The following is a 144,179-nucleotide window of genomic DNA, read 5'->3' as shown; positions in this document are numbered from 1 at the left end:
AAAATCCCCAGACCCAGGATCTAAAAGCACTAAGGACACACCCAGGGTCTCTGTCCTACTGTAAGGACTTCCTAGGGTCCTCTTTCCCTTCCTTGCCCTGGGTGAGAGAGGACAGCAGTATTGGGCCCCTCTACATATTGCAAATTCCAACTCCATGCAGGGGCCTCTCATCCATTCCTCACTCTCCAGTGTTCCAGACCTCTGCTGTCCTGTGATCCCTTTAACTCCTTGGATCTGGGAGATCTAAGCATCTCCTCAGAGGAGGTGAGCCTGTCCACCAGTCAGCCATTTCTAGTCAGGAATATTTGACTTCTTTCTTTCCCAATACCCATGTCCTAGAGGCTCGTGGACATAGGAACCAGGCCGCCAGCTTCTCTCCTACATTTTGCCATTCTCTACTCAGTGTCGGATGTAGGCCTAAGTGCTCTAAAGACAAAGGTCCCTACATGAGCCCCACTTCATGGCTCAAACTCTGCCGCTGCCAACACTCCCCTGCCCTGTGCTCTGCTGATCCATCAGGGAGCCACAGCCCGCTCACCTCTGGCTGCTCCAAATGCCAGCCACCTGCTGCCTGGACCTCCAGTTCCGACCTGTTGCCAGAGCTCCGAGACAGCCATGATGCTATCCTGTTGGTCTTCCCCAGCTGCTGGGAACGTCTCCAAATCTGGGCTGCTCCCGCTATATCTACTTTTCCCTTCTGCTGCTTTTCCCTCGGACGGTCTCAGACTCTTTTCCCTCCAATGATCTAAACCTGATGAGTTCCGCAAGATCGGTTATGAAGAAGGAGGAACAATTACTTCTCTGTGCTGCCATAGGCCAGATGTGACTGATCCAGTTGAAAATCCTACGTGATGTCTCTCTTCACTGTCAGCTCCAGGAGATTTAGCATCAACGCAGAAATCTACTAATGCTCGACCGAGCTCACCTAACGCGTCTTTCCCAAAAGGTTCACAGAGGAGGGAAAACCCACCCTGGCTGTAGGCAATGACATCCCCCAGCTCAGCCTGCATCCCCTTCTGCTTTCTATACGGATGCAGTGGGACCTGCTGGCCCCATGTCTACACGCCATGATAGCGCGTAGCAAATGCTCCCCGTGGGCTGTGTTTTCAGGCATTGGGTGACAGGGGTGAGAGACTCAACTAATACCCATGCCCATCACATAATGTTGCACTTTCAAGACACCGTGTTGAACATAATATATACATGGTGTGTGTGTGTGTGTGTGTGTGTGTGTGTGTGTGTGTGTGTGTGTGTGTGTGTGTGTGAATTCAAATCTTCCTAACTTCAAAAATGTATGTGGTCACCATCTCCTTCAACTTCTCTCTTGTTTAACATCTAATAACACCCCCATCTGTTCCAGCCTTCCTCAGCAGACTCCCATGAGCCTATCCTTTTTTTTTTCTTTTTGGCTTTCTCTTGGCTACCAAGACCTGCTAACTCTATGCATGTGGCTGGGTGCCCTGGATTGCAAATCCTGGCTTCCCCCCACGGTTAGCAATTCTCTGGCCCCTCAACGCTCCGCCTTCATCTCGCTCACTCAGCTCTCTGGTCCCTGCCTGGCCAAGCTGCCATCCACATCTGGTGGGGCTTTCTAGTCACACCTGGAGGGATAGGGAAGTGAGCGGGTCCGCCCGGCTGCGGCCGGTGTGAACTGAGTGTGCTGGTCGCCCATCTAGCAGATTTTCAGAAGCGTAGCTGACAATAGAACACTTGCTAAAATTTCCCTTGACCTCTGCCTCCCTGAGCAGAAGCTTGAGAACTGACTCTGGGTTTGCGATATGTCGCTTTTTTATTCCCCGAGACTGCTCAATACTGGCGTTCGCTTTGATGGAGAGGAGAAAATGGCGAGGGTGCTTATAAATTAACAGTCAAGGATGTGTTCAAACCCAGAATTATTCCCACAGGAAACTAGTCACTGGCTCCAACATCCCTTCTCTTTCTTACGTTGCCAGAAACAGATGTTGACAGCTCCCTCATTTGGGAACCGACGCAGAAGGATAGTTATTACCCAGAAGGAGCAAGCTACACTGCGCATGACTCCTCAGAAGCAAGAAGCACATTGTTCAAACTTAGGGAAAGTCCACGCTGACCACCGGCCCGCAGAAGCGAAAGAAACTCGCACCTAAAAATCTCACGGTTTCATAGAAGTTTTCGAGGCTTGTTAAAAGTTGCTGGAGAGCTTAGAGGGCAGAGTCAGATCTGAGACCAAAGTCCCGGCTCTACACAAAGCCACTGAAAGAATATCAGTCACTCAGCTGCCTATTGGGCTCACATCACTCAAAGGAATCCAATTTTTCTAAACACGTTTTTAAAAGAAGAAAAGTCATAATTAATGTTTTCACTTAAAAGGCAACTGTATGTCACGCACACGCAACCTCGTACAGGCTGTATTCGAATGGGCACCCATAATGGCAGGTGAATGCTGTTTCAAAGAGATTTTTTTTAGAATGAAAATTATTAGATTCTGGAGAAATGAACTCTGGAAAACACAATATTCTCATTAACTTGCCCACTGGTACCGGGAAAGTCTAGCCCACAGTTTTAATTGTGAAACATTCTTAGGGTAGGTAGGCGCCTTTTGTTTTCTCTTTGCTTTTCTCTTCACGTGGCATTCCTGCGTTGGCCGAGGGCTGCATCTCTGACACGTAGCTCTGAGGAATGTGTGTGCTGTTAAATGAATGGAGCTGGATACGGGGGTGAGGGCAGGAGCTCCAGCGGACGGGGAAAGGACTGAAGCAGGCAGAGCCCAGCGGTACGTAGCAATCAGCGCTGGGATGACTCCCTTTCAACAAAAATGTCATGCTGACCTGGTGGGGAGGGTGGCAGGATAGAAGCCCTGAGAGCGGGATCTGGCAGCTGCTATCAGAGGGACAGAGTCAATATATAATCAGGGTGACCTGAAACCGCCAATCACACTCCCCTGTCTCCAGAGACACCAGGCTCGGGCAGTTTCAAATGTGCAAGACTGCCCTTTTCTGTTCATCACGCTGGAGAAGCCAAGACCTCCTGAGGTCACCAGGCCTCGGCACGCAGCCGGTTCAGGGACACGATGCCACTGGCCTGTGTGGCTTTGATGCCTGCGGGTGGAACCCTACCTGGCATTTGGTATTGACATTTGATGGTCGTTAAGGCCTGTGTCATGTTTGTTCCGAATATGCCATACTTCTGGAGCTCCAGGCCCTCTCTGCTCAGAAGTTTTGACAACTTCATTGCCTCAGAGAGAATGGGCTAAGAATCTGCTCCAGCTAGTGTCCACATGTCGGTCGGTGACTTAGCTTGGGGTCGCCAGTGAGTCCATTTTGTTAACCGCACCTGTGAAAATATGCAGTAAACAAGATAACCGTGCTTTACAAACTCACGCAACTAACTTAAACCAGCAATTCTAGGTTTTGTGAATTGCTCCTCGGTTAGTGAAACCTCGTATGAAAACAAATGGAAAGGGGAAACACACAAAAACAGCAAACAAGAGTTTGTGAAGACAATATACTGGTGAGAAATAAAAAGAAATCTGAGGGAATGGTATTACATTAATGACTTTAAGCTATGCCATGAGACCCTAGTCTACCAGGAGTGTGGTCTACACCATAGTGGTGAGCTTAGGATGGAGGCAACACTCTAGAGTTTCAGGATTAATCAGGACGGGATTTTAGTCCCATGGGGCACAAACCTGACTTTAAACAGCATAGCTAAATCTAAAGAAACTGCTGATCCAAAATGACAGCAGACACCATCCGAGTGTTAGGGATGGACCCTGGCTAGGATGCCTGTCTGACAGCCGTGTTCTTGGCGTGTGCTATCTCCTTATCACACCTGTTTATTTCTCAGTGTCCACTCCTCACCGGCAGTCCGGGACCTGCTCGGGGCTTCTTTTCCACTCGACTGGAACTCTTCTTGTAACTGCAGTTTCCTCCGGTCTATATGGAATCTACTATGAGAGTAGTTTGATTTATCTGCTGGGTTCTCGGCTCTGGACACCACGCCTAGGGCCTCGCCTGTCTACGGCAAAGGCTCTACCCCTGAGGTGATTTTTGGATCTGCTTCCAAATCCTGTCCTCTCATTTCTCATTTTTTTCCCCAATCTTTCCTTTGATTTTCCCTCCTTTACTTCCCTTCCTTTAAAAATTAGTTTTGGTGTAAGGTTAGATCCTTAGTACCATGGTTGTGGTAACTTCGTTTTCAGTGGCTTCTGAGTTTGCAACGCATGTCTCTAATTTCTCACTGTCAGTCTTTGGAGAGTATGTGTTATTGTGAATAATGTACTAACCTTTAATGCTCATATATATAGATATAGATACATATATACATATATATGTATACATCATATACATATAAATCACATACACATATATATACTACCTATACATCATATAATATGCATATACATTTGCATCATATACACATTACATAGACATACATATACACGATTTACCATATGTTGCTCTACACACAGGTAACATCTGAGCTTGCTCCTACCCTATCTGATATCACTGTTCATTTTGCTATACACAGTAATTATCTCTTAAGTTCTGAGGGTAAAATCCCTCTGATATTTACCAATATATTTGTTATTTCTAGTCTTTATATCTTACACTGAATTGCGTCCCCACCTGATCCATTTTTCCTCGGCATATTTTCTCTGAACATTTATGGCAGCGCGCGTAGACACCGATGTATTCTCTCAACATTTTCCGAGTAAAAAATTGATGTCTTTTGCTCCCACTTCAGGCAGATGCTTTTATTGGATATATAATTCCAGGTTGACGGTTCTGCCTTGCATTCACGGTAAATTGCCACTCTATTGTCCTCCGGCCCACATTGTTTACAAGTTCACATCAACAGCCTCTGCCTTTGTCATTCCGTATGTCGTGTCTCCTTCCCTTAGAGAGTGTCGTTATTTTTAAATCATTGCGGTCTCCTGGTAAATCTCTCCCCCACTTCCTGTGCATTTGCGTTTGGCTCAGTGGCCTGCCCTTCCTGAGTTTCACAGTGAGTCTTGTGTACCAAGCCGAGTACTGGCATCTATTAACCCAAGACATCATCTCCTCGTCTGAGTAAGGCTATCCTCCCGTGGATATTAAAGTAACACTGACTTCTCTCACCTACTCATTCTTTCTAAAACCACAATCGGTAGTTTATTACACGCGGTGCTTTACGACAGGCATTTTAACAGCTTTTGAAATTTTTACAAATTTCTAATTCAAGTAGAATTACATCACTTCCCCCATTCCCTGCCTTCTTCCCACTCCTCCCTGGCCCGTGTCCTATGCCTCCTCACATGCCCACCTGCCCTCAAGTGGACACCCGTTTCTTGGTTACTGTTATGTACCCATAAGCACATAAGCACATAAACGCAAGCCACTGAGTCCTGTTGTCCGTGCTGTGTGTGTGTGTGTGTGTGTGTGTGTGTGTGTGTGTGTACAGTCTGAGGGCTGATTGCTTTGTAACAGATAATAATTAAGATGCTCATCCCCAGGAGCAGGCTAACACCCTTCCTCCAAGCAGCCAGTTGTCCGTGTTTACGTTGTTACGTTTTGGTCTGGGGTGGAATGCTGTGAGATATTCCCCCTTCCATGTGAACAGGTCCGTCGGTATTGACCCTGTGACTGCCGTGCTCCTGCAGCAGTTTCTAGGAGAGATCGTTCCACAGCAGACTTCCTGGCGTTTTGGCTCTTAGGATCTTTCTTCCATGACATTTTCTAAATCACAGGTACAGGGGCTATGATGTCACTGCATCAGTTGGGACTAGGCTTCCTGCCATCTGTTGATCTTTGCATTGTGTCCAGCTGTGATTTTCTGTAACAGTTTCGATGTTTTCTCAATGAAAAAAGAGGCTTCTTTGAGGAGGGTGGTAGCTAGACTTGCATGGATAGGAATTAAAATGTAGCTAAGGAACTATGCCAATGTAGTACGGTGGTAGTGATAGATGCCTTTGTAATGTCCACCACAGGCACCGAGAAGAGGCTAGCTTCTAGTCCCAGGTATGAGTTCCCTACTGCAGAGTGGGCTTTAAATCTCACTAAACAGCGGTTGCTTGTCCCAGGCACGTGAGTGCCACCTCTTGAACCCCTGTAAGTATTTTGCATGCTCGTCATTGTCGTGGTTCACCGGTGTTAGAGCTGGGTAGGAGTGCTTAATGCTTCCCTCCCTCAGTATCTTGCATAATACTGTCTGATACTATGGAAACTGGACTGCAGGAAGGCGGGTTTCAGGTTGGATATCATCCTGGCCAGTGTGCTATTTGTGTGGTTTCTTCAGGAATAGGAGTTTACCCTCAACCCCTGAGAGATAGCAAAGGGCTACATTGATTAGATAGATAGATAGATAGATAGATAGATAGATAGATAGATAGATAGACAGACAGATAGACAGATAGGAAGGTAGGTAGACAGATAGACAGACAGATATAGATATATGAGAGATAGATGATAGATAGATAGATAGATAGATAGATAGATAGATAGATAGATAGATAGATGATAGATGGATAGATAGGTGATAGATGTTAGATGATAGGTAGATAGATAGATAGGTGATAGATAATAGACAGACAGATGTAGAAATACATAGAGAAATAGATAGGGACAGAGACAGAGAGAGAGAAAAGTAGAGATAGATGGATAAATAGAGATAGAGATCAGAAAGGGAGAGAGAGAGAGAGAGAGAGAGAGAGAGAGAGAGAGAGTGAGAGAGAGAGAGAACTAGAGAACTGCTTGGACTATGCTAACCAATTATTGCCCATGCAGCTTTGTGTGTGTGTGTGTGTGTGTGTGTGTGTGTGTGTGTGTGTGTGTGTAGAGAGAGAGAGAGTATACAAGTGCGTGTGTGTGTGTGTGTGTTAGAGAGAATACGTGTATGTAGGTCTAGATAGGTGTGTGTGAGTACACGTATGTATGTCTAGATGTGTGTGTATGTGCATGTGTGTGGGTATGTGTGTGTGTGTATGAAAGAGTACATGTATGTATTTCTAGATATGTGTGAGAGAGAGTACATGTATGTATGTCTAGATGTGTGTGTGTATGTGTTTGTGTGTGTGTGTGTGTGTGGTATGTGTGTGAGAGAGTTCATATATGTATATCTAGATGTGTGTGAGTGTGTGGGTATGTGAGTGAGAGTAAATGTATGTATGTCTAGATGTGTGTGTGTGTGTGTGTGTGTGTGTGTGTAATTTTAGATAAACATAAAAGTATATGATTCCTCAGTCTTTATCAACCAACCTTGGTGTTTGTCCCTCTTCCCTTCTCCCTCTGTACTGACCTCATCCCCTTTCTCTTCACATTCCCTCCTTTTTATCGCCTGTATCCTGCCTTCCCTGTCTCGAGTCTCTCACCAAATGGCTCCCATATGTTTCTCTGCTCCCTTCAGTCACTCCACATTACATATTCACATCTGAAGGTTTGGTGCAGATGAGAGAGAGCATGTGGCCCTTGTCTTCCTGGGTCCGTGTTACCTCACTCAGTATGGCCTTTAGTTCTCCCTGTTCATGTACAGATTTCATGATTCAATATTCTTTATCGTTCAGTAGCTTCCCGTTGTGTATGTGCTCCAACCTACATTCCCACCAGCAGAGAGCGAGGGTTGTCCTTCTGCCACCGCCTCACCAGCATCCATTGTTTTGTTGTTCATAGCCATTCTGACTGGGGTGAGCCGAGGGTTCACATCTCAATTTGCTTGTGTTTCACAGATAGCCGAGGATGCTGAGCAGTTTTCGGGGTATTTCTTTGCAACTTTTATCTCTGTTTAAATCCCAAACTCATTTTAGTTGGGTCATTTAGTTCCTTGACTCTCTGAGTTCTTTGTATATTCTGGGTATTAATCCTCTCCCATGTGATATGTGTGTGTGTGTGTGTGTGTGTGTGTGTGTGTGTGTGTGTGTGTATTTGCAAAGATTCTCTAATTCTGTAGTTTCCTCTTCGCTTGATTGGTTATTTCTTTGGTTGTAGATATTCAGGTTTCTCAGAAGGATTTGCTGACGATGCTGTCTTTCCCACAGTACATGGTTTTTGCCTCTTCGTCAATTCTCAGATGGCTGTGATTACGAACGCTCTTGTTTTGGGATCTTTCTATTCTATCCCATTGGTCTACATGTTTGGATTCTATGTCAGCACCACACTGCTTTTAGCAGGACAGCTCTGTACCATAGAAGTCTGGAATGTAAATCCCCCCACCACTTTCCCTTTGGTCGGGATTGTTTTGGCTACCAGGGGGTCTTTTCTGGTTCTGTTTGAATCTTAGATTTTTTTTCATTTCTGTGGAGAACGTTATAGGTATTTTGATTGCACTGAATCTGTAAATTGCTTTTGGTAGGATGGTCATTTTTGCAATATCAACTCTACCAAAACTTAAGCAAAGTGAAGTCTGGGAAGACCTCTAGGCTTTGGGCAGAGACAGACTAGAAGGAAAGTGTAATTAAGGTGCACCTAACCTGGGCTGCAGGGGTCTCTCAGCAGTTAAGAATATGAACTGCTCTTGCAGAGCAATCAGTTCCCACTGCCCAGCTCAGAGAGCTCACAACTGCCCATAAAACCTGCCCCAGGGGGTATGGAACGCAAGTCTACCCTCTACTCCCACACAGACACACAGACATACATACAATTAAAAAATAAAACCTCTAGAGATATTGAGCAACAAGATGATAATCTAAGTCACCAGAAAAGAAAACAATCCAGAAACATCAGGATCAGAGTCAGCAGTGAGCGAGGTCTTCCTCCTCCGAATCTCTAAAACAAGCACTTCCTGATTGTCCACTGTAGGAAATGTTCAGTCAGTTAAAAACCATGGCTTTTTACATTTCTAAGCACTGTGATGTGACTTAGACACACTTCTAGCCCAGGCAGCCCACTCTGTAGAACTTCACCTCCCTCACAACCTTCTGAAGTGGCACAGAGGGTGGCTGGTACCCATAAATGGATAGTGACTGAGCAAACATGGGGTTTATGTTTTACTTAAGTTTAATAAATTCAAATTCAAAGATCCTGACATACATTGGCAACCATATTAGAAATATCTTTAGTGAAGTGCTGACTAACACTTCCATGCACAGACAGACAGACAGACAGACACACACACACACACACACACACACACACATATGACACAGGCACTTACACACATGTACATACACACATATACATGCCTGCACAGATGCACACATGCATATACATGCACACACACACACACACACACACACACACACAATTACAGTGTGTGTACTAGTACCTACACATGGAGGGGGTCTCCCTGTGTTATAATCAGAATTCAGAAAGCAGCATCTAACCCTTTGGGGATTAGAGAACGAGGCAGCCGGAGAATTTGTTGAAGTTGTTTTCATGTTAAGATATTTGTATTTTGAAAGCAAACAATAAATACTGGCCCGCGATGTGAAAATATGTTCTTGAAAAGGGAACGATTTGGAAAACCGATTGTTTTTTTGAGGTTTAGACAAACGCATAACATTGAGAGGAGAGGCACCACGGCGTTTGAGAAGCGTGGCAGCTACTGGGCGGGATGAGTAACGCTGACATTTAATACTGACAGGAAGACGTTCACGAGACTATCAGGACGTCTTATCTCGAGTTTGGAAGAGGGGTGGGCAGGAATAGCATGTGTGTATGTAGGGTACACAAAGATGAAAAGAAAGCTGGGAAAATGTATCTGGGTGATTTAAGTGATCGAGGGTCCTAATTTTTATTTTTCCTTAGCAAGAATCTTTCAACATCTGGAAAACTTCAAAGACATCGAATTGTTGTTAAATCTAGCTGTAGAGAACCTTAGTTCAGAATCCTAAATGCCTAACAGTACAGCATTACTGTTTTTTTGGTTTTTTTTTTTAATTTATTTATTATATATAAGTACATTGTAGCTGTCTTCAGACACACCAAGAGAGGGCATCGGATCTCATTACAGATGGCTGTGAGCCACCATGTGGTTGCTGGGATTTGAACTCTGGACCTCTGGAAGAGCAGTCAGTGCTCCTAACAACTGAGCCATCTCTCCAGCCCAGTACAGCATTACTGAAGGGAATTTCTCAGACTCCAGGACCACGGTTCCCTGCCCATGGGAAGACGGGAGGCAGAGGTACTGGACACTTCGTGACCTTGGAGTCTTTCTGTCTGGGTCCTTGCTGCCATCCTCGGCAGATAAACAGAATTGGTCCACAACCCTCACATCTCCTCTCTTTATGTTCGGACATGCCTTCCTCCCCATGGACTGCAGATGCACTGTAAGCTGGGATTCTAGTTCAAGCCCCTACAGCAGGATATTCACCTAGTCTTTGCTATAATTATCTGGCTACTTTGATTGAGAAAATAAAATCACTCTATACAGGTCATCTAGAAGGGGTGAGATTTTGAGGTGTTGTCTTAGAAGCTAAAAATAAAATTAGATTAGCGGTAATTAGCAAGGTGGGTGTAATTTCATACCTTTGGCTATAATCTTCCTGAAGTGGTTCTCTCTTGATTTGACTCTCTAGTGAGCCGCCTTCCCTGTTGAAAGAACAACACATGCATTCTGTACCCCCTACAAGGACGGCTTTAAGGGAAGTACAGTAAACATGAACCAACGTAATGATGGCCTACACAGAACGCCCTGTTTTCATGAAATAAACCACTAAAAATACTTCTCGCTGTAACAATGCGAACCTCATGGTAGTGTAGTTTTTTAACCGTTCCACGCGGTTATTTTATTCTGAAAGTTGTTGTTGGCAGAATCTGGTCTCAATAATTACTTTTTTTTGTTTGTTTTTTTAAGAAGAAAGAGGAACGATTTTATTACACTCCGATACAGACTCTAAAAATATCAGAGAACCAAGTATACAGGGATCAGACTATTAATAGCTTGAAAAGCTATCAGTTGCTGGGGTGGGACACATGGGTTTTTTTACATTGTGAGCCAAAAATCTAGATTTTTTTCTGCCGAGAAATACATTTTGAATCCATAACACATTTAAAGGTGAGAAAAGGCTTGCGAATGATTAAAGCCCTTGTTCTTCCACACCCAAAGGAGACGTTAATTCTTCCAAGAGTTGTGATACAGACTTTCAGAACCTTTCATGATGGCTTCTCTGAGGATAATTAACTTAAGACCAGACATATAACATAGCACTTTCATGAGATTAGATAAGAATCACATGCAAACTAAATTACGATTTGTTGTTATAATGATAAAACCTCATGCCCTCTTGAATTAAGCTTAGCGTAAGTCCCACTGTCATAAGACAAGGGAGACAGATCACACGCTGATGGAGTCTGTCTTCAGACGCTGCCCGCGCTGCTGGGGGGAGGAGGGCTTCTCCGCACACAGATGCACTGTTCATTTCTGGTGTCTGAGAATCACCTGAGCCTTCATACTACTTTTGGGTGGGACATTTCAACTCCCCCCGCTAGACCCATAAATCTGACTTCTCAAGAACTGTCATTACAGAGATTTTGCTTCTGTCTGTAAAGACAAGACAGGAGACTTAATTGACAAGTTTGGGGAACACCAGGCATTGATTCCAATATGAAAGGCCAACTGTAGGTCTGCTCAGTGACAGGTAGTGCTGGAGTGTGTGATAACTCTGCCTCTAGCATTCTGCTATCCCTTGCAGACTGTCTCTCTCTCTCTCTCTCTCTCTCTCTCTCTCTCTCTCTCTGTGTGTGTGTGTGTGTGTGTGTGTGTGTGTGTGTGTGTGTGTGTGAGGCCAGAAGTTGATATTGAGAATCATTTTCAGGAACTCCCCATATTTCTTAAGCCAGTGTTTCTCAGTGAACTTGCCACTCACCGATTAGCTGAACTGGATAAACAGCAAACTTCAGGGACCCTCCCTGTCAGCGCCGAGATTCCAAGGGTGTGCCTCCATGCCCTCCCTGCATTTTATGTGGTTTCTGGAATTGGGAACTCAGATCCTTGCACCTGTGTGGCAAGCACTTTGCCAAATGTTAAGAGCCCATTTTCATTTCTTTTTAAATCGAGATTCAACTCGCATGCTGAAAAGTATATATGTCTATTGTACATCTCGATAGGTGCTTGCATAAGCTCTCCGTACAGTCCCTATCAGGATCCTGAGTATCCCCCACCATTCTTGTCTGTTTGCTTCAATGCTGCCATCTCTACCCCCCCCAACTCTGTTTAATCTGCTCCTGGATGTAAATCAAATACTTACTAGTACCCTTTTTTTTCTGGCTTGGCATAAGGCACATGGGTCTCAGTGCTGTTTAATGCGTTTGTTAATTTTCATTCTTATACAGTTTTAGATGGTTTACATGTTATATTATTTGTTTATTATATTTTAATATATTTATATTTTATTATATTTGGATTATTTCCAGACATTTGCTGTTGTTAATAATGTTAACATAAACATTGTTCTATTTATCTCTGGGTAAAACATAAGCACTTGGTTTTCTGGAATACATAACCAGAAGTGGAATTTCCTTGACACACAGGATAATGTGTATCTGTGTGTACTCAATTCCTTCACGCAGTTCCTTAAGGCAGCTATAACTTGGCCACTGGGCTACTATGTTACCAGCAGCAAATGGGTTTCTAGTGGTTTCCCAGTCACACAGACAATATGATTTGTCTGTTTTAATTGCGACACATTTTGCCCTCTTGCTGAAGGAAAAGTGCATTAGTGTCTGATTTAGTTTGCATTTCTCCACTGACTCAAGATACTGAGCACTTTTCTGTGTGCTCCCTGCGTTCTCAAACGTCCCTATCCACAAGCTCTCTTCGTTTCATTTGCATGGTGTTTTCTAGGACTCCAGTTAGATGTAGGGCCTGGCATACACCAGGCAAGTTCTGTATCACTGACGACACTACCTCCCAGTTGTTTGTATTTTCCGTTTTTGACATAGGGTATCTCTAAGTGGCCTAGGCTGGCCTTGAACTTAAGCTCTTTCTGTCTCAGCCTCCAGAGTAGCTTGGATTACAGGTTTATATAATTAGACGCAGTGGTTCCATTTTTTTCCTCTCTGTGTAACACCCCTGGCTATCCTGAAACTTGCTTTATAGGCCAGGTCATCCTTGAACTCACAGAGTTCTGCTTCCTGAGTTCTGGGATTAAAGGCGTGTGCCACCACCACCCAGCTAGTGGTTCAATTTTTTTTAAAAAAAATTATTTATGTATGTATTTATTTAAATGTAGGTGTGCTGTGTCTGGATGTATACCAGAAGAGGGCATCAGACCCCTTTATAGACGGCCAAGAGCCACCATGTGGTTGCTGGGACTTGAACTCAGGACCTCTGGAAGTGTTAACTGCTGAGCCATCTCACAAGCCCTAGTAGTTCATAGTTCAATTTTTAAGACGAGTAGAACTTTTTAAAAAAATGAACATTTAAAGAGTATATATATATATATATATATATATATATATATATATATAATCACCGGCTTATCTTTATTTTAAAAAGTAGAAAGAGAGTTTAAATGAGTGTCAAGAGAAGAAACGTGAGGATTTTAATCCAGTTGGGGGTAGGCATGTTTTAACTGCCTATTCTTGATGAAGACTACATACGGTGCTTGGGGTGGGCTGTGTGCTGAGGAACAGCCTATAAATACATGCATGGAGGTCAGGATCAGTGACCAAAGTGGTCCCCTCTACTTCACAGTACATGCATTAACAGCTACTGATAAGCTTTGTTTCCCCCATGCTACCACTGATTAGAGCTCTTCTTTCAGGGGCTAATGTCCTGAAAGTGTGGTAGTACTAAGGCATTTTGACATTTAAGAGGTGACGTCCGTGGTAGCTGGACGGCTCAGCAGATAAAGTTGCTTGTTGCCAAACCTAATGACCTGAGTTGGATTCCAGGGACCCAGGAAGGAGAGAGCTGACTTCTGCAACCTGCCGTGGGGTGGGAAAACATGTAGATCAGGTTGGCCTATGTGCTTTTCTTCAGGGGACAGCCTTGGGTGTAAATCAACATAGGAAGGTATACAGTCCATCACGGCGACAACATTCCCCAGGTAGGAAATCCTGAATTACATCAGACAGATGTCGGCCAGCAAGCAGGAATGTGTGTATGTGCTCTCTTTGCTTTGTGGATGGGGTATGACCATTCTCTCCAAGTTCCTGCCTTGACTTCCTCTCACTAGGGATCGTGACCTGAAGCTAGAAGTGAATAGAATTCTTCTCTCCTGAGCTGCTTTCGGTTCAGGCCACAGCAGAAGAAAGCAAACTAGAACAGACACTAAGCATAAATTTAATCTTTGCAAGAATGGGAGCTGCAAATGTCGCTGATGAAAACCAGGCCCCGAGTCCTATAGACAAAGTCCTAGTGGGTGGGGTCTGTTTCCAAGTCACCTGGTGCTGGTACACCAGGTCACAATGGAGAACCAACCAAAGACACACGTGAGAGTAGGAAGGTTTGCTGGTCTCTAAAAGAGGGCACGGAAGTCTGAATACTTGGTCCACAGATAAATAACTTCTTTCTTTCAGTTTCTCCCGTTATGAAATAAAGGGTCATTCGTGGGTCCTCTGGAGCCTCCTAGTTCCAACTGTCCCTGGAGCCCCCAGAGGAAACAGCTTTTATGAGGAATTCTGTGCCTCCTTCCCGGGTCAGGGTGACCTGGGTGTGGAGCTCAGCCCAAGCCCCAGAAGGCTCACATCCCTTTAGACTCCATCCAGACAGCCTGACTCGTGGGTTAGCCTAGCACCTAACTGCTCTCCTCACAGGCTGGGATGAAACATAAAATCCCAGGCTTCTGTGGAAAGAGAAGCCCAAACTCAAAACAACAATGCTCCTTGGATACAAGCAATGTTTTATTCTAGAAATAGAAAATGTCCTCTAGCTTGGTTATAATTTCTGCAATCTGTTCTGCCAATTTCGTGTGTGTGTGTGTGTGTGTGTGTGTGTGTGTGTGTGTGTGTGTATGTGTGTGTGGTTTGTAAAACTGCTATTCAGAATTCTTTGGGCCAAAATGGAAATCTAGCCCATTTCTAATAGCTTGATAATTTTGATGGGATGTGTCATTTAAGAGCAGGCAAGATGGCTCAGTGGGTAAAGGCGTTTGCTGCCAAGGCTGATGATCTGAGCTCAGGCCCTGAATCTAACAGGGTGGGAGGAGAGACGTGACTGTGGGTGACCACTCCCCCCCCATGTAAAAGAGAAATGACATAGTTCATAGTGCCACGACTACTGTTCCTTCTCTGAAAATCTGCCCGAGTTTTCCAGACTGGAAGAAGCCCTTATCCCATAATCCAGGATGCCTAGCAGAGTGTATTAATTATTTTGCCCGTAAAGAGATGAGCTTCTAAATGTCACTTGTCATATCTAGTAGCAGAAGAGACTCAGCAGACTGTCCAATAAATACACTTGATCTCTGACAGAACAGGAAAAACATAATGAGTGATGGGTCAGTACGTAACCAAGGCGAGGAAGGAGCCCAGGATAGGAGGAAGGAGGAAAGGTTAATGCCCAGTTCATAGGATGAAAAGTCTATTTTTGGGATCTGTTGATAATCTTAAATTATAAACAATGACTTTCTCCCATGTGTCTGTGTGTGTGTGTGAGTGTGTGTGTGTGAGTGAGTGTGTGTGTCTGTGTGTGTGTGAGTGTGTGAGTGTGTGTGTGAGTGAGTGTGGGAGTGAGTGAGTGTGTGTGTGAGTGTGTGTGTGTGAGTGTGTATGAGTGTGTGTCTGAGTGTGTGTGTGTCTGTCTGTCTGAGTGTGTGTGTGTGTGTGTGTGTGTGTGTGTGTGTGTGTGTGTGTGTGTGTGTGTGTGTGTGTGTGTGTGTGTGTGTGTGTGTGTGTGTGTGTGTGTGTGTGTGTGTGTGTGTGTGTGTGTGTGTGTGTGTGTGTGTGTGTGTGTGGTGTGTGTGTGTGTGTGTGTGTGTGTGTGTGTGTGTGTGTTTGTGTGTGTGTGTGTGTGTGTGTGTGTGTGTGTGTGTGTGTGTGTGTGTGTGTGTGTGTGTGTGTGTGTGTGTGTGTGTGTGTGTGTGTGTGTGTGTGTGTGTGTGTGTGTGTGTGTGAGTGTGTGTGTGTGTGAGTGTGTGTGTGTGTGGTGTGTGTGTGTGTGTGTGTCTGTCTGTGTGTGTGTGAGTGTGAGTGTGTGTGTGTGAGTGTGTAAGCCACATAGCAAAGATGCCATAGCCAACACTCTTCATCTTAAAACTTTATCTCTGAACCAGATGAGGAGAGAAGAGGTGGGTGATGTCTCCAGGGCACAACTCAAAAGCACTTTGAAAGGCATCACTTAGAATTTCAAACCACCCTGTTAAACTGAGCTTGGTCTTCACCTCAGCGTGAGCACTCCTAATCCGGAAATCCACAATGTGCCAGCACCCCTAAGTTTTTCAAATAGTAATGGCTCAAAATCCCATATCTGGCCTCATGTGACAGACCAGTCAGAATGCAGGTGCGGTTTAAAATTATCTCCAGTCTGTTTGAATGGGGCGTATATAAAACATGAACTTCACCAATCAGCCCCCGGGGAACATTCCACATGCCAGTCAATAAGGACAATAACGTGGAGCTTCCTCTCCACAGAATGAAAAACAAAGCCATTCAATAAGGCCTCTCAGGGTAAGAGGGGGGAAGGCAGGCACTGAAAAAACAAATCATTCAAAGGAAAAAAAAAAATCCATGATCTGCTCCTAAAGCTGGGGAGTTCCTTACACACCACATCATGAGCTGTTCCCTGGGAAGAACTCTGTACTGATTTCAATAAGGAATGCCCCCCCCCCCGACAGGCTCCTGTATTTGATCGAGTACTTGGTCCTCAGTTGGTGTTGTTTGAGGAGGTTGTAAAGTCTCGATGAGATGGAGCCTTGCTGGAAGACGTATGTCACTGGGGGTTGATCTGAGGACTCTATAGCCCTATCCTACTTCCTGCTCTGTCTCTGCTTCCTGTGTGTCCATAGAGCGTTGTGGAAACAGCTTCTAGTTCCTGCTGCCATGCCCTATCATCCCAGCCATGATGGACTCTAGCTTTCTGAAACCATAAGCCAAAATAAAACTCTCCTTAAGTTGCTTTTGGCCGTGGTATTCTATCACAACAACAGAAATGCAGTTAATACAGACTCCTCGGTCAGTGTTTGCCACCTGGTATAACACTCCCTCCTGACTGTTGTTTTTATGGTCACATCTATTGTGGGACCAAGATCTAGTTGGTGTCTGGTCGGAACACAAGTAGAAGCACGTAGGAGAAGGGCTTGTAAAAAAACGTATAAAAAGGACTGCACAGAGGGAAGAGGAGGGAAACAGGCCAACAGCTGGTCTTTTATATTCCTGATTCTGGTATGAGAGAAGACCCTGAGCCAAGAGAAACTCTGTGTGGACAAAGCCATTCTCAGAGAAGCATGAGCCCTGGGCAACCTTGCAGGTGGGAAAACAGAAGGGTGAATGGAGAGATCTTTTCTGCACGTCCATGGTCCTGTTGGCACATGGGCATCACACCTTTCTGCTCCCTTCTCGTCCGTCCCTGCACTCCCCCATCCTCGGTGGTCCTAGAGGAGGCATGAGGTGCCTGAGACTCCACTTTGAATTCTGAAAATGTTGTAGATTAATTTTACAATATAGACATTGGTGTGACTGGCCATTATGGACTTGATGTGTTTTGATGTCCCCTGAATGGATCACCGATTCATTGTTCTAATCAGGTTTTCCTCCCAACTCCACATACTTGGGGGTTGCAATGAACCTCTACAAAAATGCCACAGCCTATGGCCATCTCCTTCCAATTAGCATATTTATGCCGCTGGTTGGAACACTTCTGACACACTGTGAACAGAAAATTCTGGAAGAATCCTTTCACATAGCATAGGTCTGTCCAACTTGAAAACACATGTGACAGCCTTATATTTTTACATGCTTTTCCATTCAAAAGTGCTTTACACATCTAATTTCAATTAGCTGCCCAGAACTTTGATGATGTTAGTAATGTGACCCTTAGTGGATAAGTTACCAGTTCCCAAGGACTCGGGAAGAGGGAATGGATCCAGAACTCCCCAGTGCTATCCTGTCATGATACCGGTCTATATTTATAAGCAACAGAGACCTTAACGTCCAAGAGATGTGTAGGGAACTCAAATGGTAGACTTCCCAGGTTTTTTTATTAGCGTTAGATTTGATCACATTTGACTGTTGACTGTTAGCTCTGCAGGTGGATCTCGGGATCCCTGACAGAGGTGCTTCTAAGTCTCATCATGAGGGATAGAAACAAACCAGTTATCTTTCGCTTTGTGCCAGCTACACGGGATACTTTCAACACAGGCTACTGAATAGAATTTAAAACCCCCTTTAAAAGAATACACAGTGAGCAACACTCTCACAAATAGCCAATGTCCCTCTGTCTCTTTCTCACATCCAGTGTCTCTGCACGTGAAAAAACACATCTGCTTCTTCTTTAAACGTATAGAGAAGAACCCTCCCCCCAACATTTTAGTTTTGTATTTGACTCTCTGAGAAAAATCTCATTTAATTCCCTCTCTTCCGGTTCAACTTCCCCTGCCTCCTGAAATGTCAATGGCTGTGCTAGCCACAGAGCTCCCTGTGAGTCTGTGCCTCAGCCCGTTCCTCCCTCCGGCAGGGACCTCCTCCCTCGTGAAATTCTACCTGGACATTGTCATCCGCTTGTGGAGAAGGCAAAGACTAGACCAGGAAATAGAAAGCATCCCAGGTACCTTGAACAGAAACAGATTCAATTCGTAGAAATAGTTTGGAACTGGAAGAACAGGAGGGTGTCCCCATCTGTCTTAAACCTCACTGTCTGTTGCTGTCTGGTGGGAAGAGGATGTTGCTCCTTATTCAAAAAAAAGTTAATGGTTCCCATTCAACTGCAGAGCCCAGCCACCAGAGAAAGATAATTGCACCCCCATTTCTGGCATCTAGATCTCTTTAGGGAAGTTATAGAACCTTCATTAAATGGAGCATTGCTGGAGGAAGTGTGTCATTTCGGGTAAGCTTTGAGACCGGACAGCCTCACCCACTTCCTATTCCTTCAAATTTCTGGTGTGGATCAAACTATGATCTCTCGGCTTCCTGTTTGTAGCCTGCCGTGACTCCCCAAACACTACACTCTTTTTCCTTTAGAACCCTAAATAAACACCTTTATCTATAACTTGTTGTGAGCCATGGTATTTTACCACAGCAGCAAAAATAACTGATCCAGGCTCTCTCTAAACCTAAACCCTGGGCACTGACTGTTTTGCTGAAACTGACCAGCCAACAAGCCTCTGGGCTCTGCCTGTTCCCTTCCCCAGACAACCCCAGTGCAGGTTCACAGCTGAAGGCCACAGTGCCAAGCTTTTAGAAACCCAAGTCTGCATGTTTGTGCCACAGGTACTATCTGTCCCCACTGAGCCATCTGAAACAGGTAACAATCAAAGCCATGTATTCCGAAATATTCAAATTCTATAAAAAAAAATTAATGATTTAAGATCCCCTCTCCTAAAATCCAGACATATTCAAAGTTTGCAGTGTGTATCCAACCTTTACACACACACACACACACACACACACACACACACACACACACACACACACATGCACAAGCACGTGTATGTGTGTGTTTGCAGTATTCCCCTACTTTAATGTGGTTATATTCTAAACAGAAAAGACAATTGGACTTTTTTCGTAACTTAGATGCAACTTCTGACTGTCTTGCCCACACCAGCAGAGAATTCCATTTTTGGGAGGTTCTCCACTTCTAGTTTCTCGTTTCTATTCCATAATTTACAATTTCCAAAATATCTTCACTGCCTTCACTGTGTACACCCCAAAGCCCTCAGCCAAACAGACTTAATAAAGGAAGGGTTCTGTGGACCTCTGTCGTTTCAGCACCCCATCTGAGCATGACCTAAGACGGGTAAGGGGGACTGAGTGGTGTGGTCTGAGCTTGTTGGCATTTTAAGACATCTTTATGAGTTATTTAATCACAGCTAGTGAATGGAAATAAAAATTCAGTTTGGTCTCAGTCTCCTGTGATCCCAGCGAGCTCCTCAGCACAGGGTGGAGGGACTGAGTCACACACAGCCCACGGATGACAAGAGGACTGGGTCCCCCGGATGACAAGAGGACTAGGTCCCCCGGATGAGTGACTTCATCCATACTTTGTCACTTTCCCTGACTCCATGAGGGCTCAGAGGGGGTTGAAAAGCCTGCTCAGTGTTCACTGAGAGTAAATCTATTTTATGAGGCAGCCATCTGGGGGGTGGGGTTGGGGAGGGGAGACTGTGATTTTAACACCTCTCCCACTCAGCCTGCTCAGGGCTCTGCTGGAATGCTCAAGGTCCAGGCCTGTCTCTGTGCTGTGTAACAAATTTACTTTACAGTAGAAGACACAGCTGTCATGTGTGGACAAGAATTCTCTCCTCTTCCCTCGACCTTTCTCCCATTGGTTTAGCACCCTGCCTTAGTGATGCCTAGTACCTAGCATGAGTAACATACAACTCAGCTCCAAGCACTAGAGTCACACAACTCAGCACCAAGCACTAGAGACATACAACTCAGCACCAAGTACTACAAACATACAACTCAGAACAGCACTAGATATGTACAGCTCAGCACCAAGCACAGAGTCACACAACTCAGCACCAAGCACTAGAGACACACAGCTCAGCACCAAGCACTAGAGACACACAGCTCAGCACCAAGCACTAGAGACACACAGCTCAGCACCAAGCACTAGAGTCACACAACTCAGCAACAAGCACTAGAGACACACAGCTCAGCACCAAGCACTAGAGTCACACAACTCAGCACCAAGCACTAGAGACACACAGCTCAGCACCAAGCACTAGAGTCATACAACTCAGCACCAAGCACTAGAGTCACACAACTCAGCACCAAGCACTAGAGACACACAGCTCAGCACCAAGCACTAGAGACACACAGCTCAGCACCAAGCACTAGAGACACACAACTCAACACCAAGCACTAGAGACACACAACTCAGCACCAAGCACTAGAGACACACAACTCAGCACCAAGCACTAGAGACACACAGCTCAGCACCAAGCACTAGAGACACACAGCTCAGCACCAAGCACTACAAACATACAACTAAGAACAGCACTAGAGACACACAGCTCAGCACCAAGCACTAGAGACACATAACTCAGCACTAAGTACTACAAACATGCAACTCAGAATACCACTAGATATGTACAACTCAACACCAGGCACTAGTAATATAATACTCAGCACGAAGTACTAGACGCTCACAGCTCAACACCAAACACTAATGTTACATAACTGAGTACCTGATGCAGAACTCAGCACCAGGAATAACTCACATCTCAGTCTATGTGCACGCATGCATATGTATGCATTTTTGTGTATGTACGAATTGTGCATGTGTGTGTGTGTGTGTGTACTAAGTTGGACATGGCAGAATTGTCTCAGAAAAAGGATTTTTGTATGCTATGTGTAACTGGTGTGTGTGTGTGTGTATGTGTGTGTGTGTGTGTGTGTGTGTGTGTGTGTGTAGGTGTACACATATGAGGGTACATGTGGAGGCCAAAAGACCACTTTGGGGTCCATCCCTCAAGCACAGTCTTCCTTGAGTTTTGAGACAAGATCTCTCCCCAGGAACCTAGGCTCTCCTGCAAGTCCCACGGATCCACATGTGCTAGGGTAATGAGAAGCAACGACCACGCCCAGCATTGTTCCATGTGGTTCAGCCCCCGACTTGCACAGCAGTTGACTTGATTGGCCACTCCTCCAGCTCCCACAGTTTCCAGGACTGTTGGAGTGGCCTGGAAGCAAAGGTAGGACAGTTGGCGACACGGCATCTTGTCGGTTTGCGGTCGCATACAGCCCATGTGCAGCATCACGGGGCACTTCGTGATTTACTAGATCTTCCCAAAGACTTTCAGCATCTTCCAGCATCGTGGAAGTAGCACTTTGTTTAGCCTCCCTCCCAAACTTTAGGAGCACTGATCTGTCACAGTAGGCTCTATCTTGTACATGTAAATGGAGGGAACTTTGTAATCAAATCCTAAATGTGTATTTGTGGCAATGTGGCTTTTCAGGGGGACGTATGATGGGAAGCAACAGACAGAGCAGGGGACAATTAAAGGGGCCAGCACCACGCAGCCAGACCTTCCACTCCCTGAATGGAATTTCCTGGGCTGCGCTGAGCAGCGCTGATTTCTGAATTTTCATGTTGATTTGCAGCCAGCACAACATTATTGGGACCCCCACACGCCTCTCCTTCTCCGTAACCTGCAATGGAGACTCATTTAGGCAGCAGGAACCTTGCAAAGATGCATTTCCAAAAGCATCCTAATTTCAGCACGGGCTCCAATTAGGAGCCAACTCTGTGTTCCAAACTGTTAAAGGGAAACAAGCCAGCTCTAGGGCACCAGGGCAGGACTCAGCTCTGGGTCCTGGGAGCTCTGCTTGGTGCTATTCCCATCCAAAATGTCTCCCAAGAGACACTGCAGATCTGCCAGTCCCACTGGACACACGCCAGTCCCTTGCAAGCTTGTGACTTATTGAGAGTTAAATTTGAGTGACCGCGAACGAGCTCTTCACCAGAAAACAAAATGAAACAGAAGTCTCAGCGTACTCTTGTGTAAAACCGTCCTCGTCAGGTGTTAGGGCAGAGTGGAAAGGAGTCAAAACTGAATCTGACCTCAGAGTAGTGGCCTGGGGACACAGTCGACAGCACGGATATAAATAATATCAGTGCATCCCTGTCCCTAAAAAGAATCTTTGCTGATTTGCATACATGTTTATTGTGAGATGTATGTGCATCTTGCCCAGAATATATTTCATTGTGTGACATATGGTTCCTTTCAGCAGAAGATACGAAATGACTTTAGAAATAGCCCTGCCTCTCACTCCCAGGGAGGAAGGTTCCCTGGCAGAGGGCTGCTCTCAGGCCCTGGGTAAATGTCAAGGACCTTCCTCATTCTCCCTGCCATTTTCTTCTGGCAGAGCAGGCTGGGCTTAAACGCCCTAGACAACCAATGCCCAGAGAACCCAAACGTTGAAGACAGGAGTGCCCCTCGTTCGCAGTCTACTGTGAGATTCCAGTAGGGAAAGCTGAAGAAACCCTCAGAACCCGGTGTCTACTGTGGGGACAAAAGCCAGCCTGGCACATGAATGACTTCTGGCCTTTAGGAGTTGTATACGGTCCACTGAGTTGAAGGAAGTACTATTCCAATGCGTAATAAGCTCTAATGTTACAAACGAGCTGTTTCACACGTGTTGTGGAGTCTTCGGCCTTCTCACTCCAGCATGCGTTCTGTCCTTGCAGCACAAGCCTGGTCTGACCACAGCAGGAGTTCCCACGTATCCCACACAGCCCGTGGCTCCTGTTGCATGCAGTGCGTTCGTTCCCAGGGAGGTCACTGAAAATGAGGTACGATGTCATGTTCCTGTATGCATTATTCCATGTGAAGAAGGCAGGTGTAGGGGGCGCTATAGAGGAGGAGAAGAGAGATGCTTCCTATTTATTATAGCTCCTCTTTCCTTCATTTCTTCTCAGTACGTGGGCTGCTCGACCGTCTTGCATGCATTCTTCCCGTTCTGCTTTGTTAGGAAGATGGTTCAGCAGGGAAAGGTGCTTGCCGTTGATATTAGCAACCTGAGTCCTATTCCCACCCACTCGCATAGTGGAAGGAGAGGACCAACTCCTACGAGTTGCTTGATTGGTCTGTTTTAATGTCAGCGTCACACAAGCCGGGGTCATCTAGGCAAAGGAAACTATATTGGGAAAACATCTCCATCCGAATGGCCAGCGGGCAAGCCTGAGGGACGTTTTCTTGTTTAATCATTGACGTGGGAGGGCCTGACCCATTGTGGGGGCTGCCTCTTCTGTGCAGGTGGTGTAGGGTACTTAGGAAATCAGGAAGAGCAGCAAATGGGGAGCAGACAGGTAAGCAAGCAGTGTTTCTCTAGACCTCTGCTTCAGTTCTTCCCCCAGGTTCCTGCCTTAAGTTCCTGCCTTGGCTTCCATCGCTGATGGACTGTAACCCAAGAGTTGTTAACAAAACAGACTTTTTCTTTCCCAAATTTCTTATGGTTTAGTGTCTGTCATAGTGACGGAATGCAGAATGAGGATAGCTGTCCCCTAAAGTTATCCTCTGCCCTCCAAATGTTCATCGGGACATGCATGCGACCCCACAAATACATACATGCACATGTATGTGCACACACATACACACAGAAAGCAGGAGAGTAGATACATAAATAAATACACTCATTTAAAACCATTTCTTCTTTCCATCTGAGGAAACTGAGGCACAGAAAACAAGATGCAGACCATAGAACATGGTGGGCGAGTGTGAGGGGCTGTGCAGGTGCTGGCTCAACTGTTGAGTCATCTACATTTGGGAGAGGAAGTCAAGGGTATCCCATGCCCGCCTAGTGTTGACTGGGCGGGAGGGGTGGCTCCATTACCTCTGCTCTGTGGTGCTGACTGACTCACGGTTGGCCCCGAGAGGAAACCTCCCCTCTGCAGCCGACAGCCTCGCCACAGCAAAAGTTAAGTGGTGAGAGAAACTGAAGACAAATGTTTTAAAAACAAGCATGTTTTTTATAAATAGGAAGACGCTCCTTCCTCCTGAATGTCTGCATCCCGTGGCAACTCTAAGTAAGCTGTGAGTGGACCCGCCTTCTCACACAGGCCTGGATGAACTCTGTGACCCATGGAGTGCTTGGGCAATTCTGCCCCCAGGGAAACAAGCAGTGCCAGGGTAAAGGTGGCCTAGATCAGAACCCTGTAAGGAGATACAGACCTATGCATTCCAACAACTGGTTAGGAGTGCAGCTGTCTCTCTCACCAAGCAGGATCCACTCCAGGACCCTCAGCAGATAGCAAAACCCACTGTGTTCTGGTGGGTTCTGTGGAAAGGGTGCAGGGCCAGCCAGATGGCTCGGTAAGCAACTATGGCCGCCGCTAAGTCTGGTTACCCAAGTTCCATCCACAGGATGCACATGGCAGGAGAGAACCGACTCCTGTACTTGGTCCTCTGACCTGTACATACCCACTATGGCATGGGCACCCACTCACAGGAACACAAAAGGTAAGTAATCAGATTAAAAAGTTTAAAAATAAAGGGAAATGGTGTGGTGTTAGCATAGGACCCCTACACGTCAGACTTACATATGGTTCCTGAATCATGGACACTTAATCCATCTTCCAATTGCTTGCCAGACAGTGGAATGCTTCATGAACGGCTCTTATGCTGTGTCATGTGACAAAGAACCACCCAAAAGAAAGCAGCAACACCCCAGGATGGGAACAATCCTCATGTTCAAGTTTGTGCTTGGTTGAAGCCTTGGTCATAGGTCTGAGGCTTCCAGGAGGCGATTGGAGACAGAGAGAGAGAGAGAGAGAGAGAGAGAGAGAGAGAGAGAGAGAGAGAGAGAGAGAGAGAGAGAGAGAGAGAGAGAGAGAGATTAACAAATGAAGAAGAGAAAGGGAGGAAGCTACGGGAAGGTTGGGATCCTAGCAAGGCAAGAATTAAGGAGTCCACACGAATTGAATGGGTGAGGCTTGCAGGGAGGTAGACATTCGTCTTACTGGATACTGGTGCTGGCAGCACAGCAGCTCTTCTCAACAAAGAAACATGAATGGGAGCTGGCTGCAGAAAACTGAGCAATTCGACGTTAACAGCACATGGAAACGCCAAAACATGGCCACAGCACCACCACTGTGCTCTAGAACATACCATGCATTTGCTCTGAGATGTGCTGGGCCGGGGACGGGATTCTTTCTCCTTCCCGGTGGTAGTGTCGGATCTCCCCAGCCAGCAATCTGAACAGCCGACTTGAGGGAGGGCCTGGGAAGGCCGTGTGACACCCGTAGACTGTGGATCCCGCACCATGAGTGGAGAAGGGGACACTGTAGGAAATGCCCTTCCTTTTTACAGTCATTCAGGGTTACAGCATGAGTCCTCACTTAAGAACTTGATCTTGAAGTTCACAGAAGAGCTGGGTGGGGCAGCTCAAGTTTAAAATCCCAGCCCTTAGACATCTAGGGCAGGAGGATTGCTGTAGGGGGAGGTGCTGGTCCCCTCATTGGTTCGTGATTGTGTCAATAAAGAAAACCGGGAGCCAATTGCTGAATGGAAGGGACAGGTCGGACTTCCTGGTTCCAGGAGAAAGAAACAGAGATGCTGGAAAAGATGGTGGTGGTCTTTTCCGCCAGGCCTTGGAAGGAGAAGCACAAAACAGCCTTATAAAATCCTGGGGAAAAGCTAGAACCAGGGGCCTCCACCACCACTGGAGGCTGGCTGCTATAGGCTGGCTGCTAAGGTTAGGGCAGGAGATTCTATCTGGCAAGTTCTAAAATAACAAAGCCGGCTGACTGTTTTTCATCTGCAGAGCAAAGGTGGGCAGAGAAAGAGAGAAGCGGGGGGCAGTAGCTGGCGGCTTGGCAAAGCTAACAAGAAGTAACAGGAGAAGCCGATGGGGAGCAAGTGGAGTGCAGACAGCATCTCCGGGCTTTCCTGGGTTGGGGGTGATCGATCCCGGGCTACGCTGAATGTAGCTCAGGGAACTGGGAGAGGTCAGAGCGTGGGCGGAGCTCCCCGGAAGGCAGTAGTGTGTTGTTTTGTTTTTTTTTTAAATTACATGCAACGGATCGCTGTTGAGTTTGAGAGAGTTTTAACTATACCGAGAGCATAAGGCAAGCTTGGGCTATGGAGTAAGACCCTGTCTCAAATAAAGAAGTGAGGGGGTCTGGGGTAGGAGGAAGGGGAAGGCTGGAGGAAGGGAGAGAAGAACTGAAAGAGAGAGAGAGATGCTGCCTCACAAAAGAAGGGGAAGAAACAGCTGGAAGTCAAGGGGCAGATAGTCAGCCATGTTTTAATGCCACACCTCTTGACTCCCTTTCCTTCCCAGAAAGCACTGGACACTGAAAAAGGCAAGGATGGAGGACGCTCAGTACTTGAGAGACTGTTTCTGCAAAGCAAACTTTAGTTATGTGAAGAAGTGGGCAAATATGATGTAAATGTATTAACACATTTGCTGAATTCTGCAAATATATTTTTACACAATTAGCTTAATTATTTAGATACGTATTAAACCTTGCTTGCCTCGAGCAATTTAACATGGAATGTAATTTCACATATTATCGCAAGAAAAACACATTTATAGAAAATCTGTGTCTCTCCTTTCATAATAACACTTCAAATCCTCATTATTTAAGACATAAATAAATATATTTCAAGGATAATGAAAACTGTGTATTTCCAGAGAAAGTGTCTCTTAACCTACTAAACAAGTGGTCTCCTCAAACGGGCTCGGCTTGATCGTGGTGCTGCTAGAGGCCTTGGTGGACCGGGCATTTTATAACAATATACACAGCAGGGCACCTCCAGGCTTCTCACTCAAACGTGGAAAAGATGAATTTTCTTTTGTTCTGGAAAAAAATTTTTGAAGAACTTATAAGAAACCAACTCCAGAAAGTCAGGCCTGGTGGCTTGAAAGGTAGAGGGTGGGAAGATCAGGTTTTTAAATCCAGCCTTGGCTACATAATGAGCTTGAAGCCAGTCTGGGCTATCTCTGTCTCACAAAAGAACAGGGGAGTTACCAAGGAGACGGGATGCTCGGGGATCTTCCGTTCTAGCTTGCAGAGAGCATGGCTCACCTGCATAGAAAAGCCCGATTGGGAGCTACTGTATGCTGTCAGCCATGAACGTTGTGGGGGGCTGTGTGCAGCAGGTCCAAGCCCCTGGAGAGGAAAGGAAGAAGCACATCAGTAAGTCTGAGTTTCACGGTAATCGAAAAGCTTGAAGGATTTAGCTTTCTTTTAATTGTGTGCACGTGTATGCATCTGGGTGAGGTGTGTGCACGTGTGGGCAGGTGCATGGGGAATCCAGAAGAAATCAGATTCCCCTGGAGCTGGACTTGTGTGGTTGCAGGCTGCCTGACTTCGGTGCTGACCTCCTAGCTCATGAACTGTACAAGAACAGTGAGTGCTCTTAACATGGGACTCTGCCTCTAGCTTCCCAAATATTTTAAAAGAGCCCCCCACACATGATAATATTCTACTATCACAATTATATAGGCAGCATTTTTTAAAGGGATGGTTCGCATTCACCATTTTATAAAATGAGAAAATAGATCACACGGAGAAGTGACTTTCTATGACCACTGTGCTCAGTCATTTTTCTAGTAATTAGCAATCATTATATCATTATCGGGAGAAGGTGAATGTGTGTGTGTGTGTGTGTGTGTGCGCGTGCACAAGTGCACACATATACAATTATCTTTTTGCTTCAGCCTCTGATGTTAAGAATTAGTCATGGACACATCAGTTGACATTAAATATTGGTCATCGGTTCGCGGTGGCCCCAAGGAGAAGTCTCATCTACTTGGCAGTGAATTTGTGATTTCACCCCCAAAACTCACTGCTACCTCATGCGGATGACAACATCCAATGGAAGTGTCCTCTTACCCACTCACCTCGGCTCAGCTCAACTTCTTGTCACTTGATTGCCATCTCTCTTTAATAAATTCCTAGTGTTCTCCATATAAAGTGTAGAAGAGGAGGAAGAGGAAGAACAATAAGACAAGGCAGAAGCAGGAAGAAGACAAAGAAGAAGAGGAGGAGGAGAATGAGATGAAGGAGGAAGAGGAGGAGAAGGAGGAGGAGGATTAGGAGGAGGAGGAAGAGGAGGAGGAGGAGAAGGAGAAGGAGAAGAAGGAGGAGGAGGAGGAGAAGAAGGAGGAGGAGGAGGAGGAGAAGAAGAAGGAGAAGGAGAAGGAGAAGGAGAAGGAGAAGGAGGAGGAGGAGAAGGAGAAGGAGAAGAAGGAGAAGGAGAAGAAGGAGAAGGAGGAGGAGGAGAAGGAGAAGGAGAAGGAGAAGAAGGAGAAGGAGGAGGAGGAGGAGGAGGAGGAGGAGGAGGAGGAGGAGGGGGAGGGGGAGAAACCCTAGGCAATCAGGACACATGGAAGGTATCCACCCACATGCTTCATGCAGGGTTCTGGATTCACCGGGGGTGGGGGAATTACTCATCAGCTACTGGTTTTTAATGTTTTGAATGTTTGGCAAAAGCCTATTTGTATCTACCAACATGTGCTCCTCAAACTGAGGATTGGAGAAAAAGCATCAGAGACGCCATGACAGATGAATTGCCGCTCATTTCCATCGCAAGCCTCCACAAAATCCGGGCTTGTCGGCGTTAGCTGCAGAAGGCCGTGAGCCCTGTAACCTCTTAGTGTCCTCTGCTGCTTCTTACACATAAGGTTTGCATGGCTTGCACAGCACTGTTTCCTGTCTCTCCAATATCTTTCACAACTTTGTGCCTTCTTCTTGCATGGAGACCGAGAAACCAGACACGGCTGCCTGTCTGTGTGTGTTGGACTCTTGTCATCACGACTTCCTTCAGAGAACATCCCGGACTCTCTCCAAAGTTACCTGAGGTGCCATAGCAACAAGCTGAGGTTTGAGCATACGGTACTATAAGTGACCATGCTATCGTTCCATTGTGGCACTGTTGACCTGTGTTGCTGGTGTTGTGTTCCTACCCTGTACACTCCCTTCTTCCTAGACTGTAAGATTCGTGAAGACAGGAACTCCACATTGCCTACTTCTGTATTTCTCTCTCTTCCTCAAACTTCTACTGTAACATTGAATTCACATTTAAACTTTCAGTTACTCTACATTCATTTTTATATATTTAGAAGAAGAGGTATAACACACACACACACACACACACACACACAGAGAGAGAGAGAGAGAGAGAGAACTCCAAATAGCTTACATCAAAAACCATTAAAATACCTCACTGATTAATGACTATTTAAAAGAGAGATGCTATTGTGTCACTGAACACGCTGTTTCTGAGGTTCCCCAAGGTCACAAAATGCTAAGGAGGAGTCAAAAAGGAAACTGTGCCTAACTAGGGAGAAAAAGCTGCATGTGCCATCTAGTGGTCATAATGTGTAAATGCACTTGGACTCACCATCTCCAGGTCCGTCCTGCAGAGTGAAACCAAGCCCCAACAGACCTTCAGATCCTTCCTTCAGGGCGCTAGGGGTAATGTGGAGAGCTTTGCCTGGATTACATGATATTTAACATCCAAGATGATCACAGCAAGTAGACGTTGTCTTTGAACCCAATTGATGACAATTTTGAGGCGATGAGTGATTGAGTTTTCTAAGCCAGGCAACATCTTCAGAAATATACCATCACCATCAATATGAATCCTACCCAGTCATGCAGGGTACAGAATCATCAACGCCTGTGTTAATAAGTGTGCTGCTTGTGTGTTTATGGTTCTCAGGGTCAGGGACACACACTTGCAGTGTTAAAATCAACCCAGTGCTGATTGTTCTTGAGTACAGATAAAGAAACTATAGCCCAGTGCAAAGGTAGCAATCACCTAAGCTTCTCAACACAGTGGTGGTTAGCACTTGGCCCCATTCCTGTTTTCAGGGATCTCTGTATTGGATTTGCTGCACTGCTTTTAAGCATGGTAATTATATGAAGCCACAAAGTGTCTTCTAAGTTTTTTTTGTTGTTGTTGTTGAACAAAAAGTACGTTTTCGTCCTTTAAATATTTGATGTTCCAGTTTTCTTGACACGTGGAGCCATCTAAAGCAGAATCAGGGACACCTGTGTGTTCACCATATGGAAAGGCTCCAGTGTTATATGACCTACCTTCCGGACCATTCCATGAACCAGAGACCAAAGCACCAATCCCAGATGCCAGTGCAAATAGTGAAAGTCCCCGTGTTCCATACATGAACGACTTATGAGTTTAAAATCTGATGGTTCCTGGATCCTCATTACCACTGAGACATTGGTGGTTAACCCTCCGGCATTCCAAACATCTCAGAAACATGACAGAAGCCCCCACGTCCCATGCATTATGAGCTATAGAGTGTGTGAATAGAAGGCAAGCTAAAGCGGACCCTTTATACAACCCGTGTCTGCAGACGCTCAGATCAGTAAACACTGCGGCTCAAACAGCTTCCAATCTCATGGAAAGACGACTGTGCTAAGTCAATGGAGGGCAAAGAGCGATGAGGCTGGAGGGAGACAGAACCTGCAGCTCTCAGTGGCACAGGGGCACAACAGAGCACCTTATAATTGGTGGGGTGGGGGTGGGGTGCCCACTGAGCACTTCTCGAACCCATCTCAGAGGCTCTTGCCACTGCACCGCACGGTATTATAATTCACAGAGCCTCAATTACTCTCACTCCACAGAGAGTGGAGTGCGTGAAGGACTCGAGCATCTCCCTGATCACAGAATTTCTCCACTGAGTCATGCTGGCATTCCATCGCATCATAGTTGGTGTATGTTATATGACAGCAATGTTCGCGCATGCTCAAACTCCCCTTCCGCCCAACTTCCGGTCGCCTCCTGATCCCTCTCACCCGCAGTCCCTGAGCACCCTCCCCCATAAGTTCTTCATGTCTGCATCTCTTGACTGCCGTGGGGTGGCAGGGTATGGGAGAAAGGAGCAAGAGGTAGGTTTTCGTGGATAGAAAAAGGAAATAAACAACCGAAGCTATGGCTCTGGACAGACAATGTGTACCAATCTGGACAGACACAGGGACACGTCGGATGTTCACGAGGGGCTGACAGCTCCTCGCTGTTCTCTCAGCGCATGAATAGTTTCAAATTACTCTTAATGCGTGACATTGGCTGAAAAGTAAACTATTAACTAACTGTCGTGCTGCCCACGGAGGCTTTACGACGGCGGTGATAGCATGGGCTGTTCTTTGGTGAAGTGCGCAGAGCCTCAATTACTCGCACTCGATAGAGAGTGGAGTGCGTGAAGGACTCGAGCATCTCCCTGATCACAGAATTTCTCCACTGAGTCATTTCATACTCTGTGTGTTTTCATAATCCTTCCCCAAATACACAAACAAACATTCTTGAAGGACCGAGGGGTGGGGGCGAAAGGGGAGGGCTTTCCTTATTCCTCTTGGACAGGCACACCGAAATCCTTCACAGCAGAGACCAGCTAGATGATATTCGGGCTCACGCACCATCAACACGGTTGTCAGCCATGTAGCGTGTTCATTATGGGGCAGCATATGAGACCGAGTGAGCACAGCTGGCTCTGCAGATCTCAGGTTGCGGCTGCGGGGCTGACTGCTAGAAACATCATCTTTTCACTTAGACTCAGAGGAAATTTGATCTGGAAGTCACTGAGGGAGACCGCGGAAGCCCCACGGCGCCGAGCATATTGAGTGACTTTCACATTTCCCAGCTATAGCTCGATACAAACTTGGAGCAACACAAGCAAAATGACTATGAAAATGATATTTATGGGCTTGCCGCTAGTGTTTCCTAAGCTATATTGCTTTCGAATAATTCATAGCCCTTAATTATTTTTCAAAATAATTAATTCCCCACTCTAAAATTTTTATATATTCTTTCTTCTTCATTAACACCCCAAAAACCAGTGTTTTTATTCTCCTGTGAAGAAAAAAAAAAGGGCCACTGTAGCTAAGCAAGACTCACCATGAGAGGAAGGCAGTTAATAGTCGGAATAGCACAGTAAAAGCATCTCTTTAATCATCCGTCTTTTATGGATCTTTGGTTAAAGATTGAGTTTTATTGTGTTTGTTTTTAAATGCCATATTTAGAATTATTTTGTTTGAGACCTTAAACAAGTAGACCTTTGTTTATGCTCCAGAAGGTACCAGAAGGCAAGCCAAGGTATCCCATATGGTTCCCTTTTGGTTAACTCTTTAATTATTTTACTCCCCCACATGGAAGCAGGTAGCTAGCTCCATTCATTCTTAACTGCCGATTTAATTCACTGTTTCTCCCACAACAAAGCAGGAAGCTGGTGCTTGGTGGGGGGGGGGCGTCTTCCTTGTGGGATGAGCATCCTATCTACACCTAATATTTGTTCCTTTTACGGCCTATGCATCCCTCCTCTCTGCGCACCGTGGGGTTCAGAAGAGCTGGCCTTCACCAGACCACACCGCAGATGCCCCTGGTGTCTTCTGGATTCCAGATCAGAGTAGTGTGTCTCTGGGTTATGGATTCTCCAAATGTCTCAAGACTTCTGGTCTCACCTAACTCCTAGTGTGTCATTTCTTACAATTATATTCTAGTTTTTCTGTTTATTTTTCAAAAGGGAAAAGTGTTGGTTTTTTTTTTCTTCATTGAGATTCTATAATTCTGAAAATCATTATGACCCTGAATTAGGACACCAGGACTCTCCACAATGAGTCTTTTGTCCCCCGAAGAGGAAATTTACTTCTTCTTTTCACTCCCCCACATTGTCCTTTAAATTTTTTAAAGGGAAAAAGAATCGCCTACTCGGTCCATGTGTTCTTCTTCACGGTGGCTGCGCCATCATCTCAGAAGCCAGAGCGCCACACACGGTGAACTACAAAAGGGCCACAGGGTCAGCCACTCCACTTACGTCGGTCGTCTGCTCTGGAAGTTCGCATTGAAGATACTTTAAAATACTCAGTCCTGTGTTGCCAAAAAAAAAATCGAGGAGACAGACGCAACGAAGAGCGTGGCAGACACATAAAGCTCCCCGTCTCTGGGATATTGATGCCCTGTCAATTGGCTTAGTCCAAGTGGCTTGACTGCCTAGGCCCAACCCGCCACCCGCACCAGGCCATACGCCTCCCATTTAGAGATTTTGCCAATTCTGGATGAGACGGAATCTGTGCTCCTTGCAATCACAAAATAACTCTGACCACACGCAGCCAAGAATTTCCAGAGAACCCCCTATGGTAAACTCTAAGTTCTGAGGTGCAGGTCTTACAGAACTTTTTCCCCTTATGATGTGCCCTAAGCTGTCATCCAGTTCCCCTAGAGAAGCACCATGCATACTAAGGAGACAGGAAGTTGCTCTGTGACCTGCTGACCCCCTGAAGTTCACTGCAGACAGAGGTAGTGACATCGTCAGCCACATCCCACGTGCTCTGGTACTTCAGTCTTTTCCAACTTTCTCGTCCTTGTGTCTTGAGTTTCCATTTGCAAGTAAAGATCTAAGTACTTAATCCTTATCCCAGGTTCTGCCTTCTAGGGAATCTAGGCAAAACCAGGCCCTGTAAAAGCAGTAAGATTTATCCATCTTGCCCAACTAGAGAGTCTACAACGATTACTGAGAAATTTAGCCTCAAAGTCAGACCTCCACATTGATTGCCGAGAGCTGCCAAGTCTGAACTGATAGAGGACGCTCTTCATAAAAGATCAGGATCCGGATGCAAATGAATCTAGTCACTTTCACTTAGCTTTCATATTTGTAACAGTGGAATTTCCAAAGCTTCCGTTAGTCATTTAAAGAAATAATTTATTTTGAATGTTTATTGTTTAGTTTATAGTAGCTTAAAATAAAAATCCTAACTACATATCAGAGAACCTTGGCAAATCACCCCATTACTTACTGGTAGTTCACACCATCAGGTCTGAAAGAATCCATCAGGATGCTCCCCTGATAATGAGTATACCATTCTGCCATTGGCTCCATGATCTTCAACTTGAGCAGAGACGGACATGCCTAAACGGAGAGGTATAACCTAACACGTAAGAGGACAATGGTTTGCAGAAATACCAAGCCAAGAAGAACTGAAGTAGCTGAGGAGCCATTCCTCGAGGCAGCACCAGAGACTGTTGGGCCATCCTTGAGGGGCCGTTCCTAACTATCAGAACAATGTGGCCAGAGAGAGATGCCAAGTTCAGGCAATGTACCCTGCCCAGCTGGTTCACGGAGCAGGGGAGAGAGCATGGGGACAATGGTGGCACTTCTGACAAACCTAGCATGGGAACCACGGATTCTGTAAGATAATGGAGTCCAAGTGGGTTAACAAAGGGGTAACAGAAGAGGCCACCAGCTAAAGAAAAGAGAATTTTTATATATGTAATACCTAGGCGGACACCAACTACTGTAACAAACCTGAAAAAAAATCTCAATGGCTTACAAAGCATTAATTTATTTTTAAGTTGTTTCTTACATCCTGACTGCAATTTTCCCTCCCTCCTTCCCTCCCCGCCCCTCCCTGACACTTCCCCTCTGTCCCTCCCCCATCTGCTCAGAAAAGGGCAGACCTCCCATGGGTATCAACCAAACAGGGCATATCAAGTTGCCAGGAGACCAGGCTCCTCCCCTCTTATTGAAGCTGAATGAGGCAGCTCAGTAGGAGAACAGGGGTCCCTAAAGCAGGCAAAGAGTCAGAGGCAGCCCCCGTCCCCACTGATACAAGTCCCACACGAAGACCCAGCTACACGACAGTCAGATATATGCAGAGGACCTACGTCAGTCCCATTTGGCTCTCTGGCTGTTGCTTCAGTTTCTGTGAGGCCCTGTGAGACCAGGGTGTTGATCTGTGGTCGTTCTTGTGGTGTCCTTGACCCCTCAGCCTCCTACAATCCTCCTTCCTCCTCTTCCGCAAGGTTCCCTAAGCTCCCCCTCATGTTTGGGAAATCGCTAATTTATTCATATACTAATCCGTGTATCTGCTTCTGACTGGTTGGTAGTTCCCCTCTCTCTGATTGGCAGCTCCCCTCTCTGTGGTGATCCAGGCAGTCACCATCCATTTCATCCATGGTGCCACTATTTCTGAGTATCTCACAGTCCTCTGTCTTGTGTTTAGGACCGTAGACAAGGTACAACTGCATCGGTGATTATTAGCTGCCTTGATATATAGAACTTCTTATCATGTTACACAGACATGGTTAGAGCATGGCCACGCCCAGACAAAAGAGGAAATGAACAGGACACTTTCCACAAAGATACTTGCCTCCTCCTAGCAACCAAGATTTGTGGAAGATGGGACAGTCAGTCATTCAGTGGCTGGGGAAGCAAAGGAAAAACTCTCCTAGTGTCATAAAATTTCCAATAAAGTACCATTTACTGTGACTTTCCCATGCGTCCGAATAAACGTGAAAACTGAACTGGTTCTCTCATACAAAGTCCACCCAAAACTAGAGTCATTGTTTCCATCCTATCAGTGAAAGCCAGGAGTGCGTAATGGAAACTCCTTTTTGGAAGGGTCGTCAGTAGGATCCCGAGTCTGTTGTACTTGGTGAGTATGCAGAGCGTAATGTGCATGATCGATTGTTAGAAACTTGGCTCTGGCTCCGGGACTCTGTGTTCTTCAGCATCTGCCTTGATCACCTATGACCTCCACAGGGTTCTGGTTTTTAAATACTAGCACCCATGCACTGCCGGCTTCGGTTCTTCACCATACTCAAGGTGCTCATATCCAGCAGGGATCTCCGCTCCAGTTCTACTGTATCCGAGAGTCTCAATCTCTCTGGCCCTTCTTCACATCTTGAAATCTACGGATGGCTGCTGCAATTGAACAGTGCCATGTGTAATGTGATTGTTGCAGCGCATGCCATGCTGCAAACCTTTAAAAACAGTTTGCATTGGTCACTCATGTCCCTCTAACAAATTTACCACAAATGTCATGGACCCACAACACAGATTTAGTCTCTTACACCATTAGGGGGTCAAAGGTCCAGGACGAGCAGACTGGGACTGCTGCTCAGTGGTATAGCAACTGCTAAGCATATGCACGGCCCAGCAGTCCTACCCGGCAAGAACAAAGAGTCCAAAGTCAATGTGACTCTGCCAAAGTCCCAGTATGACCAAGTTTGTCCTTCTCAGTATGGAGCTAGGTCCTTACCTTTGCTGCCAACCACAGACAGCCGGCATTCCCTGGCCACACTCTTCACTTCCATCCACCCGCGTGCTTTCCTTCTCTCTGTTTCTTCACTCGAGGCCTCTCTCTGACCTTCCCACCCTCCCCCAGAGGGAGGGGACACCGCACAATTAGATAGCAGCCAATCAGGTACCACCAGGCCATCCTACGCTCTCAGTATGTCACCTCCGTCATGTCCCCTGCTTTGGCTTTGTGACTTAGCATCCTCTCGTTCCTGGGAAGGAGGAGACGTATGTGAGGGATATCAGTACTGAGCCAGCCGCAGTGCGAGCGACAGTCCTTGTAAACCAGAAGTTAATGCCACTAACTCGAGGGAGCCCATGCAGAACTCCAGCGCAGCGCCTGGACTGTGAGTCAGAACTCAGTAAGGCTTAGGGACGAGCGAAATCCCTCAATAAGGAAATAAGCAAATCAGCTGATAATATTAATATCTGAGTCAGTGATGCCCTATGTGGGTAGAAAACACTGGGGGATACCGAGCGTTTTTTTTTTTTTTTTTGTTTTGTTTTTTGTTTTTTTTTCCCTTGTAAAAAGCGTCTTGCTGTTTTCTGAGCATTCTGAATAGCTGGATAGGGTTAATCTGCAGAGAAAGTCTGACTTGTCTTTTTTGTTGTCTTGTGGTCCTGCTGGACCTCTTGCCTCCTTTGCTTTTTCTGCTGTGCAATGAACCTGTTACAAATTGTTAGGAGATCGTGGGCTCAGCCTCGGGCTTCCAATTGGCAGAGTCATTCACAGTAGCACAGAGCTCAACTTGACGATTTTAGAAACTTCCGCGGACACAGAGAAGGAGCCTAGCTCGAAGAATAGTATTTCTCTTTTCAAAAAAAAAAAATTCCCAATTTCTAATCTAAACCTAAAAATGTCCCGACGTTCGTTACTCTAAGGTATATTTTAGCACACTGACAGGATTGAAACTGGGTGCTACTCAGCCCAGGGAGGAAAGCAGCGCCCTAAATTCTAATCGCTTCTTTCACCAATCCAAAGGAAATCTCTCAAGGCTTCGAAAGGTTGGGGTAACAACACTGAAAATATTTTTATTTTTCACACTCCTCTGCTTTTCTTGGTTCCATCTGGGACCAGAAGCCAGCCTGCTAAAATACCAAGAGAATGGCGGTCTTCAGCGTCCCTAGCCTGACAAGAGACAGAAAGCCCAGAATGACAGTTCTCCCTCTGCTCCTCCAAGATTTCCAGGTGAATTTAGGATATTACCAAGTCTGCCCGGTCAGTGGACTGGGTGGCGTGAAAGTCACGTCCGTGATGGATTTGGTGCCTCAGCGGCGGCCATGGGTCCCTGTGACTAACTGATAACAGAGAGAATGACGTTAGAATTCACAGATTCGCTTTTGTGTGGGGATTCTGACATCTTTAAACAACACATGCTCAGAAACTCTCGTGGAGAGTTCAGTGTGGAGGTGAATGTTGACAGCTTCTAAATGCATGCGCAGGCAGGACACGGGTTCAGTTCCCTGACGAGCGTGGTGAACACTTACTGTAGGAACGAAAGCAACAAAAAGCAAGTGTGCCAAGGCCTTGAAGGAAACCACAATGATTTAGCGGAAAAAAATTTTTTTTTAAATCTCAATATTTTGCGCACACGGAGCAAACTTACCCACTGCCAGGTCCCCAAATATGGCTTCAAAGCACCACAGAGGAGCATGTGCCAGCTCCCCAGAGTCAACAGAGTGTGATAAATTTAGGAGGTTACTTGATAGCTACTTCCTGTTCCTGGTTGTATAGATAACCACCAATAATTTCTGTTGCTTACTTTAATCTACCAGACATTGTGTGATCAGGCTTTGGTGCCTGGCTCTTTACATAAACTTCTACTAAACAGGAAGGAAAGACTCTGGCAAAAGTCACACGGAGCTGCTGCCCCTGAGCCGTACAGGACTTAGAGACAGGGCAATCAGAGAGCCCTCACTTACACACCTCCCGAAGCAGCCCAGGAGGCAATGGGCTTAATTCACACCAGGAAATTATTGGTTTGCTATTTGCCTCACTCGCGTTTTAGATCATTTGAAAGCTCATGGGAGAACTTGCATCTGTGAAGGGCTTTCAACCTGTCGCAATAGACAGCAGTCGTCGCTGGACATCTGTGGTATCATCGTCCCCATTCCAGAAGTGGGTCTTCCTTCCCCAGATCACAATGACTTAAGTACCAACATTCTGAGTGAGAGGACTGATGTGTGCACTTCCATTAAAAGCGGTGTTTTTATTTCTGTGTATCTATATGTATCTAAGTTGCCTGTATGATACATGTGCCTACAGAGATCAGTAGAGGTGACAGATACCTGGAGGTGGAGTGGCTGGTGGTTGTGAGGTTATAATGGTCCTCTGAAAAGGCATTACACACTCTGAACCACTGACACATCTCTTCGGCCACAATTTACAAACTTCATCCTCAAGCATTTATTGACTTTTTACTAGAGACCTCTCCTTCTACCCCATGTTAGATATTCAGCAGCCCACAGCTTTCTGGAGTACGAGGCATCATGAAAATGAGCAGACACTAAAGGGGTTGATAAGTGTGCAATTATGAGCTGAGCAACTTGATGAGAAATAGCGTGGAAATGTGTGCATTGTGGGGCAAGCACTGGAGAATGGCTCTGCATTACAGAAGGAAAGATGATGCATGATTTCTATTCAGCCCAAGAACAGAATAGAACAATTTCAAGAGAGTCATACGCCATGTGCAGACTGAAGGCTCGTGAAGTCATTGACCAGATCAGCCTCCAACCCACCGATCAGCAAAACCACAGAGGGATGTTGTCTATTTCCCATCTCAGCCTATTTGGCTTCTCCAAGACCATCGCTGGCCCCAGAGCTTGGCCTTGTGATATCGCTCTCTCGCTGTTCTCCACTACCACATTCATGCAGGCAGCCACGTTTGTGGCCGCCTTAAGTGACCCAGTTCACATATAACTCAAGCCTCTTGTCACTACATAAGACTGTGTTGACTGATCCCCTGCAGAATGGCTCTAAAGAAATTGGCAGTGGGTCTCTGGGGAAAGTACGGCTGCTCCCCAGAGCATCAAGGGTGTAAGGCCTACATCTAGGTCACAGAAGAGACAGAACTATGCTGTGAAGGAGACTGTGTAAGTGTCCCGAGGAGAGAAAGAAATTGACCTCTAAATGCCCTGTTCCCTCTTGATCTGTTACCTTTTGTAATCTTGCTTAAGCTGGAATCTCAAGAATGAAAACGCTTCCTCAAACTCTGGAATTTAATTTTCAGTATTGGTAAGTCAGTGTTTAAAAAAAAAAAAATACTTGCAACAACTGTGAAATGTTTGCCTGGCAAGTGACGTTGCGGGCCAGAGGTCTTTCGTAAGGGGGAGATGGAGTTATGGTTGGTGTGCAGCATCAGAACCACTCTCTTGTTGAGTGAGCCAATCTAACTTAACTGTGATCCGCCTCCAAGAAGGGAGCCTCAAAAAAGATGGCAGAAAACTCTTCGAGAAACCCTTGCTTATTTCCTGATCTCAGCCAAGCTCCTTTTCCCTCAACCACACCCTTAAAGGTTTCTCCAAAGTATTTCTCTAAAGACATAAGCCGAATTACCAGACGACCTTACCTATCTTTGGAGTCAGCCAAATTCTTTCCCCTGTGTACCGTTGTTTTGTGAGACGCATTTATGGTGATGTCTTTTAAGGCTTAGACATACCCAGCTGTTTCTGCCTCTTCTACAGAACCCTTTGCAGACATCCATGTGCTTTCTATAGTTTAATCCCTGAGTTTGGGGTCCCAGAGCTTTATTGAGACATAAGACCTGTCATTTTCAATGTCCAGCCCTTCTACCAACATAAAGAGATTATCAGAATCCAACCGTTCACCTACTTCTGTTCCTGGATTGCCTTGCAGGCAACGAGTTTAATCTTATGATCTTAGTTCCATGCCACGGCCAGTGAGGGAGGATGGCTATATTTAGCTTTACTGTGTGGGCAGAGTGGTATTAAGGCTGTGTCAACAAAGGTAAAACATTCACTGTATTTAACAAACTTGTCTGCTCAGAGCTGGGGATAAGATAAATAATTCACAGGCTACAGCGGGCAAGGAACTCCGCTGCTGTGAATGAAATCAGGGGTGACAGACTATGTTTCTGAGACTGTGTGGGACTTGGCCACGGTTCCGCTGCACGAACAGAGGTTTAAAAATCAGACCAAAGTCGAAGGGCGTTGCAAAGGGAGGTGAATTGCATTGTGAAGGAATAGAGAAAGCAAAGGAGATGCTGTGTCAAGGAAACTAACAGGTGTTTGGATACAAAAGACGAAATTAAAATGGGGAAAGATACCAAGAAGAGTGGGCAGGTCCCGAAGGGATTATTGGGTGAGTTTTGTTCGTTGGTTGGGTTTATGGCTGTATGTACATACCTGTTGAGTTCATGTGTGCGAAGGCTAGGTGACAGTCGCATGGCTTGCTTTTTGCTTTGTTTCTTTGTTAGACAGGGTCTATCACTGACCTGGGACATGCCTAGAAGGCTAGGTTGATCAGGAAGCCCCAATAAGTCACTTGTCTCCACCTCCTCAACACTTGAATTACAAGTGTGGGCCACCATCCATGGCTTTTTGTAAGTAGGTTCCTGAGGTTGGAGTTCAGGTGCTCATGCTTACAAGCCATTTCCTGACTGAGCTATTTTGTTCAAACCACTTGAGAATCACAGGAGGACTCGGGGTTGGAGAGCGCTGTGGCCAGATTTCTGTTATAGAATAATGTCTAGAGGAGGGTTGGGGATGAGTCTTCTGGAGATTTTTTTTTTGACATGAGACTAGGATGGTGATTCGGGCTAGAAATAAGTCAAATGTATCGGAAGTAGAGAAGTAATGTGGTGAAGTTCTGTAGTGCAAAGGTCCCCAGGCCTTAGCACAACATAAGCCATGATGGAAATAACATTCAGACACTGGGACCCAGCATGCAGGCAGCAACACCCACCAAATGTCTCTAAATATATTAAACTTGCTGTCTGGCATCTGTTGCTCTGCCTCTGACTGATTGTTCTTAATAATTGATGTGTGTCAATCCAGGATGTGATTTTTGTGCTTAGAGTCTATCCCTGAGAAAGGTTGAGGACTGCACTTGGGTCCCAAACAGCTGTTCAGTCAGTGGAGAGTTTCCATTGGCTTGAACCTGTGTCCGTGTGGTCTTCTGTGGTGGATACTTCATAACATGTCAGTCTTACGACCAGCCAGACCTAAGGCTAATGGAGTCGGAGGAGTCCTGCATAGTTCCCATCACCTCGGGCGTGAGCTGGATATGTATGGCGGAGCAGTTTGTCATGGGTACAATCTGTGTTCTGACCCAAGTGGGTAATTAAAACAGTGCCCAGACTGGTCTTCGCCAGTTCACAGTAATAGCCGACAGGCAGTGTGGGCTGGCCCCGTGCCAAGCTCTGGTTTTGCTGTGTTCCGTGTGTGTAATGGGGAGAAGGGAGAACACGTACTCAGTGTCCACCCAGGCCGAACACAAATCTTACCCCTGTCGTTTGCTGAATGTGTGGGCTTAGACAAACCAACCCATCCTTACTTCAGTTTCTTCACCCAGAACGTGAGCAATGTAGTGCAAGTATTAGATAATTCATTATAACCCTAACTGGTGTAGGGTATGGAGAAAATTTTTGCCGGATGTGGTTGTTACTGTTAACACATAGACAAGCTCATTTAAGTTGCTCAAACTCTGCAGAGAGTATTGTCAGGTCCATCCTCTAGAAAAAGAAATGGAGGCACAGAGAACAGGCAGAGGTAGGAACAGTCAACCCCAAGGGTTGCCATTCTTTTTTTTTTTTCTTTTTTCTTTTTTATTTCTCTGTCTTTATTAACGTGGGTATTTCTTATTTACATTTCGATTATTATTCCCTTCTCTGTGTGTTCCCCTCCCCATCCTCCCCCTATTACCACCCTCCCCCCAACAATCGCGTTCACTGGGGGTTCAGTCCTGGGAGGACCAAGGGCTTCCCTTTCCACTGGTGCTCTTACTAGGCTATTCATTGCTACCTATGCCATTGGAGCCCAGGGTCAGTCCATGCATAGTCTTTGGGTAGTGACTTAGTCCCTGGAAGCTCTGGTTGGTTGGCATTGTTGTTCATATGGGGTCTCAATCCCCTTCAAGCTCTTTCAGTCCTTTCTCTGATTCCTTCAATGGGGGTCCCATTCTTAAGTGCTTTAAATTATCCACATTGTGTTTTAGAAGCCAAATTAAGGGCAGTGCCTGGCAGGGACTGTCCAGGCTGGCAGGGGGAGGTAGGAATTACACAAGGAACCTGCTGCCCCTCTAGTCAAAGTAGCACCAGACATCAGCCCTTCTCCGTCTTGTCTGTAACAGAGAAGCACCATCCATGTCCGAGGAGAGACCAGCATCTCTCTTCCGTGCTCACTGGCTCCTTAGTGCATCCTGCTGGCCCTTGGGGCCTGCATGCTTCTGGGACAGCAGCCTTTCCCTCTGGCCACTCTCAGCAGCTTCTTCCTTTCCACCTTTACTGCTATTTTCCTGTCCCAGTAAGAAACGGCCTCTTCTACAGCTGGAGTTCCCAACCTAGTTCTACGGCGAGATGCAGTCGAGTGTGCTTCAAGGGGTCTTTGCTGGGAACGAGAAAACCCTGTTTGGCTTTACCAACAACTTGTCGCATTTAGCCATAATGAGACAGCTGGGTACTGGGTTAATTCTGAACCTCAGACGTACAAAGGTAAGTTTCAGCACGTCAATATGTTTAGAGGTCAGCGGGATGGTTCAGCTGGGAAAGGAGCTTGCAGCCAGTGTGAGCTTGATCCAAGTTCTGCCTGGTGGAAATTACCCACTGACTCTACACATCTGCACAAAACCCCTCCACATCATGCAGACCCACGACAAACAGAATCCCATGAAAATCTAAATATACATGTGCGTATTGTATTTTCTGGGATGGACGTACATGGAAATGTTGTTTGTTACTCCTCTGAAATCTAATCTGAACCCGGAACTTGTAACTTCTCTGGAAGCCCTGTGTGGGATGGTGCGTACTGGTGACTCTTTTCCCACCTTACATGGTAGAGGTGAAGGGACATCATCATAGGCTCTAGAGGGAGGCTTGGCGGCTAAGAGTGCTTGCTGCTCTCCCAGAGGATCCCGGTTTGAGTCTTAGCCCACGTGTGCTACAGCAGCTCCCAGCCATCTGTAACTCGAGTTCCTGAGGCTCTGACCCTCTCTTCTGGCCTGCATGGGTGGCAGACACACAAACGTGGTGCCCGTATATACTTGCAGATAAAACGCTCATGCACATAAAAATAAAATGCGGATTCCTTTAAAGAGGTCCTCACAGTACCCATGGTTGAGACTCACTCTACAGACTGAATGAAACTGTGTGTTTATATACCAAGAGAACGCTCAAGACCAAGACGCGGTCAGTTATTCTTACCCCATAGAGCTAGAGTCACCGGGAATTCTGAGAGACTCTCAACGCTGATTTAGTTTCCAACATTTTTTTAAAAAAGCTTTAGGATAGAACTGGGCGTAGGGGACCTGCCCCCTCCCCTTGCCTGGGATAGTCTTGTGCCTCCGCAAGATGGAAATGAAAATCAAACTTGATTTTTCACCATTTTTTTTCCAAGAGACATTGGGTAAATAGCTCTCATTTCCCAGATGATTTCTATATTTCCTCGTACCTCATCTGCCCACACACTACACGCCAAGCTAAGTTGATAGAGAAGAAGAGCTGGGCCCAGGCGCCCAGGCCTTTATCATTAAAAATAATGTAGAAGCCAGATGAAGTAGGGCTCATTAATTTCCCCTTCTATCCCTGGGAAGAATTTGGCAAAAACAGATCCTCCTAAGTCAGCCAGCCATTTGTGAAGGCTATTTGCCCTGGGCCAATTATATATTACACAATAAGGGGGGCCCAATAATTAGCTAATGAATTGGTTTCTTTGGGAGACGGTCAGACCTGTCAGGGGTTGAGGAATATTTAGATTGCCTCCACGAGTCTTGCTAGAAACATCTGGCTCTTTTTTTTTTTCTTCAATCAACCTGCACCCTGAAGGGTCCCGGATTCAAAAATGATTATATTTTATGTCACTTATGTGCCTTAACAGTTTGACAAATTCGACTTGTGAGAATAAGTGATTCCATGTTCAATTTACGTTCATCCCATTTTCTTCCAAACTTCCAAAGAGAGAAAGCCATTATAGATTGATAAAAGCCACTGATTGATCTATTGATTTCCAGACCTTAAATCTCCTAGGGAAGTCTTTGTAAAGTTCGTGTTCATAAAATTCTTGTTCTGCCACAAAAGCTCCCAGTGGATTGTGTTTCTCAACTACAAGGAGAATCGTCAGGGAGGAAAAAAAACTGTGAAAATGTTTCTTTAGTATACAGCAGGCAGGAGGGCCCTCCGAAATCAGTCTCAATCTGGTTTCTTCAAAGGTTTATTTTTATTTCATTTTTGAAAACTTTTAATTTGAAGAGGGGGGAAAAGTCCTTTCAAGCACAACAACCCGTCGTGATGTGAGTGCCTTCCTGTCTCATATATAATCATGTCTGTTTGGACGTGCTGTGTGTCATGTCCGGGGCTATGGTGACACGTTGAGAACAATATTGAACTAAATAGTTTTGACAGAACAGACAGACCTTTTCTCGGGGCTCCTGCTACATTGCATATCTGCCTCTTTGTACACAACGGGGTGAGCCAGTAATGGAAGGCACAGCTTCAATGGCAGCTGCAGTGGGCAAAAGCACCATCAATGGGGCCTCTTTATTGATTCGCACTATTGCCGGGGAACAGAGGACAGATGACTCTATTTTCCAGGTTATCAGGTACATAAAAAAGTAAAGCCGCTTTTCTAAAATGTGTACTCCTGGTATAAAAAAAAAAAGATGCTTCAAGTTCTACCCATGCAGATTAATGTCAGCATTCGCGGGCTCGGCTCAAAGAACTCCATCAATCTCTGGCCCTCTTCCTGTTGCCCCATGGAGGGCTGTCTAAGTGCGTGGAGGGGATGGGGTTGTGAATGCCGGATGCGTCTGATAAGTTAGTACAGTTTTAACTCAATAATGTAAGATGTCCCTGTAGCTGTTCTGATAACCTCTTCCACCCCTGAGTCTCTGATCAGGTAGACGTTAAAAGGCTTTGTCCTTAAAGAGAACTAATTTTTTTTATTGGCTATTTTCTTTATTTACATTTTAAATGTTATAACCTTACGCGGTTTCCCCTCCAGATACCCGCTATCTCGTCCCCCCACCTCTGCTTCTCTGAGGGTGCTCCCCTACCTACCCACCTTCCCATCTCCCTGCCCTGGCATTCCCCTACACTGGGGCATTGAGCCTTCACAGGACCAAGGGCCTTTGCTCCCACTGATGCACTACAATGCCATCCTCTGCTACATATGTGGCTGGAGCCATTGGTCACTCCATGTGTACTCTTTGGTTGGTGGTTTAGTCTCTCGGAGCTCTGGGGGGGGGGGTCTGGTTGGTTGATATTGTTGTTCTTTCTATGGGGTTGCAAACCCCTTCAGTTCCTTCAGTCCTTTCTCTCTAACTCCTCCATTGGGGTCCCCATGCTCAGTCTGATGGTTGGCTGTGAACATCCACATCTGTATTTGTCAGGCTCTGGCAGAGCCTCTCTCAGGAGACAGCTATATCAGGCTCCTGGAAAGAGAACTGAATTTAGCAAGGGCAAGTATTGGCTAAAAGAACAACTGAAGAAACCTGTCCAAATGTTTTCTAGGAGGCAGAGAGGGAAGATGGGATCTGGAAGACTAGGGAAGGGGAAGGGAGGTCATTCAGCCAATACGTCCTTGCCTGGTAAAGAAGAGGTCCAGGGGTCAACCCCCAGTACCATCTAAAAAGCCAGTGAGGGGTGCATCCCAGTGCTGGGAAGGTGAGCATGGATGGGTCCCAGGAACTCAGCCAGCCATCTAGCTAAGTGCATGAGCTCCAGATTCAGCGGGAGAGCCTCTCTCAGAAACTTGAGTAATAGAGAAAGCCACCTGGTGCCAACTTTACCATCCACATGCACGTTCAGCCATGTACATGAGCCTCTGCTTCCAAATGTGCACAAACCGATATGAACACACACAAATATGCTTTACACATAAAGAAAGGAAGAAGAGCAACGTAAAGACCTGTATGCAGCAGACTTACAAACAGCCCTGTGGTAGACACCAATGGCCTTTCGCCCAGACAACATCCCTTGGGTCTCAATGAAGGGCCATGGTGCTTATACATGGGACAGCATAAAGACTTCAAGGGGATGGCTCGTGGCTAAGTGCAACCTTTGTGCATAGTTCATTGAATTTATATGATGTTACTCAAATTCGAGTAGGATTTTCTCAAGTCAGCAGATTTCTTATGATTTCTAGAATCTTTTGAATTAGAAAACAAAGGTAATCTGGGATTGGCAGGCTAATGCCCTCACTGTATCTGCCTCCCAGAGATGGAGAAAATATGGCTGAGGCTATCCATGGTTAGTGTTCTTTCCTCCTTAGATCTGCCTGATTTCTTGGCATTTGTTTTGTGGTTCTAGCAAGGACTTTTTCCTACTCTCTCTTCAAGCCAACAAAAAGCAGATGGGTTCATAGAAATCGGGGTAAAGTTCAAAGGCAGACTCAAACCAGCTTTCTAGCTGAACCTAGAAACATGGAGATGGGATCCACGTGGAAAGGGATGCAAAAATGTGTTGGTAAATTAGTGTGCTGCTCCACACAAGACCCAGCGCTTGGTGACTGAAACCACTTTTGAACACTGGGAATCTGAGAGCATGGACGGAACAACTCTTGGTTGGGGTCAAACTAAGGAGTTACCATCAGGCAGAGCTGGAGATGGGAACTTCGTAGGCTTCTTGACTCGTGGATCTGGAGTCTGGGGAAGTCCCTCAGCAGGGAAAGCAACATCAGGTCTCTACACCATCTTTGTACATAATCTTCCAAGAATAGGAATCAGACTACTAAACCAAATGCCCCCCTGTGGGCAAACTGGTGGGCAAACGACTTCCTGTGTAGATACATATGTATATGGAAGTCGTTTTGCATGCAGGGACCAGAGGTTAATGTCAGATGTCTTCTGACATTCTCCACCTCACTTTCTAAGTCAGGGCCTCCCACTGAACCTAGACCTCGGCACCAATTCGGCTAGCTCAGTGGGCTAGCATGATCCAGAATCCTCCTGTCTCTAACATCTACTACTAGCAGGTGCACACGGAAGCCTGGCTTTTACATGGGTGGTAGGGGTCTAAACTAAGGTTGCCGTTAGTTTAAAGCAAGCACTTCACCCACTGAGGCATCTCGCAACTCAAGCTGTCCCTCTTCAGGACAGCCTCAGACAGTCCAAAGCCTCACTTCTCTCCTGATTTTATAGTTCACAGCAGTGACCCACTAGTTGGTGAGGAGGCTCAATGGGTGTCCAGTCAACTGAAGAGAGGCTGGATGATGGGGAATACACCTTTGGGAAGGGTAATTTGCCACAACGAGTAATCCAGTCCAGAACACGGACAGCCTGAAGTATAGCAGAACACATCAGAGTCTCCTCAAGAAGAGGAGGGAGCAGAAAACGATGTCTGTAGACAGGAGCACCTACTCAGTGGCCTGGTTGAGTTTTCTTTACCTGCCAAAGGCTAAGGTTCACCTGCAGCCTCCCCAAGTCATGGGGAATTTTTTGCGTTCTGGGGCCCTGCTGCCAAAGCTAGGTTATTTGATATTGATTGGTTCTCAATACCCACTCAGCAAGCTTCCTTCTCATCATCTCCATGTCTTAGAAGCCCTGCAGGCTTGACCTGGCTCCTGGAATCCAGGTTGCTCTGTCCCTTCCCTTCATTCATCCTGTGTTCTCATTGAACATTAGAACTCAACTGAGGTCCAGTTTCCTTCAGGTGACCTTGTGAGCGTCTGTGGTAACCAACCCTTGTCCATTTACAAACCTTGTAAAATTCCAAAAAGGATCTTGAAACTCTTTTCTCTAAATTGTATGTTTGACTTTGACATCTGGGGAAATGGAGACTGCCAGTTGGGGGTGGCCCAGGCTTCCAAAGCCAATGGCAGGCCATGACCTCCTTGTCCGACTCTGGTTGCAATGCCCCTTTTGCTACTCAGGGGTTGACACTGGTGAGCTGTCTGCAGGCCTGGGGAAGCCTGGCCAGCAGTCATGCCTAGCTCCCCTCCGTCGCATGCAGTGTTTCCTTTGGTCTCTAGACCTATAAAATGATATGCTCGTCACTGCTCTCTACCAATGACCCTAACAACTACCAACAACTCACCTGGCCGCTGTCTAAACTCTGTCACCAAGATCTTCTCCTAGCCATCCTCACTACATCATCCCAAAGAGAAGACACGTTCAATAAATACCGGTGACTTTTGGTGATCTTCGTGTAGCAATTTCTAAGTGTCAACCTATGAACAACATCTTGACTGTTATCTCTGTTCCACAGATGGGAAAACTGCGGTATCAAAGGTCAGAGGTTAGGACATTCGCCTACATGCCAACACCACAAAGACAGAAGGCTTGCTTGGGAGTATGTTAGCCTTCTAACCCGTTGAGGCACAGAGGCACCCATACACACCACTGAGGCACTACTCATGATAACCAAGTAGTCAGCGCAGATGGCCATTAACAACTGAATGGATAAAGAAAGACACGGTGTATACACACATGGGATGTATAAAGGACAGTGCGTTCTGTAGTTTGCAGAAGACAGTGTCGAAGTGGGACAGTATTGTGAGATAGGGAATGTACCCTGCTCTGATTGATAGCTGTCATGGGCTTCCTTTCATATGCAGAATTTAGACTTAAGTACACGTGGAAGGCACGAAAGTAGAGGAAAGGTTATTCGGGAGGACAAAGGGAGTCGTGAGAAGAGAAGGTGGAAAAGAAAGAATAAGACTCTGCTGTACGTTTAAGACACATTAATATCCCAATAAAAATCGAACGTCTGAGAGACGCAGGGCTGAACACTGAGAGCATGGAGAACAGAGCTGGAAACCTCTGTTGCTCGCCGCTCACAGAGAAAAGTCTGAAGACAAAACACAGCAACAACACGTTTTGGGAAGGCTTCACCTCAAAGCAGCCCTTTACGTCTTTAAATTTATAAAACATATCTAGATGTTTTTATTTAAAAGCCACGCTGATAGAGAATTAATGTCCTGGCACGACACCCTCCAGAGGGTAATGTTACTCCTGTGTCTCGAACAGTAGTCTGTAACTATCCCTAAATGCCTACCATCTGGGTTTGATTTTTCAGGCTGCAACTCAAAATTTTAAGCGCTGAATCCAAATTGCTATCTTAATCTTTATTTTCGTCTGCAAAAGCTTTTGTGGCTAGTGTAAAGATGAATGGAATTCGAAAGTGGCCATTAGGATGACGAGCCCGTGATAGAAACTGGAGCCCACTATATAAATCTAAATCCTTCCATAAATTTAAAAGAGAATTCGCCGCTCAAAAATAAAAACATAAATCACTCTTATTTTCTGAATCATTGCCTGCTGATGATCCTACCCAGCAGGCTGAGGGATCACTATATTATTCTGGGTACAGTACGATGTTTAAATTTTCCAATAGCCTCAACTGCCCACAGGATTTACTATACCATGTACTCGCCAAGATGGAACGGACTTCTGCATAATTCCTGTGGCTAAGTATTATTGAAGCTTTTGAATGCATGGGACATTTAATATGTGCATTGAGTCCAGTAAGATCTGTTACTGAGATGAATTACGATTTTTTTTCCTTTCACACCAAACCATTGAAAGCCCAATTAGAAAGCTAACCACTTACAAGGAAGCTGTTTCTCCTCCATCTCTCCTCCTCAGTGTCCAGGCTTGGACCACAGGAATGAATTCACAGGAGAGTCAGACTGGGGCAGGCTTCAAATTCCAGACTAAAGCATCCAAGCCCCGATAGAAAACCAAGTGAATGATATAACCAAACCTGGCCAATCTGGACGTGGTGCATAAGATGTGCTCCAGTACAGTGTAACAAGGAGATAGCTCGGTCGCAAACGCAAGGACATGAGTTCAATCCTCAGTACATATGTCAGATATGGGGGTACACTCTTGTAACCCCTGCAGGGAGGAAGAAACGAGCAGACCCTTTGGACTCAAAGGTCAGACAGCAAACACCTGTTTTATTTCCAGGCCAGTGGGAGCTCTGTCTCAGAAAGAGAAATGTTGATGATGCTTTAGGAACGACCTGTGAATATGTCCTTTGGCCTCTACATGTATGTGTGCACTCGTGTGTGCATGTATATAGATGTATATAATGAATTTTGGCTGAGGATACAGTCCTGCATGGTGGGGAAGACAGGTCATAGCTTGTGATGTGACAGAGACACGCAACTGGGATTCCTCACATCTGAGTGGATCAGGAAGAAAAGAGCTAGCTAGATTCCAGGGCCCAGCTCACATTTCTAGTTTCCTTTACTTAAGTCCAGGAGTCTCACTGATTACGTCACCGATATGCAGAGTATGGCTTCCCTCCATAGTTCAGCCTCTTGGGAGATGCCCTGACACATATAGAAGTGTGTCTCCTAGGTAACCACGGATCCTATCAAAGTCAACATGAAAATGAACTATCCCGTCTCCATATCATTTCCTTCTGAGAGCTGAGTAGAGAACCTGAGATAACAAGGCTGTGTGATACGATGGAGACATCCCTACAGGAAGACGGAAGACAGGTTGCTACCACCAGGTGTGCTCCAGGCTGCTTCAGGGGACAGAGATGCAGAATGAGAAGCAGCAGAGGATAAAGGGACCACTGACTGGAGCAGAGAGTCCAGAGTCTCAGAGACTGCTCTGAGGTGTCCTCTGCCCTCTCCGCTCTCAGCACAGACCCTTAGAGAGACTTAAAAGTTTGTCCCTCTACATGGAAGATGAGACAATTGATTGGGTACATGTGCTTGTATAAACCTTTAAAATGACCTTCCTAGGACGCCAAAGATGATAATGTACAAGTTTGATAAAAATACACTATATGCGTGTTCTTTCTTCTTAATCTAACTGTAAACTTATTTCTATTTTATGGGAAGGTATATTTATCTATATCAGGAAGAGCAGATCAAATGTTAATACTATCTTCAAGTGATGATGTTGCTTTAAAATTTTATTGCCTTATAATGAGCATCTACGACTTCCAAAATATTAATTAATTAATTTATTTTTTAACCGAAGACATGCAATTAACTATTTTTCTATTCCCTGCAGGAAGGGGACAGGAAGTTACCTCTTCTAGATATCTGGCCTTTAATTGATACGTTTTACAGCAAATTAGTAATCGTGATTGTTAGGAAAAAGTCCCCAGTCTTATATCAGATCATCAGATCTGCTCGGTGCAAAAGAAATACCACAGCACCAAGATCCACAATCCCGTGGTATGTGTCTTAGGTGTCTCAGTGCCTAAGATTAAAGAATCTCAAAGGATCAAGGAGAAGCCTGAATTATTGAAATGCTAATGAAGACACGTCTCAGAGGAGATCGCGGGGCATCTCTGCAGTTTTTAAGGCTTCTGAAAACCTTTACAGAATAAACAGGGTGTTCAGTCTGTGCTTCTGCAAATGGCCGCTGTATCTGAAACTTGGGCACCCAGGCAGCTCGTTAAAAGCACAGGGTAGGGCACAAGACACCGCAGTTTCCTCTCAGAATTCACCTCGTCCACAGATCCAAAATTAGAATTCATATTTGCTTTCAGAACTAATTAATTCACCTAATCTTTAGATACATGCCACGCTAGGTGGAGTGAGCTGGTCTGGTCAACGAGAAAAACTATACAGTTAGGAAACCCTCAAAATACACTGGCCAAGAAAGTTGTACATTGATCATGTGTGATGGCAGTGTGTAAAAAAGATGTCTCCTCCCTAGGAAATTTGACCTTTAGATGTTGAATGGCTGGTGGTGACGATTCTGTATACGACAACTGAAGGGAAGAAAGGTCTCTGTCTTCCCTTAAATTCACTCTGCTTAAAAAGATCACATGTCAGAGGGTGCTCAGCCACAAATGGGATACCTACTTCACTGTCCTGCTCGAGGCTCAAGGACCATTGCAAAAGAAGGGGAAGAGAGACTGTAGGATCCAGAGGTTGGAAAGATATGGAGTTAAATAGTGTTTCTGGGCCTTACTGGACCACGACACTCAAACTCACAACAGCTGTGATTACCTGCATACCACCTACATGAGATCAAGTCATGAGCCACTTCTAACTCACCTGACTGAGGAACGAGGACAGTTGATGATTTTGGGGCAAGGACACCCAGTTTTATTCAAAGACCTTAGGTAATAGAGGAATCATGTAGTGGATGGCCCTACACACGTAAGCTTACAGACCACACAACTGGGAGTCCAAGGGTTACTAAAACAATAGAGAAAAGGGACATGAAGTTGCAGGGCAGGAAGATGGGGCCAGATCTGGGAGGAGTTAAGGGGAGGTATTGGGATGGATATGATGAAAATATATCTTATAAGTTCTCAGGGAATGAATAAAAATATTTCATTCTCTATCAGAGAATGGCCATAAATAGTCTAAATGGCAGGGAATATATACCATACACATTTTAACTGAGTATGTGTGTGCATGTGCATGTGTGTGTGTGTGTGTGCATGTGCATGTTCATGTGTGTGTGTGTGTGTGTGTGGTGTGTGGTGTGGTGTGTGTGTGTGTTTGTGGTGTGTGGTGTGTTCATGTGTGTGTGATGTGTGTATGTGTATGGTGTGTGGTGTGTTTGTGTGTGTGTATGGTGTGTGTGTGTGTGGTGTGATGTGTGGTATGGTGTGTGAGTGTGTGTGTATGTGGTGTGTGTGTGTGGTGTGTGTGAATGTGTATGTGAATGCATGTGTGTGTGCATGTGCATGTACATGTGTGTATGTGTATGTACGTGTGTGTGTGAGTGTGTGTGTGTATGTGTGTGCAAGCATGTGAGCAGATGGGAAAAATGATGAAAGATGAGCAGATATGTAGAAAGGTAAAAATATGAATTCCATGCACAATATACATTAAAGTCACACTGGCTTTCAGGAAACACATTTATCAGTAAAAAGAAAACCACTAACAAGCTTAATTAAAACACCCCCTAATAGGCTATGAACTATGCGTCATTGTTACTGTTTTCCTATTGGTCTGCCCTCTAAAGTTGTCTGGATGCCAAACATAACCATCGGAAAGAAATCCAACCTTTTCCATGGCTTTTCGCCTCTCCTCGAACACCAGAGAAGAGAAATCAAATGCTTTGACCCTCGTTACTGATAGTTTCGTGTACAATGAAATGATTAGACAGTCGTTCTGATTAGAAACGTGAATGTGGAGACTAGCACACGTGTACTTTAGCATTAGCATGCCCGTGTACAGCTATATCTACAGTGCAGACTTGAACAAGACTTAGCTGAAAATTCTTAACTTGAAATCATGACCAGACAATGGCACTAGCCAAGTCAGGGGGAGAACAGTAAAAAATTAATGCATGGGTGTTTTTGCAGTTTTTTATGTTTGGCGCTAACTTTAAGGGTCATAACCATACAATTGGTTGCAAATCAGATTTTCCTATAAAATAGTTCATAATTCCAGAAAATTTTGGACCAAAGGGGATCCCCAACGTATTTCATAAATGACATTTCCTTCTCTACAAGTTTCTTTACCCCACACAAATGACTTCTTTCTGGTCTAGTTCAGTGAATACTTTTCTGATTTCATTCTAATACTTTTCTGATTTCATTCTTAGTTCTATCATGGTTAGCATATTAGCATAAACAAAGATCTACTAGAGAGAAACTTGACTTGGCATGCACAAAAGGCCTCTTACTTTGATTTAAACTTATAGGTACAATATAAATTTCTATGAAATCACAATTTACTGACAGGTTAGCCATGGACACAAACACAAGGTTGTGATAGCTTGTGTTGTTTCCAAGCATTGTCTTTCTTTCTGTTTCCTGGATATTTTATGTATTTACAGTTCAAAATGTTATCCACTTACCCAGTTCCCACCTCTCCCATCTCCCCTCCCCCTGTTTCTATAAGGATTCTCCCCCTCCCATCCACCCTTGGCCACCTCATTGCTCTGGCCTTCCCCAACACTGGGGAATCAAGTCTTCACAGGACCAAGGGTCTCTCCTCCTGTTGATGCCAGACAAGGCATCCTCTGCTAGATGTGTGGCTGGAGCCATGGGTCCCTCCAGGTGTACTCATTGGTTGGTGGATGAGTCCCTGAGAGCTCTGGAGGTCTGGTTGGTTGATATTGTTGTTCTTCCTATGAGGTTGCAAACCCCTTCAACTCCTTCAGTCCTTTCTCTAACTCCTCCATAGGGGTTCCTTTGTTCAATCCAATGGTTGGCTGCAAGTATCCTCATCTGTATCAGTAGGGCTCTGGCAGAGCCTCTCTGGAGACATCATTATCAGCCTACTGTCAGCAAGCACTTCTTGGCATCAGCAATAGTGAATGGGTTTGGTGGCTGCACATGGAATAGGTCCCCAGGTAGGGCAGCCTTTGGATAGCCTTTCCTTCAGTCTCTGCTCCACTCTTTGATCCTGTATTTCCTTTAGACAGGAGAAATTCTGGGTTGAAATTTTGAGAAGGGTGGGTGGCTCCATCGCCCAACAGGGTGCCTTGCCTAACCTCTGCATATTGTCTCTACAGATTCTCCCTCCCCTTCTTAGAAGGGGAACAAAATACTCAGTGGATGGAGATGGTGGGAGGAAGAAATCGGGGGGAGGAGAAAACGGGCAGGATCAGGTATGAAAGGAGATGATAGGGATGATATACAGAGGGTCAGGAATTTGAACAGAGGTGTGTGGCAATGGAGGATGGGCAACTGGAGGTAGCCACTAGGAAGTCCCAGATGCCAGGAAAGCAAGAGGCTCCCAGGACCCAACAGGGATGGGATGAGGCATTGTCTTTCTGAAGAGAGAAGAAAAGCGAATGCCATTTCATGATGAAATACCAACAGATAAAATACTATTTTTTGACCAAACCCTCATGCAAGTGTAATGCAGGAGGTTTCTCCAAGCTCATCTTGAAATGTAATTACTACTGCACGAACGAGGAGGTGCAAAACCTTTAAAAGTTGTGAGCCCTGCTGCAGCTGGCTGGTCTTGTGGATGGGTTAAGGCTGTTAGGACAAGAGTGAGGACGATGTCCCAGCAGCGTATTCTTAACAAGTGCAGCCTCACTCCCATGTGTACACACACTTCCTTGTCACGTGATGCTTGGCATGTCAATGAAACACAGAGAACCCTTTGCCAGTGCTGCTCTCAGGTTCTCATAGCACTCAGCCGCCATATAATGTCAGTTCTTCATTTACCCAGCCTCTGACATGCTGTGTCAGCAACAGAAACCAAACTAACACAGAAGGTAGGCGTGAGCATCAGGGCATGGTTCAAACATGACGACTTCCAGCTAAGAAGGTGAAGCCTTTCAGAGCTTCCCAAGGATTGAGGAACCTGTGAACACCTACCATGTCTACAATCTATCTGGCTGTCATCAGCTCCTGACTGAACCGAGAATATGATCTTCAGCATGTAGAATCCTGCTGGTTCACTGGTCTGTCCTTGTCTGGACCTCTATGTGAAACTGCAGGGCAGTGGACACAGGTAGATACTTAGAAAGAATGACAGTCTCCATTATGCTGAATGTAATGTGTGACTGCTGTTTGACTGTTTTCGGAGAATTTGTGTTTCTACAGATAGGATGATAAGCTCAAGAGACAGCAAGATGGGCAGCCTGGGAAACATGTGGTCATTCCATTTCACAAATATACACCTGTTTTTATTATATCCATATAATACATATATATACATACATATATATACATACATATATACATATATATACATATATATAATAGAGAGAGATATAGATCATTCCATTTCACAAATATACATCTGTTCATCGTATAGATAGATAGATAGATAGATAGATAGATAGATAGATAGATAGATAGATAGATAGAAACAGAGACAGATAGAATCAAAGATAAAATGTGCACACAAAAGAGAGACAGGCACAGAGACACGGAAGCAGACGGAGAGATACAGAGAGAGGCACAGAGGGGGTAGAGGAGAGGGGGAGGAGAGGAGAAAAGAAAGACAAAGGGAGAGACAGAGGTAGATAGACAGAAAGGCATAGACACAGAGCAAGGTAGAGTCCGAAGGAAAAGGAAGGTAGCTAAAACAATTAAGAGGAAATGAACATCAGAACCTCATTCACCTCCTAGTCGGCTCGGAGGCAAGAGCAGAGGCAGTGTTCAGAGACAAGTTTCAGAATGGCAACAGGAACATCCTGAAAGCAACAGTCAGTCAGAAATGTCCAGGCAGCTGTATGGGTGTCATGTAGTCTATCCAGACTGCTGTCCCGGACAGCCTTAGCCAATGGCATCCTGGAGCCTGGTGAGGGTTTGAGGATGGAAAAGGAGAAGGTGAGAATCCTGGAAGAGAAAGTGAGGTCAGGGTGTCCTTTGCACCCGAGACTATGCTCTGAGCCTGCTGGCACAGTTCAGCAAGCAAGGGTTATGCATGCGTTCAACAGTGAGCTGAGCCTTCCACCCCAGCTGTACCAACACCACGCCAGGGAAATGGGCCATAGTATGCAAAACAGAGCTTGCGGTTGACTTCTGTCGACTTGTAAAACCGGACACGGTTCTGCAGCTGCGTGGGACAGCAGAGCGCCATTGAGATCGTTCGTGTGCCAATGACCAACCCTCTGAACCCAGACTGCCCACGCCATAGTTCAGCCCAGACTGCCCACGCCATAGCTCGGCCCAGACCGCCCACGCCATAGCTCGGCCCAGACCGCCCACGCCATAGCTCCGCCCAGACCGCCCACGCCATAGCTCCGCCCAGACCGCCCACGCCATAGCTCAGCCCAGACTGCCCACTCCATAGTTCGGCCAATGATTCTGCAACCCAGGAATGCCTGGGAATCCATCATCTTTAATGTCTTTGAAAAACAAACTTGGACAATTGAATAAATGCAAGGCTACTGTCGGCTTTTAGATCACTGACTGTGAAAAGGCAGACATTTTTTTCTGGTAAAATATAACAATTGGTTCTAAATTCCTTCACTGAATCCTAAAGCCCATCTAGGCCCACACACTTCTCCTCTAACTCTTCTCTCACACAGAAAGCCTTATTTAGGGTTTAGAAATATCATGTGGTGCTGCTCCATTGGCCTATTTCCAAAGACAAACCGTGCCTCTATTTGTGAGGTTGCTTTTCTGTGTCTTTGAGCAAGTGTGTGTTGTGCGTGAGAGAGCACAGAGGTGCGCACCTGTGTGTGACTAGGCCTGCGTGTGGCCAGTAGAAGACAGAAGACGCTCATTGTCTGTAGGCTGATGTCAAGGCGATACATGACTGGACCATAGAGAGCGGGGCGGGGACAAAGTTTTTGTAAGGCGGGAGACAGGAGGAAGGAAGGGGATCAAGATGGGGTGTGGAGGAGGGGCTTGGTAGCTATCACCTAGGGGACCGTGCCGAGAGGGCGGCTAAAAGGGAGTCAGCTGGAAGAGGGCGGCTTGCAGGCCACATGGTAGAGTAGCAGCTGTAGCGAACAGATCCGGTTTGTGGGAACTGATAGCAAACGACCATTTGTAATTTTTACCACAGCAGTTGTCTTCCTCTATTGCCTTCTGCCTTGAGACAGGGTCTCTCACGGAACCTCAAGTTCAGCGTTTCAGGAATACTGGCTGGCCAACAAGTGCCCAGCATCTACCTGTCTCCACTCCTCAATGCCGAGGCCACAGGCATATCTGACCATGCCTTGCTTTTTCATATGGTGGTAGAGATTGGAACTCGGGCCTTCATGCTCACAAAGGAAGCGTCCTGACTCACTGGGCCATGACCCTGACCCTAGAATTTGCTTTTAATCATGAATTTCTGTGCCAATGTTAAAATTGACATATCAACAGTAATAAAGCTGAGAGAGGGAGTCCATCCTGTGAGGTAGGCCCTGTGGGCAAGCTTCAGTTTGGGTTGTTCTTAGTCATTGAGGATTGGTCTTGGCTTCTTAATAGAAAGGGCGAGATGGTCGTTATTAGGAACTGGTCACACTCTACAGTCACCTGGGAAGAGAGTCTCAAGGAGGGGTTTTCTAGGTCAGACTGTCCTATGGGTGCGTCTAGGAGAGACCGACTTGATGATAGTGATCAATTTGAGAAGACCAAGCTTGGAAGTGGGGGGTATATTCCCTGCGGCTGGGGTCTGAGTTGTATAGGAACTTTCAGGAAGTGGGCTGAGCAGTAGGCTTGCACTCAACCGTTCTCTCTGCTCTAGCCTGTGGGTGTCCCTGGTTCTTTCAGGCTCTCGCCGCTTGTAATTTCCCTGCTATGCTGGACTCACAGCCCCTCGGCTCTAAGTTTTTTCTGTCAGGGCATTTTGTCACAACTGGAAAGGAAACCAGGGCCATTGGTGACTCAGACTGAACTTCTTCCGGTCTCCCCTTCGGCCACTGTCATTGCGTTGCCTATTGGCCTTTTATCTCTGCACTGTGGCTGTCATCAGTAGTTGGCGAGGGTTGAGAACCTAAGGGATCACCGTGACCTGTCCGATGTTTCCTAGCATTCATTGCATATAGGATTACATATTATTTTTCTTTAGAAGTTCACATCAAATCCTCATGAAGTGGGGCAATCGTGTTTACTTCAGTCCTCAGGGGTCTGTTGCCATCTCAGTCAGTGTTGGTGAATCACAGCCTCTGAGGTAGCACCTTGATGAACCCTCAGACCTTAGGTCTTCATCACACTCTTTCCCCCTTTCCCCTATGGCGACAATTTATTTTGCCTATTTTTTTTTGGGGGGGGGGTTGTTTTTCTGTTTTTTGTTTTGTTTTGTTTTGTTTTTGTCTTTTCCAACCCAGTAAAAACTAGATCTTCTATATCTTCTCTTAATTCTCCTTGTAAGCTGCAAAGGCCTTCCTTTGGCTGATCTCTCTCTTCCTGCTCGCCATTCCACACAGGTATAAAGAACCAGCCAATGCTCATGGAGCAGTCCTTCTGCTACACCAGACTGTGACTTCTTGTTGATCTTCGCTCATCTCCCGTGTCTGCTTCTCTGGGTGAGTTCCAACTGAATCACTCTCCACAACCTGAGTGTTGGACAATCATTCCTATAGCTCACGTCCATGGCTCAGCCTCAGTTGATTAACTGGCTCCAGGCTAAAGCATGCATCCCCAAACCCTGTCAAGTAAACAATGACACCTTATTTCCCATAGGATCTCTGTGATGTCCCCATGTTGGGTTTATGTGCCAATTCATGATGGGTGGTCAACTGAGTTGGGATGTTTAAATGGCCCCCACTCACACCACTGGAATCCAGTAAAAGGGTGTGGGACATGAGTATCTAAGTACATGGGTATGTTCAGGTGTTCAAGCATATGTGTGTCTTCTTGCTTGCATGTGAGCATGTGTGTGCATGTGTGTGCATGTACGTGTGTGTGTGTGTGTGTGTGTGTGTGTGTGTGTGTGTGTAACTCAAAGGTCAGCCTGGGTATCTTCTTAGTTTTTATTTGTTTGGGATTTTGAGACTTGTCTCACAATGTAGCCTTGGCTGTCCTGGAACTCACTGAGATTGACTTGCCTTTCCCTTTCAAGTGCTAGAATTAAAGGCATTTGCCATCATGCCCATGCCCAGCCACCTTAATTTTAGATCCTCCCTTGACATTAATCTTTAAAATTTGCCAGCCATGTGCAACCTCTTCATAATAGATAGGTAGGACAGTAGAGTGAAATAATGATAGATAGATAGATAGATAGATAGATAAATAGATTGTTGAATAGATAGATGATAGATGATAGATAGACAGATAGGCAGATCAAAGATAGATAAGTACATATGTATGCTAGAAAGATGATAGATGGTAGACACATAAATGTATAGATTATATAGATAAATAAACAATAGGTGTTAGATGTGTAAATACATAGATATTAGACATATGATAAATGGTGATAACAAGTGATGCATAGATGGCAGCTATATATGTATGTAGATAATTCATATATTGTGGACATATATGTAATACAATTACTGAGTTGTGATGTACATTACTTTAATGCCACACAGTAACAGCTTACCCAATTAACTCATCGATGTGTGTTTATGGCACTAGAAAATTCAGGCATCGAACAAAAGTCTGACATTTTATATTTGATAAGTTTCTTTTTAAGGGGGCATTGAAATAGTCATGAAGGGAGGGAAAAAAACTTTGTCAGGGTTTCACACCCATGTTCCTTTCAAATGATGTGTTGTTTTTATTTTTAAATGCACGGTCCAGAAGGTGCCAACCATCCCTCCATACTCTAAGCTTCTGCTCTAGTCCTTCCGCGGTGCCTCACATAAAATCTGGGACTGAGGCTCTGTTGGTAGAAAAGAGATGGAAACGAAAATCCAAGTATATTTTATAAAGGAAAACAATAAGCCTTTGTTTCCATCATATTGTAGGATGAACGACTAGGGAGGATCAAAGCTCTCAGCACCACCATTATCCAACGCACCTTTCACAGCCCCCAAATCATATGCCCTAGGTCGGGTAACTGAAGAGCTGGGTCTGACATGTATGTTCTATGTCACAGCTTACATACACATACACAGATATATGTGCATTTTCCTTTCCCTGGGCGCTTCATGCTTTCTACGCGATTTCAAAAATTAAATCCTCTCCCATCAACTGATATTTGAAGAAAATGCCAGATTAGTCGTGATGAAATACCGCCACGGCTAGTGCACCTCCTCCCTCTGTTACATTCTTCCACCTCAGCACCGACATACGTCACACCCTGTCCCCAGCCCTCGAGAAAGCCAGAAGACGAGCATATGACAGCAGGGCTTAGTGTATGATATATGGCGTCTGGATGAAGAAAGACTATAGGCTGGAGGGTGAACCGGCAGAACTGAGGGAAAATGGCCAGGGGAAAGTATAGACACGAGGCGCCTCGAGGGTTATTAGTGAGAGCGACACAGGATCACAGTTCATAGATCTAAGCAAAGTCAGGTCCACACAGCAAGGTCAGCCGAGGATACTCTAGGTTAATATAAACTGCTCCTTCGTACAGCCAAGGAGGAAAGTATGATGGGTCAGACCTTCAAACAGCGCGTGGTGTGCCTGGAATAGACATCCGGTAGACATAGCCTTTCTTCTTCTGCATTTGATGCCATGTGGCTGTAGGCACTGAGGATCTGCTGAAATTCCCATGCCTTCCTTTAAGATGTTGCACAGGGTCAGCTTTGTGCTCAGCACATAATGAGGAGCCTTGTCAGGGTCTGGGACTAACCTGATGGTAGAGGGCATCGGGATACGTCCACCAAGGCAGTGACAAGAAGGTGTCCCTCTGCAGACCCAAGCCGGGTTTAATAAGTGAGATTCAAGCTATCAAATTTGCACTGGAACTCCTGAGAAAATCATGAAAAATAAAACAGTTTTAGCAGTGACCTAGAATTCAATCACAGAGAGAGAGAGAGAGAGAGAGAGAGAGAGAGAGAGAGAGAGAGAGAGAGAGAGAGAGAGAGTGTGTGTTTGGCTTTCCACAAGGTACTTTATTTAAGTAAAATGTGTCAGCTCCCGCTACATCCCCTGTCCCCTTCACCTGAATATGTTCAGACAAACAGTAGCTACTAACCTAAGAGTATTGTCATTAAAGTGTTGGGGTTTTTTTTTAACACACTTTTGAGGCCAGGAAACCTTTTGACAATGTTTTTAATGCCCCAGAACTCCAATACCTTTAGGACTTGAAGGTAAGGGAGCAGATACAAATGACACATGTCCTCCGTGACCACAGTTTTCTTTCAAACCCCCCAGAGATTCGAAGCACAGTTGGAAAGCCAGTAGACTAAGACAATGAATTCAAACCTCTTTTCTTCTCTCTGGAGACGTGGGTTTAACTCCTATACAGGACTCCTGTGGAGACAGTGTCAACTGGTCTTTAGATATTTCCTATAAGCCTTTTATTTTTCCACAGGGTATATGAGTTGAAAAGTCATGAAGTCAGTGTCTAAACCCTCTGCCAAGGTGCTCATTTTTTTTCTGGGCCTTCATCTGATAAACGGTCCGCCGTTGGAATAAAAGTACAATTTCTGCTTCCACCATGTGGTGTCAACTCAACACATTTGCTCCACAAATGGCCGACTTTTATGGTTTGGTTTAATTTTAAGTTTATCATTAGTCTGTTGATCCTCAGACATTTCAGACACTATCCGCAGGCCGGGCTGCAAGTTAGACGGTGAGGTACAAGGAAAATAATTCAAGTAACTCCGGTAAACTTCTATTGGCCGTGAAGCCCAGCCTGACACTCCAGCAGCAGATTCTGGCCTGAGAGTTGATAAGCGGCCCTCAGTGGCCTCCTGGCAGTCATTGCTACCTTGTCTCCCTCCGCCTTGGATGGCAGAACACAGAGAGGTCCTGTATTTCGCAATTTGAGGCAATCAGTGTTCACGTTACCTATTTCACTGTGAATCAAAAACAATATCACATTGCTCTTCTAGGGGTCCACATCTGGATATGCAGGCAATTTCTAATCAGTCTTAGGAAACTCAACAAAAGCTATTAATGCCTGTTGTTGTTGTTTTTTTTTAAATAAAAAAAATAAAAACTAGGGGGGAAAAATCCTGCAGCGAACATGTAATAGTAAGTTCTAGAAAGCCAGATAATTTCTTTGCTTAATAATAGTTTTCTTTCCTCTTGGCTGCAGGCTCTCATAACTAACACCATGCCAAATGCTTGGAGATTGGATTATGGGCTGTCGTCCTTGATTACTTTTGTCAGCGTGCTGACCCGGGGTGCCCTTTTCTTGTGCTGTTCCTTCTGCTTCCATTTCTCATGTCATCTAGCTTTTCATCTTGTCAATCAGCTCTTGACTTCCTGATTAAAGTGTCTGTCACAGGAGCGGCCCGGTCTCTAGTCGGTTGTTTAATTTGTTCCTCATGGCATCCAATCGAGTCATTCATCTGGCCCAGCTGTTCCCAAGTGCTTCCAGCATGACTTTTGCATGTGTTTGGGCTTAACCTCTATATCCGCATACAACAATGTGAACTGCTCCATTCATACCGCGGGCCACAGATAGCTCTGTCTTCCTAAGGCCCTCTTGCTACCAGGCTACACTGAGGCCAAGCCTATGCAGAGAAGGAGCACTTCAGTTGGGTGTAATGGCAACGGGTACAACCAGAGATCGGTTTTCCGAAATTATAGCAACGCCCCCGCCCCCGTTTGACAATTAGGACGATGTAATGGAAACTCTGCACCGTTCAAACCCAAATCCACCCAGAAATAATGCTGATGGTCGTTGGCAGGGGACAGGAAGCCCGCGTCTGCCAACATTGTGGATACTGCCCTGGACGCTCCAGAATCCATTTGCTGCATTAGGTGACATGAGATACTCTCTTGGCCAGAACTGGTGCAGATCTTCAAGAAAGAAAAAAAAAAAAGAAAGAAATGAAGTAAATCTTCTGGGTTTGCAAGACTAAAACCGGTCTTCTCGTGGTAAAATGATTTATATTATGCAACATCCAAGAAGCCACATAATACAACGGGGGCAGGAGGGAAAGAAATCCATGGTTTGTTTCCCCCCAACTCCTCTCTCAGCCATTCAGGTCTCGTCAGCTCTAAGTTTTTGTAGATTGCTTTTATTCATAAACTGTCCCTTCCCGCCTTCCCTATCATGTTTCCTCCTCACTTCCCATAAACTTGAGATGGCAATTTGACAGCAGAAGCCATGGACACCAGTACAGGCGGTAACCAGGTGCCTGGGGTGCAGAAGAATGAAGACCACCTCTAAGGAGAGGCAGCAAACTGGACATGACTCTACCAACTCTCTGGTCCATGAAAATACCTGTGAAGGATTCAGTTACCTCCTGAAGAATGTGCTTAGACTAATGACATACAATATGAGGATAAGAATAAGAAGTTGATGGTACAATTCCTCGAGAAAAGAAACTGTCCTGATTACTAGTGTCTAGTGAATATTTTGGATTTCGCATGTGCAGTATCTTATATGACTCATAGTACTAAAAATAGTACTGACTGGAATTTGGGGTTTGGATGTTTCCTGTACTTCGCTTTAAATTAAAATTACGACCTACTCTGAATAAAGTTTCACTTTCACTGGAACCAATAAGAAAGTGTCTCATAGATCACAGGGGATCACATGATTCGAGTGACTCTTTCCTTGTATTGTTCTGGTCAAAGGAGCCCTACCTCAGCAGTGGTAGATTTGACAGTTTCCAAGAATTCTCAGGGGAAGCCTTTTTCCCCTAATCTATTTCCAGGGATGTTTGCTTACTGTATCGGATAGGTCCATTTTTCTAACTTCTTGCACCTGAGAGGAATACCACCCATGAACCTTTACATCATTAAACTTAACCCTGTGAGGTGAGTATAGCCTGGTCTACTTCACCTTCACTCAACTTTGTCTACGGTTCTTCCTAAATCACGTGGTCAGCATACAACCCTGGTATGGAGAAGCAGGATGGGCAGCCTGTTTTCTAGAAAGACTAAGACGATGAGGCCATACATGTGGATACCTCCTTCCCAATGAATCGCATCTAAAAATTGTCGTCTGGACCCAGATGGGTCATGGCTCAATGCATTCTGGGTGTGGCTGCCTGCAGGTGGAGCCAGCTTCTGGTGATTGCTCCGTCAAACAGTTCCGAGTTCTTACTCAGAACCTACACTTCCAGGCTTCCCAGTACTTGACCAAGACCTAATCGCCTGAGATAAATCCCTTTCAGATTTATAAGGAGAAATTTAACTGAAGCTGAATGGCTGTCCACTTTTCTGGCTTCCTCATTAGGAACCAGTGCAGGGACACGTGGTTTGGGACCACATTGATTATCGAATCTCTTTTGATCTTTAGCAGATTTATATTTTATCTGAGTCTCTTCTTACCAAATGAGCAGTTATATCTAAATGCACATATATGTAAGCACAAAGTGAGATGATACAGCCCAGGGTCCAGAACGCTCATGTAACTGATTAAAAATTACCACCAATATCTGGGGCTTAAATTTGGTCAGGCAGTTATTGATGGTATTTCGTGTTAAGTTGATCAAAGGCCACATGGTATGAGAAACACAAAAGCTCAGGGAGACTAATGGCTTATTAATTTAATAGGACATTCCTGTCTAGTCAGATCCAGTGACCCAACTATTCATGAAGATTGATTCTTGTTCTCACATAGGTACCCCAAATCGCAGGGATTCTCAGATCAGTATGATCACCTCTTCAGAAAGTATAAGTATCCATATACATAAACCCCTCTAGAATAACCTGTTGGTACGTTTATGCATGCTTACTTAAGCTACAAGAAATATGGTGTGACCATCAATCAAAGAAAGACCAGGCTGCAGGCAATGGGAGAGTGTTAACTCCCTTCTTACCCAGCCCTGGGCACATGGATTAATCTAAAGCACAATGGCAGGGAGGAATGCTGTAAAATAATGCCTTCTGGATCTGACATGAGTACTGCACTTGTGAACTCACAGCATCCGTGTTTGCATGCACAAGGCTCATGCAAGATCAAGCCAGCCAAAACTTTAGCACAGGTGGGAGAGGAGCTCATGCTCTACCTGTACCTGGGAAGCATAGTTGGCGATTGCTGTGGGAAGGAGACTCCTCCTTCTTTGGGGTGTGACCACTGGTAAGCTGCCCAGGCTCCCGTGTGTGGCCCATACCTGTGCACAAGTACACATGTGAAGTGGACTTGGTGGATTATTTTAAAAACTAAAGAGAACACAAAGTTGGAAGGAGAGTGAATAGTTGTGTTAAGTGGGGGTAATGAGATGAGGGGACATAATTATCTTATGTCTATTTGGAATTATCAAAAATAATATTTTACTTTATTATTTTTATTTTATATGTGTGTCTATTTTGCCTGCAAATATGTCTGTGTGCCACATGGATGCAGTGCCTAAAGAGACAGAAAGGAGGCATCAGAACTCCTGGGGCTGGAGTTACAGACAGTTGCAAACCACCCTGCAGGTGCTGGGGATTTAACCCTGGGTCCTCTAGAAGAGTGGCCACTGCTTTTCATTTCTGAGCCATTTTCCCAGACCCAAAAATAATGGTTTTAAATTAAAAAGTCAGATGTTGGGTGACTCAGAGGAAACAGTTCTTTTTTTCTGGGCATAGCAAAGACACTGCATCTAGGACACAAACTCTGCACGAACATGAGGCTCACAAAGCCCATCACAGAGGTCAGGTGCCTCAAAACCCCACCCCTAGGTAAGGAGGCATTGGCAAGTGACAGCTGCTAAGAGAAAGAGAGCTACTTTAAGGGTATAGCTAGCCCTTAGTAGGTCAACCACACTGTAATGGAAGGGTACACATGTAAAAGTATATGGGCAGTGAAAGTATGTGGTGGGTAAAAAGAAGAGGATGAGGAGGAGATAGGAGCAGGAGGAGGAAGAGGAGGCAGAGGAAGAAAATGAGGAAGAAGGAAGAGGAGGAAGAGGAGGAGGATGGGAAGTGGGAAGAAGAAGAGGAGAAGGAGGAAGAGAAGGAGGAAGAAGAGGAGGAGAAGGAGGAAGAGAAGGAGGAAGAAGAAGAAGAGGAAGAGGAAGAGGAAGAAGAAGGAGGAGGAGGAAGAGGAAGAGGAGGAGGAAGAGGAAGAGGAGGAGGAGGAGGAGGAGGAGGAGGAGGAGGAGGAGGAGGAGAAGAAGAAGAAGAAGAAGAAGAAGAAGAAGAAGAAGAAGAAGAAGAAGAAGAAGAAGAAGAAGAAGAAGACGACAACGACGACAAAGAATTTATAAGGAAGGGGGCTGATGATCTGGTAGAATTGAAGAAGAGAGTTAATGTGGTAAAAATGTAAGAAATTCTCAAATAATGAAAGATAAGCTGCACCCTATGCTCATGTGTGCACGAACACAGACATACACATGTGCGCACCACACAGTTCTACTGTGTTTAGACAACGTAGCCATGGATTTTTGCCCGTGTGTCCTTGCAGAATAATCTGTTCTACTGTATGCTGCACTGACTAAGCTGTTCTGAGATTCCCTTTATCCGATCAGGGGGAGACAGTGGGGAAATGGATAGTTCTACTCAGAGAAAGAAAGAGTAAGGCCAGATATGAGAAGTAAAAGTGGATTAGAAATCCAGCAAGAGTGTGTTAGTGAGCCACCCTGAGCCATGTGGAGTGGGATGGTACAGATGAGAACACAGGGGGGCAGAGAGACAGGAGCTCCAGCCCACTGACAAGAGATACTACAATTAAATATCCACTCACCTGAGAAGCAACCAGAAACCTCGCCTCTGTACGGAGATCTGTGCAAAGGAAGTATATCTGCATAGAAGAGAGGGAGACAGACAGACACACAGAGAAGATACATAGACACACATACAGAGAGACAGACAGACAGACACACAGAGACAGACACAGAGAAAGATAAACACACATAGAGACAGACAGAAACACAGAGAAGACACATGGACACACACATATACAGAGAGGTAGACAAACACTGACACACACAGAGACACAGAGAGAAAAGGACACACATACAGAGAAATAGACAGACACAAACACAGACATGCACACAGAGACAGACACACAGAGAGAAAGACACATACACATAGAGATACACACATACACAGACATGCACACAGAGACAGACACACACAGAGAAAGACACATACACATAGAGATACACACACACACACACACACACACACACACACACACACACACACACACACCCAAGGATCGTCTAAGAGAAATAAATATACCTACATTACGAGAAAAAAATAAGATATATCAAAATAATTATGCTCAAAGTCCTAGTAGAAGTAAAGGAAAGCAGGAAAAAAACAGTGACCATTCAAAAGCAAATTGAATGGAAATAATAAGAGACCAGGGATGTCACTTGGTCACAGAGTACTCATAAAACGTGTATAAGGAAGTCCCTGCGTTTGATCCCCAGGACTGAAGACAAAAGGAAGACCCATGATCTCATGGAGCATGCCCAAGCCAATGAAAATAACTCTCTATACAAGACGTTGTAATTGTCTGCCCTCATTCCCTTCACTTCTTTCCAACCTCATCCCCCCTAGTAGGCTCTACTTCTGATGGCAACAATTACTCTGTGCTGCAGTGTGAAAGCGAATGGCCTTTGTCCATAAAGAACTAGGAACCTCGATGCTCACCATGTGTCCATGGAAGCCCAGTCCTTAACCCACCTGCAGCTTAGGCATGGATGGTTTCTTCTCTGCCTTGATCTCCATGAGGCTTTGATGCCCGTGACTCATGAACTCAATCAAGGCAAACATTTCCCTGCAAGGTCAACACTAAACCCTCTCTGGGGAAAGTGGAAAGGAGTTCCCATTCCTAGCCAAGAAGCTCTCCGCAATTGACTCCTGCTGGCAGGAGGAAATCAGTTTTCTTCAATGGAGTGTCAACAAGTCTATCAACCATACCAAGGCAGGGCCTTACCCAGGAATGGTTGGTTAAAACAAAACATCATGGGTTTGGTGAGCTTTCTGTTTCATTGGTGTTTTGTTTTGGCAAAAAAAAATTTTGTGTTTTGTTGTTTGTGTATATTTTGGGTTTTTGTTTGTTCAATTTTAAGTTGTTTGTTTTGTTTTTTATATATAGAATTTGAAGTTGGGTTGGTAAGAAGGATCTGGAAAGACATGGGAAAGGGGAGTATCATTATCAAAAAGTATTGTATAAAATTCACAAATTAAATATTAATAAATAAACTACCTTCTCTGGAGCCTTATTGGGAGTCACAGATTTGTTTAGTCCTACTTCCCTTGGTATATTCCATAAAAAAATAAATGAAAAATAACAGACTACCACCATATAAATCTGAACCCCCCAAATCTGTTTTAGGGAACTGGTCCAGATAATTTCTAAATACACTCTAACAAATTGACACAAACTTAAAGACAGAGAACACAATCAAAAGAATAATTATCATAATTTGAATTAGATACACACAAATCATTGAACTAAAAACAGATATTTTTCCAAAAGAATTCTAATCAAAAGAATATCTGTCAGGAGAACATCATTCTTAACATAGAATTTCATACCCTGCTAAACTAAGAGCAAGTATGAAGCACAACTATTTTCATAAAAAAAAAATGGTATATAAAACACATTCAGAGAATTGTTGATTCCATTATCTAAAAATTAATTTGACACAAAAGAAAATGTCAAAATAAATATTAAGAAGAAATAAGATACATTTAGTAAAATTAAATGTGAACTCACCCTTTAAATTGTATAAATCTTTACATGAGGACACTATAGTAATATTGACTTAAACTTGTATGTTAAATACCAGGACAGGGCTCTAATACACTACAATGCACTTAAAGTGTCCTTGTATTGATTGGAAAGAAGAGAAGGCTATGGGTTGATTTTAAACATTCTAGGCCGAGTGTGAAGATTAAAATTGAAAAAAAAATTGCAACAAGACTAGAAATTAGGCTTGGTAATTTAATGCATTAATCAATAGAGGAGGAATAAAAATAAAATAAACACTAATTTTGTTAACTAGGAAAATTCAATAAAGACGCAAAGAACAACATAGGAGACAGAAAAGTCAAATGATTATAAAATGTATCTATAGAGTCCAAAAATCATAAATGACTTCAGAATTAATGAGTTCTATGTACGGTGCTCAATGTTTATGTATTTTTCTCATTAATATATTAGAAGGGTAAGAAATTAATAAGCTATAAAATACACAGCCAAAGTACTCTTTAATTCTAAAGAGAATACAGGGAATTCACGAAGTTGAAGATTACAAGCTGAAATCTTCTTGACATAATTTTCTCTGTCATCAATAATACATGGAACTGTATAAAAATAGGACAGAAAGACACAAATTATCTCATGAAGCTACAAAAGCCATCAGGAAACAATGGCCCCATTCTTTTACTGAAATGAAAATCATTTTAAGATTAATTTTTGAAAGAATAAGGTGTGGCTTACAACTAGTCTTCCTGGGAGTTTAATTAAGAGTAAACGTCACAAGCAATCAGATGGGTGACAAAATTGGAATGCATGAATTCTCAAGAAAGAAACAAACTCGAAGTCCACTGGTAGAGAAATAAAAATTCTACACACAGCTGTAGTAAATTAATCAGCCAATGGTAGACATAAACACTGTCCTCAAAGAAAGCCCAGGATCCAACTATTTCTGAAAAATGTTTTTTTATATTTAAGTAAGAATTAACACTACCTAAAGTTAAAACTGATACACTACAACTAGGAAACTAAATGCAGGAACATGCAGAAAAGGCTGCGTTCCATGGCACAGCAGATTTAGCCCAGAAATGCCAGGTTGGTTCAATGTGATCTCCTCCTCCTCCTCCTCCTCCTCCTCCTCCTCCTCCTCCTCCTCCTCCTCCTCCTCCTCCTCCTTCTCCTCCTCCTCCCCATGCCCCTCCTACTCCTCCTGCTCCCCATGCCCCTCCTCCTCCTCTTTTTCCCCTCCTCCTCTTCTTCCTCCTCCTCCTCTTCTGTCCCCTTCTCCCCTTCTCCCCCCTCCTCCCTCTTCTCCCCTCCTCCTCCTCCCTCTTCTCCTCAACACCATACTAGGACAAGATGGAAATGGCTCACACTATTATCTTAATAAATACAGGAAACACTTTTGATAAGATTAAATGTCACTTTATAACAAGAAGTTTAAGGACAAATAGGATGAAACTTTGTCTACATGATACAAATTTTTAATCCTTATATTCATTTACATTTCAAATGATATCCCCTTCTATTTATGAAACAAACAGAAGTGAACAACTAATTGGATGTCCCTCTGTGACGATGTGACGATATGTACAGAAGATGCTGCTGTCCTTTATTCTTAGAAGTTGAATAACTGACTTGAAGCAGTTAAGATGACACCAAAATAGTAGGTCTTCTGTGTTTACTAAAACAGGAAAGACTTCTGTGGGATTCCCCAAGAAATCCCCTCTGACCCTGCTGTTGGTCATGTGACTCATCATCATGGTATAGGGTGACCAAGAAGTCAGATATAGTCTCTGTCACTCACCAGTGCACCGGCCTATCTAAAGACCTTTAGAAACCCTCATGGCAACTGCAAATGAGTTTTAGATTCTGCTACACAAGCCAGCTTGGAGAAGTGTCTCCTCACCTCCTCCTTCCTTCAAGCCAACCTCAGGACAATTCGGCAGAACCAGAGAGAAGCCCCTCAGCTCTGCCCGCTCCTGAACATGAGAGTTCACTCTTTTCATGTGTCCATTCAATTACCAAACAGTTATTGATGACCTCTTCAGTGTCAATATCCAGACTGCCTTCCTTAATTCCCAGGCTGCCACACTCCCCCCGGCTGTCCACAGTGTGCCCGCTGCCTGGAACGGTCTTCCTACGTGCTTCCTTGTCCAGTCAGTTCCTCCTGAACCTTTCCAGTCTGTGTGAAATCTCCTCTCTGGGAGGCTCCCAGGCTTCTCTGGGTTTTCTCACTGCGGTGCACAGAGACCTCCAAGTACACACCTTCCCACATCTGCTCACAACTTCATTAAGCACATAGCTCAGTATCATCTCTTCTTCAAACAGAAAGGGATAGGTGAAGGGTGCCGGGTGCTTTTTGTGTTAAATTTTGCGTGGAGTGTGGACAGTTCACTTAACTGCCTTGCCTGCTTCAAGGTTCCTCTTTGTACAATTAACTGGGAATAGCTAAACCCCACCTCCTACAGGATGGCAGACATTTTCGAAGTTGACTGTGGAAACCAGAAGAGTTGTATCACCTTTAGTTCACTCTGTGTCCTCCATTTAAACAAACGTTGGACCCAGTGATTCAGGAAGGAAGAGCAATGTGTAACCCACGTACCACGCACCTCAGCGTGCCATTGCCTGGTCATTAAGTGGAAGCTGTTTTGGTGGGTGTGTGCCGTAGCAACACAAACTGGGAGATTTGGGTTGTGAAGGGTCAGGAAACAGCGGCCCTTGTGTATATATGATCGTCTTAGTTGCTGTTCCGTTGCTTGAACCAGGACCACAGCACTTTATAAAAGGAAACATTCAGTTGGGAGCTTGCTTACCGCATGGAGGATTTGTCTGTTGTCATGGGGCGAGGCATGGCTCTAGTGCAGGAACAAGGCTCAAACTGATTCACAGGCTTCTGCAGTAGAGTAGAGGCAGAGAGAGAGAGAGAGACAGAGAGAGAGAGAGAGAGAGAGAGAGAGAGAGAGAGAGACAGAGACAGAGACAGAGAGACAGAGAGAGAGACAGAGAGAGAGAGAGAGAGACAGAGAGACAGAGAGAGACAGAGAGAGAGACAGAGACAGACAGAGACAGAGACAGAGACTGGGCTTGGCATGGGCTTTGAGTCCTCAAACAGACCACCCACTGAGAACCAAACATTCAAATATGAGCCTATGGGAGTTGTTCTCATTCAAACCACCACAATAACTCCGACAAATCAATTCAGAAATAAGGAGAAAGAGGTGTCAGGCAAGCAATGGGTAAGGAGCCAACAGTCAAAGCAAGCGCTTGCACAAATATTTTTTTTCTCATCTTGCAACAAACCAACTTCACAGAGAGGCCATTTGTTTTGAGCATGGCCATGTGACTCCACACCTCTGGGCCCAGTTATAAGGCAGATCATCATCGTGGCAGCAGGAGCACATGGAGGGAGCTGCTGGCCTTACGGAGGACAGGAAGCGTAGAAAGGAAGACGATGAGACCTGGGACAAGACACAGCTCCTCTCCCTGGCTGCCTGCTGCCTTCAGCGAGCCTTCCCAGTCTGGTTCCCCAGCCTCCCCACCTAGGGAACCAGTCGTTCAACACATAAGCCTATGGGGGCATTCCGCACTCCGACCCCAGGGCTACTGCAGGAGTATTGATGGATGAAAAGGACACTGAGCATATTACTAAAACTGTTAAAATTCATGGAGCAGCCAAGGAGTAAGCGGGGAGCACTGGGCTGAGAATGGAGCCAATCATACCGGGCCTTGAGCTTCTCTACCATGTATAAGTCTTTGAGAAAAACTAGAAGATTTGGGCGTTTGTTAATTTGGGGAAGTAGGCAAATGGCGTGTATAGTATTGTCTTTTATAAATATTTTGAGTGATTTCATTACTAAATCCATTTATTTATAATCTCCTGCTTTGATGTGAAAATTACATACAGAGGAGGCTGGGAGACGACTCCGTGTTAAGAACGCTCATTCACTTAGCATGAGGGTCTAAGATGGAGCTCCCAGCACCCACACTAAACAGCCTTCTAAGTGATCTTGTGAGAACCACAGATCGCTGCTGCTCTGAGCCTTTGCCTGAGAGCTTCTTACGGCAGGAAGTGGCAGCATTGATTAGTACAGAGGCTCATGCTGGGCCAAGGTGATAGGAGTAACGGGCAGTGGTCTGTTTGACCCTACCTAGGTCACCCTATCAAGGGTCAGAGGACTTTCTTAGGAAGGTGGGAAGTGTGCTGTGAAAAGGATGTTTTCTGGATATGATGTAGCATCTCATTCAGGAACTCACTGTAGCTATGGTTACCCATGGAAGGCACACACAAGACTGGGCCCAGCACCATCTCTGTGTGAAGAGGAAAGCCTTCTATGGAGGCACCTCAGTCTGAGGGACTAAGTCAGCTGATGGTGCTGGGGTCAGGAAGTCAGTCTTCTGTGAGGGAGCTGCTAATAAGCTGCCCGTGCCCCAGGGAATAATCTTCCACCCCTGACAATACAGACAACCCAGGCAGATGACGCACAGAACAATAGACAGACAGACATACAGACTCTCTGTCTCTCTGTCTCTCTCTGTCTCTGTCTCTCTGTCTCTGTCGCTCTGTCTCTCTCTATCTCTGTCTCTCTTTCTCTTTTTCTCTCTTTCTCTCTCTCTTTCTCTCTCTCTATCTCTCTCCCTCTTTCTCTCTCTCTCTCTCTCTCACATACACACACACACACACACCCACACACACTAGTGGAAGAGGACCCACTAGGAAGGAGAAGGGTTTCAGGGAGGAGAAAGAATGAGAAACCAAAGAGGAGTGAACGTGAGTAGAATCCACTATTTATATTATGAAACTGACAAAGAATGAAAACCCATTTAAAACCCTTTCGAACAGTAGGCACACACGCTCGTGGGCCGTAAAGTGACAGAGTGCGATGCTATATATGCATGAAGATGCATGCCACAGCGAGACTGACTTATGTGCTAACCAAAGCTTTTATAAAAAAAATCAGTCTAAAAACCCAAAAGTATGGAAATGGTGCTGCATGCCTGTAACCCCAGCTCTGGGGGAAATGGAGAAGCAGACACAGGAGACGAGAGAGCTCATTGGCAGCCATGCTGGTCAAAGCCAAGCTTCTGTGTCAGTGACAGATCCCATCTCAAGGCCATAAGACAGAGGGTAAGAGAGGAAGACACTTGTCATCCTACTCTGGGCTTCTCATGAGCATACATACTCAAAAACATGGGTGGATGGGTGCCTGCATCACACACACACGCACACACACACACACACACACACACACACACACACCACCACCACCACAAACACAAAGCACCAGCACCACACATACATACACACACATATGCATACACACATGCCCCCACATATACACACATGTTTACTCACATACAAAGGTGCACATACATATCTCCATACATATATGAATGTACATACACATGTAAACATACCTATACATACACACGCATATACCACACACATACCCACCCACCTACACATGCCTCCCACACATATACAAACACATATAACCACAGAGGTACATATGATATATACATATACATAGACACATGTATCAACATATCACACACACACACACACACACACACACACAGTGAAATTCATAAATCTCAGCCTGACCATTTGCTGAGTTTGTGATCTATGCCTATGCCTCTGTACACCTCTATGCCTCTATACACCGCAGCCCTCACACTAGGAACCATACCCCATTTTCTCATTTGCAAGTAGAAGGGACCACACTGCAACTCAGAGTTGACAAAATGACGAGGACTAGGCGTGGGGATTCTGGTGCCTGGAAGGAGGGGTTCCAGACTTCAGGAACACAGTTAACCCTAAAGGTGAACTGTGTGCCCTGCTGGTTCAATGCCTGGTCTGAACCCCCAGAGTCGAAGCCAAACTAAAGCACAGAGTTGACAATGACAGCAGGAATCTGAGGTGGAACAGGTGGGAAATGGGCAAGGAGTGGCAGAAAAGATTGTGGAGAAGAAACGGGGTTTAGGACGCTCTTGGGTTAGAGGGGACGACTTGTGTGGCCATCTCTAATTTGCCCTGGTTGAGATCAGGATTTAGGGGGACTCCACCATAGAGATTGCGTGTCCTTTCTGTTTCTATCTGAAACATACGTGTCATCTTGGGCACAGACTGGCTGGACTTAAGAGAGATCGCTCCATAGTTCTCATCCAGACATGGGACCTCAAGCCACCACAGCTCAGGTCACTGGCCAGTCCTTCCCTTTGAGACTGTCTTTAAATCATCCCTGGCCCGGTATGCCCAGGATAGATTGTACAGAACATGAAGTACTGCCCGAGATCAATGCAAACAAGTTGTGCAGACAACTAACGCGGTGACCTGTGGACGCGTGTGTGCGCATGCGTGAGTGTATGCGTGTCTGTGTGCATTATCCCTCGACTCTCCTTTTCACACAACTGCACATATACTTTAATTCTACCGCGTCAAGCCCAGTGGAAGTGTCTTTAGCATTCTTCCCAAAGCTATGCGTCATTTTGTTTTTCGATTTTAAAAAGCCAGAAGGAGAAGCAATAGCTGGCGCTGTAAGCCCGCACGGCGCGGGAATTTCCAGTCAGCCATCACACAAAGCAGGCTCACCTTCCTTCCAGAGGCATTGGGACCCAGAAACTATAGGGGTATTGAGCAGCAGAGTTGGGGGAGAGCCTGAGAACAAGGGCAGCTATGTGCAGTTGGCCAGAACCGTGGTTAAACGCCAGTGGCATTTATTCTGGGCATGGAGGCACCTACCTATACGCGTGACTGATTTAACTAATATAACAAGTTCTTTCTTAGTTTTGCACCTCGGAGACCATGAAAAAAGAGGCAAAAGAAATCCAAAGTAAATTAATAAAATCAGTATTTTCTTTTACTGGAAAATACGAGAGCTATGCAGTAAACCCTTCCACTATTCCCATCTGTTGGATAGACGAGTCAAGAATACTTTTATATTTATAATTACAGAGAGGGCGTGTGAAAGACCCTTATTCCTTTCTCCCCCTTCTCTTAAAAACTGGTGAATAGGGCCTTTAGTGCCCAATCTTAAATGAATGTTGTATATTTTGGCATGGTGTCAAAGTGTTAACAGAACTAATACTATGGTCTTCCAAGGGGAGTGGGGGGAAACAAATAGTTTAACACTGAGGTATTTTGAAGCAGGTGCTCCACACAATTAAAGACCATTGTGGCTTTGGAAGGCCACCCCTTCCAGAAACCAGAAATCTGGAAAATGAATGCACTGTCAGTTCGATCAAATATCTGGGGTGTCTGCTTCCGTTACGGAAAGAAACCAGAGTCAAAGAGCACAGGAAAGTTCTGCTTAGTTAAGTGTAATATACAAAACGTGTCTTAAAGGCTGCCTGTGTCCTAAGGAAAAGCACACAGTCTTCAGTTATTCAGATCCGACAATAAGGCCCCAGCAGCCCCGATACTTACTGGTTTTCACTTAAAACATCAACAGGATACATTAAACACATGCTGTGCTAGCTTTTCCGGGGGAGATACAGCCACCACAGATGGTCATCCCACCGACAAAGTATGATTTCATCAAAGTCCAACATGGTGAGACCAATAAATTCATAGTGCTTTCTTACAAAGGATGGGTGTGGGGCTCTTTAAAGTAGTATGGGTGACCCCCAAACCACCTGCATTAACACTAAGTTCCACTCTTTCATAGTGACCTCATGAGAACTACATTATAGCAGCCCAGATTCAATCAACCTTTCATGTCTACATATAATCCAGCATCTCTCAAGGTCTCTGGGCACTGAGGGGAAGGAGTAAAGGCTCCTGGAACCCCAGGCAGGGCTTCCTGATCTTCCACAGGGACCAAGATCTGGCAACCATTGGTTTGGTTCTTCTAGCTATGAGGCAAAGTCTAAGAATTCAGCCTTGTTGGGACCACAAGAAAAAGTTCTTCACAACATTACTTGAAATGGAAGGTATAAAGATAGTCTTCTGAGTAGACAAAAGCTGATATTGGAATGTTGTAATGTAAAGGAAAGCTGGAATGGGCATAAAAACAAATATTAGTAAGATAAAATTATAGAAAAATCAAAGATAGTGAGAATGAAGGAAAGGGGGTAGGAGACAGGCCAAGGAAAATATAGCTAAGAACCTTTGACTTTCATGTCAGTGAAAGAAAGAAGAAACCACTTGACCATTTAACTAAACCCAACCATGGGTTCCTAAGAAGAGCACTTGTTATATTCTATAAATGGCACTTTGGAGTGTCCCCAAGACATTGGGAAACTGACTCCAGACTCGTGACAATGAAGCTATTACCTCTGCTCTAACCGTCGCACATTCTTAGCCTCAAATGAGAAATGCTGAACAGTCCCTCAGAGAATCCAGCAGGTAATGTAAAAGCTCAACCCAGAATCCTGTCAGCAGATCCATGGATAGTCTAGAATGACAAAAACTCCCCTGACCTCTGACCCAAATGTGGGGAACTCAGAGGAGCCAAGAAAATAAGGAGTATTCCAACACATGATATTGAGAATGGGATTTTTAAAACTTTAGATGTATTAATTTCAGTATCTATATCCTTCCCTGAAAACTGGGAAGGACAACGCTGATACACAGTTGGAGTCGGGGGTTCACTGTACCTTTTTCAGATAGACAGACGACCTTATTATATTTTTAATTCTTAAGGAAACAAGAAAATGCAAGTGTGCTCTGTAGCACAGCCAAGTTTCAGAACTGAGGTTCTAAGGCAGCCTTTTTAAAATGTTAACGCACACAGAGATCATAGTTGGATGTTGAGTGACTTTTCATGGGGTGATGTCGACTTACACAAGGCAGAGAAGGCTCTGATGGACTAAAGAAAGGGTTTCGTCCACCTCCAGAGGCCACACCAATGGGAAGTGAAACCTAGCACCTTAGACCCACAGACAGCTCCACCGTTCAAGTGCTCACTGCTTATATAACTGTGGGGCCAGATGATCGGGTGAACCCCCAAGCCCCTCATCTTTGTCCGTGATGGAATACTAAGAGTCCAGATTTTGAGGGTCTCATGTTCACAGATGCTTTGATTCAAGATGGCCATGGCCGTATCTAACTCAAAGGAAGGTGTTGACTGGGTTCAGGGACAAAGATCTTAATGACTCCTAAGGTTGTTCAAGTTTAGCATCCAACAGCCTCTACCCAGGAGCTAAGCCTCATGATCCTGACATTTCTTTTCTATGTTTTCCAGGGCTGAGTGAGCTCTGCTCCCACCCCCACCTCTGCCTATGCCGCCAACTAAGGGGCTTAGTCAGTGCCAGGGCGCCCGTTTACCCTCCTGTGTGTCTATTCCAGCCCTCGTGTTCTGGAAGCCCTTCCTTGTCTTTAAATAACTGCTCCTTTACCTCTGCTTTATTATCTAGTATAGGCTCCAAGTCTCAGAGTAGAACTTGATATGCACTTTCTAGGCTCTCTTGTTGCCCCTTCCAAGCTTCATCTACAAGATGATGGCACCGTCATCCACCTATTTTAGATTTCACCGTGTCATCATTTCCCCTTCACCGCCTTCATCGCTCAGACATAGATGTTTAAATATCTGTCTCTGTTGCTGTCTCTGTCTCTCTCTGCCCCTGTCTCTCTGTCTCTCTGTATCTCTCCCTCTCTGTCTCTCTCTGTGTCTCTGTCTCTGTCTCTGTCTCTCTCTCTCTCTCTCTCTCTCTCTCTCTCTCTCTCTCTCTCTCTCTCTCTCTCTCCCTCTCCCTCTCTCTCTGTATGTGTGTGTTCAGTATAAGAACATGGGAACATGTATGTCACAGCTTGTGTGTAAAGGTAAGAGGGAAACCTCAGGTATCAGTCCTCACCTTCCAGCTTGTTTGAGAAAGGATTCCTCATTTACCACATGTGCCCAGGGATGACTGGTCTATGCATTGCCATGGATTCTCGGGTCTCCATCTCTCAGCTCACAGTAGGAGCACAGTACTGTGGGAGCAAGCGAGCATGTCACCGTGCGTGTCATCACCCCCAGCTTTGCCCTGGTTCTGGGAATCTGAACTCTGGCTTTCAACGTTGTCTGGCAAGCACTCGATCTGCCAAGCCATCTCCTCAGCCCTCGTCAGCCATCAAATACCCACTAAAGTAGTGACTTATCCCTCCCCTGTTCTGTCAGATGCTGCCGTAACATCTATCTGGACGCCAACTGCCTTCTCAGGACTCACATGTTTCCATGGCTTTCAAGCAGAAACTGCTGTTGTGATGAGCGTCATCACAGGCCACAGTAGCCAAGCTTGAAACTGCTGGAATCAATAACATAGTCTCAACCAGGGGAAGCCTGCCTCCTCCCAGAACATTGGGCAAAGGAGGCATTTTTGGTCGTCATAATTTGGCAGATGCAACTAGCTTCTATGGGCAGAAGCCAGAGGTGCTAAATATATGGCAGAGCCCAAGACAATTCTCCTACCAAGGCATTTCCAACCTCAGTTTTCTATAGCGCTCTCAGTATAGTGTCTCATGCCGTGTCAGTCACTAATGTCCTTATATAGCTGCGTCTTCCGTGGTGGCTGGAAGTGAGGTGTTCCCATGGGCTCTTAGATTTGAACACTTTTGGTCCCCAGCTGGGGACTCCATCTGAGAAGGTGGCAAAAATTTTAGGAGTGAGAAAGTCACTGGGGATGGCCTTGAGAATGTTTAGCAGAGTCCCAGTTCATATCTTCTCTCTGCTTCTCAACTGTAGATGTAATGTGACCAGTCAGCCTCCTGCTCCTGCCTCCATGCCTCCCTGACATTAATAATAAATATATGTACTTATTGTGTAAATTACACACACACACACACACACACACACACACACACACACACACACACACACACACACACACATCTCCCTGCCTAGGTAATGGTGCTACCTACAGTGGACTGGGTCTTTCAAAATTAGTTAAACAATCAGAAAAGTTATTCACAGACATGTTCAAAGGCCACATCTCTCTCTCTCCAGGTGATACTAGTTTGACTGATTAAACCAACCACAATTATTATGTATACATATATGAATATATGTGTATATATGTATGTATATGTGTGTGTGTTTATGTTCACTTCTTGTCAGGTGTTTTATCATAGCGACAAGAAACATGTATAGCTAATACACCCCCCTCTCCTACCTTCATTTCTGTTTCCAACATAAAATATTCTTTTAAAAACTGACTTTAGGGAAGAATAGGTTCGCTTTGATTTACAGACTCAGGTACAGTTCATCATTATGAGGAAGTCAGGGCAACAACTTCAAACAGCCAGTCATATCCCATGCACTAAGAAATAAACACATACATGCTCACTTGCTGTGCTCAGATGGGTGTCTCCTACAGTCCAGGACTCCATGCCTAAGTAATGGTGCCACCTACAGTGGACTGGGTCCTTCGAAATCAGTTAAGACAATCAGAAAGCTGTTCATATACATGTTCAGAGGTCATGCCTCTCCAGGTGATTCTAGTATGATTGATAAAACCAACTGTGACACCCTCAGACCCACTATTGGTCTATAAGGACAGTTTATATGAGGGCTGCCAGGAACTTGCTTTTCATTTTCTTTATGTATTAGATTCTGATGCCCAACAGAAATAGGTCTGTATTACTATGTGTACGCCTACATATTTCTTGATCATGCAAACTACTTCTATATTATATTTTACTCTTTATGAATAGTTAAAACCTTGTTTAATGCTGACTCCTGAGAAGGTCACAGTATCAGGAAGTCACACTCCTTGAGTGTTAGAACAGCAACAGAACACCCAGGAGACAAATGAGTCAGTAGGAATGAGCTTTCAGTTCAACGGCTCTGACCGACAGTAAGGTTCATCTTCTGTTTCTCCTGCCATTTTTCCAGACATAAACTTGCTGTGGAGAGGACTCAGTTATGTTTGTGGTGTCATTACCCCTTAAAACAGCATCATCACAGGGTAGACACCCAGAGGTCTTTAGATGAACACTGGATCGGTGTCAACAAGAGATGTGTCAGTCCCGTTTGCCGTGGTGGGTATGAATTCAGTCACTAACTAGTCCTATCATCAAAAATACTAAGCGAGGGGGAGATTTTATAAAATAAGAACTCTCCCCTGAGAAATCCTAAAGCATCCATCTTCATACAGACATAGTGTGTAAGAGGGCTGCCCCTCATACAATAGTTACGATTCAAATAGTGCCTTGGTAATGAGATTGTTATAGGAAATCAAGGTTGAAGAAAATCTATCTGGATCCTTTAGGAAGATGCCTCCCTCGCTCTTGTCTGCATCTGGTGTCTATGAGGCCCAGGCTATGGTGGAATCACAAAGGTTGATCATCTTAAGGCATGGCCTGATCCATGTTTCTTTGGATAAAATCCATCCTTAATAGTGGGAAGGACTTCAAAATGTAACGTTCGTTTAAAAATGTCCGCTTAAAAAGAATCTCTTTGCTTTCCTCTGAGCTCCAGTGTCTTTTGACAACATTTTTCTCTCATGGATTGTATTGACTTGTTACATGACTGTTGAAAACCTGTCACGTCTCCTCACGGCACACAGGACTAGCGAGACGCTGACGGATGTCCACACACGCACTGAGACAGAGTGTTGATAAGCCGATCTTCTCAGATGAAAGACGTAAGGAGTCATTTCCATTCAGGCCTGCAATTAAAAATATCCCGGTAGATTTCTGTTAGATGCATTGTGTTTGTTTTTTTGCCGAGACGGGGGTCTTACTCTGTAGCCAGAAGTGGTTTAAACTCATGATGATTCTCCTGCCTCTACGTCCTGAGTGCTAGAGAATGCAGGTGTGAGCCACCATCCATATTGAAATGGTGCTAGCAAGCCATAACACGTATGTGATCAGTGGTATAAAACATGCTTGAGACATCGATGCCATCTATGGGGAATACATGGTGTTAATGTGGGTCCCACCCTGCTTCTACCTGATGCCCGTGTAAGATGGGTCTCCAGTTAGATGTGATGCTGTGGTTAATAACACTGGGATAAAGGCAGGTGTCCATTTTTTGTTCTTCCTTGTACTCCTAAAGACAGAAAAGAAGGGGGAAACCCACACAAATATGTATCTATGAAACATACACAAATTGCACCTACAAACTAAGAGGAACCACTGCCCTTCCAGAGGATGCTGCCTCGGTAACAAGATAAATATGTAAATGAATAATTATCGTAGTGGGGTGATAAATATTCTAACAACAACAACAACAAAAAAGCATTGAGTGAAAGTGCGGGCTGAAGAGTGAAAACAGTAGAGAGTGCATTAAAAATAAACTATTTTGTGCTCTACTACTCTCTCGTCAGTGTATCATGTTGCTTTTTATCTCTACGATGTGCGCAAACAAAGAGCTGGTGGCTAAGTCCTCGGCCCTGCATTTGTTTTCATTTAACAAAGTGCATTACACTAATTTACACCGGTGAAAGTGTGTGTAACTGTAATAGACGAGATAAAAGCAAGTCTAATCTGAAATCCTCGGGAAGGCTACACAGTTACCCCGGAGGACACTCAACTCTCTTAAGAGTCTGTTTCTGTCATCCTTGACAACATTGCAATGCCAATAGGCAAGTTAATTCTATCATCTGTCAACTACGATCCATAAAACCTAGGCTCACCCAAAAGACAGATTCAAGATGCAAGCAGAGTAACAAGACCACACTTGGCATGGACAGGGTTTTATTCAACAAGGCACTATCACTACATATGATGTCAGGCCTCATAAAGGGCTCAGCAGTTGAGGGCACTTCCTGCTCTTGCAGAGGACCTGAGCTCTATTCCCAGCATCCCAGTACCTACACTCTGGCTCGCAACCATCTGTGACTTTAGTTCCAGGGGCTCTAACACCATCTTCTTCTACTCTCCCTGGGCACCATACATGCACATGGTACATATATATATAGATGCAGGCAAAAAGATTAATACTCAGAAAATAGACAGTTCTAAAAGAAGAACACTAAGGACATTATCAGCTCATGCTCATGGACCCAGTACTCAGAGGTCTAGGCAGGAGGACTTCCTGGATTTGAGGTCAGTCTTGACCACATAATGAATGTCAGACCTCCCTCTAAATACAGGCCAGTCTGTCTGTAGGCTACAGAGTCAGACCTGTCTCATCCACTCCTTCACTCATTCAGTGAACAAATTCAGTGAGTAAATCTTTCAGGAAATCAACCCAAATATAAAAATAGACCAATGAGCTGATAGTGGGGTCTACTTTTCCATTGGAGTTCACTACTAAAGCCAGACCGCAGCAGCGGGCCCTGCTGCTCTGAGGACCACAATAGACCAAGTCTAAGCTTTTATCCCAGGCAGCCCTTATCTATGAGTACACAAGAGAGTAACACACTCGCCCCAGTGGTTCCTGTAAACCCAGCAACTTCTTACCTGCAAGCTGTACTAAGACAACATTAAATTTTCTCCTGGTAACGCCACATGTGTGTACTTGAGCACACAGTATGTACGTATACAGTGTGATCCTTATCTAATCCAGTAAGATGGATCCTCCTTAGGGGAACGGTTAAGAAAGCCACCAGTTGTCTGCCATTCCACTAAGCCCAAGAGAGCTGCAGGCCTTATTTCAATGTGTTTCCAAATGTTCCCTAATTTTCTTGTTGTTTTTTTTTTTTTATTTGTTATTTCTGACATCTGATCTTGTACTCAGACCAACAGTCATGAAGCTCATTTTGTAATCCAGGCCGACTTCAAACTCACAGCCTTCTGTCTCAGCCCCTGTATCCCTGACTACTGGAATTATGGGTACATTACCATAACTTTTAGTAGAAACTTGACTATCAAACGTGGTACAATGTGAAGAAAATTTAAGAACTACTGTTATTGTGTTTTTCCCTTTTCATTACTGGGGAGATTTTTGATAACTGTTTTACATCTCACCAATAATAATTATATTTACCATCGAGCCATTTAAATACTCTGTTTCATAAAATTAGAGTAGGTCTGTCTACCTACCTAACATTTCCAAGGTAACCGTATCCTGATATGGCTATTTATCTGATATGATCCAATGTAATTTAATGAAATCATACCAAGGCAGTATTAAATAGCCAAACAGTTTCAATATGTATTCAATAATTTTTGTTTAGCAAAATTTGATTTCTAATGTTATTGTACTAATTTACAGGGAGGCAACTATTTCCCACAATATTTTGCTAACCTAAAAAACGTAGGGAGTTGGAAACCTGAGTGAGTGGTTAGAAGCACTTACTGCTCCTCTACAGACACCAAATTCAGCTCCCAGCACCCACATGAGGTGGGGGTGTCAAGTATGACTCACAATTGCTAGCGATTCCAGCTCTACAGGATTCTTCCTTGGTCTCTGCAGACCTCCCCCCATACCTGTGTTCATGCAATGTGCACATAAACACAAATAAGTAAAAATAAACAAATTTAAAATTCTAGATACCAGGGTTTTTTTTAAAAAAATACAGTCATTTGCAAAATATATTTTGAAGAAAAGGTTCAGGCTCTAGTCCAAGGCCTAATTCTTAAGAACTTTAATAAAAGACTAGATCTAACCCTTCCTAAATTATATTTAAAACTGTACATTACCTCTTTCAACAACCTAACTAAGTAAACACTATCTCAGTTTTACAAGTTTTGCATATAAGTCAGTGATGCTCTGGAAATGTCAGTTAGGTGGTTATCAGTGTCACTGTGAATAGAGGAGGCGGCTGGGGAGTCAGAAAGTTTAATCATGTCCTCAAGATGCCATCATCAGACCTACGCCACTCAGGATTTAAAGGGCTTGTTGTCTTGCATGCTCCGTATGTGGGTAGAAAGTCTTCTACACATTGTTCAGTAACTATCACCTCAACGATGAACACTGATTTTGCTTCCAAAAGATTTCTCCTCACTGAATTCTTGTCGCATTCAATTCTATTGTAAGGACACAATATTACAAGAAAAGGAAAATAACTATGTCCCCTTCTAAACCCGGACAACCGTAACATAAGAAAATTCAACTCCATCTAGAGCTTTGCAGTCGAAGCTAAGTTGAAATAATCTTTCTGGGCTCTCGAGATTAGCCTTGATCTGTGCCCCATATCGTTCCATTGCCATCCGAGTCGTGGTGCAGATGTGGATGGAGAATAGATGAGGTTATGGTGTTAATTGGGATACAGATGTTCAGTGGATAGAATATGGATTGGATGCAGATGAAAGCCTAGTGGTGCCTCGCTCCACTAATTAGCTCCTCAAAGACCATTGGAGGCAGTGTGGAGAAGTCTACCCTGCTATTGCCTGTGCAGGTTAATAGGAAGCTTACTTAACAGGTTAATAAAAAGGTTAATAAGAAGGCCCGTGAAGGTCTTCCGTCAGCAATTCAGAATAAAACTATAGTATTTAGTTTTTTTCAAATGTTTTTCAGGATGTTCTGAGTAAGCTTATATATAACACAGGTGGAAAAGGTAACAACATAATATCAAAAAGAGATTTTTTTTAAAAAAAGAAACTTATTAATTTCCCACATCATCAGTGACCATTCTAATTGTAGTCTCATTAAATATTTAAATGCTACTGAAATAATAAATTGTCTTCTCTTTAAAATATGGCTTTTTAATTGAAAGAAAAAACTACAAAGGATTCTGAACTATTTTATTAATAGCTCTCCGATTTTGTTGGACATTGGAGCTTCAGTTCTTCTTTCTAACTTCCCTGCTCAGGAAGATGTAGATTTTCTTAGCAACAGTTGCTGTGTAAAATATTCTGAGATAGAATTTTTTATCATAATTAATAATACATGAAAATTTCTAAGGTTTTGATGTTCTAAACTCTATGCCGTTTGATTTACAATGTCTTTATAGTTGTTTTTCTAGCAAGACTCGTCTTCTTCTTATTGGTACAGGAGTTCGTCATCTTTTTCTTCTAGATGAATCTGATGTATTTTCCCCTTTTTCTATATATCTTCACGTCTCATTTGTGTATATATTTTAATAAGACAACTAATCCTACAGTGACACAGGACTATACATTTTTGAAGTTACAACTGGAATTTCAAGTGTACTTGTAGACATCTATAGAACACTCCTGCTGTATGCATCCCTGGGATATAAACTAGGGAGAAGGGGTGCTAACAAACTTCCTTGGAACACCCATTTCTTGTGGTGGGTATCGAGGTTATTACATCAACCCTGCTAGCTGTAAACAGGTAGACCAGATAGCTTGCAATTCAGATAAGGAGTTAAAACTTTTCCCAAGTTTCCCATCCAGAGAAGTCATTTTAAAAGTTAGACTTCAGGGCCAGAAAGAAAGCTCATCTGGTAAACTACTTGCACTGCAGACTTGAGGACCCAAGTTTGGATGCCCAGGACCCACTTACAGGCCTGTAACCCCATAATGTAGAAGGTAGGGATGGGAGAATTCCCTAGGGCAATGAGGCCAATTGGCTAGCTCCAGGTTTAAGGGATAGACCCTGTCTCAAAAACTGAGGTGAGAGCAGTTGAGGAAAACACCTAATAGTGAGCTCTGGCCTCCAAGTGCACACGCATACATATACATAGTTGCACACACAACTGCACACACACACACACACATACACACACATACACACACCATGTGTTCTCTAATGCCTCTATTTGACTGTATCACCCTCTCTTTGAAACAGAGATCAGAGATTCCCTAGTCCTTGGCAGCAATGTAGCTTATCATCATGGTGTCCCTTCCTTTGTCCCCTCCCTTGCTGATGTCAGGGACCCAACTACCAATTTGCACCTCCAAAAAGGAATAGCTTTATTTCTTTGATGTCCAATCAACAGTTTGCATCTTTGAAGGCTTGTGACACCCAGCAGCACACTTACTGTGCTTCTGTGTACTTATGTAGAAATTGACGACCTTCTCTGCCTTCAACATGTGAGGTTAGAATTAAGGCACAACTCTCCAGATTTGTTTGTTTGCTTTGTTTAGCTTCCAGTCCCTCTACATCTGCATTTATAGGACTGCAAACTTTACTAAGTATTTTAGTAAAAAGGATCATGAATCATGAAGCAAAAGTATAGCTTATTGTAAGAAAACCTGCACGACTGGCCAACATTATTTTTCATCATTATAAGTTCATAAATAACTCCCTATTTTTTTCCTTCTGATATCTTCAGTCAAGATTCTTTTACAAATCTGGCCTTGTAAAAACTACACTTGGGTGGGCTACGGTTACTGCTGTAGAGCCAGGCAAATCTCAGTTCATAATTCTTTCTCAAGAATTAGAAAAATGTTTAGCGAGAAAATGCGTTCTCTGCAAACGGCTGCATTGCTGAATGTTTGCTGGGAAATAAAACATCGTGTGTGCTGTAAATTGAGACATTTCTGTTCTCAAGACATGATCGTTTTTCCTGGAAGCCTGGGCTGGCAGAGGGTTTCTGACACGTCATCAGACTTCTTCATCGTCGCCGAGGCTGTGAACAACCATTTTTACATCAGTAGTGTGGGTCTGAGCACCTGGCAGGCAATGCTCTGTGAGTCGTGAAGATAACATCTATGTAGTCAGTCAGATGCCACAGAGAGGCGAAGTGTCCTGTTCCTAGCTTTCTGTAGGGACGGTGGCACTCTCTTTAGTAAATGGTGAAGTGAAGGAGCACACACAGGGATATGTAAACACACTTGAAGTCTTTGTAAAAAGCCACAGGTTGATTAAATGCAAAACACACATGAAAGTTTAAAAGATTTATAACGCAGCAAGTAAAAAAGTCAGTAAGTTTAATATTAAGAAATCGTTTCCTAATGCAATCATCCATTCGACTCCCCAGCTACTACACACAAGCTTCCATTTTCTTCCTGATGGAATGTCTTCTCTCTTGTGTGTTTATCCTAGACTTAAACCCTGCCACTGAGTTATCAGGAGCTTCTAGAGAGAACGACAATGAATAACATGAGCGTTTGTAGATGTCTTTCACCTAAATTATTTTTTAGCTTTTTCAATTTTATATGTTTTAAAATAAGATTTTCAGGTTCAACAGAATCAATTGTAATTTTATTATGGTTGAATTAATCTATACATTGTGATTGGGGGGGGAAGAGTGCCTTTCAGTATTAGATATCCTGATCTATACATATGGCTTATTTTTAGATTTAGCTAAATTTTCTTTAATTTTTATCAACAAGATTTTTATAGCTGTCTATATTATCAGGCATCAATTAGTGGGTTTGTTCCTTGATATTTCATAGGTTTATTTTGTTATAAGTGTTAAATATTTTAATAGGTTTTAGAGGAGGTAATGTCCTCATGGTATCCTCCAGAGGTCATTCTGAGCAGACTTTCTCCGAGGATGCAAACTTGGCACATTGCAGCTGTTGTTTGAATGTGGATCTCGTTTTGTCAGATGGACTAACTGTACTTTGTCCTACAGTTTTAATGTGTGCTGAAACCTTGCTTTTAGTGAAATCACAAATTATACTTGGAGCTATCTAACAAGACTGCAAGGGAATAAAAGTGCTTGCTATTGGGCCTGAAGACCGCACCTGGTAGACTCCAGGCATGGCTGGAGAGGAGGAGTTATTTAATAAAAACTATCCGTTGGCTGAAATGCTGAAAGAAGAACTGTAAGATTGGAGTCTTCCTCCATTTCTGGAAGGGATGTGAGTTCGTAGAATATTTTCTGTGTTTAAACACAGTGAGTGGGGAATGGTGTTGATGACAAAGGAACTAGAAGTGAGAGATTCCTTTCTCTGCTTTCTGACACAGAGACTCATGTAACTTACGCTGGCTTAAAACTCAGTGTAGAGGCAAGGATACATCAGAGTTTCTGACCTTCTTGCTTCCCCCTCATGAATGCTGGGATTGCAGGGCTGCGCCACCATATTCAGTTCATGCAATGCCTCGTGTTCATGATCTGGGATGGCTAGGTTGTCAACTCAGCACAAGCTAGAGTCACCTATGAAATGGGAATTTTAATCAAAGCATTTCCTAAGATTTTCTGTAGGGAGGTCTGTGTGGTGTTTTCTTCATTAATGGCTGATGCAGAAGGACAGTGCCGCCACTGGGCAGGTGGTCCTGGGTTCTATGAGAAAGCAGGCTGAGCAAGTGGAGGGAGCAAGCCAGTAAGCAGCAGCCCTCCAGGGTCCCTGTTTCAGCTCCTGCCTGTCTTGAGTCCCTGTCCTGACTTACCTTCATGATGTTCTGTGAGCATGGTTAGAATATATAAGCCAAATAAACCCTCTCCTCACCTAGTCACCTTCATCATGGCAACAGAAAGCAGATAGGGCAGGAGGAAGCCAGGGTCCCATGCGTTAACACCCTGCATGCGTTGTAGAGGTGGGCACTCTATAAACGGAGCTACACCCCCCCAAGAGTGAGGCACTCCTTGTGCCATTGTTCAGTGTTATTACTCATTCCACTTCATCCCAACCCATATCAGACTTTAACAATGATTGCTTAGAACCTCAGGATCAAAATAAACCACCACCATGGCTTTTCTTTCCCTGCCTAAGTGCTATAGCTAAAAATCACCAGAGAGTCATGTTTTCTGTTGCAAAGCAAATACACGATAATATAATCAAGCACAGTAAAGACAGTGAGTGAGGGTGCAGGGTGTGTCCAGCTCTTCCATCCAACGTCCCACGTGCCTTGCCCCAGGGGAACTGGGTGTAAGCAGTAGAGAGATTGCAGATTCCCATCAATGACTATGTCCCAAGTGATTTGAGGACAAGCCTGTCAAAGATCAAGCTTACAGGAAAGAAGATGCCTGATCTAGAGACTGCAACCTTTGATTTTTAATATCTTTTATTAGTTCTTTTGACTGATGTGTGTAACTGCACATAGGCCTGCTTGTCTGTATGTACACCGGGAACATGCCGTGTGGTTGGGAAGTGGGTTGGGGTGGGAGGTTCTGCTCCCCTGGACATGGCGTTGAAGGAGATTCTGAGTGCATTGCCCAATGCAAGTGCTGGAAACAAAATGCAGGTCCTCTGTAAGAGCAGCAAGTGAGTCATCTCCCAGCCCTGAGCATGTGACGTCCATCGCTGGAGCCCGCTGCTTTCAGATCTTTCTCTAAACAGATATGGGGCTTGTGTTTCCTCAAACAAATCAGGGGCTTTACTCGGGGACCCGTAATTCTGAACACTGAGCCAGGTGATGACCATCCCTTCTGGAAGTCTTACCTCACATATTCTTCACATATTCAATGAAGAAATGAGGAAAAAATACTAATATTCTCAGTAAAGGCCATAGTATTGGATTTTGTCAGATGAGTTTGGAGTATCCAGTGTCTTGGGGGAAAACAATTATCACTTGTGTATGTGATGTAGTTGAACAAAAATATTACTAAGCAAAAACTAAATGCTTCAGTTTAGGTAGCTGGACAGATATTCTGTGATCCATGAGATACTGTGAGGAACTTCCTTAAACGCAGGCTAATGTCTGATCAATGCAGGATATAAACATATCCTAAAATATATATATATATATATATATATATATATATATATACTCTGAATGTGTGTGTGTGTGTGTGTGTGCGCGCACACACATACAGATACACAACTATGTGTATATGTGTATATATACAGATAGGTAGGTAGGTAGATAAGATAGCTATATAGATGGTAGGTAGATACATACATACATAATACATACATACGTACATACATGATAGTAGATACATACATGCATAGACGATAGATAGATACATACATAGATAGATAGGTAGATAGATAGATAGAGAGATAGATAAATGATAGATAGATAGATAGACAGACAGACAGACAGATAGACAGACATAGAGATATAATCTCCCACAGAGCTGCTCTGATTTTAAAGTGAAGAATAGTACTCCTTGCAAGACTATGACAAATGTTTTAACTTATTTCACATTGACTCAGTCTATTCACAGGATTTCTAAGAGCAGGAAGCTCTATTAACAGGGTGCACTTACGTACGGGAACGTGTAAAGTAGTTCAGAGAAAATAATCCTGCCCTCAAGAAACTTCCAGTGTGGTGTCTTTATATATCAACTGCCTCCCATGTCTCCAGATTCCAATGAATATTTAAAGCATTTACATTGCATGAGTTAATTTGAATATTCATAGCTTATATTTTGCCAATGGGTATCTGCAAATTACCTTTAATAAAACTTACTATTATTGATGAGTATAGCATAAAAGCGTCATTAAAGATTCATGTTCTGAGCGTAAGTATGGGTTGCTTACCTCAAATATGTGTCATTATCCTCCATATAATATTACAGAGTAAGCTTTTTAAAAATATGTGATCCTTGAGTAAAATTTTTCTGCATTACTTTAAAATTATAAGACAGAAATAACTCGATTGCTACAACACCACATCTCTGAAGTGTGCATTTATTTAACCCTCGGTCCCACAAACTTCCTTGTCCTGTTCCTTGTATCAGAGACTGACAGACGTTCACAACGTAGGATGTGGAAAATACTTAAATTTGGGAAGTTGATAACTACCTGGGCTTCAAGTTTAACATGTTCATCAGTTAAAAACACCAAAAAAAAAAAAGGTCAGTTAAAAGAATGAATGTCTCTTTGAAGTTTTCTTTGTAAAAAGATGTTAACTGCTTCTGAAGAATTTACATTCGTTAGAGGCTCGGATTTCCTACTACTTGGTGGCGGTAAGTCCTCTAATGTCTTAAAAATATATACATCATGGAGACAGGAGGATGTCAGGAGCACAGGGAGGGGCCGGAAAGTTGGCAGAGAAGGAGCACAGAGCAGCCGGGAACAGCTTTGAGGAACATGTGGGCCTCAGAGAGGGAGGTAACTCAGGGAAGGTGCTTTATACACAAAGACAGCGTGAGAGAAAGGTGACAAGATAGAGGTGAGACAGAGCAAGTTCCAAGGAGTGCGCCAAGCCTTTTCTATCTAAAATAGGACTGCCACCCATGCCAAGAATTCTTTACTTTCATTAGAATCAGGCTGCTGTGGCAAACAGGGAAGTCACTGGAGTTTGGGGGTGATTATTAGCTATATTTTCTTGTCATAGGATAAAATGCTTGACTGAAGCCACTTTTTGTTGTCTTGTTTCCTTGTTCTTGTTTCTTGGGACAAGGCTCTACAGAGCCCTGGCTGTCCTGGAACTCACTGTGTAGATCAAGTCAGCCTTGACTTTAGGAACGGTCTGTTTGCTGGTCTCACAGTTTAAGGAGATACAGTCCACTGTGGAGAGAAGGCATCATTACAATGATTGACTATACAGTGCCAGGTGATGGCATGGAGGCAGGAATATACAGATGAGACTCTTCACTGGTTCAGATCTTGGTGGAACAGGAAGCAGAGGACAGACAGGAAGCTGGTCTGAGGTATAAAATCTTAAGGTTAACCCCCAGTGACCCACTTGCTCTGATTTCTGACTGTTAAGGTCACAGGGTTTCCTTAACCCATCTAGGTGACCACCTGGCCAATTTCAGGCAGGGTGGATATCAGATCACAATGGCCCATCAATTTTAGTCCTGGAAACATGATGGCATATCCTCTGCCCTCATCTAATGTGACCTGCTCTATGTCATCTACACAAAGAGCAGATGTTGCAGGATATTCACTTTGGTAACTAATCAGGTCATTTAGCAACTAGTCAAACTATTGTCCACATGTACAAGTGTCTAGAATATATCCAGGATGTGCTTTAGGGCTGAATATTGGGCCAGGTTCTTGGACCTCGATAAGTATGTGCCCAATACCAAGCAAGTACCTTCTAGGGATCCTAAGAACTCTGTCATGACAATACATTATTGTCCACTGAAGCTTAAGAATACTGAATTGCTGTGTGTGTGTGTGTGTGTGTGTGTGTGTGTGTGTGTGTGTGTGCTCTGTGGAAGATTCCACATGTGTTTTATAATATTTCACAGTGTGATGTTAGATGTTTGATAGTAGGAGAATCATCGGTTAGATACTAAAGACATCACAAAGTTTTCAAGTACATATTTAGTTTGAATCTCATGCTGTCCAATGAACAGGACCACCCTACTAAATGTCATGTAATAAAATTCAATTTTTGTAGGTAACTAGGCTAGAAGGAAACAATGTAGGGTTGTGTCTCATTTTACTAATTTCTGTGTGCTGGGGGAAGGGCTGTTTGATTCCTCCAAATTCCTATGCCTCTCTGTGAATTTTAAGTTTTAGATTGAATTGTTCATTGATAGTTCAAAAGCATCATGTATGACAACAGTTTAAAGATAATATCTAGTGGACTCATACAAGAAAATGGTGGGCCTCAATGTTAAAGAAAGCCACCATGGGCCCAAAGATGACAGGAGGGCTGTGGCATTAACAGTACCATGTTAAATAACAATGAAAATTGATAATTTGATCTTGAAGTTCTCTGTTCTGTTAGAGGAAAGGGAAAGTTTTTAATTTTGCTTGGTTAGTCTTGGTTCCTTAAGCAGGAGTATTGTGGAGGTAAAGAAGTGTTCTCCAAAAAATACTTCTGTTCCCACTTCAGAGTGACAATTCTGTTGTAGGTACCATTGATGTCCATCTCGCCAATTCAGTAAGGACATCCAACCTCATAGAGACTCGTTCCCTTCTGAGACACTATGACAATATATACTTCACTTCTCCCTTCCTTCCTTCCTTCCTTCCTTCCTTCCCTCTTTCTTTCCCTACTCACAGATGATTCATTCATTTTCTGCTGTTCACTTCTTCACTGTTCAACTTTAAAGTACCAGTGCTCCCCAAGGAGTGACACATGGGTCTCATTCTACTTGGGCCTTCTACATGATCAGTCAGACTATACTTTTAAACACAATTATATCCAGCTAATCACAACCCATACATGATATCAGCCCTCTGGAAGACAAGATGAAGCTCAAAGTCAAGATGTCGATGATAAACTCTCCACACCCTTGGTCTACCTCATTTCAATAAACAAGATCATTTTTCATTCAAATGATCAATTCACAACTTCAAGCTTATCCCTCCTGACAGTTCTTCCTGAATGACACAGAGACAGTCCATCCCTTTGATTCAGCATGTGTCCTTCAGCTGTTCCCTTCCAACAATTCTAAGACACCTGACCTACAGAGTTCATCTCCATAACTGACCTCCACGACATCTTCCATTTCCACCTCACCCTCCCGGGTCTTTCTTGAAACCTTTCAAGTGGAAACCATATAGCTTCCCTTATTGGACTTTCTTCACTGCAGTCAAAATAGCCAGTGTTATCCAATTGTGGAGATAAAATGCCCAGACAGCCCGGATGAAAGGCAAGATATGGAAAAAGAGATTTATTTTAGCTTACAGTTCCAGGGATGAGAGTCCATCTCAATAACAGGAATGTTAACCAGCCCAACAGTTAGGAAGAAGGGAGATCACATTTCATCCATGCAGAGGAAGCAAAGAAATAAAACAGGAAACTGGGCCAAGCTCTAAAGTCCTAAAGCCCACCCTGGTGATTACTTCCTCCTGTGAGTCTCCAACTCCTCATGGTTCCATAACCTTCCCAAGCAGCGCACCAATCGGGCATTCAACAAAAGAGCTTGGGGTGATTCTCATCCAAACTACTACACACTGAAGGAGAATCCAAGTCATGGTGAAATGTCAAGACTTTGTCTTGCATCCCTCCCACTGTGCTTCAGTAGATGCAGCCTTTTCTATTTAAATACACCTAACCTAACCGTTAAGTGATTTCTAGATGGCTCATCCCTTCCCCCAGATGCCATGGTCTCTGTGTTAATTTGGTCTTTTCTCTAATACCCCTCCTCCGAGTCTTCCTCCCACTCAATTCTCTCCCATACACCTCCATCTTTTGCTTTCTGTGCTCACACCACAGCATGTTACCTACATCTTGCCTGTTTGTTTACTGATATTTCTCATCTCCCTTTCTTTGCCATAAACACCAGGAAAAAGGTTACTTTATCTGAGTCTGACTTTGAATACGAAAAGTTGGCAGATATTCTAATTGGTTTATTTATAGCTAGTTATTTGGACTTATCTATATTATACATATATGTGTATGATATATACACATATGTAACAATTATCTGTATACTCTTAATATAATAGGTAATATACAATTTTTAAAAATATGTAAAGCCCTCATATCTGCATATCTGGATATCAGAGCAGTTAGTTAGGATTTTTTTTAATTTTTATAAGTATATGTTGAGATTTAAACTCACCTTTTTTTTAAAAAGGTCACTATCAAACAATATCTTCTCAAAAGTTAAGTAGAATATAGTTATTTTAGTTAGTATTAATTTAATTATATTTAACTTGTGTGGTGTTGTCTCTTAGATTCCTGCAATCTCTGGGTATGTAAATCCTCACATACGGTTGGGTTTTCAAAACTGAGTCAAGACTCTCCACCCCTAGGAACCCCTAATTGGAGGCTAGCATTTTTGGAGGCTTAGTCTCAATTGTCGGCCAGCCTATCGCAAGTAACTTTCTCAGCGTCGTCATCAGCATCGTCGATCAGCTCTGTCTCTTGCCCCTTGCTATAGCTCACAACCCATGATAAATCTGGCCTGAACAATGAAGACCAGCCAGACTTTTCTTATGAGTCTCTAAGTTCACAAGAGAAAGAACCCGTACACAAATGGTTAACCGTGCAGCAGCAGGAATAAGCCTGCTCCACAGTCCTTTAATAGTCATAAGGGCTGGGTAGCAGATACAGCTCCTTTCATGCTCTTGGCCTCTCATCCTTCAGAGAGTCTCTACACCAGTCTAGAGAAGAGGGGACGTAAGCATACAAGGGCTCCACCTTGCTGTAAAATCAGCCGCAGGTACTCGAGAGCTGTGGCCTTGCCTGGGGATGGGAAGAAGGGCATGGAGAAGAAGTGTAGTGTTATAGTTCTTCTCCATGGACAACCTGACTGGATTTTGAGTCACCTAGGAAGTTGGTAAGGTGTTTCTGTAAAGCATTTCTATAGGATTAGCTGCTTCACCCTAAATATGGGTGGTTCTATCCGGTGGACTTGGAACCCGGATGGAATAAGAAGAGAACGGGAGAATGTTAGAAGACTCCCACATCCTCTCTCTCCCCACCCTCTCCCTCCTACTCCTCCATTACCTCATGAATCCCTCTGCTGAAACTTTCTCACCATGGCGAACTGAGCTCTCTGAAACCATGAACCAGAGTAACTAATGCCTACTACTGTTGGCAAAGCCCTTTAAATTAAATAATCCTTCATCTGAATAAATATAGTATCTAACAGTATTATATTTACTGAAACATCTCGTTTGTGCAGCAAGAAACTGGGAAAGTGGAATTGGGAAGGCAGCTCAGTGCAAGGGTACTTACTGCTCTTGAAGTTACCTGATCTCTTACCTGAGATCAAGGTCCAGCAGCCACGTGGCAGCTCATAACTGCATGTAAATCCAGGTGTAGGAGAGCCTCTGCCCTCAACTGGCCTGTGTAGTCTCCAGCATTCCCACGTGTTTACTCACACACCAATACATACCAATAATTGAAAGCAGAAATAAATCTTAAAACAGAAGATGAGGGAGGATAGGTTGGTTATCTTAATCGATAGGTAATTTCATCTCATACTTGACATATTGACCGGATGAGATTACTGCCTCCTAGAAAAGAAAAAGAAAAAAAGAAGGAAAGACGAGGCAAAAATTCACTGCCAAAATTGTAGGAAAATGCATCTGAGACGAAAGGGCTGTGAGCAGCAATGGTGATTTTTTTTTAAAGAGAATATCATAATGATTGAAAATCAACCATTTTCGAAAATGAATTCAGAAGCTTTGGTCTGGGATGGCCACAGTCTGTGCGTGTCGCCTTCGACTAAGAACAATGGCCGTGGTGGCAAAGAAAATGCTCACGGTTTAGCTGGAGATTTGAAAGTATGTTATTATTAAGCCAATACATTATTTCTTCATGAGAATAAAATCACGTACAGCTCAAAATAACTAAAGGGCTACATCTTAATAATAGCAAATCCCAATAGCAACAAACGCCTTATGCACTATTAAAAACATATTCATGGGCTCTGAATCATATTAATAAAACATGCTATAAAAGTGTTAAACAATGAATTATAAGTGCTTAAAGATAAAACTTAAATATACATACTGTAATATTCACCTAGTGCAATCTACTTTTCAAAATTGAAGATGGGACCGGCGGCAATTCAATGAACTCAACACTAACACAGAAAAGGAGGGGCATTCGGTACTGTTATTGTTACGCTGTAACTAATTTATTTCAATGGCTAAACCCTGCTTTTAAAGAATATGTTAGGCATTGAATTGGCTCTTTCAAAACACTGCAAAGTATTATAAAATACTAAGGTAGAGTTTCTAGATGGTAGCTAGTGGGTCAGAGGATTATTGAATACTTTCAGCTCTTGACACAAACTATGACCCCAATTCACGAGAAAGACAGAGTCTGAAGAAAGCACACACACACACACACACACACACACACACACACACACACACACACACCGTGCATTCCCAGGAGCTGATATTGTGGTTTGACCTTTATTTAGTGTGGTCATAAGAACATAGAGGTCATTTAGTGTGGTCATAAGAACATAGAGGTCAGGAATGGTCTAACTAGGATCTGTTTTTATTCAGTACTGAGTATCAACTCCAAACCTCACACATGTGCAGCTAGACAGGCACCCTGCCGTTGGGATGCATGCCCTGCCCAGATCTAGATAACATCCTAAGGCCTCATGTACTCCAGAACAGCAGCCCTAGAAAATCCCACTTTGACAGCTTGCCTGCTGAGAGTGTCTCTTCCCCTTTGGTTTTATGTATTTGGATGAAGATATAAATATTCAGAAGCTTGGTGAGTTGAAGGGCACAAGGTCACAATCAAGGATAAACACACATGGTAGATAAAGTCTGAACCTCTTTAAATTGCTGTGGCTAAGGGGGCAGTTTGGGGAGGAGAGACACTTGTTAATCAGTGGTTCAAGGAGTAATTGGGTATTGGCAGGGTTGTGGTTTTTGGCGCTAGACCCTTCCCTCATAATTAGCATCTTGCAGAATCAAGAATGGGAACCGTGACTGATCAAAACAATGGGAGGGCCTGGAGTCAGATGTTCAGTTCTGGGTGTTGGTGTGAGGGACATGATATCCTGAACAGTGCAGAAGGTCATCAATGCATAACTACCTAAGCCTGTTTCTGAGAACCTTCTGTCTTTCCAGAGTACTGTTAAACTGGAGATGTTCTGATTAAGAACACGGAAATGCCCTCAGCCCTCCTGTAAGAGTCAATTCAAAGAGGTCTGTCTGTCAATCACCTTGTTGGGACAAACCCCTTCAGGAAAAGTTCTAGAGGCATTAAAGGTAGTGTGTGTGTGTGTGTGAGGACTTTCCTAGAATGCAAATTGGCTCAATGCTCCGTGGGGCCATTTCCAGCCTCACCTCCTCAGGTACGCCCTCCCCTACTCTTTAATGAGATCTATTAGCTTTCTATGACATGCTCTGTGTGTCTCTGAATTCTTTGCACAGAGAACACAAGGAGTCCGGAGTTCAGAGCAAGACCCAGTAAGAGTGGGGTTTGCATAGCAGCCTTCACAAAGGGTGATCCTAAGTCTCTTAAGTTAGGGCAACTTTCTTCTCTGACTACAACAGAAGGGAGGTAGAATTAAACAAATTAGCTTAAGACTCAAAAATGCCAAGGGCCCTATTTAGATTTAAAAAACTAATAGGGTATGTAGTTGCACCATAAGTGCGTGCACGCCTCTCGAAGAGTGGAAGTGTAGAAAGAAATTAGCTGTACAAGATGCCGTAGCAAGACCGTACCGAGCCCGCGTGATTCCTAAAAGCTGACTTGCGGCTGATCTCGTACCAAATGGAGCAGCTTTAAGAGAGGGGTTCAGATGGAAAGACAACAGGGTTACTGAGGAGCACACATTACTTTTTATATCACCAAAGCGGTTCATGCTATACAAACAGGGATCTGAAAAACAGAAGCAAACAACCCCTCCGTGCGCCTGCGTTTTAGGCACGGGGTGGGGGTGGGGAGCACTTCAGAAGACGCTTCGATATCAAGTACAGACTTGCTGGCTCTATGTAACTTTTACGCCCTTCGTTATTCTCTCTTTACGGCTCTGACTTCGTTACTCTAGCCTCTCCCTTTATCTCCTTAAAAGAATATAGTGTAATCAGCGTACCCATGATTCCACGGGCACCTAATTGAAAGCATGATCAGCAGCAGTCGCTGAAACTATGCCTAAGAGACGGGCTTTGAGCCACTGTGTGATGTGCTGGAGTGAAGTGTCGAAAAGATGACTCAAGTACGACCAGCCCCCAGAGGCCCCCAGAGGCCCCAGAGGCCCGGACGGGGACTTGAGGCTTTCGTGTATACACCCTTTACTGTCAAATGAGTATTTCTTAAAGTAAAATAGGGATATGGGATATTTTTCCTCATACATATGTTTCCCCATTCCACTTTTTAATGGGGAAATCACAAAACGAGAGGCATCTGGCGATCTGTTTTCGTTGCTAAGGGAATCAGGGGTTGTGATGTAGACACCTCACAATCGTAGGCCAGTATAACAAACATATGGTTGGTAAGGATTTATGAATCTCTCCACGCCTAGACTCCTCCAGAGGCGCCTGGGGCGTGGTCCACACCCACCTCCTGGCCAGGAAGGTCCAGGCAAGGGAACGCCCTTGGTGAGTATGCCCTGCCCGGCCCAGTGGATGCTTTGGGGTTCCTAGGTAATTCTCTTACCCCCCACACTAAACCATCTGACTGTCAGCAGTGCTCACGGGTGATGAGAAGTTTCCGCTCTGCCACTCTGCTACATCAGGGGGTTACTCATGTCTTAGTAATTGTCAGGGTGGTTGAAATAGGCTGCCACCAATTGTGTATATTTATTACAAGGCTGTTGAAATGCACACTCTATCCAAGTTCCCCTTTTCGTGTCTACATGTGCTAATAGGGATCGAACCCATAACCTTAGGTGTGTTAGGCAAACAATATACCACTGAGCCCTATCTCTCAACCTCGAATTAGCTTTAAAGGTCACAATAACAGCTAAGGCGTCTACGACACCCAAAACTAGGAGATATCGTGACAGGCTTTTTTATTTTACAGATGAGGAACCTAAGGTCCTAACGTTTATCATGAGTGAGCTGGGATTTGAACCCACAAATATTTTATTCTGTGACTCCCATTATTTTTTTAATTTAACTACTGTTCCAAATTAGGGTTAAAAAAATCACTTAAATGAAACATAAGTTACCTATGTGGTGACTATAATGGGGTTGGGAAGATTTTTGCAAAAGCCAGAGGCAGGGGACATCTGCAGGACAGTAGTAGTTGACAAACATGAGAATGCCACCATACATAGGAACTCTCACCCATTGTGGCCACATGAAAAGGCCCAGAAAGGCTCAAGCCAGCACGGATGGGGAGGGTTCTTGGGGCCCTGCCCCTCGCTGAAGAGCTTTTGTCAACTGCTGGCTGGTTTGATCAGCTTGAATCATCCCGTACCTGTGTGCAAACAGCATCACCAAGTGAGCAGTGAGGAGCACTGGGGTTGGGAGGGGAAGAGTAGCAGGGAATGACTAAGAGCGAAATTAGAATGGGTAGGTTTTGGAGGGAGGCAATGGTAGTGGGTTTTATCAAAATGCCTCATGCACATATGATGACTATGAATGATCATGTGCATAATTGCATGCAAATCATATAATCACATATATGTGTATATGCACATATGTGTATGTGTGTGTGCATGTACACATGAAATTCTCAAAATAAAATTTTAAAGAAGTGGGTAGGCTGAAGAGGTAGCTCGGCAGTTAAGAGAGCACTGGCTGCTCTTCCACAGGACCTGAGTTTGATTCCCAGCATCCACAGGATTATTCACAGCCATCGTAATTCCAGACTTAGGAAACCCAATGTCCTCCCCCTTGTGGCCTCTGCAAACAAAAGCACCCACATTGCATCTTGTTCTCCACAGCAGAAGCCCCCTGACTGTGGTCCCTGCAATCTTCCGAACAGATCATGAAGGGAAGGCCTTGCCTTTAACTGGCTAGGATTTCTCCACCATCAAAATGCTATATTTCCCTCCCATCTTCCTGGGCTAGACACCATGCTATCTGTAAGAAAGACAGAAGAGGCCCATGCCTTCCTGGGCCTTCAGTTCTCTATCTACTTGTCCTACACCCCAGTTACAGTTTTCTGTTAACTCTGATTGGCTTGCCAGAATTATTCTTTGACTCTATAGGAATGACCTGATATGCCCTTTCCCCTGAGCTCATTTAAATATACCGCTTACCCATTGTGTTGTGGAGGTACTCCTGGCTTCTACCACTGAAAGCATTTTAATAAAATAATGAGATTAAAACTTTGAACTTTAATCTAACATATTTTTACCTAGTATCTTACCTATGAATTTATTCCTACCTTCTGTTTTCAAAAGACCTTTTTTAAGAATGCATAAAACCTTTTTAAGTCCTGGATAATTGGTGCTGGTGAAAGTTATTGATTTCCTTTCAAAAAGAACAATTATGAACCTGCATTCCACGGCGTGAAATCTGCTGTTGAGTATCGGACTTCGGCCCCTCACAACCGAGAGGCAGCCGCCATCTGGGACAAACTTAACTTCTCATGGGTAACTCTTAAAAGTTTTAAAAGAAAAGCTTTAAATGCAGATCTTTCCATGTGAAGATATCCTGTCTGTGATTCTGGGTGTTCACAGGGACCCCCGCCAGAGGTCTCCTAATGCATAATCATCTGCTCCTTGGGTGAGGCTTGGTGTTCGCTTAGGGCGTGGTCACTTGCCCAGCTCGCCGCTGGGTCCTGCCAACCTCCCAACATGAGCATCTCATCCTGTGTGACACACTGTCTACTTATTCCTAGGACCATTATCGCAATTACAGGAAATCTCACACTCCTAAGTGGCCTGCACACCCTATGCTCTGTGCTCTGCTCTTTCCCACTGCCCACTTTTCTGGCTTCCTCTACAGAAACGCAAGCCTCCCACGCAGGCCTCCGGCGCCAGCCTCCCACACAGAACTCCGCAGCCCATTGGCCTCCTCTCTAAGATGGAAAGCTCACTCAGAAGCCCATGTTGGCTACGGGCTGCTTTGCCCCTTCTGAGGTATTCCACTTTCTTCCTAGTGTTTGCATGGATGACCAGCGCCCTTGGGTCTACCGGGTCTGCTCTGTTGAACAGCTTATGTGTTGAAGACACATTTGACCCGTTGCACTGACCATCAGCCTCCCCGCGCCATTGCTGGGGCTTCTCTGAAATGCTAAAGGCAGACTCCATTGTTCCTTGTGCTGCTTAGCACCCTGCATGGACTTGGTGACTGCGCTGTCCTCTCTTCTAGTTCCTCCTTTCCCACACGTTCCTCTCTTTGATCTTTTCTGCTCTGGAACCTCTAGGCTCCCTTACTTCTGTTTCAAAGCTTCCTCTGGATGCCCATCTCGTAGATTTCTTCCTCAAGTTTATCACTGTCCCCCCCAAAAATCAGTTTAGAGTAAGAATCCTTAAGATATCAGGTGTCAGCCTTTCTAACCCCTAGAACAAAGAGGCACTGAGTTTATTTCAAAGATCCCCTGAATCTTTTGTAAGCATGACCTTTCTGTTTCTGAGGCAATCAAACTCATCGGTTAAGAAAAGAAAATAATGATGATGATGACGGTGGTTACCTCACAAAACGGCAAACCTCTCAGTTATTGGAGAACAGGCTTGCCAACGGACACGGTGGAGGGGAGAGCCGTGGAGGGGAGAGCCCACACAGGCAGCTGGTGGAGGGCCTTGGCAACCTCCTCTGCGCAGAGCTCCACCCCCCACCTCCCAAACCTGCTGACGGGAATGAGAAGCCTGGTGTGGAGGGCTCTGCACGCCCAACTCCAACCTGGGCTGTTAAGGCTACTCTTGATAATCCTCTCTAGCAGCCCCCAGGCAAGAACTTCAAAAGATCACATCAAAGGGCCCAGTCACAGTGGAGGGAGCGCCCTGCAAACCTGGTGACTGGGTTTCTCTTAGGGCTCGACAACAAACACAAGTCTCCAGGCCTTCCCCCAAGGAGGAGAGCGATTGTTTTAAAAATTCGGTTCCCAGCTCCGGAAAAAAAAAAAAAAAAAAGAACCAAAAATTCTAGGCTGGCATCTCTAAGAAACACACACACACACACACACACACACACACACACACACACACACACACACACACAGAGAGAGGGAGGGGGGAAATTGACTAAGTGGCTTCTTCCAGTCATGCATTTCTGAGACCTGAAGGACTGGCTGTACTAACAAATTAAAAGAAGAAAACACACACGCAAGAGAGAAAAGTTTGACCCATGCTTTAAAATGCAAATAACAGAAGCCAAGAAGGACAGAGTGAGCAGGAGCAGTCCTGGTGACACAAGAGACAAGCAGTTAATGAAACTCCGGGCCACAATATCAACTGCCTGCTGACTTTTGCAATTGAATTAAAACTATCATAAGAATAATACAAGGGCCTGCCCTTGTCCTCTTGTCTATGTGTTTATTTAATTTTCTGTCCAACTGACTCTCAAATAAATTGGAAACAGCTGCCATCTTTTTTTTGATTCAGTAGCTCCATTACCCCCTTGTGACATCATTCTGGGCACAGACACTAACAATAGGTCATTATGTAGCAATTACTTTATTGATTTATGGAAGTTTTTAAACTCCGGCAGGAATATGCACATTCAAGGGGAAAAAAAAGAACCACTTCTCTACTCCAGTTAAGGAGGAGACCGAAACTGCAGAGGTTGGCACAGTGGGGCTCAGACGGGACCTTCCTTACAAAGGAAAATATGGGAATAATTTGTTTGGGTTTTCCTCGCATAAAACAGAAATGGGCAAAGTCTATAAAGCCCAAAAGTTATAGTCCCCGTAATTTCATGAAGTAACTAAGTAAACAGATGAGCAAAGCGCAGCTGTTATGTAATAGGGGGCTTCACGGGTAACAGAAAGTGCTTGAAACAAATTAACAGTGTGCGCTTGAGGAAGCAAGGTTTTGAGGCTTGCAAGTAACAAAAGTGCCAAGGCATGAAAACTGGGCTCTCTCCCCCATCCCAGCCCACCCACTCCAGCCCCATTCAAACACCATCAGCCTCTGTGCTCTCCGTTTCGGCCTGCTCTGCATCAGGTAGCCGACCACACTTTTAACCACCTCTGTTTTTAAGCTGTGGGTGCTGGCCACCATATAAATGTGCGTTTCTCTTAGCAGATGCCTTTCTTTCCCGTTCCTCTGGTCGGCTGGATTTCGATCTCAAGATTTTTTTTAAATATGGAAAGGAATATGTAGCCTCTAGCACTAACCAAATGGGAAGTTCAAACCCACAGAGGCAAGCAAAGGAGGACATCTACATTTAAAAGGGAAGCCTGCACATTCTGTCAACCTTTGATTTTAAGAAAAGCACCTTAGCTCTCTTGCCTGGAACCTGTCCCCGAAACTCCCCACTTAATGATCTAGTTTCTCTGCTGATCTGCAGGGCACCCTAAACCTGAGAAGGAACCCGCTTTGGGGCATCCCCAACTGCAACCTGAAGAGGACAAGGGGTGGGGCAGGGGAGGCTGTGCTTGCTGTGAAGCCTTGAGCTTCACCTGTGGGTTGTTCCAGCTCCCATCATGAAACTGGGCTCTTGGGAAACAGTAGAAAACAGTCCTGCTCGGGAAATCTGTCTTTTTCTGTGAGTAACTAGAACATAGGGCAACCTTCCATGGCGATCCACAACTATGAAGACAAATAATTAGTTTTAATGTGGGTATCTTTTTGGTGTGTGTATGTGTGTGTGTGTGTGTGTGTGTGTGTGTGTGTACATCTGTGTTTGTGTGTACACATTCTTATGTGTGAGTGTATGCATGTGTGTGTATGTGTGTGCATGGATAAGTATCTAGAGGCCAAAGGACAACCTTCAATGTCCTACTCTTTTTTTTTTTTTGAAGATTTTTTTTTATTTTGTGTATATGCATACGCTGTCGCCGTCTTCAGACACACCAGAAGAGAGCATCAGATCTCATTACAGATGGTTGTGAGCCATCATGTGGTTGCTGGGAATTGAACTCAGGACCTCTGGAGGAGCAGTCGGTGCTCTTAACCAATGAGCCATCTCTCCAGACCCCCAGTGTCCTACACTTGCAGGACCCAAATTGGCTCACAACGTCTAGGGAGGCAATGGTTCTGAGACACAGTACCCACATGTGCATGCCCCAAACACACACTTAAAAACGAGACACCACAAAATAGCCTCATCTCTAAAGTAGTCTTTCTAAACTACAGAGATCAGGAGGGCACAGAGTAAAAGGAATTTCCCTTTGAGATGACCCAGTTCTTTGATAGTCTTCTTGAAGGAGCTGGGTCTCACAGGAGGCTGTAGCTACGGCAGGATACACACAAAGGGAAGCAGGCATCCTGTGGGAATGGAAGAGCCATGGCGTAGAAGTGGTCAGAGCAGGACGAGAAGCTGCCTCTCATGAGGCTGAATGGGGGAGTGTGTTAGAGACAAGGTCGGACCTTATACGCAGGGTGCAATAATTATGACAAAATAGTGTTAGATAAAGGGGTCTATGGTAGTTTATTTTGTTGAAGGAAATGCGTAATTAAAATTCCTGCCTGCGGAACGCTGGTTTGTTAGATGTACAGGGAGAAGACCGGGAAGTAGAAGATCCGAGACAGTCAACTCAGTCAAGGAATGAAGAAGAAACACTCTGGAGCAGGCCACTGACCACGGAAAGGGCTCAAAGCCAACAATCCAGCAAGCAAGAATGAATAGTTTATGAGGGTTGATTTGATACAGGCAGCCAAATAAGAAAAAGGAAGCCATAAAAATAAATGGTCAGATGAGTGTCGTGGAGAATTAATTGGACAGTTGAGTCACTGGGAGAGGAGCGTATAGGAGAGGGAAGTCTACTTCACTGAATTCAAGGCATAAGTGTTCCACTGGCCATAGAGCCAAAGGAAAACATCTAGTTAATAATTGGACGTAGAAGGTTCACAGAAGCTCAAGGTTGGAGAAGCATGCCTTTTCATGCAGCAAATATTTATCAAATATTCATCAAAGGTAGTTAATCCCCAAAATAAAGGGATTAAAGGATCATAATCTCTGTCCTGCAAATATCGTTGCTAAGTGTATGATATACAAAAGTCTCTGGTTTTGTATCTTATAATCAGAATGATAAAATATTTTTGTAGTTAGGATGTGAGGTGGCCCCCTTTAGGCTGATGTGTTGAACTCATGGTGCTCAGATGGGGGTGCTGTTTGGAAACATTGTGAAGTTTTGAGAGGGGCTCACCGTGGATGGGATTGAAGTTTTATAATGTACTCCCAATTCGATGTTCACTGTCTGACAGCAGATGGGACATGGCCAACCGGTCTCTGGCTCCTACCAACAGAAATGCCTACCATGGTGGCCAGTATCACCTTGAACTGTAAGCCAGAAGGAAGGCTTCCCCCTGGAAACTGTTTATTGCCAGGTAGGTCACAGAGCAGCACAACACACACCTAAATACGGAGATGAGAAGTGGGAGTCTTCCTGAGAGAACCTGGCCATGGAGTTGCCACGAAGACCATGTCTTCATGTTCTCCTAGGAAAAAAATTAAATTCTTTAAATTTTTATTTATATATATACATGTGTATATATATATACATATATATGTATGTGTGTGTATGTGTGTATGTGTGTGTGTATGTGTGTATGTGTGTGTATATGTGTGTGTATGTGTGTGTATGTGTTTGTGTATGTGTGTATGTGTATGTGTGTATGTGTGTGTGTATGTGTATGTATGTGTGTGTATATGTGTGTGTGTGTGTGTGTGTGTTCATCAGCATGTGTCCATGTGTACCAGGTACATGCCTGGTGCCCGCCAAGGCCAGAAAGAGGGTATCAGATTTCCTGAAACTTAGCTATACATGGCCACAAGTCACCATGTAAGTGTTTGGAACCAAACCCAGCTCCTTTGCAGGAGGAGCCAACGTCCTTTCCACTATCACTGTTCCAACTCCTCAGCAAAATCAAATTTAAATGATATTTGATGTTGCCACAAAATATACCAAACCTGTAGGAATAAATGCAGTGAAAGGGTTCTATGAGATAAAAACAGAGGGTGGAGGGCTGTGCTATTTCATGAATTGGGCTAGTTGGTAACTTTTGAAGCATTTCTTCTCAAGTTGACCTATAGAACTGACATAGTAACAATCAAAATCCCAATAAGACTTTTGTACAAATTGCTAAGCTGTTCCCACATTTATAAGTAAATGGAAAGGATCCAGGGATTCGTGGGCACTTTTGAATAACAAGTCTTGCCTGGTGGGTTTCTGCATTTGGGGCTCCATATAAAATGAAAATTAAGTCACAAACTAGAAAATCAATAAAAGATGCACACACACATACAGAGAGAGAGAGAGAGAGAGAGAGAGAGAGAGAGAGAGAGAGAGAGATGCTGTACGCTAAGGGTCAATGGGCAAAGGACATTCCACATAGTACATAGCCTACATCTCTTGGATATTATCTTGGTCAGGGATCCATTGCTGTGAAGAGATACCATGACCAAGGCAACTCTTACAGAGAAAACATTTGCATGGGGGCTTACTTAGTTTTCAAGGGTTAGTCCATGATCACTCTGGCTGGGAAACAGATCGACATGGAACTAAAACAGCAGGTGAGAGCTTTTCATCCTGACCCACAGGCAGCAAGGAGAGAGAGAGGGGGAGGGAGGGAAGGAGGGAGGGGGAGGAAGGAGAACAGGCAGGGGGAGACCACTCCCAGTGACTCACCTTGTCCAACAAAGCCACACTTCCTAATCCTTTCCAAACAGTTCACTGAGGACCAAGAAGTCTAACATATGAGCCTGTGGAGGCCATTCTCATCCAAACCAGCCCAGACATTTGTAGATGAAGGACTTTCTAGATATCAAGCTACCTCATGGGTCTAAGTTTCGAAGACAAAAATTCTGAAAGAGAACATTAAGGACAACTTTCACAAAGCCTTTCAATAAAGCCTTAGAGCCCCAGCCATTTTATGAAAGATTCGGTTTCATGCTTTTAGAACGTTTTCGGGGTTGGAGAGACAGCTCAGGGGTTAAGAGTGCTTAACCCAAGAGAATCAAATCCGGTCACCAGCACTGATGGCCAGTGGTGTCTCATAGCAGCCTGTACCACTAGCCCCAGGGTTCTCACACCCTTTTCTACCTTCAGAGGCACTTGCTCTCACACGTGCATACCTAGAGACGCACACATATGCCCATAATTAAAATGAAAATAAATCCAAAAATAAGTAAACCTGACATGTTCAACAAAGAACTCACACAAAATGTGAAAGTCTTTAAAGAGTTCTTTTATATTTACTTTTGTGCGTGAGGGTATGGGTACATAAATGCAGGTGCCCTTGGAAACTGGAAGCGTCAGAGCTTCCTGACATGGGTGCTATTGAAAGAAAAGGGCTAGTACTTTTCCACCAGCCTCAGGGCGCCAGACAGCCCCTCCCATCCAGGAGGGAGTGCCCCAATCTTATCTGTCTCAGATCCCTGAATGTCTCCAAGATGCCAGACAGCCCTTTCCTCCCAGGCAGGGCTGTCTCAACTTTACACAGAGGAACGTAGAGCAACGACCCCAATGCTACTGGAGTCTGCAGCAACCTAAAAGGTCAATTGATCCTGCCAATGCTTGTATGCCCAATCACCATCGCTGTAACCTACCCTTTACGAAATGTATAAAAACTGTACTGACCGATTGTTCACGGTTGCCTCTCTTCCTGATGCAGGCGGACCCCAGCTCGCTGGAATAATAAACCTCTTGCTTTTGCATCGATCTCTGGTCTCACATCTCATTCACATGAGTCTCCTGGTAGTTAAGACTCCTAGGTCCTCTGCGAGGACGTCACATGCTCTTCGATGCCGATCCATCTCCCCCAGCCTCAAAACGTGAAAACTTTGATTGTTAAATAATGAACAAACATGTTTGAAATAAAAGCAATCTTGAAAAGTTATGTCAGAACAGATAGCCAAATGGCCTCAAAACATGTGTAATAGTTTCAATATTGCTATCACTTGGGGAAGTCCACGTTGGAAGGAATCTAGGCAATACTCCATACCTCCGGAGTGACTGAAATAAAGGCTGAGAATGTGAGGAGGTTGTGAGTAAAGCTCTCATACGTGCCGACAAGACATAGTTGCAGCCATCTTGGCACCATCGACAGCTCCGATCATTTTCATACCCCGTGACTCAGAAATCCCACTCCCAAAAATGTGGCTCACTAAGGTTTGAGCACACACCCTCAGAAGGCCAGAATGCCCCCAAGAGCAAGAAGCTGGGAACAGCCTGCAGCCTCAGCATGCAGTCCACGGGAGGCGTGCACGGTGGTGTGTTTTTACAGTGAAGTAATCTGCAGAGAGGAATAATGAGACAGACTGCTGGAGCACATAGGCACTGAATCCATTTCTAAGACGTGAGGAGTTTCAACCTCAGGAAAAAGCAACTGAGAGACAATAGTATCGCGCTGCTGATTCTCTTACAGGAAGCTTCAAACACCTAAGAGTGGTGTTTTCAACAGGGAGTGCTAGAACAACTCAGAGACAAAAAGATGAATAGGATCCAAATTTCATGCTCTACTAAAAATTAATCTAAAGTAGATTATGGGACCTACCATTGGACATAAGTGGAAATCTGTAAACTGTAAAACTTCTAGAAGGGATTGCAGAAGACAGTCTGACTGAAGTTTGGGCAAAGAGGCCTCCGCTATGTCATCAAAACAAAGTGTGCAAGAGAAAAAAAAAAAAAAGGTAAATTGTGTTTCATCGAAATTATAAGTTGTGACCCTCTAAAGATACTAAACATTTTAAAAAACAGTTGGCAAGCCATAAATGTGAAGACACTATTTGGAGAGTATGTCTGATGAAGTACTTGTAGCAAAATACATGAGACCTTCAACTCAACAATAGGAAAAACACATACAACTAAACGAAGGGGTTGAAGAAACGCTTCACGAAGCAAGGTACGTGGACCGAAAATAAACACAGGAAAAGAAGCTGCTAATATTAGCCATTGGAAAAGCAAGTAAAAATCAAACAAGAAACAAACAAACAAAAACAAAACAACAACAAAAAAAAGCCACACTTTTTCCATCTCCGGCCGCCACAGGGAGAGGAGCCGCTGCCCTGTCCGCGCATCTACAATGATGGTCGTTCGGAACTGCTCCAGTTTCTTGATCAAGAGGAACAAGCAGACACGCAGCACTGAACCCAGTAATCATTAGCCTAAAACTCCTTCCGCTACAATGGGCTAATTCACCGCAAGACCGTCGGAGTGTAGTCAGCGGCTGATGGCAAAAGGGTCGTGGTGATTATAAAACCCAGATCCGGTCAGCGAAAAGCTGCCACTTCTTATATGAGGACCACTATCAACAAGAATGCGCGGGCCACTCTCAGCAGCATCAGGCACGTGATCTGAAAGAACAAGTACGGCCCTGATCTGCACATGGCCACCATCCTCAGGGCCAGTACCATCCTTCGAAGCCAGAAGCCTGTGGTGGTGAAGAAGAAATGGACCCGCTCCACCAAGAGCTCCTGAACCACACACCCCAGAAGCAATAAGGAATTCACTGACTTGTTCAGTCACACGCAAACGCGCGCGCGCGCACACACACACACACACACACACACACACACACACACACTCTCTCTCTCTCTCTCTTCCACTTATAAAAATGGCTGAAATTAAAAATACTAACCAGAACAAGGGATGACGAAGAAACTGCAGAAAGGGAGTCTTTCGTACGCTGGTTGGTAGGAATGATAATACAACTACTTTTAAAAGATTGACAGTTTCATTTAAAAGAAATAATGTAAACAAAGCATGTGGTCACGCCCTTATGCATGTAGATGGATATTCACCACGAGAACATCACCCACCATGCCCACTATGCAGATCTGCATGCACATCCGTATATGTAGATATTCACCACAAGAACAACAGGATAATGCCCACTGCTGCTTCATTTGTAAAAGCCCCCAGAAAATCGGCTCAAATATCATCCATGTGTTTAGTAGACCTGTGCATATGTGTAAGGTCAGAAATCTGCCACAACTTGAAAATTGTCTTTCTGCATTTGTGGGGCTTTTTTTGAAACTGTCAAGGGGATAAAATAAATTCATAGTGTAACAGTTCTTCGAAGGGACATGAAGCCTTTGTATAGCCTCGGACAGATGCCCAAACTCACATGTACTGTAGATATGGACACATACATTCTCAGACACACAGACACACAAAGACACACACTCTATTTCTGTGGTGTTCCTTTGTCAGAGCAGTGGCTCTGTTAAAGCCATGCAGCTGTGAGCATGGGCTAGGAGCCCAGCACCATGAGAAATTCTAAGGGCTGCCCATGAGAAGAAGCAACAGAGCAGAAGGTACGAGATGAAATCAGAAGAACCATGAGGACCACGCCCCTACAGAAGCAGGTGGTTTGATCACAGCCATTTCAACGGGTCAGCAGCGGACTGGACACCCACATGCCAGTGGTGGGATGTGAACCACAGGACACAATTTACTTTCCTCTTCTCACTCCACCCTCCTCTCTGACTGTTTCCATCCTCTGCCCTGGTACATCTATTGTTGTGGGTGCCCTTAATCAACCTATTAGTTCTTAAGATGACCCAGCCAGACACCAAATAATCAAGGCAGAGTCCTATGGGTTTATTTAATCAGTTTTATCACAATTACTGGGCTATTGCCCCTAATCTATTTTTCTATAAGCTAGATTCACAGTTGCACTCCCTAAGTACTTGCTGTTTGAGTCTCGCCTGGGTTATTTCTGCCCCATCAGCCTGACCTCAGGAAGTGTTTCTCCTTCTCCATTCCATCTAATGGAGACCTCCTGTTCTCCTGTCTTCTTTCTCTTTCTCTTCTTTCCTCCTCTTCTAGTCGTCCCTACCTACTTACATACGTGTGGGACAGTAAGGATAAGAAAGGAAGTAAAAGAGACTAGGGATAGAAATAAGTACAGACTAAGGAAGATCTGGAACTGAAGGCATAAGAAATAATGTTAATCAGGAGTCGGGCTTAAGGTATCAGAGTAATGAGCTCAAAGAGGATAGGTGGAAACATTTGCACAGTCACAGAAGAAACTCATTCATTTGTAGACTAGGAGTGCAGGATTCTTCACATGTGAAACCCACAAATAAGAGAACGTTTGAGGTGTCACTCTATGGCAGGACCTTGTTGAAAGTCTAGACATTTGTGCTTTATTTCCTCTCACTTGATGTGACTCCCGGTACAAACCAAAGAAAAACATGCCACGCCTTGTTTGTATCACACACGTCTGCACTGAGGAGTGTCCATACACTGAGCCAAGAAACTTGCAGGGAAAAGGGGTGCTAGGGGCTAGACACAGACACATTGAGGGGGACAAAGGGATTCTAAGGAGAAAGCCAATGTTCTGAAAATCAGAAGCACAAAGCAAATAGCAGAGATGTTGTGATTTAAAGTAATGGACCTTAAATTAAGAGAATGCAATAAGAGCTTCTAAGGCCGGGGTGTCATGTGACCACTGAGAGAAGAACCCCAGAAGTGAGCAATGTCGGTGCACCCAGGCCACCTGCCCTCTGACTTCCCACAGACCCTGGACTAATCCATCCAGTTGAAGATGCAGGTGCTGGGAAAGTGATGGCTGCCAAAGGGAGAATGAGGGAGCATGGAAAACTGTTACATTGTTGCACACACGTCCTTCTTGGATCCCCTCCAATCCGTACCACCTGCCTGCCTGCCAAAGATGAATAAGGTGACACAGTATTACTTAAGGCTGTAAAACTAGCGAGGTTACAGAGTCATCAGCATGTTGATTGAAGACTCTGTGGTGACCTGCTCCAGAGGTAGAGAGCCATGTGTAAACATCACCTGGCCGCAAATCAGCTCAGCCCAATAGACCAGGCCAAGAGCTGTGATTAAGTACCAATATCATACACACATTTGCGTATCACACACACACACACACACACACACACACACACACACACACACACACACACATCAAATCTGATTGTAAGTCTAGTACTTCTCTTACTGTAAAATGAGGAAACACCCATCTAAAACAATAAAGGTGATGGTGGATGAAAAGTGGAGAAAGAGAAAACGTTATACTTCAGATAACTCCCAGGATGCTCTCTGCTCCCACAGTAAAAGTGAAGCTACTCCTTGTGCAGTCTTTCCCCTTGACCCTGAGCTGACCATGTGACTCACCTCTGACCAATAGTTAATGATAGGGCTTGGTCAGAGAAAGTCTTGTAGCTTTGGTGTGCTACTCTTAAAGCTCATTTCTCTGACCAGAGAGGTCCCTTGAGAATGTAGCTTGAACATGAGAGTCCCAGGTCAAAGGCTGTCAGCTAATCTTCCTACCAGCAGTCAGTCAGCCTGGAGTGAATGAGCCGATACAGGAATTCTAGTCTAGCCTCTCCTCTATGCAACAGCAGTAGCCGACATCAAGTACAGCAGCACTGCCCAGCTGAGCACAATCCACCCAGAGACCTAGGAGCAATAATAAAATTATTACTCTTAAACGGAAGGAGATTTAATAATTGTTTTTGTAAGAATAAACAAAATAACCTTTTAATTTCTCATAGTGACAGTGTACCAGTTAGACATTACTGTGCAACAAATCAACCCTCAAAATCTGGCCATTGAAACAATATTACATCAAACTTTTCTTATGAGCCATGTAGCAACTATTTTAATCTTTGTGAGCCATGAAGTTTCCTTCCCAGGTACTCATCTCTAGCTCTGTGGAATGGGAATAGCCATGGACGCACAAAGACAAATGGTCATGGCTGTGTGCCAATAAAACTTTATTTACAAAAGCTGGCAGCTGGTTCCTTGGCCATCATTGTCAGCCTCTCTTTTGAAAGTAGAACAGGGTGTTATTGGTCACTCTCCTATAGGTCAGATGGATTGTTCTGTGTACGCAGCCAGGTTTAGCTGATCTCAGCTTGGCGCTTTCATGCCCCTGCCATCAGCTGGCAGGTTAACAAGGAGCTGGCTGGCCTCCGTGGCCTCCCTTGCATCTGCTGTCTTTCTGGCTACCAGCTGGAGTGATAGAGGTGGCCGGGCCACACGTCTCTCATCATCCATCAGACCAGCCCAGGGTTGTTCACCGAGTAGTGGCACAGATCCAAGAGAATAAGCAAAGCTATGGAGACCTTTGAGAACTCTGTCAGAACAGGCACATTCTCCCTCTGTTCCATTCGGTTGACCAAAGTAAGTCAAGAGATCAGTATGCATTGAGTGTATGGAGAACTAGAATCTATACTCATCCCTTTGGTGAGAAAATGACAGTCACCACTCAAAGGGTGGGGACATAGGAAGAAGAAGTGGCACCATGTGGATATTAGGAGACCATGATTACAAGTCACTGGGTTAGGATTCCAAATAGGAATTTTCTTTCTTCCTTTCTTCCTTTCTTCCTTTCTTCCTTCCTTCCTTCCTTCCTTCCTTTCTTTCTTTCTCCCTTTCTTTCTTCCTTTCTTTCTTTCTCTCCTTACTTACTTAGATACTAAGGGTCAAACACTGGGCATCTTTGCTAAACAACTATCTATTACTGAACTCTATCCCTAACCCTGTCTTTTTCTCTATTAATGAAGGAAATTAAATTAGAGAAAGGGCTAATGAACACATTATATTACTGTAGGCTAGGACATCCCTGGAAAATGGAAGGCATCTCATTAACTGTGCAACAATGGGTGACACCTCCCCTGGTCCTCTTCACAGGCTATGAGGGACCAACAGGGTTTCCTAGCGCTACTATGAGAATGTCTCCTGCACAGCCAGCCCTGCCAGAGACCCTGCCAGTGCTCGACTCCATAAAGGTACAGCTGGGATGAGAAGCACTGATCAAACACTCAGGTCACCAAAGCGGTGGCATCTTCCCGGGAATCCTCTCCTTGCCCCACTCTAAGAATCCTAATTCCTAACTTAGCATATCTTAAAGCTAGAGTGTCTGCAGACATCTGCAGCCCTTGGTCACGTGCCATAAATATGGTGTGGTCTGGCGATTATAGGTCCAGGGAGAACAGCTCTGACCCAAGCATTGGACCAAAAAACTTGCCGTAAACACATAGAGGGAGGCGGCCACAGGCTACAAATTACTCACCAGCTGCCACTTACAAGCAGTATCCCACTCGTCACTCATCCAGAGGGACTTACGAAGATGTCTGGGCCAAAATCTTTCTATTCTCAACTGCTGCAGTGCTGGAAAACCAGTCAAAATGTCTTCCCACCCTGATTTAATAGCTTCTCACAATGGTCCAGCCCTGTATCCAGTTCAGTCTCCTATTTGCAGTTTAATAGCTTACGAAAATAAGATTTCCATCCTGCATTTCCCAATAGATAGGACAGACTTGGGCCAGAGCCCATGTTACAAGAAGCTCATCGCCGACTGCAAGAACTTAAGTACAACCTGGCCTAGAATCCGCTTTCTACCGAACTTGGCTGCGTTTCATTAAGCTTGTAAGTTGTTCTAATATTTTGCTTATGTTCTGTAGGGATGGGGAAGAAAAAAAAGAGACTCTAAAATGTCTTCATGATTGATTCGGAAACCTGCATTTTGCTTCTACTCCTTCACAACTCAAAACCTTCAGAAGCCAACTCCATGTCCAAGGCGGTAAGGGCACTCCCGCATGTAACTGAAGTTGATTCTCTAAAACCCTGTCAATAACTGAGCCACGCCTTCTAAAGTACATAGCACCTGAGATGACACGTCTCTAATTCATGTCTATGCTCATGACTCCTCGTAAGTCAACACTGCACTAAAAAGAGACCTTTCTGGAGTACATCTTCCCTTGCTCTTCCTTGTCTCCACAGTCCCATGGCTGCACCCACAGGGTATCTTATAACAAATGTCTTCCGCCATCTTTGCACTAATTAAACTCGTGTTGCCCAGGCCAAATATTACTTCATAACCTTTATCTTTGATTCCCTATATTATGAATAAAATTAGTGTCTACCGTATTTCTACATGCATTTCTACATGTATTATACCATATCCCCCTTTCTCCACAGGCAGCCAAGCTCTCCCAACTTAAGGCATATCTTTAACATATTTTGCTTTTACCGTTTCACTTTCTCGGGCAAGATCTATGAAGGACCCCTGTAATTCCCCTTGTTTTCTGTTGACATAGCTTCAGCAGTACCAAACATGGGCATAAGAGTCTCGGGAGAAAGTGGAGCCCACATGTCTACAGTCGTGTGGGAGGTGTAAAAGCAAAATTGTTAATAGCCTCCCCAGGGTTTCAGCTCTTCTCCTGATGCTGTTGTGATTTCCTCGTGGTAAAATATTTCAGCTCAGGCTTCAAAACATGAAGTAGATAGCAAGGAGCCTTAAGACATCTCGTCAGAGTCTGGTCTTGCCACTGAGACCTACAGGTTTCTTTCACACATAACCTGGTTACAAGAGCCCAACAGGACATGTGTCCAACTGAGACACCACTGCCACATGGAGTTGGGGCATAATTTCTTGACCCAAACACAATAAATGTTGTCTTACACCTACCTTGTTTCTCCATTATAGGATAAGGAAAGCATCCTTCTTTGAAGGTTATCTTTGACAGTCACCATACTTAGGAATGGCTATCCCAGCGTATCCCTTCCCTGGGAAAGTTCCCTTCTCTTGTTTGGCCAGAAAGATCTCCGCTGCCTATGTTATCATAGCACTAACATCTACTCCACAAGAAGTTCTGTTTATTTTACCTCTGAGGTGCACGTGGAGTCAGAATGCGTCTCCAGTGTCTCTGCCAAGTCCTACTTTAAACTGATATCGTGCCAACCCTAACCATTGAGAGAGCTGCCCAACACATATTTGCCTGCGTTTCCTATGTCTGCTCATGCCCTCACTCTCCACCCCCATGTGCCCGTTTGTTTGTTTGTTTGTTTGTTTGTTTAAAGAGTAGCTTGTCCTTATTGTTTCATTGTGGATGTGCTTTATGCTCTGAATATAGATGTCCTTTTCAAAGTATGCAGACAGTCCCGACTTTGCCTCCTTGAATGTATGAGCAAATAACCCTTGCTGCTTCTTGTGACTGGAGGAAATGGCTTCCCAGGGAGGCTGAGCTCCTTCAACAGGTTGTCCACCTCATGAGTTACAGATCCAGGGTCTGAAGCCCGGTCTACCAAGTGATCTCTTCCTACCGTGTCTTCCCGTGACCATTCTCCACACAAAGCCATGTCTTTGGGTTTGATGGAACATCTTAAATGTGTGTGTTGGTTACGTGTTGTGTGTCTGTCTCTCAGCTACCATCTGTCTGTCTCCTGCCATCTGTCTATCATGTCTACGAATCTACCACCTACCTATGCCTTTTTCTGTCCTCCTTATAAAAACAACATCTCAAAGCTAAGTGTTTGTTCTTACAGCGTATCCTTTTACCTTAAGTGGGAGGGGCTCGTGTTATATAGTAAATGTATCAGTTACGAGGGTGTTTTTGCTTTTTCTTTTGGGGAAATGCTGTCTTCCAAATATGTGTGAATTTTAAGTGCTCAATAAAATGAACTTACCAAATTGCACGTGATATTTAATATCATTTCCAATATAAATGTGGTTAGCTGGACGTTTGCTTCAGGTCCTTGTTTCTAGCTTGAGCCCACCTTCACTGAAGGAAAGATTCTGTTTCTTCCAACTCTTTTCTTCTTTTTGTGCCCCTCCCCACCTCTTCTTTCTTCTCCTCCTCACAGCCTTGTTCACTCCATTCTAGAATTTTACACTAGGGGCTGCACTACATTTCCCTCTTCCTGTGTTTTCTTTCTCAGACTCAAGCCCTTGAGAAACGCCAACTGTTCCAAGGGCTGGTCCTTCCTTACTTTTCATGAATAAATAGCATATTTGTTTCACGCGATGTTTTTAAATGGCTTGTACCAGAACCTTCCTATCTGTTATGACTTTAATTGCGTTTGACTTGTTTCTACTTTGAAGATATTAGAAACAAAGTCAGGAGGAGTCATTCTGAGTAGCTGCTGTTTCTGCTCATGTCTCTCATTCCCTGTAACTCGGGGCTTTTAGGATTGGAATGCTGGGTCATATACTCAGCCTGTTTACCTGTACAAAAACTGTGGCCCTTAGTGACGTGTAGGGATTCTACTTGTGAAATATCTCAGCGATAAGAGCTCTTACCGCTCTTCCAGAGGGCCTGGGTTTGGTTCCCAGCACCCGCGTGGCAGCTCAGGCCTGAATATAACTGCAGTTCCCAGGGAGCTGTGCCTTCTGACTCTGCCCGCGGTTGCGTGCGTGTGCTGTAGATAAACACACAAAGAGAAATAAATTGCAAAGTTTAAATGCCCTGGCTTTCCCATTTTTAGTCAAATTTTAGTGGCTTTGGTGCTTTCGATTTTAACTATTCTTGGGGTCCACCGTGGGCTCTCGGTGAGTGTTCCGTTTGCAGGTCCCTGATTATTGAAGTCGCTGGGAGCCTTCTCATGTGCTCAGTGCTATGAGTCTGTCTTGCCCTTGCAACGTTGATGGTTGTCACTATTTTCAAGCCCCGTGTTCTTATTTTATAGGTGAACTGTCTTTCTTTCAGACGTTCTGAATAGAAATCTTTGCCTTCTATTTTTTTTTTCTTTTAGTATTTTGGAATTCATCTGATCTCGTTGACTTTTAAGTTTTTAATTCATTTGTTGTTTTACAGTGGTGTGTGCATGCGTGTGTGTGTGTGTGTGTGTGTGTGTGTGTGTGTGTGTGATGTGTTTATCTGAGTCAAGGTACGAACATGCAACAGCACGAGTGTCGAGTGAGAGGAGAGCTTTCAAGGGTCCGTTTTCTCTCTGTCATCTCTCCCTCCACTGGGAGGTCAAGGGGTCAAACTCAAATCATGTGGCTTGCATTACCTTTGAGCCTCCTCAATGGCTCTGCGTGTCTTACATATAAAATCTTGGCTCACAACCGGGTTCTGGAAACATTCCCCTATGCTTTCTTCCAGTAGCATTATTTTTTTTTCTATTTTTAACAATTACTCCTAGGGATGGACACCCAAGATGGCCTCCATGGTGCCGTGGCACAGAAATGAAAGCCACTCTTTCTGTGTGGTTTAAGTTCAGCATTGGTGTTAGCATGACTCTTCCCCTGGCTTTGCTCATTGGCATCTTAACTCGCTCCGTCTCCAGACTCTTCAGTCCACTTCCTGAATCTGCTTTAGGCGTGAGACATTAACACACCACACAAAGGGGTCAGATTTACGGTGACGCATTTAACCAAGTAACACGATTTCTCTGCATTTGTTTTCCCTTCTTCAACATGTTTTTAGTTTCCTGGAGCCTTTGTCGTTCCATATGTAATTTAAAGAAGTCATCATTCCAACTTCTATTTTAAAACGTGTGGGCATCAAATGGCTCTACAATTCAACTGGAGAAGAATGAGAAGCTTACCATTAATGAGGGCTTCAACCAATTTAGAAAATTCATCTCTCTGCATAGGTATCTAGGGAGAAGGAGCATTGCCAGAGGCATGGAGTTACCTGATCTCAAACCGTGCTGAGGGACCATAGCAACAACACACAGCCCCACAAGCAGGCGTGTGTGGGATGCAATAGAAGGCCCAGAACTTCTACCACACGGTAAAGGGCACCTGATCATTTATAATGGTGTCAAAAAGCAAATCCTGAGAAGTAATATAGCATCTTCAAATATAGTGCCTGAAAAGCTAGATATCTTCATGCACAAGTATGGTTTCAACCCATAGCTCTCACCCCATACAGAAGTCAACTCAAAATGGACCATAGACTGTAGCGTAAACCCTTCAGACTTAAAACTGCTGGAAGAAACTGCTGTGCGCATGTGCTTAGGAAAAGACTTTCTGAAAACTACTCCAACGACACAGAAAATGAAGTTATCCATTTTCAGCAACCTTCCCCAAACACAAATGCAGTTTGTCAATGGGTTTCTGGTGGTTGTATATTTATTTATTTATTTATTTATTTATTTATTTATTTATTTATTTATTTATTTTAGTGTGGGTCATTTTTGTTGCCCATAATTAAATTCCAAAAAAAAACCCCATTTTTATGATAATCATTTAAAACTACAATTGTCTGTCCCCATAATGTTGGCATCAGGAACGGGCTTTACAGTCAGGAACCGACTTTATGATCGCAGGTCACCTCTGAATCCAGGAATAGCGATGACGTCATCCATAGGTGACAGGGACCGTGCATCTGTTGCCATGGCAACCGCCATACATTCCCACTGTCCACCTTTACCTGTGCCAGCCGTGCGAGCGGTTTGTGTCACAGCCCAAATAAAAAGCAGACCCCTCCTGGCCTTCACTCTCTTCTTCTCCGTTGTCCCCTCCCCCCTCCCCCCAATTAACCTCTCTCCTGTGGACCTGACCTGGCCTGGTATGATCTTTCTGGACAAGAAACCATTCTAACACAACACATATCACTTTATCCATGTACCACAGAATTTGATAGTTTGTAAACATAGTAATAAGTTCTACAGTCGCTACATTGTTAAGATTTCTAACTTCCCTGTGCTCTCTTCTTTAACCTATGGTTTATTTAACTGTATATTATTTAATTTCCAAGTATTTAGAATTTTTCTTAATACCTAATGCTGTCTAATCTGTTGTAGCCCAAAGATTTAAGTAGGTCTCTTGAAATATATTGACACTTGTTCTTATAACTCAGAAGAAAATATACACTATTGGACAGTGCGTGTGCTATAGAAATGAACATTGGCCTAAGGTAAAGTGGTTGTTAGTATTGTAATATATTTTCTTATTGGTGTGTGTGTGTGTGTGTGTGTGTGTGTGTGTGTGAGAGAGAGAGAGAGAGAGAGAGAGAGAGAGAGAGAGAGAACTCATCAGTTATTGAAAACAAAAGTTGCTGACATTTGTAGCAGATGTGCAGCTTGGTGTTCATGTGAATCTCCTAACGACTGGAGCGGGGCTATCTCTGTCTTGTGGATTGGTTCATCTTCCCCTACCTGAACTGCTTCGTTGGGCCTCAGTAGGAGAGGACTGTGCTTGGTCCTGCTTAGACTTGATGTACCCAAGGTGGTATCCAAGGGGGCTTTCTCTGAGAAGGAGAGGGGGTAATAGAAGGAGGGGCTTAAAGGGGGAGTGGAAGGAGAGCAGGGAGGGGTTGCAATTGGGATGTAATGTGAATAAAAATATAAATTATGGAGCAAACAGAAAACAAAGTGCCAAAATGTTCAATCACACTCTGTTTCTTCCTTTCATTAACAGAATATTTCCTATTGTTTGATTGACAGGGCATTGCGACCATAAATACTTATCACTGTGTCTTCTTGGTGAACTGAAAGTTACCATTCAATTGATTGAAAATATCATTTATGCATCTTGGAGGTCTGGTCGTTGGTTTGGATTTCTGTCTCTTCCACTTTTTACATGGGGTCACTGGCAACCATCGGCCTTCATATATAGTGGCCTTAGCTGTCACCTTGAATGATGGTTAAGCTGATCGAGTAGTTCTTCAGTACTTTTATTGTAGATGCGTAAGCAGTACAACATTCTTTAATAAACATGGTAGCAGTTACAGCACATAACCGTCATCTTCCACAGCTGCCTGTGTTTGTGTTTTGCATGAGACCCTAAAATAGACCTCCAAGGAAATATCAGGGCAATTTTGATAAAGTTGGAGAGGAGAAACAATAGGCCAGTCAAGCAGAAAATCTCAGTAGCTGCTAAGAGGAAGAAGGGACGGAGGAAAAAGCCCCATCTCTTTAGTTAGGCATGGAATCTTAGTAATGGTAAGGAAACCCCATGTCCAGAGAAGCAGGTCATTCTGAGTTGAAAGGGTACCCTCCACCGACAAAGAACATGCACAGGTTGGACCTACACCGCCCAGCATATATGTAGCAGATGTACAGCTTGGTTTTCATGTGTGTTCCAAACAACTGGGCAGGGACTATTCCAAAAACTGTTGACTGTACATGGGATATGTTCCTCTAGCTGGGATGCCTAGTCTGGGCTCAGTGGGAGAAGAAGCACCTAGCCTTGCAGAGACTTGAAGTGCCAGTGTAGGGGAATACCCAGGTGGGTCCCCACCTACTCAGAGGAGAAGGGGAGGGAGAAGAATTATGGGAGGGATTACTGGGAGGGAGTCAGTGACTGAGATATAAATAAAAAAATAAAATGAATAAAGTTAAAAAAGAAGGAGAAGGAGGAGAAGGAGATGAAGAAGAAGAAGAAGAAGAAGAACAACAACAACAACAACAACAAGTAGAAGAACAAGAACAAAAAGAATAAGAACAAGAAGAACAAGAACAAGAAGAACAAGAACAAGAACATGAACAAGAAGAACAAGAAAAAAACAAGAACAAGAGGAAGAGGAAGAGGAGGAAGAGGAAGAAGAGGAAGAAGAAGAAGAAGAAGAACAACAACAACAACAACAACAAGAAGAAGAAGAAGAACAACAACAACAACAACAAGAACAAGAAGAAGAACAAGAAAAAGAACAAGAACAAGAAGAAGAACAAGAAGAACAAGACCAAGAAGAACAAGAACAAGAGGAACAAGAACAAGAAGAACAAGAACAAGAAGAACAAGAAGAAAAAGAACAAGAAGAACAAGAAGAAGAACAAGAACATGAACAAGAAGAACAACAAGAAGAACAAGAACAAGAAGAACAAGAACAAGAAGAAGAACATGAACAAGAAGAACAAGAACAAGAGGAAGAGGAAAAGGAGGAAGAGGAGGAAGAAGAGAAAGAGGAAGAGGAAGAACAAGAACACCAGGAAGAAGAAGGAGGAGGAGGAGAAGGGGAAGAACAAGAAGAACAAGAACAAGAAGAACAAGAACAAGAAGAACAAGAACAAGAAGAAGAACAAGAAGAATAAGAAGAAGAACAAAAAGAACAAGAACAAGAAGAACGGAAAACTCCCAAGAATATAAGTAGCCTAGAACTGAGGGGAGAGCCAAAGAGCAATGGGCCTTGCAGTGTACATTCCTTTCTACGTCTTTCCAAATGACATCACCTGAACTTTTGGAACATGCTCTGTTCCTTAGATTAGGCCCAGGTGAAGAAGGACTTTGTACATGGCTTAGTCTTAGTGTTGCAGCCTCCAGTCCCTATTCTTCATCACTATGGAACTAGAAGGTCTCAGAGCAAGCATGACCCTTCGCCCACAGGCTGGAGCAGGAGCAACAGATGTCACATGATACACAAGCAAGACCCTAGAAAGGTACAGACAATGGCAGATGCTGGGTGGGAGAGAAACAGTTTTGATAGAGAAGACAGATACTGATAAAAATCCTCTAATGTTTCTCTTGCTAATGAGACTTGGTAGATGAAGGGGATGGTTTGTTGTACATCCCACATTGCATATTGTACATTGATATATATATATATATATATATATATATATATATATTGATATATATATATGAACATATATATTGCACATTGTGTATTGTATATTGCATATTGGACATTGTATATTGACAATAGTGTGTTGTCACCAAGCAGACAAAATGCCCTCCATACAATTCCTTAGGTTGCAAGAACTCAAGACAACCCCTTCAAAGACAAGAGAGAGACCTCAGTTCACATAGGGCTAGTAAGGAATAGACATTAGTTCTGGCTGAGTTGCAATTTAAAATATATTACTCTTCCATTTTCCAGTCAGTTCTCCAATTTTTGTTCCATTTGCCTCCCTCTTTACCTTCTACAAAAAATGCTGGGGATTTGAATTCAGGTCTTCATGCTTACAGAGCAAATGCTCTAACTCACTGAGCCATTTCCCCAGCAACAAAGCAAGATGTCTTGAGAAGTGGATGCTGGTTGAAAGTCTCTTTCTTGCTCATCTCTCTTTGAAGCGGTAATGCAAGGCCAAGCTCACATGCAGTCCTGGTTTGAAAGCCTTGGGTACTGCACAGGCTCAAAAGTTGTTTTGCTTCCTGAAGCAACAAACAACCTCCCTGCAGATAGGGCGACAATAACAGACTATAGTAGCTATGTCACCCAAATCATTTTACTTCTTAGGTGAACCATTGAGTTTATTGGATTTAATTATAGGGACACAGGGCAGGATTCTGTGTTCTGTGTATATTACCCTATATATACAATATGCAGAGTTACTAACAGGAGCATAAATAATCTCAAAACAGGTATTGCAATAGAATCCCACACCATTGTGGGTGACGGCCTTATGGACGCTGCACCTCTCTTCAGCTAAACCTTTGTTTCCTGCTTCTTAGCAACCACCAAACCCACATGGAGCCAGGCTGGGTGTAAGTGGAGTGCATCAGTTTTAATCCAAGGTGAGCTTCTGGTTGTCACAGCTGACACCAGCTCCATTATCAGTACCACAAGCTTGCCCATCAGTGTCCTGTTCTGCTTATCCTGCTGCTGTGATGATGGACCAAGCATTCTCAGGGCTCCACAGTTTCGATTCCACTGTGACTGGTGGCTAAGTCATGCCTGAAAGAAATAGCTAGCTATTCCTCAACACAAGGCCAAGACAGAGCTATGGATCCAGTATGGCGATGGGGATCTAACTCGAAACAGACAGGAGCTTGGTAATGACTCTCCCCGCTAATATACAGAATGTAAGAGTTCAATGTTAGTTATAAAGGACTAGGGGAAAGGCAGAATTAAAGTATGGAAAGTCAGGTCGTGGTACCCGTGGAGACTGTGCCTGGGGCAGCTGTGCGGAGTGGCTGACACAGGAGGTGACTTAGATAAATTAAAAGAGCTAAAGTACCAAGGCTAGATTCCCCCGGTGTAGGAGAATGTCAGGGAGGGGAGATGGGAAGGGATGGGTAGATGGGTAGGGGAACACCCTTATAGAAGAAGGGGGAAGGGGATGGCATAGGAGGCTTATGGATGGGAAACCAGGAAAGGGGATAACAGTTGAAATGTAAATAAATATCCAATAAAAAATGGGGTACAGAGCTAAACAAAGAATTCTCAAATAAGGATTATTGAATGGCTGAGAAGCGCCTAAAGAAATGTTCAACATCCTTAGTCATCAGGGAAATGCAAATCAAAACAACCTGGGATTCTACCTCACACCAGTCAGAATGGCTAAGATCAAAAACTCAGGTGACAACAGATGCTGGTGAGGAATTGGAGAAAGAGGAACACTCCTCCATTGTTGGTGGGATTGCAGACTGGTACAACCACTCTCAAAATCAGTCTGGAGGTTCCTCAGAAAATTGGACATTGCACTACCTGAGGACCCAGCTATACCTCTCCTGGGCATATACCCAAAAGATGCTCCAACATATAACAAGGACACAAGCTCCACTATGTTCATAGCAGCCTTATTTATAATACCCAGAAGCTGGGGGAAAAACAGATGTTACTCGATTGACAGAGGAATGGATAAAGAAAATATAGTATATTTACAAAACGGAGTACTACTCAGCTATTAAAAACAATGAATCCATAAAATTTATAGGTAAATGGATGGAACCAGAAAATATCACCCTGAGTGAGGTAACCCAAACACACACACACACACACACACACACACCACACATGGTATGCACTCACTGATAAGTGGATATTAGCCCAAAAAATTGAATCACCCAAGATACAATCCACAGACCACATGAAGCTCAAGAAGAAGGATGAGCAGCATGCAGATGCTTCACTCCTTCTTAGAAGGGGGAACAAAAATATTCATAGGAGGAGATATGGAGAAAAAGTTTGGAGCAGAGGCTGAAGGAAAGGCCATCCAGAGGCTGCCCCACCTGGGAATCCAGCCCATATACATACAGCCACCAGACCCAGACATTACTGCTGATGCCAAGAAGCACATGCTGACAGGAGCCTGATATAGCTGTCTCCTGAGAGGCTCTGCCAGAGCCTGACAAATACAGAGGTGAATGTTAGCAGAAAACCATTGAACTGAGAATGAGGTACCCATTGGAGGAGTTAGAGAAAGGATTGAAGGAGCTGAAGGTGTTTGCAACCTGTAAGAACAACAATACCAACCAACCAGAGCTCCCAGGGAGCTACCAGAAAGAGTACACATGGACAGACCCATGGCTCCAGCTGCATATGTAGCAGAGAACGGCCTTGTTGGGCATCAATGGGAGGAGTGGCCCTTGATCCTGACAATGTTAGATGTTAGGAATGTCAGGGTGGGGAGGCGGGAAGGGGTAGGTGGGTGGGTAGGAGAACACCTTCATAGAAGCAGGGGGAGGGGAAGGGGCTTATGGATGGGAAACAAGGAAAGGGGATAACATTTGAATAAATAACATTTGTATAAATAGATAAATATCCACATTTTTAAAAAAGAGCTGAAGTACAAAATCCAGTTAGCACAGAATGATAAATAGTCGGGGAAAAGGAGAGTCCCCCACGAGCTCCTTTAGCATTCCTGTTGAACTCATGGGAAAACATCATAGCAAGTAGAGACCACCATATCCACTTAGATAGTAACCAGTGGCAGATTAGGATGAGGACAAGAAGGTAGGAGCACTAAATGTGTGCTAGGCACAGTTGCCAGACTCCAGAAGGGAAATGGACTTGACCATGCCCTCAGAAAACAGATGGAAGCTATGAGTAAATAATGATGGCGGCTCAGAAATCCAATATGGAGAAGCACGTGCAGCATCTGGAGACCCCAAGCATTGGTTTGGCTTTGGGCACGCTAATCCCTATGAACTACAATCTCCTTCTTTGGTCGGTTGTTGCTATAGTAATTAGGTAAGACAATGTATAGAGACTTCTTTGCCTGCCCCTGCCTCATAATAGACTTGCTCGATGCTGAGGAAGAAGGGAAGCCCTGTAGCTGTCCAGACGGTGGCTGATCTAGAGGCATTGTCTCTTGTACGCTGCCTCTCGACACTGCTGAGAGACCTCCGTGATTTTTGTCTGTGGAAATGCAGATTGCACAGGGATTTCCCGGCAGGCACCCCGTCCTTCCCCTCACAGTGCGACACCAGGGAATGGGTGCACACTCAGATCCATAGACAGCTCTAGGGACCGCAGAGCTTATCAAGGTCACCGAGTAAAGTTTAATCTTGACAGCTTCTGCTCCCCCACCTCCAGGCACACGAGGACTGTTAGCACGCTACACACGCGCTTCCCGAAAGCGCTCCGAGTCACAAAATTAGGCTTACGGGAAGAAGGTATTTAAAAACACATTGAACGCAAACGTTGGTGGCCCTCTTTCAGACTGGTGTGGCTTTCCCACACGCATTATTTGGCAAATGGGAAATTGTCAACACCTTCCGGTCGGCCTCGTGGGAAATCCTCCCACTACCTTCCAATCCGATCACTTTGTATTAAACAGATGAAGTGAGCGCTATACTTCTGTAAGTGTGCATTACATTTAAACGGATCTGGCCTCCTTGACCCGCTTTATGCTCTCTTCAAATACAGATTGCAGAGTGCGCTGTGACGACGACGACGTGTCAAGCATAACGCATGGGCTGCGAGGGTACCTGGGCTTCTAGGAGATTCAAGCGCAGACATCTCAAGGAAAGGGATCTGGGATTAATAACCAGATAACCAAAGCAATTCAGCTAGCTTAGAATAATGGGCCATAAGAAGTATTCAACACCAACTAAAGCAAAATAGGCCACAAGCACTAACCACTGCTAACTAAAGCAGAAGTTGCTACAGGTCTGACATGCGCAGCCCTTCTCTCGGTTGGATCTCCCCCATTGGTTGCCCAGTCCTTGCTGCAGCAAATGGCTAACAGGAGCAACGGGCGGATTTTGGCTCGCACTTTTGAAGCCTCAGTTTACTGTGGGTGCAAAAAGCAGGGGAGAGATTGGCTCTCGCTGTGGCCAAAATCACATAAAGCAACTGCTCAAGTTACAGCCACAGCCAGGGAGCAGAGCGCAATAAATGTTGGTCCTCAGCTGCCCGCTTCCCCTTTCTCTGTGTTCATTCTGGGTCCCTAACCTCTATGCTACCCAACCTTGGTTAACCCTGTCCGCATCAGCCCTCACAGAGGGAAACCAGAGGTGTGTCTCCTAGGTGAGTGAGGTCTAGTCGGGTTGAAAACTGGAAGAACCATCTATCACAGGGCGGGCTATTCCTTCGTCATGTAGTTCACCATTGTGGTGGCAAACTGTTGAAAAGAAACCACTTAAGTCAGATTTATTTTGCTTGCAGGGCTCAGATTTCTGTCCACCACGCCTTTGTTCTGTGATTTCACGTCCTGCCGTAAGTAAGAACACCATAGCAACAGGAGCATGGCGGGAAGGGGGCTGCTTCCCTCATGGCACCTGAGAGGGAAGAAGGCAAGGGGCTGGGACAAGATATGTCAGCATGGCCCCAGCTACCTCTTTCCTCCAAATGGGCCTCCTTGCTAATAGACTAATGAGCTATGAATACACCATATGTCTCTTTGTAAAGTTAGAGCCCTCGTGATCCAAGCCTGTCCAAGGCCCTGGTTCTGAACGTTGCTGCACTGAAAATCAGGCCCAAGTTCTTATGACTTGGGGGAACATATCATATCCCAAACCCACTAATACTCCGGTCACAGATACAAACACCTGTGTTGTTTGCATTATGTGAATAGCTTTGTTAAATATTTACCCTTATATCACTGGACTCTCTAGAGAACTCGAAGCGTTCTTTTGAAATCAGAAGTTTTGGGAGGGAACGTTTTGTAAACGCAAAGGCAGAGCCTCGTTCAAACCCTTCTTCATGGTAAGCTGTCCTTATAAATGGTCTGTGCTTGCGATGCCTTTTTAGAGGACCATTCATTTCCTCCTCTGGGCCTCCCCAGGAACTCTAACAACCTCGTCTTTGTTACACAGATGTGAATTTCTTCCCTTTGGAAAATGCCCTTTGGATGCAGACTTCTGTACACTGCGACCGACTGTGAAACAAACCATCACCTTCAAGAGACAGGGTGTGTGCGGATTACGCTGTCTTGGGAAGAGCTCCCCCACGCTTCGTGGGGAGAGGGTGACTCTGGCTTCTCACTACCTGTAAACGCACGAAACAATGCCTGCCTACCTTCTCACTCCTATCTGGAGAACATTGAACTCATTCATTCCTGATTATTTAGGAGCATTCACTGATCGGTGATTTATCTGCTTAATAAAATATCCCATAAACCAGGCACCATGTTTGGCTAATAAATAAATTAAAAAAAAAAATCAGTACAGCTAGAGAGCACAGACTGCATCAACTCACAGAATTCCTCAGCAATGCTCCAGATGTATAAGTCAATTCTTCCTTTTTTCTTTTTTTGACGATATAAGAGGAGGAGAGGAAGATGGGTAAAAGCACCCCGAAAACAAAGGTCTTAATCATTCTGCCCTCCAACGAATCAGTCAACGGCACACAAGTGAAACCGCTTGCAAGGCGGTCAAAGGTTTCGTTTTGGATTTCGATTTTGTTCGTATTTACACCATTAATTTTACATGTGGCCATGGAAAGCCACAGGGGCTTTTCCTTCCTCAGGATGGTGGCTACCTAGGGCCTGTGGGCAGAACACAGGAGGCTCTTCTTCATGCTGAACGACAACAGAGCTTTTAGCCACGCTTCATGGGGCCACTGCATGAAGACAGGTCAAGCTGACCCTTTGCCCTCAGTCGCCAGCCCAAATCTCTAGGTTTTCTTCCAAAAAGCCACCATGGACATAAAGCTCCTTAAAGCACACTATAGAGGGGCCAGCTCTCAAAAATAAACAAACAAACAAACAAAAAACGGTTTTAAAGAGAATTGGAGCGAATGGTGTAAGTTTGTATCTCTTTGTATCTCTCTGTCCCATATTACAATATCTCCCAGAAACTCTGAGTTAGAAGATCTGTCTCCGGTTCTAAAGACCTGTTTTTACTTTTAATCCAGCTTTTCTCAGCCGAACTTCACTGTTGGTGGAAATGCACCGTCGCTAGCCAGGGCTGGATATAAAATTCCATTATAGAAGTGGCAAAGACCTGGTAAGCTAAGTCTGCGAGGCCCGTGGCAGTAACTTACTTTGTCTGTGGTTTCTACTTTGTCAGACTCTGTGGAGCCATGAATCTATCTTGTCCTTAAAAATCTGAAGGAGGGAGCTTTTCAAATAAATGTAATGCTGGGTTTATGTGCCCCGGGAGCAGCGTATCAAGGCCCCTGGACTGATTAGACCCAGATGTGCGTAACAATGTCCGTGTTATGGACCGGCTGCAGGTGTGGGAATAGATCCCTTCCTTGGGACCCTCAGCAATCAGCCCGGCGGTTTCCTCTGGCTCCCAGTTTGGAGTTTTCAATTAACACTACAATAGTATTGTTGTTCTCCCGTATTAGATCATATGTCATGTAAATGAACTTGAATATACAGTTAAACCTGACAAGGTGATTTAGGCCAAGGATACATGTGTTCAGTATTATAACTTGATTGAGGTTAAATAATAATAATAAAAGTGCCCTGACATGCTATAACGTTTTTATTATTTGGCTTATCGGTGGATTTGCACATTATGCTTTCATAAAACAAAATGTCATTTATAGCGGGGCGAGCCGCTTATGAAAAGTGAGACACACGCTGACCCACAAATGACTGATATGATTAGTCCCAGATTGGACAGGTTTCTACGGCCAGCGCAGTACCTGGAAGCTTTCTGTGTTGCCTCGCTGTGTCGTCTTCAACCTGCTTTCTTCTCTTTTCCAAACTTCATGGTCTTTATCTTCTCCCTTCACTGACAGAAGCGCTACCCACATTATCACTCCCATCGGTAAGCGCGGCGGTTGTAGTTGGACTGCCTCTAAAATATCACTTGCTTTGAAGCAATGAATCGAGCCCCTCCGAGGCTAGGACCCCATTCCGCGGGGTGCGATGATACTTGCGAGAGAGGTGGATTCAGTAAAGCAGACCGTGAGCTGCCACCTCTCTGAACTGGACTCCAAGCATATCAGGACAGGAAACTTCTCTAAAAGTGTCATAGACACCGACTCTCCCATGAATAAGGACCAGTAAAAACATTCTGTACTTCCCCCCAGAACATTCGCGACCCTCATTAATGCTGACGGACCGCGCACCGCACAGAGCTCGCCCTCCGCGTTCCTCATCCCCGCCTTGCTGCCGCAGTCTCATAGAGAGCAGACCACGCTGTAAGTCAGTTCAATAAAACGTACTCTGGGATGGTGGCACCTGGGGAAAGCTTTATGCCCGGCGAGTACGTGTATTACAAGCACGAGGGAAGACGGGCTCATTTGTTCTGGTCGCCTTAATAAGCTACAGTGCATGGATTAACAATGTTTACAACGCACGCGGCTGCAATGACTCAGAGCGACTTCTACGGATGAAGGAGAAAGAAGCGGAAGATGAAGTTAGCCCTGAGACTTCCGCCTGTGCCTCTCTGTCGACATAGCAAATGGCGTGAGAGCTCATGTCCGTGCTGTCTGAGTGTAGCAACGACTGTTTGAATGCATGAATATTTCACTGCAGCTACAAACCTTGATACAGGGCATAATTACAAACACTTTGATGAATGACTAAAGAGGCTCAGTGTAACTATCTGTAAAATCACCACAAAGGGAATTGGGATGAACGAGCTCATAGCTTAAAGGCAGAAAGCGACGGCAAATTCTGTGTTATAGACACATTTATTCTGGCTCTTAGGCAGCCTTGCCGAGCCTCTGTGGGACACCAGGACACCGTGAGACCAGCTGGGTGTGAAGGTGAATAAGCACACAGTCAGTCCTTTTCTCAAAACATGACGGTACCTAACTCTAAGCTCCAGAAGCAAATCTATTTGTTCAATAAAGGAAATACATGGAATATCAAAGAAAACGCACCACGGCCTCACAAGATGGCCCCATGTGAAAAGAAGCTCGCAACCAAACCTGCCAGGTCAAGTTTGACGCTGAGCACCCACCCAATGGATAGAGAGAATCACCTCGGGTTGGGGATTTGGCTCAGTGGAAGAGCGCTTGCCTAGTAAGCGCAAGGCCCTGGGTTCGGTCCCCAGCTCCGAAAAAAAAAAAAAAAGAAAGAAAAGAAAAGAAAGAGAATCACCTCAAAGAATTGTCTCTGTCCCGCACACAAGTGAGGTGCAGGTACATGTGCACATACATGCACACATACATGCACACATACATGCATGCATACATGCACACACAGAGACATGCACACATGCATGCACACATACATGCATACATGCACACATACATGCATGCATGCATACACATACGCACACATTTTTTAAAATGCAGTACAGTTTTGACAAAAGAAAAAGAAAGTTTGCCACGCACAAAATAAGCAAGCAAATTAAACATCTATGAGCATAACTTCACAACTGCAAAGTGAGTATTCTTTTTTTCTTTTTTCTTTTTCTTTATTTTGGAGCTAGGAACCGAACCCAGGGCCTTGCGCTTGCTAGGCAAGTGCTCTACCACTGAGCTAAATCCCCAACCCCCAAAGTGAGTATTCTTAATGCAGGGGGAGTTCCAAGCGACTGTACTCACTCATGAGAAGACACAGTTCAGAGGAAGTGTGTCAGTCATTGCCAGCACCAACAGAAATGACTGAGCACAGGAATCCACGCACATGAAATATAAGTCTCGTCCCATACTCTTCCAGAATGTGCCAAGTATATTTAGCATTAACTTTGAAACTTAATTTTTATCTGGACAGACCCATGCAGCTCTTCCCAGAACCTTATCACAGGTTTATGATCTACAGAACAGGATGTAACTGTCCCCGTGTGCAATGACAAAATGTGGCCCATATTCTTGCCTAATATGTATCCGCATTATGAATACAATTATTCCACAAGAGATCACATACACACACACACACACACACACCAGTACTGTGAGGTACCCTTCCCCAACCAGTGACGTCCATAAACATGAAGAAAATGGGAAATAATGATATCATGGATGTGAATTAGCATTCTTAACAATTCTGTCACTTACCTCCCCAAGTCATTTTCTAGAAGCTAAGGTATTATGGGAACAGTAGAATTGTCACAAGCAAACTTTAGTCTCAATTATTGAGGCAGAGCCTTACTATATAGCCCTGGCTGTCCTGGAACTCGCTATATAGATCTTGCTGGCTTCAAACTTAGATCTACCTGCTTCTGTCTTCTGAGTGCTAGGACTAAAGGTGTGTGCCACCATGCCTGACTTAGTCACATCACAGGGAAGTCAGGGCAGGAGCTGATGCAGAGACCGGGAGGGGGATGGGGAGTACTGTTTACTGGCTTGCTTCTTCTGGCCTGTTCAGCCTGCTTTCTTATAGCACCCAGGACCAACACATCGGGGATCGAGAAAAGTAAAAGAAAAATATGGAGTGGGTAGCAGTTAAGAAATAAGCAGACTTAAGCAAAGAGACACTGGTCTCTCAGGGTGATATAGAGCTCTCTTCCGATTCACAGAATTGCAACATGGTTCTCGCACACTGGAGAAAACTCAGCTCTGAGGCTCTGACGGGCTGGAGAAATGTTTCCACAGCTGAAAGCATCTGCACTCTCGCAGAAGACTGGAGTTCAATTCCCGGCACCTACATCAGGTGACTAACAACCATCTGTAACTCCTAGATCCTATTCTGGCCTACACAGGCACACACACACACACACACACACACACATACACAGAGAGAGACAGACAGACAGACAGACAGACAGACAGAGACAGAGAGAGACGGAGAGATGGAGAGACAGAGAGACAGAGACAGACAGACACACACACACAGACACACACAGAGAGACACAGAGAGAGAGAGACAGAGAGACAGACACACACACACACACACACACACACACACACACACTCACAGATGCACTGACATACGTACCGACAGTCATACAGACAGAAAAACACAATTACACACAAATAGAAATTAAATATTTTACTGGGGCAGTGAGGGCACATCCTTTAACCCTAGCTCTTAGAAAGCAAAGGCAGGCAGATCTCTGTGTTTGAGGCCGCCCTGGCCTACAGAGTGAGTTCCAGGACAGCCAAGTCAACACAGAGAAACCTTGTTTCAAAAAACCAAAATAAAATAAAATAAATATTTTTAAAGTATTGTGTGAACGTCTGAATCTCTAAAATATCTCTTTCTTTCTTTCTCTATCCCTCTTCTCTGTCTCTCTGTTTCTGTCTCTGGTGTGTGTGTGTGTGTGTGTGTGTGTGTGTGTGTGTGTGTGTGTGTGTGTCTGCACATATACTCATACTACATCAAAAGGATAAAGCTTAAATGTCTGGGAACGATATAGGATGTAACTTGAGACATCTGGGAAATGAGAGGAAGCCAGCTAGTTACCTGAATCGAGAGCACTTGCTTAAGATTACAGCTATGCTAGTTAAACCTCTAAAGACTATGTTTCTACGCTTTAAAATCGTGATTATCAGAGTTGGTTGTGGCCAACTGAGTAGCAAAACACATGTAAAAGGGGACACAACCCAAGGAAAAACGACTGATACCTTGGAGTCTTGCAACTTGATTTGACTAGGACACTGGATGGATAGATTATTGATCCACACAGTGAGAGTGCATGTGTCTCTCTAAGACCGGAAAACAGTGAACGGACGCTTCTTCCTCTTACTACCTTCCATCCTACGAGCAAGAAAACACATCCGGGAAACATGTGGGTGCAGCATCATAAGTGTTGAAGTAGAAGAAAGACATAGTTTGCAGAAGCAGTTACATTCAGAAATTGTCTTTAAGTCTTTAAAAGGTGTTGTTCTGACTTCTTCTTTACCTCCTCCTCATCTTTCTGCTCCTCCTCTCCTTCTCCTTCTCCTTTTCCTTCCATTTCCTATGAACCTGTCTTCCTGTCTCATCCCTATGAGCTCCTGTTTGCATCCTTCTAGGCCTCTTACCCCCTTCATAGGCAATCTGGCTCATTCAGTCTCTAAACGCTGGGCACAGATCCATCAATACTGCCTAGTTCTCACCCCCAAACCCTCTCCTCAAAGCAGGAAGCAGTTCTGCCTGTCACATGACCGTCTCCACTCTGCTCTCCTGCTTCCGAGGATCACACTGGCGTGCCTAGCCGCTGTGTGCTGGGTGTTTACTCAGACAAGTTGCCTTCCTCTTTCTTGCCAGCATATCCCGTGCATATCATGCCCTGGTCAAAGACCCCTGTCCCCTTTCCACGACCCTATCCGTCAGTGCTGTCACTGTAGCCTCAGAACAAAGGCCTTGCTTTGTTAGTGCAGTAGTCCTATATTCCCTGGCTTTACTGCAACAAACGATTAAACATTCTCCCCATCTGTACTGCTCCTCTCTTAACTTTCTCCCCCTGCCCCCGCTTGGTGGCATCAGGTATGGAGACTTTGCTAATGATCCCTTCCAAGGATCCCACATTCGGAGGACCAGCTCACAGCCCTCCTCCCTGCACTGGTTTTCCTCATCATTCTGTATTTCCGCCAGAGAGAACTGCTGGCTTTCCCCTTAGCCTGTGTCATGTATCTCATGCCGTCACATCCTTCATCTCCAGCTACCGCCGCCAGAAACCTGTCAGGTTCTGTGGGGTCACAAGGGGTGGTATGATTCCTAGGCTTCCCCTCCCTTCCCCCACCTGATGGCAGTGCTGTGTTGGAGGCGGGAGGAGGAGCCAAGAAAGTGCAAAAGAAGACTTCTTTGCCAACTCGCTGCCAGCTGTCGCTTTCTCAAGCAATGCCTGAAAAGACTTGGCCAACCTCGAAGACTGGGAATCAAAGTGGGTCCATCAAAATCGCAGGTGTCTCTCAGGACGATCCAGTGGGGAGGAGCGAAAGACACAGAACTGGGGTAGGAAAACCTGCCACTTCATTCTTCTTGCCTCAGGACGCCAAGGCAAAAGTGGGAGCCATCTGGATGGTTCAGCTGGATGGGCAGGAGACACTGCCCCTGCCCCTTGCGTGTTTCAACCCATGCCTTGCCCACCCATTGCTCCGTGCTGCAGTGAGGCTCAGGGCAGGTCCCCCTTCGAGTCACACTCAAGGCTTGCTTCTCCTGTGTCTGTCCAACCTGAGCTCAAGACCGTGGGGTAGCATATAGGTCATGGCCGGAAACCAGCTCGGTATGGAAGGCTGATAGTAAAATGCCCTTCTGACTTCCCAGATTCCTACTTTCTGTGACTTGCACTAGTGTAAGCGTGTGTGTAAGAGATTGCCCTGGGCCAGCAAATTCTCTCAGCGAATGAGCGTGGTATTATCTCTCCCTCCACAGTGTGTGATAACTACCACCACAGCCCAGGAGCATTAAATGCTGAACCTCCCCTTAGCTCCTGAATCAGTCTGGAAGCTGGCAGTGCTGGACTTTCTCATACACCCGAGCCCGAGCTTAGACGACTAGATGGAGCCACCCATGCTCCCCCTTCCAAAGACCCCGCCTTCCAAAATACCAGCTCGGTATGATGTCCTGGCAGTAACAGTCCTTGGGGAAAGAGCCCACTACAAGAGAACTTGAAGCATGGGCTCTGGAGGGAAACGGTGCTGACTGCCCTCTCGTCTCTAAGATTGGCCAGGCAGAGCAGCAGCAGAAGTTGGAGAAGAGACTCTGTTCTCTTAGAGGCTTTAGTGCTGCCTGTAGTGGCGATGGCTAACAGATGTGTTCATCGGCTGAGAAAACGCTAGGCTGAATCCACTTACAGATCATCGCTCTTGTGTCCTCCAAACCGAGCCTAACCTCGGAAGCCCAGTACGAAGGGCACCGTGCACGCCGACATAAACCCAAGAACCCACAGCAAGTTCACAGTCAGAGAGGGCTCAGATAGGGAGTGAACACAGGTGCCTGGGTCTAAGGCCAGGAGTTAAGGGAAGGAGCCACAAGGCAGAATAAACTGATAAACCAGGTAAGAGTCCAATAACAGCCGGAATCCACGAATGTCAGGAGTGAAAACCTCCAATCAAGGGGATCAGTGTAAGAAAGGCCCACAGTCTACAGAAGTACCTCAGATATAATAAGGCAGGTTGATTTTTGTTTCTTCACCCATGAATGACTGAGTAGCAGCTGGTTGAGAATTAGAAGTCTATACTGACTGAGTGGGTTACTGCATTATCTTGAAGTCATACAGTACAGAAGACTCACAGGTTAATGTGTCCAATGCCAGTCCTTGCATCCCAGTAACAAAGGGTAACCCCATCATGCTGCTCCAAGTACTCAGTAAGTTTACTCACTGACCGGCTCCATTATTAAACACCTGCAGTAAACGTCTGTCTGAAACCCGGATGCTCCATCCCCAGCAGTGAGAGGCACCGGGGGAGGGGCTATCAGATTTAGGAGGACAGTTAGCAGCACACAGCACGTGGGCTGTGGACTCTTACAGCTCAAGCTTTTAAATCATTGACTTTATCAACCTCACCCCCAACCTCTGAGATTTCACGTAAGAGCCACTTGGCCATGCTTACGTACTGAATTTCAGTTTCTTCGGCCCAGAAACAACGTTAGCTAACGTAGGGGAAATAAACGCACAGTCAAATCTGTACATATATCAGGGCTCCACAGCCTACCATGAAGAGTGAATAGGAGGGCCTCTGCAGGAAGCCCTGGCACTCCACCTTTTACAACCACTGATGGAGACAGAAAGGTCCCTGATCTCTGAGGAAGACTTGTGATGCCTCTTGTGGGATTTCTTCAACTCTTTCCACGCAACTGCCAGAGAGAAGCTCCCACCCCAAAACTTTTCTCTAGTGTTAGGGCAATCCTGTGGGTTTTTTTTTTTCAGTGACAGTTGCTGGAATCGAGGGACTGGAGAGATGGCTCAGTAGTTAGGGTGAGGTAAGGGCACTGGCTCTTGCAGAGGACCTGGACTCAGTTCACAGCACCCACACGGTAGCCATAACTGTGCATAACTCCAGTTCCAGAGAATTGACGCCATCTTCTGTCTTTTGCAGGCGATGCACACATACGGTATATACACAGACAAGCGGGCAGAAATCAACACACATACCAATATAGAAATATTTTTAAATAGAGTCTAGATTTTTAAAGATACATATTTCAAATATGGAAACGTGTATTTCAAATACAATGACCGTATTTCTAAACAGGTGACCCTGCTGCTGATCCAGACACCTGTACTTTATCTCCCTCCAGAATCATTTTTTTTCCTTTTAGCAGACTACTTCCCTGTCATTGTGAGAAAGGGGCCAGCAAACACCCTGGAGTATTAGAAACATCCCCATCTGTGACCCCCTAAAAGGAAAGCCTATCCTAACAGGGCACTGCTGTTCACCACATGGTGTGAAGGTGTCTGCGGTGGGAGGCGTTCCCAAGGGGATGATGTGCTCCTTGTGGGCTCCCAGCAGGGAACTCCAGCGTGATGTCCAACCGTTTCTCTTGGGTGTCATAGGACATACATTTGCTGCTGTTCCTATTATCAGTCTGCTGCTTGTTGTTTGCTCTTTTACCGTTGCCTGGTATATATTTAATAAACTCTCTTGACATTGAAAGTACGGCTGTGTGTCAGAGAGAGTTCTCCATACAGGACGCAGCGCAGCCTCTTAAGTCTCTGGGAGGTTTGACCTATGGAAACATAGTATCAGCTTTGTATCCATTGGCTGGTCTCAAAGTAATCAGTGACGGTGACGTCAGTTGGGAGAACTGATGGTATGCATTCTCTCCTGTAGCCTTAGCTTGTGCGAGCCATGTGGTTATAACTCTTACAGTCTCACACACAAGACATTCTGTAGCTCTTTACAACAACCTCAATTGCTAAATGACATTTCTGTAGATATTACAAAAAGGGAAAAAAAAAGATCACTTTGCCATTCTCTTTGTACTTTGCCAGGACTCAGCAGAGATCAAATACTTGGGCAGACTCTACTGCTAACATGTTCTCACGAGTGGGGTTCTATCGGGACGTCTTGCCCTTTCGAAACTGGACTAAAAATCTGTCGGAACACTCATTCTTACCCTATTTGGTTAATCGTTCCCAGCTCACATCCCAAGGCATAAGAATCACACTAAACGGTAGAAAGTTAACGGGAATGTCGTTATATATCTATGTGGGTGTTTTTCAAACTTTTGATTCATGTTAGGAAATCTGAAAATTGCTTCATCAGATTTTCATAAAAAGCAAATAATTCTGCCAAAACCACAGCGTTGTGATATCAATATGGGTATTGACAACTTGAGGGAGACTGTTCGAGCATCAATCTAATTAATGACTTCTCTTCTTGGCAGGGTGATCAATGGCCAGTGGGTGCCCTAAGAGGGGACTGCTGGGAGGGTTGGGCAGTGGGGAAAGCTAATAGTCAGACGATCAAATAGAGTGTGGATTTATAGGGATGAACCGTCATGCTTAACTGCACCTAACCCCCAACATGTGAAATATTCTGAGCTGCCGAGACACATGAACGAAGACTGGTCTAATTATAGAGCTGACTTTGAACCTAACCAGACAGTGACAGAGATGGTGACAGAAAGACGAGAGAGTGTGCTGAGGGAGTGTGAGAGAAGCATATGGGCACATTAGATCTACACATAAGAAATAGCCCAGGACGGTGGTCCGTGCCTGTGGTCCTAGCACTTGAGAAGCAGAAGCAGGAGAATGGCCACAAGTTCAAGGCCAGCTTGACAATATGAGTTTCAGGCCTGGATTATCATGTGGGGAGACTATCTCAATAAAAATAAATAAGCAGTAAGTGAATTAATAAGTAATGAATGTAAGAAACCACAAAGTTGAACCAGCAAACATTTACTCCGAATGAACAGCAGAAATGACAGTGTCTGATTTCCTTTTTAAACACTGTACTAGTTAAGAATGCTGAGGACCCAGCTATACAACTCCTGGGCATACACCCAAAAGATGCTCCAACCTATAACAAGGACACGTGGTCCACTATGTTCATAGCAGCCTTATTTATAGTAGCCAGAAGCTGGAAAGAACCCAGATGCCCTTCAACAGAGGAATGGATACTGAAAATGTGGTACATCTACACAACGGAATATTACTCAGCTATCAAAAACAATGACTTCATGAAATTCACAGGCAAATGGACAGAACTAGAAAATATCATCCTGAGTGAGGTAACCCAATCACAAAAGAACACACATGGTACGCACTCACTGATAAGTGGATATTAGAAACAAAAAACTCGGAATACCCAGGATACAACTCTCAAGCCATATGAAGCTCAAGGGGAAGGAAGACCAGTATGGATGCTTCAGTTCTTCTTAGAAGGGAGAACAAAACACTCACAGGAGGTAGAAGGTGGGAGGGACTTGGGAGAAAGAGAGGAGGGGGGGAAAGGGGGCAGGATCAGGTTTGGGAGGAGACTCGGGAGATGTACAGAGGGTCAGGAAATTAAACAGAGGTGTGTAGAAATGGGGGATGGGGAACCGGGGGTAGTGAACGGAAAGTTCCAGATGCCAGGAGAGCAAGAGGCTCCCAGGAGCTAATGGGGATGACATTAGCTGAAATACCCAGCACAGGGGAAAGAGAGCCTGTAGAAACCATATTCAGGGATTAGGCAGAATCCCCAGTTGAAGAAAGGGGCCACCCACCCTTCTCAAAGTTTTAACCCAGAATTGTTCCTGTCTAAAGGAAATACAGGGACAAAGAACGGAGCAGAGACTGAAGGAAAGGCCATCCAGAGACTGCCCCACCTGGGGACCCATCCCATATACACACAGCTACCAAACCCAGTCACTATTGCTGATGCCAAGAAGGGCTTGCTGACAGGAGCCTGATGTGGATGTCTCCTGAGAGGCTCTGCCAGAGTCTTACTGATACACATGAGGATGCTTGCAGCTAACCATCGGACTGTGCGTGGGGACCACAATGAAGGAGTTAGGGGAAGGACAGAAGGGAGCTGAAGGGGTTTGCAACCCCACAGGAAGGACAACAATACCAGACCACCACCACCCCCAGAGCTCCCAAGCACTAAACCACCAATCAAAAAGTACACATGGAGGGACCCATGGCTCCAGCTGCATATGTAGCAGAGGATGGCATTGTCTGGCATCAATAGGAGGAGAGGTCCTTGGTCCTGTGAAGGCTTCTTTCTCCAGTGTAGGGGAATGCTGGGGCTGTGAGGTAGGAGTGGGTGGCTGGGTGGGGGGAGCATGGGGAAGGAGTGGAATTAACAGATGTAGGTATGACTACATAAGAAGGCGTTTATTATAACTCAATCATGTGACTATTGGGGGACACGAGTCCCATGATGCACTGTCTAAGCTGGAGAACTAAGGAATCCAGAGACAATTCAGTCTGAGTCTAAAGGCCTGAGAGCCAGGAGAGCTAAAGGGTAACTACCTCAGCCTGAGGCCCTCTGCTGTAACTTTCAGAGTCTAAGGGCTGAGAACCCGGAGTGCTGGTGTCTGGGGCCAGAAGAAGAACACCTCGCTTCAGTGGCAGGAAGCAAATACACCTGAGTCCTTCTGTTCTACTCGATGGGCTAGAGGGACCTGCCGTATCGGGAACGGTATATCCTTACTGTGTCTGCTGATTCCAGAATTAACCTCCCAGAAAGAGTGCTCCTTCTCCAATCTAGAAACCCTTTAACCCGGCCAAGCTGACACACAAGTAAGCCATACCAACCAGGTGCTTGTCTCCTCCAGGACGATGACCTGGGTTGTGCTTCGATGACTCAGACCACATTGGGCATGCGGAGGGCAGGATAACTGAGTCAGAGCAAAAAGCTTTGATTGCATCTACGCTGGCCAGACACTGCTTAGTCCCATGATGCTTACGAGTGTCTGTCTTGTATCTAACGCTTTGCTCAGTATCCCAAAGTCGAGAAGGGAAAAGCGTCAAAGTAATTGATGGGATTTTTATCGAGGCGCAGAACTGTTCACACGACGAATGTCAACAGAATACGAGCAACACCAGGATCACAGAGGTAATCAGACAAGGAGCCATTAAAGGAGGAAGGGTCTCAAGCGAGGCTTTGAAGGCTGAATAAGAGTCCAAAGATGAAACAGGAAGGCGCTTATGATGGATGGAGTATCGTGTGAGAAAACACATGGATGAAGGAACAGGCCACAGGACACAAGCAGGGGCTTTGTTTAGTCAAGAACGTGTGTGTGTGTGTGCGTGTGTGTGTGTGTGTGTGTGTGTGTGTGTGTGCATGTGTGCATGTGTGTGTGTGTGTGGTGTGTGTGTGTGTGTGTGTGTGTGTGTGTGTGTGTGTGTGTGTGTGTGTATGTGTGTGTGTGTGGTGTGTGTGTGTGTGTGTGTGTGGTGTGTGTGGTGTGTGTGTATGTGTGTGGTGTGTGTGTGTGTGTGTGTGTGTGTGTGTGTGTGTGTGTGGGGTGTGTGTGTGTGTGTGTGGGGGGTGTGTGTGTGTGTATGTAAGTGTGTGTGTGTGTGTGTGTGTGTGTGTGTGTGTGTGTGTGTGTGTGTGTGACTAAGAGTACTGCTTGCCTTCAAGCAGAGAACCTGAGTTCAATCCCCAGGGACCGCTAAGTATAAACACCAGGCAGGGTAGCATGAATTTTCACCCCTGCACTGGGAAAGTAAAGAGAGTGATCGTTGGGGCTCACTGACCAGCCAACCTCACCTTCATTTACGGCACGCACATGCATGCACACACACACACACACACACACACACACACACAGACACACACACACACAAACAAGCATGCATGTGCACATATGCACACATGGACACTTACAAACACATGCATGCACACATATACACACACATACACCCACACACACTCACACACACATGAATGCATGCATATGCACACACACACATGCATGCACACATTGCACATACACATACACTCACAAAAACACACACTCACACTCACACACACATGCATGCACGCACATGCACAGGCATACACTTAAACACACATGCCAAAATAAAAATACTTATTTTAATCAAAACACAAAACTAAACTAACAAAGCTACTGATCCTGGCCAATACAGTCAGATTAGCATTCTGGAAGTGAAGCAAGGGAAGTCTGGGTAGGAAACGTGTGGGCACACACTGACAGAAACTGGTAGAACCCTCCTGCCCGGGAACATGTCTCAGACCCACGTCAGTGCAGTGACCGCTAAGGAGGAAACTCATAGAGTGGGGAGACATTACAGAGCACCCTGTCAGAGAAGAAGATGGTTGTTTTATGCCCCTCAGCTGATGGGCCACTTAGAGACCCCGGAACACACAGTCTTACCTAACACTAAGTCAGCCATGAGTACTTGCTAAGCAAATGGAAGATTAGTAACCGCCATTGTGCTTGGATCCCTGCCCTCACCGCTGTGGTATCTGCGAATCAGGCTCGCTAATTTATCTCGTTTAATAGGAAACGGTTAACTTAAAATACTGTAAAGTAATCAAACAGAGTTTGTTTAAATTTTTTTTCTATAAGTCAGACTTTTATTTAGTCGAGGTGCCCTCTACCCCAATTAATCCAAATCAGTGGGCTTTTACGGTAATTGGGAGTTCTGCATACTTGCCATTTTCTCTGACCCTCCGCGAGCCTGAGGTGACACGTGGAACCTTGCCAAGCTCGGGCACCTTTCCTTTCTCCTCTGCTCTTCCTACACACAATAGAAGTTTACATTGCCAAGTTCAAACCATCTCTGCAAACACCCCCTCTTGTCTTTGATGTCCGTATCCCAAGTCTTTTCCTTTCCTAGCAAACTCGGCTGAACAAATCCTTAAAGAGGGCTGGAGTGAATGGCTTCTAGTCTTCTGTCTTTATCCATTCAAACACTAGCCGAAAAGCCAAAGACCCGCTCAGCCTCTCGCATGCCTTCTTCAGCCAGACACAGAAAAACCCTGTCCAAACGGCTTCTCTTCCTTGGCTTCCCTACCACTTCCAAACCGCCAGCCCTCACCTCCGAGGGTCCACACTGATGTAAGGGACCCCGTGTCAGCATTTCCTGCCTCCATGTTGGCTTCTTAAACTTTATCCACCCACGATCTCTTAAGTCCTGAGAAACTTTTATGTGCTCACA

At 44.6% G+C, this 144,179-nt stretch overlaps 1 pseudogene; it reads left to right on the top strand.

Moving 5' to 3' along the window:
- The first annotated feature begins 43,069 nt into the window (after nt 1–43,069).
- Nucleotides 43,070–111,004, top strand: LOC116903659 (annotated as a pseudogene).
- Nucleotides 111,005–144,179: the final 33,175 nt, after the last annotated feature.

This window comes from Rattus rattus, chromosome 6 (genome assembly GCF_011064425.1).
Source record: "Rattus rattus isolate New Zealand chromosome 6, Rrattus_CSIRO_v1, whole genome shotgun sequence".
Classification (NCBI taxonomy): Eukaryota; Metazoa; Chordata; class Mammalia; order Rodentia; family Muridae; genus Rattus; species Rattus rattus.
This window is presented reverse-complemented; position numbering and strand designations above follow the sequence as displayed.